At 37.4% G+C, this 144,179-nt stretch overlaps 1 long non-coding RNA gene across 1 annotated transcript in view; it reads left to right on the top strand.

Annotated features, from left to right (window-relative positions):
- Positions 1–136,566: 136,566 nt before the first annotated feature.
- The window catches only part of LOC141543307 (uncharacterized), a 17,283-nt gene continuing 9,670 nt past the window's right edge, over positions 136,567–144,179 (top strand). The window contains exons 1-2 of the long non-coding RNA XR_012482405.1: positions 136,567–136,671; positions 137,551–137,703. This is a non-coding gene — a long non-coding RNA (uncharacterized LOC141543307). The remainder of the gene's footprint in view (positions 136,672–137,550; positions 137,704–144,179) is intronic.

Raw genomic sequence — 144,179 nt, 5'->3', positions numbered from 1 at the left:
TTCTTTGGGAACAAAGGACAAATAACACTACAATTCTACTGTTGCCCTGTGTCAAAGGCCTTTCCCTGCTCCTTCTTTGTTTCCCATGGAGCCACATTTCACACATGGACAGAATCAGGACATTTAGTTGCCCCTCTTTCTCTCAAATAGATCTGCTGATTACAGCCCTAACAAGCTGGAGGCAGAGGATGATTCCCGAGAAAAAGGTTTTTCTTTTACCTTGTTCCTACCCCAGGCTGTTGTGTTCTTCTGTCTCATCTCTGCCTTGTGAAACCCCCCCATTTTCCTTCAAAAACTAAACTGAGTTGCTATGTAGCCTCTAGACAAAGCTTTGTCTCATTTCTTTGTAGCTATCAGAATGTTCTCTTTCCAAACAATCCCTGTATTCATTTTGCAAATATTTTGTTCTATCGGTATCCATACACGTAGTTTCCCCTGTTAGAACATAATCTATTTCAGATCAGGAACTGCTTTGTTTTTTCTTTCTGTATCTGGTACCTAGCACATCACCGGGCAACCAACATACACAATAAATTCTTTGGATTATTTTATTGATTGTTGTCTCTCTTCCCTTCCAGGTCTGCCCAGTTTTTTTTATCTGGCTGTTGCTAACAATGACAATGTTTTATACATACACACACGTATCTATGCATCTAATTATAAATATATGTGTGTGTCTATAGAGTGCTTCAGAATTGACAAAATCCTTTCCATGAGCTATCTCTTCTGATTCTTAAAGTAATTCTCTACACTCACCTACATTTTACTGGTAAGTGAACCAAGCCTCAGAGGGTGACTTGCCCTTTGACCCAGCAGGAAGTGCCTCAATCAAGTTTAAGTAGTTAGCTAGAGAATTCCAGCCTCATTCCCAATTAAGTGGTCTTTGACATAGTAGAACTATAGTTTTATCACATTCGATTTTTTTTCCCATGCAGCACACAGATTAAACCCAGCCCCTTGCAGCCTAGTAACATTAGCCCAATGGAGGCTTTGGGATGAGCACCGATGGTGGGATCAGAAATCCTGGGTTTGGATCCCATCGCTGATAATTCTCAAGTATGACCTTGGATAATTCTCCTCTCAGGCCTTCAATTTTCTCTTCTGCAAAAATGAAGGGATTAGACTAAAGGGTCTTTGAAGTTCTTTCTATAAACATGAGCCTATGAATACTAGATCTCGTAACCTTGGACAGGTGATTTCTATGAGACTCAGTTTCCTTGTCTGTAAAATAAAAGAATTGCACTGAATTCCCTTCCAGCCCCAGCTCTTCAAGCTGATCCTCAGGGGACAGTGTTTATGGTAGGACCATCCCTTTTGGGGAAAATAGGATCTTTTCCGTCCAGAGCTCTTTTTCCTTCTTCCCCTGAGCCCAAGCTAAATATATAAATGTCACTGAAAGATCAAGGTGCTTGGGTCTAATTTGTAATTCAATATCAGATTCTGTCAGGGTTTTCACTAAGGTCACTGATTGCATGGTAGGGAAAAGACCTTGGGTTTTTGGAGGCTATGTCAATATAACATATACATTCTCAGGAACTGTTGATTGATGGGACCTTGGAGAAGATCTAGTCTAATCTCCTGATACAGATAAAGAAACTGAGGAATACAGAGGAAAATAACTTGGGGTACAAAAAAAATCATAGACTCAAATCTCTTAAGCCAGAAGGATTTCAGAAGCTATCTTGTCCATCTTCCTCAACCCCACTGCCTTTTGGGTCAGTACAGGAAATAACAAGAGAAATATTACTTTGTATATGAAGGCTCAGTAAAACACACTGAGAAGGAAATTCATCATAACTACAATCTTCATGATTAGATCTGACAGTAGCCTGGTACTACATGGTGTTTCAAGTTCTCCAAGCATTGGTTTTTGTGAAATACACAAAACAGGAAGAAGGACCTGGAGATATTTAGGGACAAGATGCGGAGAGAGAGAAGAATGGAGAGAGAACAAGATGATGATCTTTAAATACTAGGAAAGCTGATTTGTGGAGAGATGTGGTCTGCTCAATCCCAGAGAGACTCCAACCAAGGAGCAAGACAGTGACATATTTTGGCTTGATAGAAAGAAAAAAAACATCTAGAACTATCCAAAAGTGGAGTAAGATGCTTAGGAAGATCATAGAATTAAAGAGCTAACATTGACAGGGACCAACAAAGCTCAACCCTATCATTTGACAGGTGACAAAACTGAGTGTCATGCCCAAGATTACTTAGCAAGCAGAATCTGATTAGATCCCTTCCAGATAAGAATTCAATTTACCATAAAACCCTGCTACTGAGAGAGTGCCACACACTCATTGCATAAATAAGGAAACTGAGGCCAAGGGAGCCTAAGTGTCTTGCTCAAAGCAGTATATTTCTCATAGATAGATAGATAGATAGATAGATAGATAGATAGATAGATAGATAGATAGATAGATAGATGATGGAAATAGTTAGCCACAAAATAGTTGATAAATACATAAATAGATGGCAGATAATTGAATAGGTGATGAATAGATAGATGGTTTGATAGAAGACAGATGAATAGATAATAAATGTATGGCTAGATAGATAATAAATAGAAGACAGATGAATAGATGATAGAAGACATAGATGAATAGATAAGTGGATGATGGATAGCAAACATGAATAGATGATAGATAAATAGAAGATGAATAGATGGATAGATTGTAGAAGACATGAATAATAGTTGATAAATGGATGGATGGATAGATGAAGACAGATGAACAAATAATAGAAAAATTAATAGAAGATAGATGAATAGATGATAATTAGATGGATAGATAGGCAAATTACAGATGAATAGATGACAGACAAATAAAATACAGATAGATGAATAGATGATGGATGAATATATAGTTCAAAAAAGATAGATGATTAGACAGACAGGAAGAGGGGTGGATTTTTTAAACCTTTACTAGATGCTAGGCTCTATTTTAAGCACGGAGCAAAAACATAAGCAAAAAGCAAGACACTGTCTGCCCGTAATAATTTTATATAAGTTCCATGAGTTGGAAAATTTGGATTCAAATGTTAGTTTATCATTCAAATGACATTGAACCAATGCAATCCCCAGCCTGAGACTTAGTTTCTCATCTCTCAAAGAACAAAATCAGTATATGATCCCTAAGGTTATGTCTAGTACTGAATCTATGCTCATAAAATGCCAAGGTCATGCCTTTAGTATGTGTCTTAGCCACTGGATTAGGATCCACATCTTCTGATTTTCTTCTATTCTAATCCATCAACCAGCCAATCAACCAACACTTATTAAGTTCTTACTGCAAAATGGCAGACACCGTTCCATTTGTTGGGGATAGATATACAATACTGAGATAGTCTCTGCCCATCCTATTAGAACTTGTCTGAAGTTATTGTTCCTTCCTTCAGATTATCATCTCTCTGTTTGCAACATTCATGGAACAAGATGATGACAGACCTTGTCACCTCAATCTGGGGCAAATTGGATGTATATAAGAAAGACCAAGTTTTTGTAATCCTCTCTTGGATTTCTTACCACCACAGCTTTATCTTTCCTATATTCCATCCAGTCTTTGAAGGAACTTGAAAGCAGAAAGCTAGGAGGTACAGTGAATGGAGAACTGTATGTACTTGGAGTCATACAGACCCAACCTAAACCCTCTTTAAACACATAACAGCTGTGTAATTTTAAGTCATCACTTAACTTCTCAGTGCCTCTGTTTCCCCTTCTATAAAATCAGAGACTTGGACTCAGGACTCAGGGAAAGAGAGAGACAGAGGCAGAGACACAGAGATACACACAAAGAGGGAGACAGACAGAGAGACAGAGGATTGACTCAATAGTCTTCATGTTCCTTAACTCTCAATATATGATTAGTCCGGATTAAAGCGGCATTTTTTTTTTTTTTACCGTCCTGTTCTCTGTAAAGCTTTCAAAAGCTCTCCTGATTGCTCAACCACTGCAGGTGTTCTGATCAAGAAATGAAAACGTGCAGTATCTTAATCATCATCATTCTATGACAGACAAGAAAATCCTTCTAACTTCACACCGGAGAACGAAAACAGAAGGTTGTCTTAAGAAGTACAGGGTGTTCTGGATGATCATCATAAACAACCATGGCACAGATTAACTCAAAATTCCCTTGAAGAAAGAGCCCAACAGAGAAAAACAAGAGGTCTGGTCAGTCTCATGGTCATGTCCACCATGGAGCGTGGGCTTCCCAGCAGCACTGGAGTCCTGGTACTGAGAAGAGTGGAGCTGGAAGGCCCTTGTCCTTCAGAGAATCCAGCCTGGGCTAAAGGTCACATCACAACCTAATCAGGAATCAGGAGACCCTGGCCACCTCTCCCAGCAAGGGGACTCCAGTGGAACAAGGCATGCACAGCTGCAGGTAATGCAATTCCCATCTCCGTGACAGGCTCCACTTCCTTTCCAGGATCCACTCCGAGCCAGCCCTGTCCCCTCTCAACAACATAAGCACCCAGGTTTTCATTCTCAGCGCAAGACGGCCAACAGTCCAAAAAGACTTCCAAATAAAAGCACATTTTCTTCTCTCCCTTCTTTGGCCTCCTCATCTTTTCATCCCCAGAGTGGTGAGTTTGTCCAAACCACGCAGCCACGTAGCTCCTCACAAATCAATTGTTTAATTGACATAAAAGAGGACTTTGTTTAGATGACCACAACACACAGAACTTCATACCACCCATCCTCTCCAAATGGACAGCAGATCTGCTTGAGCCATGGAGGTTGGCTTTTATTTTTGCTCCTTTTTTCCCCTTTTCTTTCTCTTTCCCTAGGAACTTTGTAACTCCTACAGTCTGGAGGAAGATCAAGTGTTTCAGCTGGAGTCTTCTCCCCAAATACCATTGGTATGTTCCCCTAAGAAGACTCTCCAACATTATCTGTAATTTGGAGAGCAGCGAAATCTTTTGTGGTCTCTTTGCATCAGGATGGGGTTGAAGGTTTGAGTGCTGGATTGCTGCGTCTCCACATTGCACTCAGCACTGGGCAGAGAACCACAGGATTTAGGATTGGAAAGGACCTTGGAGACTATCTAATAGCCCAGGAGTTCTTAACCTGTTCTATGCTGTGAACCCTTTTCTTTTGCAGTCTGGTGAATTCCATGGACCCTTTCTCGGCATCACATTTTTAAATAAAATAAAATCCATAGGATTGCTAAGGAAGCCAATTAGATTGAAATAAATATCAAAATGTTTAAAGATTTCAAAAGAAATTCATGGACCCTCAGTTTAAGAATCTCTCATCTAGTTCAATTTCTTCATTTCACAGAAGAGAAACCGAGTCCCGGAGAGCTTCAGTGAGGCAGCTCATTTGCCTCTGACTCCTATAGAATTTAGTATCATGGACTTAGCCATGGAGTTCAATCCACTCATTTTGGGGGAAACTGAGGGTCAGGGAATTTAAGAGTTTTGCCCAGAGTTACATAGATAGTGAGTGACATAGACAGAATTTGAATTCAAGTTTTCCTAACTTCAAGCCCAGTGCTCCATTCATGGTCACCCACATATCTTCAATATTTGCTATGGGTCCAGTGTTTTTTAAAATTATGATGATTTTGAGTAACCAAAATTAACATTATTATGATGATGACTAACTATGATTTTACCTTTTCTGTATATGTCCTTTGGAATATATATATCTCTCTCTCTGTTATGCCATACCATCTCTTATCATTCACAAGTTTCCATTTGTATGTATGTATCCAGATATGCATCCAGAGGTTGATTAATCAATAAACATTAATTAAATACCTACTAATTAAATACCTACTTTTCTAAACACTATGCTGAGCACTAGGTACATATATAGATAGATCTATCTATATACACATATATATACATATGTAAATATAGACATATTTACATATGCATGTATGTAAACATGTGTGAATATGTATGCTTAGATGTATATACATTTGCATATATGCAAATATATGGATAAGTATACTGCTTGTGACTTGCTCAAAGTCAAAGAGGAAGTAGTGTAATTGCAATATCAACTCAGGTCCACTGACTCAAAATCAAGGGTCCTTGTTGCTCCACGAGGCTGCCTCTTTAGTTACCCACTTCTATCAGCAAACCCATATTCCAAGTGTTTTGGGTGAACATCTTGAAAATGTTCACTATGGAAGGGACAAGTAAAGAAGGAAGTTGAAGGAGTTGAAGAATAAGGAGGAAGAAGGATTTCTTCTTGAAATTTTCTTCTGAAATTTCTCTCTTCCTCGCATATCTGGGAAGTTTGGAGATACCAGTGGATGAGTGTAATCTGTACATTTGGGACAGTGCCCATTAGGATACCATGCAAAACCCCCCAAGACTTTGGCAGTTTCTGATGGCTACAGGGAAAAGGAGAGGTCCTGTTAAGCGGTGAATGGCACAGACGGGATAGCACTTGGAGAGGTTAGATGGTAGAGTTCAAAGCTTCTTAAACTATGAGTCATGATCCCATATGGTGTCTCATAACTGAATATGAGGGTTATGAAATTATGATTTACTACCAGTAAATTTTTGATTTGTATTTCTATTTTATGTACCCATATACCCAAGGTCATATAAAAATTTCTTGGGGAAAAGAATCAGCAGGGGGAAAAGTTTAAGAAGCCCTGAAAAAATTACTATACTATAATATACTACTACTATACTACTGCTCTAGTTTATAGAGCAGTAATTTTGTCTTAAGTAGATTACTCTTTCTCCCCATCATCATCAGGCTTTGACAAAGTTCCATTTCTTTTTTTTTTTATTTTTAGCAAGGTACAATCATAAGCAGAGTCATTTAGCATGTGCTAAAATATAATTATTGACCTTTTGTGTGTGTATTCTGAACTTGTGATAAAATCAGAAGCTCCTAGAGGACAAGGATTATCTGTGTCTTTAAACTCTTGCATCTCTGGGCCCAAGCCTGGTAACCTTCCCATATTAGGTGGCCACATTTTATTTTGTTTTGTTTTCAATCTAGACCTGTGACTTGATCCATGTAGGGGACTCCCAGTATGGGAATTCCCTTATGTAATACAGCTCAAATCTCTATAATTTATAGTCTAATTTGCATTGGGCTCTGAGCAGTTAAGTGATTTAAGTCGCACAGTTATGTTTCAGAGATATGATTTGATTACAAGTTTTCTTGACTCTAAGACTGACTCTCTCTTCACTATATTTAGCACGCTCTATAGCCATTCAAGAATTGCTTATTACTTGAGATAATTCCACTAAAAATCAACCTATCTCAATAAAGGACACTTGAGATAGGAAAAAAAAAGACTACTAAATGACAGTTCTATTCAAGCTTGAAAGATTGTATTGGGGAAGAAGCAATCTAAGTTCCACAAACAAGTCTCAAGGTGGAGAAGTCTCTAAAAGACAAAATTCGGTGGGATGTGTGTGAGAAATAGGGGAAGAAACATCTAATAAATGGAGCTATCCAAGTATGAGATGGGTTCCCCTGGAAGGGGATGGGTTCAACTCATTAGAGGTTTTCAATCACAAGCTGAATGATCACTTGTTTGATGTGTTAAAAATGAGGATTTTGTCAAATAAAGGGTTTGGACAGATGTCTCCTTTCCTACTCTAATGTTCTATGGTTACTGCCATGGGATTCTGAAGAGGAATATTCAGATTCTAATCCTGACCCCGCTGTCATTTAATTATGGAATCCTGGACCTATGGGTGCCTCAGTTTACCCATTTATAAAACTTTAATGATAGTTGTCTCCCCAGTGAGAATAAAATACAATAAAAGAAGGTACTGAGTAACTAAGGATCTGTTATTATTGTTGCTTCCTCCTAAAATGTCTTTATGGGCAGGATCCCAAAGTGCATAAGATAATTGATCCCTCTCAAATGTTCTCCTGACCCACAAGAAACTCCATCTTGCCACAGTTATAGAAACAGTGCTCTCAACCTTTGTTGAGGGGCAGTGCTTGTGGCATTTACCACTGTGTTCTAGAAAGGGTCCATAAGGTGAATGACTCCTTTAGATTGGGAGTTTCTTAAGAAAAGGGATGTTCTTTTGTCTTTCTTTGTGTCTCACGATAGATGTCCAACAAATGCTGCTTGATTTGATTCAATGAGAAATTTCCCAAGTAACTTCTTTACTAAGTTGGGCTTCCTGAACACAAAGAAAACTACAGTGAAATAGTGATAGTATGGGGCCATGGAAAGAATACCAAACTTGGGCTAATACCTCTTACTTGATTCTTACACCTTATGTGTCTTAACCTCCCTGGACCTCAGGTTACCCATCTGTGAAATGAATGAACTGGATTAGACAGCCTCCAAGATACTTTCTAAATCAAGATTTGTGGGCCTGTTAAATTGACTAGCCCAACCTGAAAAAACATTATTATAGCCCAAAGGGAGGGGAGCCCAGAAATCACCCCTAGAGCTGGTTAGCTAAAAAATTGGTCATTATCCCTGCCCCTCCTCTCCCTACTTTCCTTTGGACCATATTTTGGTTCACCTAGGAGGGAGAGAAGTATTCGATCAATTAACAAACACAGAAAATTTATTATCGGGGCTTTCTGCTAAGCACTCAGAATAGAAAGAAAAGCCCAAATGGTCCTTGTCCTCACAGAGATTACATTTCTCTAAAGAGGTATATATAAGATACTTGCATACTAGACTGAAGGGACTTTTAAAGGGTAATTACTAGAAGCTGAGGTGGGGGTGGGGTGACTAAGAGAAATTTCCTACAGAAAGTAGTCTATGAGCTGAATTGTGAAGCAAGCCAGGGATTCTAAGAGGTTGGGTGAGGGCGAGCAAGCCAGTGCAAAGACAATTATCCCATTTGATTACCTGCTAACACATCTGGTAAATCGTTTAGCAGGGAAGGGGGGCCACAGGGAATGAACACCATTAACCAAAGTAACTTTTCTTAATTATTTGTGTATTTCAACGATTCATGTTCAAAAACAGCATGGTGCTTGGAAATAATGAGAGACAGAGACAGAGAAAGACAGAGAGACACAGAAAGACATAGAGAGAGAGAGACAGAGACACAGAGAGAGAGAGACAGAGACACAGAGAGAGACATAAACAGAGAGAGAAAGATAGAGACAGAGACACAGAGACAGATCAAGAGAGAGAGACAGAAAGACACAAACAGAGGTAAAGACAGAGAGATCCAGAGAGAAAGACAGAGACAGAGAGAGAAACAGAGACAGATATAGACAGAGAAACACACAGACAGAGACAGATAGATAGACAGAGACAGAGATACAGATACAGAGACAAAAAGGCAGAAACAGAAAGACAGAAAGAGACAGAGACAAAAAGAGAGACAGAGACAGAGAGACAGAAAGACAGCAACAGAGATAAAGACAGAGAGACAGAGACAGAAACAGAAACAGAGACACACAGAGACAAAGAAACACAGAGACACAGAGACAGAGAGGGAGAGAGACTGAGAAAGAGACAGAGATCCAGAGAGACAAAGAGAGACAGAGCTCTAATGACATATGTGTGTGTTTTATTAAACACCATACTCTCCTCCCCAATTTTGCCTCCTTTCTTGCTTTGAATTAATACAATGATCAGTTGGGGCTCAGTAGTATTGACCCAAATTGTTTATGGGGACTCTCTGCATTCATTTCACAAATGAGGTCCAAGAAGGAAGTAGTTCACCCACAGTCACACAGGTAGTAAGAGGCAGAACTGGGATCCAAGTTCATCACTTTTTTAAGGGAATACCCCATAGGAATGAAAGCTAGGAGGAGCTTTCTCTGTCTCTGTCTCTCTCTGTCTCTTTGTTTCTTTCTGTGTCTTTCCCCTTTGAGAAGGAAGGAACAGGGACACAGGAAAAAAAAGAGGTGAGCAGGCAACTTAGACCATCAGGACTCCACCGCTATGTATCTTAATGGTACCATTTTATAGACCCTTTACTTCTGAAATTCAGGTCCTACCAAACTAGCATAGTGTCCAGGACAGGCTGAATGATAGGTGTAACCAACATACTTAAGTTTGGAGCCTTTCATCAGCACAAAGTTGATCACCAGCTAATGAACTGGATTACTTTGCCTAAAGAAGTGGCAAGATCGAGCCCTGAACTTAGAGCCCCAACGTGTGGGTTTCAAATCCCACCTCACATACTTTCTAACACTATAACACTGTTCAAACCTTTCATCTCTCCCTGTCTCAATTTTTTCATTAATAAAAGAATAAAGGTGTCGGATTCAATTACTTTTAAGTTCTCTACCTTTTCTAGATCTATTATCCTCTGATTTCATGACACGGATGTGGTGGCCATCTGCATTGATGAGGGGATACATCGGCAAAATCATGGATTATTAAATGCTAAGTTCCATTCCCAGCTCAGAAGCTGAGTAAGGGCTTCTAAGAATAAGCTCCTTGAGAATTGGGATTTTTTTTTTATTTATATCGGTAACATCAACTGTCTGCTGTCTGATACACAGTAAGGGCTTAATAAATGCTTGTTGATTGATTGATTTAGAAATGGAGAAGACTTTAGAGGAAATCCAATCCACTAAAATGTAAGCTCCATAAGGACAGAGACCATGTCATTTTCCCTCATTGGATCCTCAGAGAATAATATAAAGTCAACACATAGTAGACACTCAATAAATGTTGGTTGACTTGAATGAACACCAGAACGAGCCTGATGGAGAAGTTACCACATGATCTACTTTGATGGCATCTGGACTATGAGATCTGTTTCTCACCATTTTTAAAAGCCTTGAAAAAACAAAAAGACCTAATCCTCTTCCTGAAGTGTTAACTTCCTCAAATAAGGGTAAATTCTTTTGAGATCTGGAAGTCTCACCAGTGCTTTCTACTTGAGAACAGGGAAGAAAAATTATTTTAAAAAGCACATAGTTTTCCTGGAACTCTGGAGACAATGGGCTGACCTTAGATGGTCTCCTCCTGGGGGCTTCTGGGAAAATCTTTCAGTTGCCATTTTAGGCCCCTTGCAGATGATATCCTGTGTTCCCCCCCCTTTTTTTTTAATGGTTTTGACGAATAAAATCAAATATATCTCCTTTATGACCATGCCAGGTTCTGCATTTTGCTAAAACACTAAAGGTTTTCTTAGGTCTTAAAACAAGTGTCAGGGGTTTTAATTCCTATTTTTTTAAAAAAAGAAAGAAAGAAAGAAAGAAAGAACTGGATGTTCTGAAAGCAGACCACATGGTCAGTGCTTAAAAGTTCTGGTTTACAGCAAATGGCTGTAACTTTCTAGTAATGCTGAAATGATTTTTCTTCTTTTTGTTGGTAAAAGAGCACAGTTTCCAACTATTTCTCAGGATTCATTTGGGAATGATTAAGCTAATGTTACATCTTTTCAGCATTATGAAAAAAAGATGACTTCCAATCAGAGAGATTTCAGCAGATCACTGAGGAAGTAAAACTGCTTTAGTCCCCTTCTCTCATGGTATGCAGGGGAGGGGGGAGTTGGTCGTAGGGCACATCAGGACAGCCTGGGCTCCATCTGAGCTCGGCATCCAAGGGGATGGGGAATCTGTGCCCTTTGGAGCTCCCCGGTGGGGGGCCAAGACTAGAGCAGACTTTTTAGCTATCACAGGGGATTGCTAGCGTGCCCATGACAACCTTGGAATTCTCAGAAGGATTGCCACCAATTTGCTTTGCAGAAAGAGCTAAGATGTGCTTCATTGCATTATGTAAATATACAAGCAGAATGAAGAGGACTAGACCGTTCCGCCTGGGAACAGGTCAAGGGAGGAATCTGCTACAGGATGGCTAGCCAACAACTGAATGGGTGCTGTGAGGACATTGTGATATCGGGGGGTGGACTCCTGCATGGAGTTGGACCGGTCTGTGCTGACACTGAAGTCTCCGGGATATTTTATGTACGGAAAGACAGCCAGAAAGTTAATGCTAAGCCTGTAGCCATTCATCCATCAAGGAAAAAGACAACGGCTTAACTAAGGTAGGAGCTGTGAGAAACAAAACAAAGACCTGGATCATAGCAAGAGAAAGTTGTTCCTGCCCTCTCTCTGCTCCCAGGAGGCATGTCCAGAACTACTAGCCAACCATTAAATCCCCATCTGATGGTTCTAGTAATCCAGCACTGTCTTAATGGAACAATATCTATTCTCCACTCCCCCCCCAAAAAAATCTCCCAAGAAGAGCTCCTTTGCATTCACATAAAATGAAGGATTTCTAAGGCACTGGACTGCATGAGTGTTTCATTTCCTAGATGGTCACAAATACCCATTGGATACTGAAGTCAATGTCAATGTTTGCTTTTGTTTTTTGCATCGTCAAACTAGTCTGATCTCCTGGTGCTTATAAAGTGGTTAATAGGGCTAAAATAGGGAATTGTGGTTCAACAAGCAAGAAAACACATGGTCCAAATGCCAAACACACTAATAAATAGGTCAGTTGTGTGACAGGCTTCGGTTTTCAATTCAGTACATAACAACACCAGGAGAATATAAGTCTTTAGAGGGTAGGAGCCCCATTTCATCTTGTCTTGGAATTACTCCCAGCACAACATTTAGCAAATAGTAGGACCCTGAGAAGTGCTTGTTTTTGATGGAATTGAATCTGATCCAAAGGTGTGACTGGTTTTTCCTTAGATTCCTTTATTAATTAATTGTTCATCCAGGGCAGAAGGAGTGGGGGGAGTGGAAATAGAGGTAGCCACAAATATAGCAGGAAAAAAAAAGGGGCAGGGATAACTAAGTAGGTGTGAACAATTAACCCCTACTTTTGCCCTAAACATCCTGGGATGTGTATATTATAATGTCTTTTTTTTTCAAATGTTGGAAGCCTTAAAATGTAACATAATAATAAGAGCCAACCTTTATTTGGCTTTTTGTGGCTTGTAAAGCACTTTGGTACAGAAGCTAGAGTACCAAGCCCGGAATCAGGAAGAATCATTTTCTTAACTTCAGATCCAGGGTCAGACACTTACCAGCTGTGTGACTCTAGGCAAGTCACCTGTTTGCCTCAGTTTCCTCATTTGTAAAATGATCTGGAGAAGAAAATTGCAAACCACTCCAATATCCTTGTCAAGAAAACCCCAAATAGGATCATGAAGAGTAGGACAAGACAATAACAATGACAGCATCAACAGCAATTTACATATATCATCTCATTTAATCCTTATAACCACATGAGGTAGATTTTATTATTAACTCCATTTTACAAATAGGGAAACTGAGGCTGAGAGAGGTTAATTGATTAGTCTTGGTTCACGCAGTCAGACCAGCTTCAACTTAGATTTTCTCTACTCCAATGATGGACCATTATCAGCTATACCATCCTGCCACTTAATGAATCTCTTTAAACATATCCCTCTAAACATTCTAATTTTCCTTATGTAATAGGTCATTATGAGTCATTCATCCATAACTCTGTCGAAGTCATGTTTTCATAGAGTTCGTACCTGAATTTAAATTTTGGAATCTCACTTTTCCCTTTGTGACCCTGGATAACTTATTTCATTTCTTTAGGCTGCTGAATCAAAAGATCTTTGAAATTCCATTTTACCTGGAATCTATAATCCTATTATTTATACTTTAAGTTCAGGATATCCTATCCTGTGAATTATCCAAGCCCCAGATGATGTGGCTCTTTCTTGGGTTTATTTCAGCACTCTTGGACTGTAAGGTCTTCCCATTCATTTCAGAGCTTTGGTGAGCAAATCCACTTCACTCTTTTCCCTGTTCCATTTGGGATTTTAATTTTTTTCTTGCATTTCATCTCAGCCTTTGTTTTCTCAGGCTATGGAGTAACAGCCTTTCACCCCTGTGAAAATTTTAGGTTCCCTTCCTCAGACTGTCTTTTAGCAGCTTCGGTATGTTTGTGTATGTGTGTATGTGTGTGTGTGTGTGTGTGTGTGTGTGTGTGTGTGTGTGTGTGTTTTCTTTTTTTCTGAGGCTGGGGTTAAGTGACTTGCTCAAGGTCACACAGCTAGGAAGTCTTAAGTGTCTGAGACCAGATTTGAACTCGGGTCCTCCTGAATTCAGGGCTGATGCTCTATCCACTGTGCCACCCAGCTGCCCCCTAGCGGCTTCAGTATGGAGAGAAAGAATGGAAGAGAAAAAGAGCATTAGATCTGGGAGAACCCCACCTACTTACTGTGTGATTTGGGGAAAGCCACCCAATGCTTCTGGGTATGTTTGCTCATTTGTAAAATGAAAGGATAACACTGATTGATCTCTGACAGCTAGTGATACAATCCATAGAACACTGGGCCTGGAGACAGGAAGTCCTGGGTTCAAATACAAGCTCAGAAACTCATTAGCTGTGCAACCTTGGGCAAGTATTCTGTGTGCCTCAGTTTCCTCAACTATAAAATGGAGAGCGTAATACTACCTACCTCACAGAGTTCTTGTGTGAATCAAATGAGACAAGATTTGTAAAAAGCACTTAGCACGATATCTGCACATAGGAGAGGCTCTAGATAAATGTTTATTTTTCTTTCCTTTTCCTTCCCAATGTCTGTTCAAGCTTGAAATTTATGGCTCTGTGATATCATCAGACAGCTAGGTGGTACTGCAGTGGATAGAGTACTGGACCTGGAGTCAGGAAGACTCATCTTCCTGAGTTCAAATCTGACCTCAGATACTTATTGTGTGACTCTAAGCAAGTCACTTAACTCTTTAACCTCACTTTTCTCATCTGTATCATGAGCTGGAGAAGAAAATGGCAAATCACACCAGTATCTCTGCCAATAAAACCCCAAATGGGGTCATGCAGAGTCAGACACAACTGAACAACACAACTACATAACAACAGCATGATATAAAAACTATATCCAGAGTTTCCTCAAAATTTAAGCACAGTTTTAAGCTTTTAGAACACCCTGTACATGATATTAATCTGAACGCGAACTACACTTTCTCTTCAACTCTCCCTATAATCTAGCTTATTATTGGTATAGGTTTTATTTTTGGTATAAATTTGTAACTTAATTCATACAGGGGACTCCTTATGAAAACCTCATTCACCATTTCCATCTCAGTCACCCTTTCAAATCTTAAACTCTTAGAAAGTTTCCTAAGCCACCAAAAGGTTTCATGAATTGTCCAAACAAGTCAAGATACCACTGCCCTAATGTCATTGGTTCTCTTGGAAAACAAAGGACAAACAACACAGTCAGTATGTGTCAGAAATAGGTTTACAGGTGGGTTTTTCTAACTTAATCTGCTAGCTTTCTATCAACTAGATTATGCTTATTACTGGAAGTGGAGATCTCCCTTAGATTGTAAACTCCTTGAGGGCAGGAAATATCTTTTGCTTCTTTCTATAACTAGTGCCTGGCACATAGTAGGTGCTTAATAACTGTTAATGACTGACTGGTGCTAAGTGAGCATGTTGTAGAGGACATAGAATGGAAGCCAGGAAGAGCTGAGTTTAAATCTCAACTGTGAGCCATGTTGCTGTAGGACTCTATTAACTGGCTATTATCTCTTGGGGTCCCAAGTAAATGTCTTAGGCTCTAAAACTCAGGGGTTCTCGAACTATGGCCCGCTGGCCAGATGCGGCCCGCCAGGTTATGGCAAATGGGCTGAGGGGTGGAGACAGAGTGTGAGTTTTTGTTTTTACTCTAGTCTGGCCCTCCCACAGTCTGAGGGACAGTGAACTGGCCCCCTAGTTAGAAAGTTTGAGGACCACTTCTCTAAGTATTAAGTAAAAAGTTCCAATTTGTGCTGTAATAGTGAGTTTCATTATCTGGGAATTCTCTATACTAATGAAATCAAAGGTCCAATCCATCTTTTCCCCTTTTCAAGAAGCTGTCATTTTAAAGGTGTAGCCTATATTCAAGATAGCCTAAAATAGGAATCTTTGATTTCCAAAATTAGAAGGGAGACCTGAGCAGCTATGTGGCCCAACCCAAACCAAAATGAGAATTCTGTCTACAACAGACCTGACAAGTTGTCACCCAGCCTTTGCCTGAAGACTGCCAATGAAGAGGAATGAACCACCTCCCAAGGAATCCCATTCCAGGTTGGAATAGCTCTAATTGTTGGGAAGTTTAAAACTTAAATTGTCATCTGTTCACTGACTTTTTTTGGCCATAGCAACTCACAGAGACCATAGATTAAGTCAAATCATAGAAGAATTGCAATCTGCATTGGTGAAGGGCAAGTCCATCCAATTCATTTAACCTTTAGGTGTTCCAAGAACCCTCTAAGACTATGTGGTGTAAAGAAAGGGTTCTCTATCTGCATTGGTAAAGTGAGTTTTTCCCTATATTAATAAACTGCAGATGTTTGAAACACTGAAATGAATAATGCAAGGTACATCGATGCTAATGGTTAAATGAATAAATCATGTATAAAACAATCCTTAATAAGGGAGAGTGAATTTTAAGACCTATTGTCTAAATATTCCCAAGTAATGTTCATTCAAAGCCAGTCTGTACAATTTCCCTCTGAAGGAACAAAGAATGGATGAGCCAGATGATAAAATTGGCCAATGAAAAAAATTCATGTACGGTATGCAAGTAAAAACAATATAAGGGTTTTTCTATGTCTGTCTGGAAAGTGACATGCTAAAAAAACTATGCAAGAGACTAATCTTCTGGCCCAAGTGAAAATAGTAAATCAAACAGCAAAAGGAAGACTGTTTTCAACATGATCATGAACAAATATTTATTGTGTGCCTCCTGTGTGTTTAGCGCTTGCCAAGGGAGACTTAGACATGGTCCGTACCCTGAAGGGTCTAACTGAAAAGGTAGCAACTAAATGGAAAAACAGAGCTGAGATGCACTGAATTTCAGATGGATGCTTCTCCAAACTCTGGAAAAGGACCTTGATTTCTATCTGAATTTTAGATAGAGGTTTCTTCTGACTCCAAGTAAGTACCTCGATTTTAGAAGCTTCCTCATAACACACTTTAAAGTCTCAAATTCCCCCCATTGCTGAGATCAATGATCACCATTCTTTAGATCATAAGTGGTTGGACACCAATAGCAGTGATGGAAGTTGACCAGTAGAATGCCCCAGGGATGTGTCTTTGGCCCTGAGCTACTCAGTATTCCCATCAACCTGATTGAAGGCATAGAAGGTCTACTTATGCAATTCACAGGGAACATGAAACTTGAGGGAATAGCCATTAAAAAACAGAATCAGGATAGAAAAAATTAATGAGACTAAGGCTAAAATTATCCAGATGAAATCTAACCTGAAAAATGAAAAGTCCAACACATGGGTTTAAAAAGTAAATTGGATGAGTTTAAAATGAAAGAGGAAATCATTGGCTAACATTTCATGTGAAGAAACCTAAGGATTATAATACATAGGGTTATAGAATTACATTGAATTCGATAGGCCAACTTGAGATGTCAAGCAAAACAAATATGATATTATGTAAAATAAAATAAGCATGGTTTATAGAACAAGAGAAGCCCCTGGCATCATGCATAGAGGGAGGAAGATTTCTGTTCTAACTGACCCTGAATGACCCCCAGCAATTCATTTAACCTTTAGGTGTTCCAAGAACCCTCTAAGACTATGTGGTGTAAAGAAAGGGTTCTCTATGTGAATTGGTAAAGTGAGTTTTTTCCTATATTAATAAAGTCACAAGTCCAGACCATCCCTATGTTCTGGTCTTAGTACATTTGAAATGTCGGATCATGTTTTAGAAAGGACACTGGCAAACTGAACAGCACCCCAAAGAGTATGACCAATCAGAAAACAGGGATTTATCAAATACCTCCTATATGAACACAGAAGTAAAAGAGTCCCTGCCCTCAGGAAATTTATATTCTTTTGGGTGAGACAACATTTATCTAGAGAGCTACTTACCAGAAAGAAAAAAAAATGTGGAGAGAGATATGGGCTAAAGTGAATGAACAATTTTCTTTCACTACCAAAAGCTTAACAAGCACATAGCTAGTATTCTGAAGGGAAAATTTGAACTGGATCATCTTTTCTGTGAAAGAGAGAACTTGAAATCAGTGGTCTTCCAGAAAATATGTGTAGGTCTTAGGGGAACTTTATAAATGAAAGGAAGATTGGCAAATCTTATTGCCTTGTCAATCAGGCTACTACTACTACTACTACTACTACTGCTGCTGCTGCTGCTGCTACTACTACTAGTACTACTATTACCACTACCACTACCACTACCACATTATCACCACTATTATTTTTACTGCTTCTACTACCATTATTACAACAATCACCATATCACTCCTCCTACTAGTACTCCCATCACCAGTACCACTACCACCACTACCACTAGTAATATTACTATTACCATCCCCACCCCTATCCCCATTACTACTAATACCATCACCACCACTACCACTCCTCCTTCTCTTCCTGCTCCTCCTCTTCCTATTACTACTACCACTACCATCATCACACTGCTATGATCACTACCACCACTACTATTATTACTACTCTTATTACCACTATTACAACCACCACAACAACCAAACTATTGCTACCACTACAACACTGCTCCTCCTACCACCACCACCATCACCACTACAACTAATGTATACACTACCATAGAATTTCATGGAATTTTAGAGCTGGAAGGACCCTCAGTAATAATCAAGTAAATTTTGTTTAATTGAAAAGAAATTTAAATTCACTTACTTCCTCTCTAGATATTCTGCATTGTTTTTCATATCACTTAAGAGAAGGTAGAATGGGCTTCGAAACCCTGAGTTCAACCCCTCATTTTATCAATGAGGAAACTGATATCTAGGGAAGGGAAACAATTTGTCCAAGATCACTCAGGTAATAAATATCATATTCAGGATGTGAGGTGAGGCCATTTTGACTGCTCTGTTGGACAAACTCTGCTGCCATTAGAATGGAAGCTCTTTGAGGGCAAGAACTTTTTGGCTTTTTCTATCTTCAGTTCTTAGCACATAATAACACATGCTTATTAACTGACTGGTTGATTGATGGGTTCTGATTCAATTCAGCACACATTTATTAAAGGGTTGTCAATATTGTGATCAATAAACTGTAATTGTGACCATATTGTGTGTCAGCAGGTATTTTAGGTTGTTTTAGATTAAAAGAGACAAACAGAACAGTCCTTGCTCTTAGCAATTTTCTATTTTTAAATTTACTTTATTTGAAAAAACAGTTAAAAAAAAAAAAAGAAAAACAGAAAAGAGATATAAAACAAAGTAAAGCAAAACAAAAGAGATCATTGTCATGTGCCCAGAAGACCACCAGGGAAGATTCAAAAGATATAACAACAAATTGTCAGATCAATAAAGTATATGTGTGTGTGTGTGTACATATATGTTAATAGAACAAATTATATTCATGGAGTGTCCATTTTTCTTTACTTTCTTGTAAATTTTTCTTTGGTTCTCTCCTGTGTACTTTATTTACTTGATTCTTTTTTCCTCCTTTCATCCCCTTACCATTCCCAAGCAACCTACAATTAAGAAAAGATATATTTATGTATACATATGGAGATAGATACATAAACACATTCACACACACATACCCCACATATACATACATCTTTCCTATCTCTGCTGACTCTTTAATTAAATTCTGCTCCATAACTTGCCTTGCTATTTTGACTTAAACTACCCTTGTCTTCTTCCCTCACCCTTTGTTTCCTCATCTACCCATTCTTCCCCCCTTATTTCTTTATAGCCAATCTTCTATTTTACTGAAATGTTTGATCTCTAGTATTTTCAACCTTTTAATGAATAATTTAAAAGGTGCAATAATTTAAAAAATGCAATAAATATTTATTAAGTGACTTTTCTATTATGCAGGGCCCTGTGTGAGATGCTAGGGATACAGTGATGGAAAAAAAAGGAACAGTCCTTACCTTCAAGGAGCTTATGCTCTACTGAGAATAACTGACCCTAATAGAGCTCTTTTTTGAAAGGAGATATTATAGAGTGGATAGAGTCAGGGTACCAACTATGTAGCCCTGGACAAGTCATTTAACCTCAGGTGTCCCAAGAAGTCATCTAAGAGTAAATGCTACAGAGCAAGTACCCATTTGTATTTGTGACTGATGGTGGGGTGGTGGTGATGGTAGTAGTGTTGGTAATGATGGTGGTGGTAGTTGATTCATCCTTTGTTTTTGAAGAGGACTGGGAATAGAGGTAGATTCCTTACTCGAGCACCCTCCAAGTTCAGACCAAGCCACCTGAACCCCGCATAAATATATCAAGGCAATCTAAGAGATTATGCCCTTTAATCTTCATATGATACATATATTATACTTCAGAGATAAGGAAACCGAGGTATAGAGACATTGATAGACTTTCCCAGTTCTTAAGTCTAAGAATCAGTATTGACCATATACTTTCCTGACTCCAATTTCAGTTAGTTACATCATTTTATTCAGCATTTGGAACTGGGAAAGATCTTGAAGGTCATCTAGTCCAGAGTTTCTTAAACTATTTCCAGTCACAATTTCTTTTTTGCCTGAGAAATTTTTACATTACCCTGGGTATATCAATGTATATAAATCAAACATTTACTAATAATAAATCACAATTTTGCAACCCCACATTCAGTTCATGTGAATTCATATGGAGTTATATTCCCCGAGTTAAAGAAGCTTTGATTTTAGTCCAACCCCCTCATTTTGCAGGTGAAGAAACTGAGTCTCAGAGAAATTACACTTCTTCTTGCCCATGCTCATACAGCAAGTAAATGTCAGAAGAAAATGGACCTGGTTCCTCTTGCCTCCAAACCCATCATTCTATCTACTTCTGGTGAAGAGATAACAATAATCAAACACATTCAAGAGCTATCCAAGCATTTGCTGGATTCCTTCTGGTTCTACTGCCCCCTTTGGGGTCATCACCAACTACCTTGCCACTGGAATAGGATGACTCTGGAGCAGAGAGTAAGGCTGATAACTTTACACAACCCTGCCTCACTTAAATCCAATCCATTGGCAAGACAAGACATCACTTTCCCGAAATCATTGGAACTTTTCGATAACGGAGGATGAATGAAAATAAGCTTATACATGTTTTGTATTCAAGATCATCATTTTAGTCCATCCTTCTCATTCTATATTTGTGGAAACTGAGACTCAGAGGTGATGTGTCCAAATTCACACAGATAATAAATGATAAAGCCAAGATCCCAATCTATATCATGTAACTCTAAACATAGTATTCTTTCCATAGCAGTCTATAAGTTTCTGCAGTTAATTCATAATGAATCTAGGGACTTATAAGGATGATAGGAAGGAGCAGAGGGCCATTCTTGTCACGAGAGCATATACATCCATCTTGTCTCAATAAGCATTTGAATCTTCTCAGAGAGAAGGGTTCTAAATGCACCCCATCTGGCAATGTGAATGAGGAATGATACCCGACTACCTGTGGAGTGCCTTGTTTACTTAAAGCCTAAGTAGCAGCTCATGGGTAATAAATTACCTAAATGATTCAAATCTGTAAAGGCTTTAGAAGGGGGAAGAAAAGTCCCCCGGCAGACACTCCCATTTGGCAGCCATGAACTTGGCCTTTGGAGGAAAGAATACACTCAACATCCAGGAAGCCCCACAGTCCCATGTCATAACTCCTTACTCTGGCGCTAATCAGAGCTCCATCCAAAACACACAATCACAGGGTTCACATCCTTTCAGACTTCTCCACCCAGTCTTCACTACCTCAGAGAAAACAAAGGAGAAAAACTAGGCGAGGGGAGGGTTTTCAGGTAGAGCCTGCAGTCCCATCAGTGCCCACATTGTGAGGCTCACATGGGGGACAGGCAGAGTGTGGGATTGTTGTTCTGACAGCCTTAAGGGAAGGAGAGTCCAGACAGACTTGCTGCAAGGGGCCAAGCCTGATTTGACTGGGTATGTTCCAGCAGGCATTTCCACACCACCCACCTCTGTAACTGCTTATGTGCCACAAACCAGTCCTCTGGCAGGTACCAGGCTGTGTCCCTCTGTGGCATAAAGGTAACATACTATCCTTGCAACAGACTGGGACAGGGGCCTGACTCAAGACTCAAGCACCATTCAAGGGCTAAGTTAAAAAGAAAATGTGATAACAGCTGTCAGACAACTAAAAGTGTGATTCCTGAAGTTTCCAGATGTCTCTATGTCTCTTTCAATTTATTTCAGTTCAACAAAAATTCAATTATAACAGCAGAGACCTGGGCTAAGTGCTGGGGAGGGCACAGAGCTAAGACACATTGAGTTTACAGTTTAGGAGGAGGCCGCGACGGTCCAGTGAGGCAGCATAGATTGGAATCCATCTTCCGGACAATTGCCAATGTGATTTCCTCCCTTTCCTTCTCTCAAACTAGTCTAGCTGGCCTCTGGGCTGTTGTTCCCCAACCACAGAACTCTTATTTCCTATCTCTTTGTCTTTGCAGAGGAATGAATGTCCTCCTCACCTGTGTCTTGTAGAATGCTTTCATCCCTTCAGGATACAACTCAAACCACACCTATGGCAGGTATTTCTTGATTCTGTCCCCTCCTCACAAAACTGCCTCTGTTTTATTCTTTAAATACTGAAATGGGTACATTGTGTAAATGTACCTCCTTGAGGTAAAATGTAAGCTCCTTGAGGGCTGAGGTTTTATCCCATTTGTATCCTCCAGTGACAAGTACAGTATGTAGCACATAGTAGGCTATTAATATATGTTTGTTGATTGATTATTGCCACTAATAGACTTGTTTTCTATAATGGAAATCTACCAAATTACTTTTTTCTTTTCTTTTTGCCTTTTTATTGGCAAGGCTTTGATTTCAGTTATTTATTCAGTATCACACAGCTTACTAAGTTTAACTTACTTACTTAACTTAATTTACAGATAGAAAGTTTAAGTGTCTGAAGCCAGATTTGAGCTCAGGTCTTCCTGACTTCAGGACTGGTGCTCAGATTTCTTTTAGAGCAATAGAGGAAGCAGATAAACATAGTTCCTGATACATAGTAGGTGCCTGGCAAATTTTTGATTGAGTGGAGTGAGAGACCTAAATCCAAATAAGCTCTGCCACTTATGTGACTTTGACTAATCTGTTCACCTCCCTGTCCCTCTGTTTCCTCATCTCTAAAGTAAAGGGCATTGAAAAAGATGGCCATTTTGATCTGATTTTTCTTGTACAACAAGATAATTGTATAAATTTGTATGTCTTTATTGGATTTGCATATATTTTATTATGTTTAACATATATTGGATTACTTGCTATCTAGAGGAAGAGATGGGAGAAAGGGTGGGGGGAAATTGGAACACAAGGTTTTGCAAGAGTCAATGGTAAAAAATTATCCTTGCATATGTTTTGAAAATAAAAAGCTTCAATAAAAAAGAAAAAGATGACCACAGAAGTCCTTTTCTGCCCTAGATATATGCCCCATGATCTCCACAAAAAAACAACAATCCAAAGATATATATGACAAGCTCATCAGAAAGGTAAAACTCAGTATTGGTACCTCTCCAGAGGAGGATGACTAGATCATTTTCTTAACTGTAAGATGGGATTTGATGGCCTAAGGTCTTTGAAAGTAGAGCTTCATTCTTTTCTCTTCATATCCCTCATACCTAGCCCATAGTAGGATCTTATTTGCCCAAGTTTCTCTCCTTTTCTTCTTCCCTCTTACCCAGTATTTTGCTTCTGACCACCATCTCCCTCAGCTTTCCCCATTTCCTAGAACCCAGGACTAGCCTAGTACCCAGTAGTCCAGAGGTCTCTATCTCCTTGGTCACAGGTGATGAAACAAGCTCACTCTTCTCATGATTCCTTCTGTCTTGAGACCCAATGTCTTTCTCCCTCTCAAATGAATTTGTCTTAAAATGGATTTGAGAGTTTTTTGTACTCTCCACAGCAGAATTTTCTAAAGTCCTACTCCATGTTCTAAATCTCTGATCTAATGATCTCAAGTTACCAGAAGGATCATAGAATCCTAAACTTTCAAATGGAAGAGATATTAGAGGCCACTAATCCAACCCCATCGTTTGACAGATGAGGAAAGTGATGCCCAAGAATATGAATTGTTAGGTCCAATGATTTAATTTATACCAGATTCATAGGAGCATAGGCTCATAGAAGCAGAAGTGAAAGGGACCTCAGAGACCATTGAGTTCAATCTCCTCATTTGACAGAGTGGGGATCTGGGACTTGGAGAATGATATAAGGTTCTCTGATTCTAACCTAAATTGATTTCCATTATACAAATGAGGAAGGCTTGACTACATGGCTTCTAACAGGTGAGTGCGACATAATTATAAATTGATTGTATGTCTAAAAACCTCAAATCCAGCTGGGAAGCTATCTTCTTTCCAACAAAGTGGCTTTCCAACCATTGCTAGTCCTTCTAGTTGCCTATTCCTATGACCCTTTGCCTAAAATTTTGAGGACCGAGACAAAAGGAAGATTCTGATTCTTTTAAATTCTGACATAGGAAATCTCTTGACTTCTTATACCATGTCAAGTACTTCTTTGAAAGAAACATCATCCAGATAGTGTAGCAGAAACAGATAACTTCTCCTCTCCAGTCTCACTTTCCTTACCTGAAAATATAGATATGAAGCCAGAAAGTATTTCCCCCCTTTTATCTCAATGTTAAAGTTAGGGTTAAGGTTGACATCTTTTGTTTTTTTCTACTACGGAAATTTCTCAGTGACCTCACTTCCCCTTCCATGATATTCTTCCTTCCAAAAAAAAAAGAAAAACAATTAAACAAAAGCAGCCAATAAAGTAAACCAGCATGACCAAGTTTGCAACAGTCCAAAGCTGTGGTCCTCAATGTCTCAAGGATAATGCCCTCCACCTTCCCTCTCACCCACCTGCTTTTGAGAGGAGGGCATTTCATGTCATTATTAGTCCTCTGGGACCTAAATTGGTCACTACATTTAAGTGGAATTCTAATGAACTTTAGAGTCATTTTCATTCACATTATTGTGGCATTATCTGTTTCTCCTACATTTGTTTACTTCAAATCATATCCATTTATTCAAGTATTTTGGAGACCTCTATATTCCTAACCACCTCTGGCTTTCCATGAGTCTGTTAAGTCATTGTGAACTCATTAATGGTCACTGAATCCTACTCCCAGCACATCTAGGCTTAGTCCCAAAACTAAGTAGGGTTCAGAACCATGAAAAACAATGCAGACCCTCAAAAACATTTTCCTTTTTGGAGAAATAGCTATGTTATAAATGAGAGGAAATACTGGAGTTCAGTTCAAACCTTACCTGTCTCATTTACCAGTTGTGTGTTCCTGGGAGGTTAACTTAATTTCTCGGAGCTTCAGTTTCCTTTTATGTCAAATGGAGATTATTCTTCTAGATGTAGTTAACATTCACATAATATTTAAAGTTTACAAAATGTTTCAACATACAAACTCATTTGATACTATAGAAGTCAAAGATCATCTAGTCTATCACCTTTATTTTACAGATAAGGAAACTGAGGCTCAGGGGCTTCTCTGCCTTATCCAAGGCCACACATGTGCTAAGAGACAGAGGTAGTATAGAATCTAGGTTTTCAGATTCTGACTCTGTGGTCTTTCTACTATGCCATGCTGTCTCCCTTCATCTCTTATGAATTAAATGCCATATTATCCTGATTTTATATGCCTTACTTAACTGGGAGGGCATGAGGATCAAATGGGATAGGGCAAGTGAAACATTTTATAAACCTTGTGTGCAAAGAGAATGAGACTTTTCAACACAAAGACCAGAGTTCAATTTCTGTTTCTGTTCCTTTGTGATCTTAGGTACTTATCTCACTGAAGGTTTCTGGGTCTAAGTTTTGTGATCTGTAAAATGGACTTAATAGCTCTTAAAGACTCTTTGACCTTTAAATTCTGTGATCACTCATGCCTGATTAAAAGATTAGCTGTTATTTTTTGCTGGCTACAAATAGTTCCCATCCTTTGAACCTTATTGTTCAATCCCTTTGAGAGCAGATACAAACTGATAGTCCTTGTCATTGTGAAGAAGAGTTTCCCAGATTATATTCCAACATCCATCCTCTAAACAAAGCTGTTGTCTTTTACGTGAGTTTTATAGGCACTCAATCAGGACACTTCTGTTTGTATTATGAAATGAGCCAGTTTTGTAACACATCACAATGAAAGTTCTCAGGCAAAGCAGGGTATGAAACTGTGAATGAAATTTTTTTCATCTTAATTTTCTTTATTAGCCTATAACAACATTGTTTTGGTATTTGAATGAAGCAGCAGCCAGATTTGCAAATATAGCACATAACCTTAATTCTGAGTTGAGCTCATTGTCCCAATTCAGAAGCCACTGGATCTCACAGCAGGACTGTTGCTCCCTGGGATTCTAAGAGTATCCTTAGGGGATAAAGGGGAAAGAAGATCCTAATGCTATAACTTATGAACTCCCATCTAGCATACCACCTAATATTAATCACCACCTAATATTAGTCCAATATCATGGATCCCATTGGCCGATTGATTTTTCTTTAATACCGATCGACTGATTAACTTCAATTCACTTTTACTTACAGAGAAAGTGGTTGCCTCAGTCAAACTTAGACTAATAAAATACCTTAGCTTTAAAAAGGCCGTTTCCCCACTGCATCTATGGTCATCTCAGTCATCCTGATTTATATCTGGCCACTGGACCCAGATGACTCTGGAGGAGAAAGTGAGACTGGTGACTTTGTACAGCCCTCCTTCACTTAAATCCAATTCACTTGTATGTCATAGCATCACCTCCCCGATGTTATGGTCCTCTTCAAGAACAAAGGACAAACAACAATAACAACTGAGAAAGTATAGCAAACACAGAATTAAAAACACATTTCCTCAAAGCAGAATGCCTTCTCTATTCTATAGACCTACTTGGAACCTGGGCAAAGTGGACTGACAGTTAAAATGAGAGAAGAGGGGAGGGAAAAGAAGAGGAGGAAAAAGAAAAGAAGAGGAGGAAAAAGAAAAGAAGAGGAGGAAAAAAAGAAGAGGAGGAACAAGAAAAGAAGAGTTCAGTCTTAGAATATTGATTCCAAGAGAAAGAAAGGAGTAGGGAAAACATTCTAGTCAAGGAAAAGAGCCTGTACAAGTTGTAGTGGCAGAAGGTAGCATGGGAAGCTGCAGAGTTTGGCTAGAATGTAGATGTGTGAGGAATAGAACGCTAAATCAATCTAGAAAGAGAGGATGAAGCAAGGATTTAAATGCCAAACAGACAAGTTTGTATTTTATCTGTAAGTGCCTTTGTCTGGCCAGCTGTTTTAGACAAATTAGCATGATCCGAGCTAGGACTAAAATAGGAAGATCAGAGCTTTGTCCAGACTGGTGAAATTTGCAGGACACTGAGTACTCATCACCTTTCAGCATCTGAGTTTTCCAGATTGTTTGGTCTTTTTTCAATCTTGTCTAACATTTCATGACCCAATTTGGGGTTTTCTTGGCAAAGGTACTGGAGTGCTTTGCCAATTCCTTCTTCAGCTTCTTTTACAAATGAGGAAACTGAGGTAAGCAGGGTGAAGTGACTTACTTAGCATCACACATCTCGTAAAGAGTTGAAGCCAGATCTGAACTCGTGAATTTGAATCATTGGGACTTCAGGTCTGGCATTCTGTGCACTGTGGCATCCCCATGCCTCCAGTATTTGAGCTTAGCGTCTTAGAAAAGGTATTCCTTCTCCTGTTGACCATATCCCAGAAAGGTACCTTGACCCATATGTCCAAGGGTCACTGGGAGGCCATCTCTTCATAGGAACATAGATCTCGTGCTAACATGGATTTCATAGAGGATGTGGTCCAAACCCTTCTTTTATAAGTAATTATTATTATTATTTTTGCTGAAGCAATTGGGGTTAAGTGATTCACCCAGAGCCACACAGCTAGGACGTGTTAAGTGTCTGAGACCGAATTTAAACTCAGGTCCTCCTGACTTCAGGGCTGGTGCTCCATCCACTTGTTTTCCATTTGCAGAAACTGAGGCCTGAGAGAGCTTACATGACTTGCCCAGAGTAATTTGAGTAGTAAGTGGTAAAGCCAGATGAGGAAGAGTTTGCCAGACATAAAGTGCTGCTGTCATTCCTACTGCCATGTCCAGGACTTCACTTTTGCCCGATGAAATCAGCCGAGTGGAATGAAGGGTATAGGGAATACACTCTATCCTGACCCCACCCCAACATTGGTCAGTAAATATCCCAGGAAGATCTTGACATTTTGATCTTGTTTTCCTATAAATTCTTTGATTTCTGCAGCCTTCCTATAAAGTGTTTTAGGATTTTGCTATGATGTATTTAGGGAACTGTCAAAACATGAATTGATGCTATTTGAGCGCTTCAGCAATGGGTCCCTGTGTGGTAGTAAAATGCATTTTCATAGCTTAACTGTCAGAAACCCAGAATAACGTTACGCAACACGCCTTGTAAACCTTAAAAGGCCTTTCACCATTTTTTAAAATGCAACCTTATGGTCTTGTAATGCTTCTATATAATCCCCCAAAGAAATCATAAACATCCTCGGCTTCATCCGCAACTGATGAGACTACCACCGCCCCTTCCACAAGCTCTGGGCCAGGCGAGATTTCCCAGGGCTGTTTATCACTGCCTGCTCTCCCCATTTACAGTCAGGAGGAGAGGATCAATCTCATCTCCATCTCCACCAGGCGCAACAAAATGTGGTTTCAGTTTAACTTTGGTGGAAGTAATCCCAGTGTGTTTCTTCCCAGCTGTGTTCACAGCTTAGAGGTGGAAAGGAATTCACTGTCAGCCTTACCCTATCTTTCCCCATCCCCAGATGCTTCTATCCTTATTGGCGAAACTCTAGCCGGGAAACCAAAACATAAGGGGCTTAGTCATACTTACTTTACCTCTAGCTCAGGTATCTTGCTGGATCACTACAGTACTTCATCAGTAACCTTTCCTGTCCACACATCCCTCTCTAACCCCGCTACTTTCCAAATCTACTTTATGCTGAGTCTTTCCCATACATTCCTTGAGGCAGACACCATCTTGTTTTCTGCTATTTATATTCTTCAGAATTTAGCACATTGCTAGATACACAGCAAGCACTTAATTAATGCCCCATCTATTCATTTATCTGTTGCACCCAGTAAGCAGTTTTGCAATACAGAGTTTCAAAATGTGAAATGGATAAAGGGTGAAAAGGAGGCTTACGAGCCTTTATAATTAATCTGGAACCTAAAGGGGAAGATATTTATTGAGAGGTAATTATCAAATATGTGCTTCCTTGGTGCTTCCTCTTGGATGTCACCCTTCTGTTACTCTGTATATGTCTGGTCTGCACATAGTAGTTGGTGGATCATGTCCCCCATTGCACTGAGAAGAAAATCTCATATTTTTACCATTTTGTTTTTTTGATATCTTCAGTGCTTAGTACCACATCAGGAACCTAGATAGCCCTTAATAAAAGCTTATTGACTGATTAAAGTCCTTTAATCAGAACTTACTACTTCAGGAGATAGTCAATTGCCCTGCTTTGGGAAGTTTTATTAATGGTTAGGCAGTTTTTCCTTACATGGAGCAGAAATCTGGATAGTATTTCAGATCTCAAGTTGAGAAGACCTGAGTTCATAACTGGTCCGAGGTATTTACTAGTTGTATGATCTTAGACAGTCCCTTAACTTCAGTTTCCTCATCTGTAAAATGGGGTTGACAATGGCAGTCACCTTTCAAGGTTATTGTGAAGGTCAAAGGAAATAATATTTGTGAGGTGCTTAATATAGTGCCTGGCACATAAATAGAAATGTTAGTTGTTATTATTATTATTATAGCTGTAGTAGAGAAGATATAGTGGGCCATGCGTATCAGGAAGACCTAAATTCAAAAGACTTTAGCCACTCACTAGTTACGTGACTTGGGATTAAGTGACTTGCCCAGGGTTACACAGCTAGTAAGTATCAGGTATCTGAGACTAGATTCAAATTCAGGTCCTCCCGACTCCAGGGCCAGTACCTACTCACCCCCTTATTTAAATTTCAACCCATTTTTTATCTGTCCTCTGGGGTCAAGCAACATGAGTCTATTCTTTGCATTCAAAGAGTTCTATTATTTTAAAACAGAGATCATATTTCTCCCCAGTCTTCTCCAGACAAAAAAAGTTCCAATTTCTTCATAGAGTATGTTTCCCCTTTGACATTTTGGTTGTCCTCTTCTGGAGTACTCTAGTTTTTCAAAATGTTTATATAACTCAGGCCTGAACCTATTACTCCAGGAACAGTGGGATCAAGGAAGCTTTCAGTGGCTGTCATTCTTATTCTAGACACTATGTCACCCTTGAGCATTTCATCTTTGGGGACTCCCATACCACTTTTTGTGATCATGAGTAACAAAATGGCAGCTTCTTCTCCAAATCTCTGAAGTCCCCTACAATAGAAGTGACTTGTGTCTATCTTTGCCAACTGGCTATTTTTTCTACTATTTAGTCATTCCCTCAAGTTCCCAGATAAAGTTCTTTCAGAGAAAAATGGTGTAGAAGGAAATGAGAGTAGACAATCATCATGGTCTCTCCTCACCAGTCTGTCCTTGTGGATTTGTAATAGTTCTGGACATCATGAGCGGCATTTGTATGATCCATCTCTGGAAAAACTTTTCTGTAACATTGATGACTAATCATAGATAAGCTGAGCATATAAATTTTGACATGCATAATTCTACAAGAAGAGATGACTTCAAGAACTTTGGCCTAAATGATGTTACAGATGCATGTCATCAATCATCAAATTTGAAAAAAAAAAAAAAGACTCTGAAGGTCATCTACTCCAGTGCTTTCAGAAGGAGAAAATCACTTGCTCAAGGTAATACAGTGGAAGCCTAGAACTCAAGATCTGTCTTCAGTCTCTTAATCCAATGTTATTTCTAATAATCAATTGATAAAACATTGTTAAGCACCTACTATATGTCAGGTACTGTGCTAGATGCTAGAGTTGCAAACAAAAAGAATGAAATAATATCTGCCCTTGAAAAATTTACATTCTGATGGAAAAGACAACAAATACATATATATATATACACATATATATGCATATCTGTATGTATAACTATATGTGGATAAAATATAAGGAGAAAAATACAAGTATTTATAAATTAATTAAACAAAGAGTAACTTATGAAGGAGGGCATTAGGAGTCAGGAGATATCAGAAAAGACTTCATGTAGAATATGTGCATGAATTGTATCTTGAAAATTGTATCTTGAAAGAAAAGAAGGATTTTATGAAGTGGAGATGAGTAAGTAATGTGTTACAGAGAAGGAGAATGTTTACTACAAAAGTCCAGAATTGGAGTCTTATGTGTAACAAATGGAGTTTTTAAACCTGGAAATCTCTTCAAGATTACAGGGTAGGCAGACTGGAACAGAACATCTTATTTCACACAACTACTCCAGCAAAGATGAAAAAAGGAGTTCCATAATGAATAATGATTAGGAAATCTTAGGAGAAATTACATTAAATTATTTTTCCAACTTACATCTTTAAAGAGATAGTAAGGAGCCTATAGGTATTAGGGAAAGGTTCTATTCAGAAAAGTGTGGCCTGAGAGTATAATGCATGGAAACTTTCCCAAACTGACAGATTAGGGCAAGGGAAAGAAGCCAGCAACATACAGCTGTGTATCTTTAAGGAGTTGGGAATCTAGATTAGGAACTAGTCAGAGATGATTGTAGGCTGAAACTATGTTGCTTGGATCGTGGACTGTGAGTTGGTAATCTATGAAGGTCTAAACATCAGGGAAATGATTAAATTGTACTCTGAATCAGTGGCACAATTCATTGATCCATAATTTCCAGAGGAAGCAGTGGCAGAATCCTAGACAACACAGACAACCAAACCTAGACAACCAAACAATTCCTCATGAATCCTTCAAGAAACTTATAGAACTTGGCCCTGACATATATGCCTAATTCAGAAAGTAAAGTTGGGAAAAAGAGAAAAAAGAGAAAACATCCATAATAAATATTATGGAAGGAAGCTCATGCCAAAAACCTAGATAAAGAGAATAATTTCATAATATCCACAAACAAAGTATTAAGCACAAACTGATTTGTCTCAAGCTTTACCAGAATCCTGGATGAAACAACAAAAAAAAAGAGTTTAAAAATTATATTATAAGTAAAATGAGACTGCTAAAGGAAAGAATTAGATGAAGAATAAATAGCTTGATAAAAGAAATGCAAAACTTTGCTCCATGAAAATTAAATTAGCCTAACCAGAAATCAGTAATGGAAGAAAAAATAACATAACAATTGAAAGAATGAATAAAAATGAGGAAAATAGAAGATAGTTCCTATTTTTAAAAAATTGAACTGGAAAACAAATCAAGAAGAGATCATATAAAACTCATTAGGCTACCTGAAAAACATAATCAAAAAGCCAACATATTATGGAGAATAGATAATATTTCCAGACATATTAGAACCAGAGACGGTACCAGTCATCTCCTGAAAAAAAAATTTAAATCTCAGGAATGTTATAACTAAATCCCGAACTTCCAAATCTAAGAAAAAAAGTCTACAAATATCCATAATAAGTGCATATAAGTACAAAGGAGCCATGGTTAGGATGACACAAGACCTGGAACCTATCACTAGAAAAGACAGAAGAGTTTGGAATATAATTCTTGAGGGTAAGTGATAAAAACTGATAACAAAAAATAACTTTTGTGAAAACCAAGTATAATCTTACAAGGGAACAAACTTACTTTTAATGAAACAAAGAATATCTAAGAATTCATAATTAAGAGTTATGTACTTTAAAATACTTTAAAGTTCAAATACAGCAACCAAGAGAAATTGCACAATTGGGAGGGAATATATAATTTAGATAGTACTTTATTATTTCCAAAGAGATTTATATATGTTATTTCATTTGATCTTCACAACAACACTGTGAGGTAGGTACTCATCATCCTTTCTTTACAGATTAAGAAACTGAAACTGAGAGGTTAAATTAATTCCTCAGGATCACATAGCTAGTAAGTGAATGAGACAGAATTTGAAGCTAGATTTCTCTGACTCTAAGCCTGTCATTCTAGCTCTGTGTTTATGACCATAAGATGAAGAAATATTTATATTCTAATAGTAAGAAAAGAAATTCAAACTTCAGAAATCCAATATCTTTAAGGATCATAGAGGAGCTTTGAGAAATGGGAGCAAGAATAAGGAAATAAGCTGAGGGAAATACATAATTAACATTATTTGACATACAATGAATATGAATGGGATAGTCACCTATAAAACAGAGAAGAGTAACAGAATGTATGAGAAAGCAGAATCCTAAAGATGTTATTTACAAGAAACACATGAAACAGATTCACAGATTTTTTTTTTCTATTAATCTATCAGCTGTAATGGCTTTAAGAATAATGCAATTTTTGAGTGAAATGAGCAGAACCAGAAGATCACTATATACTTCAACAACAATACTGTATGAAGATGTATTCTGATGGAAGTGGATATCTTCAACATAAAGAAGATCCAACTCACTTCCAGCTGATCAATGATGGACAGAAACAGCTACACCCAGAGAAGGAACACTGGGAATTGAATGTAAAATATTAGCACTACTGTCTATCTACCCAGGTTACTTATACCTTCGGAAACCAATACTTAACATGCAACAAAAAATTGGATTTATACACATATATTATATCTAGGTTATACTGTAACACATGTAAAATGTATGAGATTGCCTGTCATCTAGGGGAGGGAGTAGAGGGAGGGAGGGGAAAATCTGGAAAAATGAATACAAGGGATAAGATTATAAAAAAAAATTACTCATGCATATGTACTGTCAAAAATGTATAATTATAAAATTAATAAAATAAAAAAAGAATAATGCAATTTTCTATTTATCTTTTTTACTCATATAATGATATTTTTTCAGATCACAATTGCCATCTTTGTTCTTTTGAGTTCATCCAAAACATAATAGAATTTCCTCCAACCATTATTTTAGCTCTGTGTGAAATAAAGGGTTTTAAATACTTAAAAAGCATTTAAGACATTTACAAAAAGAAATGGACAAATTAAATCATTCATCCAGGGCTATCCAGGTAGTATCAGAGGCAAGTTTTAACTGAAGGTCATCTCAAGGCTAGCCTGCAATCTACTATGCAACATTGCCTCTCTATAATTAATGACAATCTAGAATAAATATATATTAATAATATCTAAAATATATAAGTAGACAAGTTGAAAAAACAGATGAAGCCATAAAGAATAACTGTTCTTATTAACAAGATTTTAAAACAACCAAAACAGAATCCTAGAACATGAAAGTTACCAGGAACCTCAGAAAGAGATAATGTGATGCAGTGACTAGAGAGTTATCCTTGGATCTGTGTTCAAGTACCATCTTTGATAGATCCTGACTATGTGACCCTAAGAAAATTATTTCACTTCTCAATCAAGTTGCCCTGGGCAGTTCTCTAAAACTAGTAATTGAAGTGAACTACCAATCTACATCTTTAGGAAATATTTTTTAACTGAGAGTTATCTCTACATTGAGAACATATCTAGTCCCCAAAAAAGGCAAGAGGTGAGGGGAACCTCAGAAATAATTATTCCAAACTTCTACTTGATCTTCACACCTTAGTCATTGTACTTGGTGTACTTTCTTTGCTCTGCCCTATATTCCCTCTTGCTCAGAGAATTGTTATCGAAAATGATCTTATCATTGTCTCTGGAATGAGTATGTTCATGGACTGACCTATTTTTCTACTCAGTGTCTCCATGACTTTCCAGATCAAAGCACCAATCACTGTTCATCACTTCAGCACAGGCCTAACCTTTTTGGAATATAAATTCTTATTGTCCTACTCTTTTCTTTTTATCCTTAGTTCTATAAAGAGCAAAGTGAATAGAACTGGGCCAGGAATCAGAAATAGTAGAGTTCAAATTCTGCATCTGATACTTTCTAGGTATGCAACCCTACTGGACAAGTACCTTAACTTTTGTTTACCTCAGTTTCTCATCTACACAATGGGAATAATAAAACTTACCTCACAGGATTGTTGTGAGAGTCAAAAGAGTGAAGATATGCAAAGTTCTAAGATTTGAGAACAACCAAAGCAGAATCCTTGAACTCAAGAGTCAGGAACAGAGTACTGGTTTCAGAACCAATAATATACATTAAGTGTTTTATAAACTTTAAAAGTACTATAGAAATACTAACTATAATAATAATTAATTAAGTGCTTAGTGTAATATTGGATGACTACTCTATATATACCTTTTCATTTATTCATTTGATCAATCATTAATTCATTTCCCATATAAAAACTCTAGTTCCTTGTAATGGGGAACTCTCTTTTTAGGGGCAGCTGTATTAGTAAAAAGTTCTTAAAGACAATTATCTAAAGCCTTCTTCTTTGTAACATCTAATCAGTGGTCCTGGTTTTGCCCTCTGGGGCCAAGCAGAATAATCTGTTCTACTAAAGTCATAAAACATCAGAATTGGAAGAGATCTTAGACATAATTAAGTCCAGTCCCCTCCTTTGACATGGCCTCAACTCCAACTCCAATTATGGCCTCTAAATCTTGCTTTCTCTAAGCTAAATGTGCCCCCCTCCCTTTTGTTTGACCAATTCTTCATGTGGCTTGGTTCTTAATACTCTTAGGATCAGGGTCATCCTCCAAATGTACCCTGGCTTGCTCATGTCTTTCCTAAAGTGTGTGCCCATAAATGAGCACAGCCCTCCAGATGTACAGTCTTGACAGCAGAGTACAGTGGGACCATCACCTCCCTTGTTCTGGACACTGTGAGTCTATTTATTAATGCAGACTAATGTCTGATAATGAAATGTATCTTCCTTCCATGTCAACCAAGGACATTCTGAGTTTCTCTTATTTAAGTTCATAAAAAAGACAGTCTCTTGAAACAGGATGCACTTCTCTTGGGTTCGGTGAGATCCCACCCCCGTAAGGCCCTGTCAGCAGGAATGTGCAGTGTAAGAATGAATAATGAATCCTGTAGGTCAGGACTGGCTGGTGGAAGGAGAGGGAGGTTTCAGGGAACTACAAGCTTATTATACTTCAACAATATAACATGGCAGCCAAAAGCTCATGCAATCCCAACCTACATTGATAGAAGCACATTATACAGAACAAAGGAGGCAATGATCCCCCTGATCTTTGACCTACTCAGATCACATCTGGAGCACTGTGTTCAAGCCTGAGTCACTTTTGTAGAAGGATTAATTTAAGTGTTTAGAGAGTGTGATGACAGGAGAGAGAGAGAGAGAGAGAGAGAGAGAGAGAGAGAGAGAGAGAGAGAGAGAGAGAGAAAATCAGATAGACAGACAATGATAGATAAACAATAGAGGTAGAGTGATAGATAATCAAAGTAGAATGATAGATAGGCAAGGTATAATGATAGGCAAATAGATAATAAAGGGAGTGTGATAGAACAAAAGATAGAGATATTAGAGGGAGCATGATAAATAATAGAAGCAGAATGATAGGCATATAGATAATAAAGGTAGTGTGATAGATAAAAGAGGTAGAAGAATTGGCAGATAGATAGATAATAGAGGTAGAATGATAGTAAAGGTAGAATGATAAGCAAATAGATACATAATAGAGGCAGTAAGATAGATAATGAAAAATAATAAAAGTAGAATGATAGATTGGCAGATGGATGGATAGATAGAGAGAGAGTGATTCCATGCCTTTGCAATGGTCATCCTCAAAGTTCAAAATAATAAATAAAAGGCACAGAATTTCATGAGTGATAAACAGAGAAAATGCCAATATTGATTGGATTGAGGAGTGTGACTGGATAGGAATACAATATCCAATGAGACCATGCCATCTATTCATAAATGGAGGGGGAGAAAATCAGTTATTTGACAGTTTTTCCCATCTTTAAAAACTCATTCTAGATATGAATAGGAAGTTTTAAAAGAGGTTAGTGGTGCAGCAGAGAATAAAAGAAAACCTACAAGGAAGCAAAGAAAAGATGGACAGCTCTGAACATAATGTGTAGTATTTATATATAGGCTTTCTGCAAATGGAAATTTATTGGTTTGTATTTTAAATATTCATGTTCTGATGTGCACATGGCTATCTTTCTCCTCATTCTATTTTGTATTTGTTTTAAATTAATTAATTAATTTAAAAAAATAAAAAAGAGCTAATGATAGAGAAATCAAAAGCAAACGAGTCAGAATATTTGGGGAAAAACATGTCTTCTATGTATGGACAATGATTACATTAGTTTCTTTTCCATGCAGGTCCTGTTAGTTGAATTGATATTTCATTTCAGTCTGCAAAAAGAATGGTAGTTTCCCTTCTTCATCATAGCCATCCTTAGCCTTCTCTTATTTCAACAATGAGTTCAAAACAATTAAATTTAAATTAACTTGCTATAAAAAAATCAACAAGATATTCCTTCTGTACAGTCTCTCTACATGCACAGAAAAAAACAACTTACACTCATCCTATACTTACAATGGTTCTTAGATGACAACTTGCATAAGGGAGAAACTTATGTTTGTTTCTGTCTTCTGAATAAGGTGCTACCATGAGGTTTAAAAGCATAAATGATATGTTAGTACCACTTGAAGTGGCATAGAAATATAGAGCAATTTCACAGTTGTTAAAAGCTGGAAACCTACCCTAGATTTCATCAACACACTGGAAAGTGTGGGAAGTTATTCTTTAAGCCTTTGAACATGTTGGTGGAAAGTTGGGTTGCAAGTATCATGTCTTAAAACATCATCTTTGAAGTAAGAAACATTTCCTAGTGAGAACTGGCTTTATACTGGACCACTAAAAGCAGTGAAAAAAACAGGGATTTCTTTAGATTCAGGAGACCTGAGTTTGAATACCATGACAGACCGGAATTGTGTGATCATCTAAAAGTTATATAGTGTCTCAGAGTTTCAGTTTCCTATTCTGCAAAATGGGAGCATAACACTTCTACTACATATCTTAGGGAAGTATGGTAAGGAAAGTAAGTACTTTGAAATATATTAATATAAGAGGTAGTATTCATAAAGTGATTTGCAACACATTTTACATCTCATTTTATCCTCACAACAATCCTGAGAGGTAGGTATTATCATTATCATCATTTTACAGATGAGGAAACTGAGGCAAACAGAGGTTGAGTGACTTGCCCAGGATCACACAGTTAAAAAGTTTCTAAAAGTTGATTTAAATTCAGCTCTTCCTGACTCCAAGACTGGTACACTATCCACTGTACCACCTAGCTGGCTCAAAGAAAGTAAAAAAAGAGTGCTTAATTTCAAGGAACACATAGTCTAATGGCATAAGATTGAAGCTATGAGGAATATTAGAGGGGCAACTTGGGGGTGCAGTGATAGAGCACCATTTCTGGAGTCAGGAGAACCTGATACCTCAGACACTTAACACTTATGTGACCCTTAATCCAGATTGCCTCAAAAAAAGAACATTAACGTCATCTACCTTAAGCACTTACTTGTCCCAAGGTCACATAATAGTAATGACAGAGCTGAACAGCAAATTCAAATCTTTTCATTCCAATCTAATACTACTACAATGCAATTTCCCTTCAACGTTATGAGATAATATATGTAAAGGATTTTTGAAGCCTTAAAAAACTATATAAAATCTAATGATGATGAGAAGGATGCTCATGAGGATGAGGAGAAGATGATAAAGTAGGTAATATAAATGTTGTCTTCTCAATTTCACAAATGGGAAAAGCCAAGGCTCATAGAAAATAACTTTCTTATTCAAGGGGAAACATTTAATATTTGGGTTCCATTCGAGCTCCCATGGTGGTTTTTCTGCTGTGCCACATTGCTTCCCAATACAGATACATGCAATTGTCAACACATTTCAAGGTAGAAATGGGACACATTGAGATTGAATTCATAGGATGGAAAATGAATGAAGGAGAGGAATCAGAAAAGACTCATAGAAGTGGTCCTTGAGCTACCAAAAAGAAAATTATGGGAATTGAAAATATAAACTAACTCAGAAAGTCCTTACATAGTACCCTATTTCCATTCATATATATGGAAAATCTGACAAATAAGATCCTTTTTTAAAAATAATGTAGATGGCTTCAGGCTTTTCCTTTTTTTTTTTTTTTTTTTACAAAATAGATGAATTACATGACAGAAATCAATTATCACTTTTAAAACAGATTTTTCTTGACATTTTTTAGGTTTTATATCATTTGCATCCCCCACTGCCTCCATTGCCCTCCTGGAAAGTCATCTTTTATCACAAAGGGAGAAAAATGATTGAAAAAGAAAAAAAGATCATTGAAAAAATACATGTATAAGACAAATAGGATAGTGAATAGAGAACTGTTCTTGAAGTCAAAAATAACTTAATTCAAATCTATACTGTGATAAATATGGGTTGTGTGATTGGACAAGTCTCTCCACCTTGAAATGCCCCAAGGAAGCCATCTAAAACTATAAATGGCAGTGCAATTGCTATTTGTTTTATATTTGGTTGTTTTTTTATTTGTTTTATATTGTTAGATGGAGTTTCCTCAACAGGAATTCCTTGGTGAGATCACTGATCTTATCAAAAACATTTTTTTTTAATTCATCAGCTACAAGTTTGGGCTTGGACTTTTATCTTTGGAAAAGAAAAGTTTCATTGTCTTCATTTGGTAAAAAAAATAATAATAACAATATTATTTATTTTCCTGTGGGTATAATAAAAATTAATAGATTTAAAATTCTCTTGGAAATTCTCTAGGGAATTATGCAAATCCTTGGAATCCCAGAAAACAAAAACCAAAGAAAGAAAATTATAGTAATGAAAAATCTTCTGTAATTTTATGAGGGAAAAAAAACCTCCTTAGTTAGAATTATCCCAAAATGAAATGGGCTACCTTAAGCAGTAATAAATCACTTCCCCATCATGGAAGACTTTGAGTTTATCCTGTGTGACTGCTGGAAATGTTATAGAAGGTATGTTAGAAATGTTATAGAAGATATTTATATATCAGAGATGAACCTGAACATATGACTGAAAATTCCATTTCAATTCTAAGGCCCTATGATTTGTTGAGAGACTTAACTCAAGGCATTTTGGACATATACTTCCTCTTCTCCATAAAGTAAAAGTTGTTTATCCAAAATTCTACCAAGTAAAACTCTCTCTTCATGAGCACTTTCAAATATCTCCAGTATGGTTTAATTCTTAAAGTATTTGGCAAGTACCTACTACATTCCATTTCTGGGTTGGGTAGAGAAATACAAAAAAAGAAGAAGAAGAAGAAATTGAGAAGGAAACTTGGGGGATTTTTTGAAGTAAGAAGAAAGGTTTCGAAGAAAAAGCTTGGGAGCCATTTAGAAGGAAGAGAATTCAACCTAGAATAGGAGGATTCAAAAAAAAAAAAAAAAGAAGGACTTATAATTTATAACAAGAGGAGGAAAATAAAATATTTCAGGAAATAATAAAACAAAATTAATGGCAGCTAAGTGGTACAGTGAATAGAGTACTAGGCCTGGAGTCAGGAAAACTCATCTTCATGAGTTCAAACCTGACCTCAGGTACTTACTAGCTATGTGACCTTGGGTAAATTACTTAACCTATTTATTTCAGTTTCCTGCTCTGTAAAATGAGCTGGAAAAGGAAATGGCAAACCAATATAGTGTCTCTTCCAAGAAAACCCCATGTGAAGAATCAGTCATAACTGAAAAACAAAATTACTCTAAAATATTAGAAAAAAAATCATCATACAAATTGATCAAAGTCAGTGTATGTCAAAAGAGAGGGGGAAATACATCACAATAATAGACTTTCACATTATTCCACCAATGCACTCAGTATAGAAAGGCAAGGGATGAATGGGCACACAGAGAAATCTGACCAAAAATACATAAATAGGGAAATCCCATTTTGAGCTAAAGGAAGCTGGACCCTCTGAAACCATAAATTTTAATGTCCTCTGTTGTTTTGAGGACTACCCATGAGAATTCCTAGAGAAATACAGTTTCTCTGTAGATTAAATATTTCCACTTACAAGCAGACAGTCTATAGTGGTACCTCATTAGCCACAAAGCCTCACTAAAACCAATTGGTCCACTAGGTATTTTCTCTGATTCTCTTCTTCCAAAGTAATCCTCTGCTCCCATTAGACTTACTCGACCACAACTGTCATATATCATTTTTAACTTCCATCTTAGCTGATGCAGTTCTGTTCTTGCAGCTCTCTTTCTTCTCTTATCTTTCTAAGTTCATTGTTTGTGTTCTCTCTGCAAATGATCGCACCTTAGTTCATGATTAGTAATCAACACTTCATCTTTTCCCTATAATCAGATAAATTTAGATTTCTCTCACAATCATGTAGAAGTTCTTACATTCATATTTCTCTAGTATGGAACCCCTTGTCATATTGAAAATCAGTAGCTGCCCTTTTACTCTGAGCTAAAGAGATTGTTTCACTAATTGTTTCTCAGAGGAACCAACCCTCAGAACTCTTAGCAGAGTTTAACTGAACAACAAGCCTTAAAGAGACCATTATGATACAGGGAACTCTTGTATGAGGAAATGACCTTTATCAATGGAGATTGGCCCATTCTCTAAAATTTATAGCCTTATAGTTGGCCCCAAAGGGGGTCAAAGAGTTGACCGGGGCACTGAACTGTTAAGTGACTTTTTTAGGGTCATACAACTAATATGTGATATGTGAGGTCAAGTCTTCCTGACTTCAGAATCATCATTTTATTATTGTCAGTAACTTTAAGAATGTGGAGGGAAGGAGAGGAAGAAGGGACTGGAGGCATGAGGATTGTGGGGAGAACTAGGAAAGGTTGAGCTTTAAAGGAAATTAAGGGTTCTGAGAGGCAGAAGTGAGAAGGAATACCAACCCTGTCTTAAAGGATCTTGTATTCTTCCAGAGGGGCACAATGAGTATTGAACTTGCAATCAGAAAGACTCATCTTCATGAGTTTAAATCTGGCCTCAGATACTAGTTGTGTGACCCTGTGCAAGTCACTTAATCCCATTTGCCTCAATTCCTTATAAAGTAAGGAGGAAATGTTAAACCATTCTATTATCTTCTCTAAGGAGGCCTGGAAAATCAGACATGAATGAAATGACTAACTGAGAACTATCTATCTATCTATTTTTCATCTATATATTTATCTGTTTTTCTATATATCTATCCATCCATCTTTCCTGACCTCCAGTATTGTACCACCAACTGCCTTTCTAATGTCTGAATGTCCCTTGGCATATCAAACTTAACTCTGAACTTTATATCATTCTTTTCAGTTTCTTCACCTGTAAAAATGAGTTGGAGAAGGAAATAGAAAACTATACCCATATCTTTGCCAAGAAAACCCCAAATGGGGGAAAAAGGGGTCAAAACCCAACTGAAATAATCCAACAATATTCTCCTAAAATATCAAATATCTACACAGCTAGGCATGCTACAAAGTAGTGTTTATTATGGGTAAGTGCTCCAAAGCATTGTAAGTAAATCAGAACATCCTGAGAAAACTGAGGTCCACTCTTGTCATACAAAAGTCACAAGTCATTCCGAGGCCAACCAACAACAATGAATTTTGAACTAAGGTTCTCTGCAGCTATATCTATCTCTGTTTCCACCATGCCCTCATTTTCTAGTTTCTTCTTATATGGAAGAGGAAGCTGGGTCACAGGGAGATAGGTGGCTAGGCAAGAGTTACACAGGTAATGGACATCAGAGGTGAGATTGGAATCTCTAGCCTTTGTAGCAAGAACCAGACTTGGTTCTCTTGTACCAAACTGCCTCTAAAACCTATTATCCCACCTGGGCACAAATGGAAGCCAAGCCCAATTTGTCTCTGCCCCTCCTCCCTCTAACCTTAAGTAAAGGTGTCAAAGAGTTGGGCCCAAGTCCAATCTAACCCAAGAAGGAGCAATAAACAATTCTAGGTCCAAAGAGATGGGATCAGGTAGGGGAAGGGATTGGTGGAGTGAGCAACCTATAGCTATACAATAAGTTTTGGTGTGAAATCCTTTCTCCTAGGGAGGCTTGCTAAATAAATAGAGAGAGAGCCAAACCCCAAAATGAGGTAAAAGAGATGATAACTTGTATCAGAAGATATAGGGATGCCAGAGGGATCTTGGGCAATAGAGGATGCAATCAACCAAAGCAATGGGAGTATGTCTTGGAGAGGGGATGAGGGAGATTAGGCAAATGAGAAAAGGGGGCCAGGAAAGAACATCTGTTCAGAGTTCTAGAAGGGAAGGAGGCTGGAAGGGAAGCCCACACCCAGGGGTTCCATTGCCAAGCAGCTTGAACAAAGCAGGGAATGATCAGTGTGGGATTTTCTTTCTCCTTTTCCCCACACCCCTCCTTGGATCCCTGTGCTTCCTCACTTGCCCGCTCTCGAGAGAGAGAGAGAAAGAGAGAGAGAGAGAGAGAGAGAGAGAGAGAGAGAGAGAGAGAGAGAGAGAGAGAGAGAGAGAGAGAGAGAGAGAGAACAGCAGAGCAATATGGGTAGAAAAAAAGTTTAAGCAGTGGGAAGGAGGGTGCATGAACTAGAACATCTGTTCTATGAAGCCACTTGAAAAGTAATCATCTAAAGAGCATGGGGAAAACATCTGGGGTGTGATGCAGCAGACCACCAATGGTGTAGTAAGTGGAGAAAGAGGGCGTGGGGGGATGATGGGGGGAGGGAATGCGAAAGAAAGCTGCCAGCTGCTCTGGGACGAGATCAGGGACAATTACCCCAGAGAATGAGGTGACCTCCCCATGGAGGTCATAGTTTAGCATCTCTCTCCTCATTATCAGAGGCAGATGATTCTCTCACCCACTGAGCTTCCTTCTCTGGGAAACATTGACAATCTTGGGCATTTGATCAACAGACCCCAATCCCCTGATCCTCTAAGCAAAAACTGGTGTCTTAGTGAGATTATAAAACACTTTCCAAAAGGGCCTTACTAGAGTGGATCTGAAGCATTGAGAAAAAGGGAGCTCGCTGAACATGGAATCAAGAATACTCACGTTTCATTTTCACTACTGATTTATATAAATCTATAAAATGGTAGATTTAAAGGTAAAAGGAGTTAAAAAGACCATTGAGTCAAACTTTCTCAATTTACAGATGAGGAAACAGAAGCCCTGAGAGATGAAATTATTTCACAGGATCATCAATTTAGCCCTTAAAGGGACTTTAGAGGCCACCTCTTTAATTTACAGAGGAAGAAACTGAGGTTCATTGGGAGGGGGAGTAAAGTGACATATCCAAATCACCCAGATGCTCTAGTAAACAAAACAACAACAACAAAAAAAAAAATGAAATAAAGAGTGAATCACTAACTCTGAGCATAGTAGAAATTCTCTTTGTATCAGTATCAAAGCACTCTGGATCTAGATCTGGAAAGTACTTTAGAGTTCATTGAGTCATAAAATCATACATCTAGAATCAACAGCCAGTTTAAAGGTTATCAAATCCAACCCCTTCATTTTACAAAGGGAAAAAAACTGAAGCACAGAGAGGTTTAGTGATTTTCCCAGGATCACCCAGTAAGTAAGTGTCTGAGACCAGATTTGAACTTGGCTATATGACTATAGGTAATAGGGACAACTAGGTGATATAATGGATACAGACTTTGCGCTGGGAATCAGGACGACTCATCTTTTGGAGTTCACATCTAGCCTCATACCCCTACTAGTTATGTGATTCTGGGGAAATCATTTAACTCTGTTTTTATTGATTGATTGTTGTAAGGATTAAATGAAATACTATTTATAAAATGTTTAAGACATATAGAGGATAGTTAATACGTATGTTTTCTTCCCTTTCCTTTTTTTTTTCTTTCCTCCATTTCTTCCTTCCTTCTTTCCTTTCTTCCTTCCTTCCTTCTTTCTTTCTCTCCTTCCTATTCTAAATGTTTACAATCAATCTCTTCAAACAAGGAACAGTTGTTGCTATTATGATTGTTCAACTTTCATTTTCAAAGAGAATCAATGATACCAAAGGGGGTGATTTCTTGATGTGTGTGTGTGTGTGTGTGTGTGTGTGTGTGTGTGTGTGTGTGTGTGTGAATTTGACTTAAGTAAAGCAGAATTATACAGTCACCTGCCTCACTTTCTCTCCCAGCCTAATCTAAGTCTAGGAGCACAGCAAAAGCCAGGACATTGGTGATGGCTTAAGATGCAGTGGATGACCTTGGTATCTTCAATAGCTTTAAGCCAACTTAGTGACTATGGGAACAACCTGTTTTCATCTGTTCATTCTGCTAGAAGAAGTTTTCACATGCTTGGTATAGACATTTCCCTCACTCACTAAAGGATTCAAGGCCTCTTGGTTATCCTCAATCTAGTTTATCCCATATGCCAAGTCAGTTTACTGAAGTGTGGTCATTATATACGCTATGGCTTCTTAGAGCCATAGGTGAGACAGGAACAACTAGATGGCATGACAAAGACTTGAATTCAAATCCAGCCTTAGCCATTCACTAGCTATGTGATTGTTTCCAAGTCATTAACTTCTCTCTGCTTATAAAATGAGGTTAATATAACAATAGTATCCATTTTAGGTTTGTTGTGAAGGTGAAATGAAATGATACCTGTAAAGTGCTCTGTAAATTCCAGAATTATATATCATTGCTAATAATAACAATAATAATAGTTCAATCTAGTATTTTTCTAGAAATCTATGACAAGTTACTGGTCTACTTTTTAAAAAATCTACCACTTCATTTTCACTAGCTCATATATATATATATATATATATATATATATATATATATATATTTATATATATATATATGTATGTATATATATATATACACACACATATATATACATATATATTTTTTTTATTTAAAATATATTTATATTCACTAGAATATTCACTGGTTTTGTTGGTAACTTCAGATGTAGTAAACTAGAGATCATTATGTCCTTTATTTAAGCCATAAAAGATTTTGGAAATCCCTTAGTCTACATCAAGAGATGGGTGAATCAAGGCCCCTAGAACTGAAATGACTTGTCCCAAATGACACAGGTAACAGGGTTGGGACGTAAGCCTAAGCCCTATGACTAAATCCAGAAGTTTTCTCACTGCATACTTCATCCAGGCTGATGAATTGAATTAACCAAAGACAAGAAACTTCCTCCCTTATCTTGGCTTTCAATTTTGTTTATCCTTCCTGGAATAAACTTCCCTTAGAATACAAATTTTAAGAATAGAGTGTTCCTACTTTTTCTCCTTTGATTTTTTATAAATGTCCAATATACTCCCAAGCAGAAGTCCAATCTCTTCTTTGAGCTTTCTCTTTCCTGAAACATAGTTAAAATTCTCTCTTGATGATATTAGAATCCACTAATACCTCATCTTCATAGAATTCCAGTGTTGGAAGGGCTGTTGACCACCATCTACTTTAACAAATATCTGAAAGGAATCTCCACTCTGATATTTCTGCTAAATGATCATCCAATCTCTACTTGAAGATATTGAATCTCAGTTCTTGAAAGAACAATTCCCTTTTATACAGCTCTAATTCTCAGGAAGTTTTCCCTGACAGCAAGTCTAAATCGACCAATTTGCAATTTTTACCACTTGCTCCTTGTTCAGCTTTCTAGGACCAAATAGAACAAGTCACAACCTTCCACAAGAAAACCCTTCAAATACTTGAAGGCAACTATCATGTCCCTTCAGTTTTCTCTTTTCCAGGCAAAACATTCTTGGTTTCTTTAATTGGAACTGAGGGCTTTTTAACATCCTGGCTGCCTTTTCCTGGACTTATTAGTGTCTGCCTTAAACTATGTCTAGTAGAATTGAACATGGCATTCCCTTTCTCTATGTGAACTCTTCCACTGATGAGTATATGGATATTAAAAGCTCTCTCTTAGTCAATCTCTTGCTGCATGGCTCGAACATTAGAGGAATCTTCTCTATATTAACCCACAATTTGTCTTCTTCTCATTTCTATGTAATCAATGTTCCTAATTTTGACTCTTTAGAAGTATACAGAGCAAATCTAATCTCTCTTTCCCTTTGACTCTACCCAATAATCAACTCAGTTCTCTCAATGTTAGGTAGCATTAGACTGTCTTAAGAACAAAACGATTTTACTTTTGACTTAAAATAATTTGCTTTATTTTTACTTTTAATTTTTATGACAAAAGTATAATAATTCCTTAGATTTCTCTTAATCAGCTAATATTTGTTGAGTATTTATTACGGCCAGAACTATACTAAACATTTAGAGAAGTAAAAGAAAGGCAGAAGAGAAAGAGAAAGAAAGAAAGAGGGAGATATAAAGCATTTAATAAATGATTTCCAATATGTTGATCAGTATGATAAGCACTAAACATACAAATACAAGCAAACAGGACAATCATTGCCTTCAAAGAGTATGTATTCTTTTTTTTGTTGTTGCTATCAATGATTTTTTAAAAATTATTTATTTTCAAATATCTTTTTAAATTTTAAACTCTAAATTCTCTCTCCTTCCCATCTTCTCCCCCTAGCCACCATGAAGGTAAGCAAAGGGATATCAATTATACATGTGAAACCATGTAATGTAAAAATATATTTCTATATTAGCAATATTGCAAAAAAAAGACAAAAAATAAGAAAAAAATTATACTTCAATTTGCATTCACAGTACATCTGTTCTCTCATTGAAGATAGCATTTTTTCATCACAAGTCCTTTGGAATTGTCTTAGATCATTGTACTGATCAGAATGGCTAAGTCTTTCATAGCTGATCATTATAACATTGCTGTTACTATGTACAATAATCTTCCAATTCTTCTCAATTCACTTTGCATCAGTTAACATAGTTCTTTATATGCTTTCCCCTGAAATTACCATCCTCATCATTTTTATAGCACAATAGTACTCCATCATAATTATATATTCTAACTTGTTCAGTCATTCCCCAATTGAGGATTACCCCTTCAATTTTCAATTCTTTGCTACCACAAAATGAGCTGCTATATTGTGTGTGTGTGTGTGTTTTCTTTTTTCTTTGATTTCGTTGGGCTATAGGGTAGTATTTATAGCATTTTTATAGCATTTTGGGCAGAGCTCCATAGCTATTTTTCCTTGTTCCCTCCAATATGTGTCATTTCTGATATCTGTGAGGTCGTACCTCACAATTTTAATTGCATTTTTCTAAGCCATGAAGGCTTAGATCCAGCAGATAGAGTGGCAACCCTGGAGATTATAAGACCTAAGTTCAAATTTGGCCTGAGATACTTACTATCCAAGTCATTTATTTCATTTTTCCTAATTTTTTAACTCTTTTGACTTTATTGTTTCTTGATTATCTCATGAAGTCATTAACTTTTCATTTCTCCAATTCCTTTTTTACATTAGGCCAAGTCTGTGTTTAAGGTATTATTTTCTTCAGTATTTTTGTCCCTCTTTTACCAAGCTGTTAGTTCTCTTTTCATAATTTTTTTCATCCTTCTCATTTCTTTTCTCAATTTTTCCTCTACCACTCAACTCTTTCTTTAACTTTTCCAAAAGTTCTTGTTAGGATTTGGTCCAATTAGGATTTTTCTTCCAGCCTTTGGTTGTAGTTATTTTCATATTGTTTTCTTCTGAGTTTATGTCTTGGTATTTTTGCCACCATTGTAGCTTTTTATGATCATGTTTTGTTATTGTTGTTGTTGTTTGGTATTTTTACCTAGCTTATTTCTTGACTTTGAACTTCATACTGAAGTTGGGCTCTATTGATCTAGGAGTGGAGAGGCACTATCTAAAACTTCAAGCTGTTGTGTGCTGCTGTTTTCAGAACTACCTCTGGGGGCCTGTAACTTTTTGATTCTTCCAAAGTGATATGATTCAAGGAGTGGTTTAGTCACTGCTTTCCTTGTCTGCATGCTGGTCTTTACTCAGGAAGGTCATTGATCCCTTGTGGCCACAAGTGGCTAGCATTCTTTTGGACCCTTGAACTGTGACCAGCTCTCCTGCTCTCCTGCAGCCATACATAAGTGCTAGTGCTCCTCTCTGCCTTGGAATTATGACCAGGGTTCCTCTTCCGTTGTGTCCAATAACAAGCATCTCTCTCTGCCCTGAAATTGATACTCAGAACTTTGTAAAGTCAATAGAACTGTCAATGAGCGCCAGTTGTACCCAACACTGACAAAGGAGCCTCTGTAATTGCTTTCTGACCAGTTGTCCAATCCCTTTGACATCTCTGGGATGAGAACTTGCAAAACTGCTACTGTCACTGTCACAGTCATCCCCAAGGTTCACAGTGGCTGCTGGTGATACTGCCACATGCACTCTAGGCTGGCTTCCACCATAGTATCATAGACCTCTCCTACTACTTTCTAAGCTGTTTTAGATTAGAAAACTGTTGCACTCATTAATTCCAAAATTAGATTTGAGAAGCTATTTTTAAAGTTATTTGTAGGGGAGTGTTGTAAGAATTCAGCTAGGGTGCTGCCTGTATTCTGCCTTTTTGGCCCCATACTCTCCAGAAAGACAATATATGAGGGGAGGGAGGTCAAAGATGTGCCAAGAGAAACAGAGTGGAAACAATGGGAAAAGAGCATGACAAATCTCATTTCTGAGGGTCTAGTGTCTTAGTATTGTCCTCCAAGGTTCCTATGGAGGAAGGACACTGAAGGATGAGCAATAATAGGTGGAGTTCAAGTAGCATGGTGTGGAAATAGTCCTTGTTCTCAAAAAGTTCAGAGTTTATTTAAGGGAAGGAGAACAAGTAAAGAAAAAAGCTTACTTTGTGCCAGACACTGTGTAGTGAGCTTTACAAAAATTCTGTCCTTTAATCCTCACAAAACCCTGCAAGATAGGTGCTATTATTAGTCTCACTCTATAGTTGAGGAAACTGAGGCAGGCACAGATTAAGTGATTCAAGACTACTTGCTCAATTTTTCTTGTTATAGCAATGTAGTACACATACTAGACTGAAAGTCAGAGAGAACTGAATTTCAATTCTACCTCAGATACATTTTAGCTGTGTGCAAACTATGAATTACTTTAATATTATTTTAAGGCTCAGTGATTAGAGGGAGCAAAGAGAACAAATATGAAAATCCAGTAAGGACATGGTATCTAGGAGAAGGGATTAATCAACAGTCTCAAACAGCAAAGAAGTCAAGAAAGATGATGACTGACTGAGAAGAGACAGTAAGATTTGTCAGACAAGAAATGGTTGTCATCTTCAGAGAGGGAAATCTCAGCCCGGTGGTGAGAGCTTAAGACAGATTTCCAAGGACTGAGAGATGGACAATAAAAAATGTGGTGGAGACACACAAATGTATTTTCTAAATGTATTACCCATGTGACCTGAATTACATCACTGCACTCTAGATCTTAGGTTCCTTATTTATAAAAGGAGAGGGTTAACTCAGAAGGTCCTCCAAGGTCTCTTCTCAATCTATGATCCTATTATCCTCATCTTTCTGTTGATGATTAAACAGCACAGGCTCCTCCCTCCATTTCCTTCTTTCCTTTCCCTCTTTTCCTTCATCTTTCCTTCCTCCCTCCCTCCCTTCCTTCCTTCCTCCTTCCCTTCCTTCCATCCTTCTTTCCATCTTCTCTTCCTCTCTCCCTTCTTTCCTCTCTTCCTCCCTCCCTTCCTTCCTTCCTTCCTCCTTCCCTTCCTTCCATCCTTCTTTCCATCTTCTCTTCCTCTCTCCCTTCTTTCCTCTCTTCCTCCCTCCCTTCCTTCCTTCCTTCCATCCTTCCTTCCTTCTTCCCTTCCATCTTTTTTCCTTCCTTCCTCCCTCCCTTCCTCCCTCCCTTCCTTGCTTCCTTCCTTCCTTCCTTCCTTCCTTCCTTCCTTCTTTCCTTCTTTCCTTCCTTCCTTCCTTCCTTCCTTCCTTCCTTCCTTCCTTCCTTCCTTTCTTCCTTCCTTCCTTCCTCCTTCCCTTCTTTCCATCCTTCTTTCCATCTTCCCTTCCTCCCTCCCTTCCTTCCTTCTTCCCTTCCTCCCTCCCTTCCTTCCTTCTTCCCTTCCATCTTTCCTTCCTTCCTCCCTCTCTCCCTCCCTCCTTTCCTCCCTTCCTCCCTCCCTCCCTCTCTTCCTTCCTCCCTTCTTTTCTTCCTTCCTTCCTTCCTTCCTTCCTTCCTTCCTTCCTTCCTTCCTTCCTTCCTTCCTTCCTTCCTTCCTTCCTTCTTTTTTCCCCTTCTTTCCTTCCTGTCTTATAGTTTATCCACAATAACGCTTCATAATTCAAACTTGATATATGAATGTAATGGAATATTATTGTTCTAAAAGAAATAAAGAGTGAGCTGATTTCAGAAAAGCCTGGAAGACTTACATGAACTGATGCTGAATGAAGTGAGCAGAACCAGAAAAAAAAATGATCAACTATGATAGACTTCTCAGCAATACATTGATCCAAGACTTGGGATGGAAAATGTCATCTGCATCCAGAGAGAAGACTATGGAAACTGAATAAAAATCAAAATATTATTTTCACTCTTTTTACTGTTTTTTTTTCTTTTTCATGATTTTTCCTTTTTCTTTTGATTTTTCTCTCACATGATTAATAGGGAAATATGTTTCAAATGACTGTTCATGTATATAGGATTGCTGTCTTGGGGAGGAGGGAAGTAAAAAAGGGAGGAGAAAAAAATTGCAACTCAAAATGTTTCAAAATGAAGGTTAAAAACTAACTTTACATGTAATTGGAAAAAATAAAATATTATTAATTAAAAAAAAAAAGAAAGAAAACCCATACCTTAAATCCAAATCACTCAGGCTCTCTGTGACCAATAAAAGGTCCCAGGCCAAGACTGGTCTTTGTTTTGGCCCTGCTTGCTTAACAATTGTTTTGTCCAGAAACCCTAAAGGTTTTCTCCTCCTAGATGGATTAATTTTATTTATTTAAATAGTTCATTCATTCATTCATTTGTTTATTTATTTATGTATGTATTTATTTATTCATCCATTCATTCACTCATTTATTTACTTACTGTTTTACTTATTTTCTTATTTTTTTTTCTGTTTATGCCTATATATCTATTTATTTAAACTAGGTTTGAAAAAAAGGTCTCATTTCTTTCTTACCTATCAACCTTAATCACTCAGTCAAACTGAGACTTATTGAAGCTTTTAGTTTAAAAAGGCCAAAATCTTCCACTTCATTCAGAGTCATGTCCAGTAATCCTGATCTGTATCTTGCTACTGGGCTCAAATGGTTCCAGTGGAGAAAGTGAGGCTGGTGACCTTGCACTGCCCTCCCTTCCTCAAATCCAATTCACTTTCATATGATGGCAACACTTCCCATCATGGTCCTCTTCAAGAATGAAGGACAATCAACAACAAAGACTAAAGCAGATGTACAAAACTCTTTTACCTTTAGCATTCACACACACACACACACACACACACACACACACACACACACACACACACGTGTTTAGTCTCTCATTTCTCCAAGATAAACGTTTCATATTTGTTCTCTTGTAGACACATGTGTCATAGGTTTGAACACCTGATGAAAAACAGAATTAGGATTAGCTAATCTACTGATTAGCTGGCTCCCTCTAATCACTCAGCCTTAAAAGTAAGTGGTCCTTTCCCAATCTGTTTTCTCTCCACTCTCTCTTTGACCCTTCTTGCCTTTGTCCGTCCCCATTTATCCTTCCTTGACATCATTCCTACATTCCAATCTTAGCAAGGTTGGTCATAAAGGTGAGTTTTCTTTTTCCCCTTAAGTGGGCCACTTATATCTGGCCAAAAAGTTAGTTCTTTTCCCTCATATGTCTCCCCTCTCTACCCACAACACACACACACACACACACACACGCACACACACACACACACACACACATGCACATGAAAAATAATAAATTATATGCTTCTATTTTTATGAGGTTTTCTTTTATCCCCTCAGAAATGTTTCTAACACTTGGCCTGTCTTACCTACATCTTATCTACCTCGGCATTTCTATGGCGCCTATCACACTGGTGGCCCAGGCACTCAGACAGCTATTCAATTCCTTTTCTTCCTTGCCAAAGAAACTGTATATCTGCTACTCATTTGTTTGAGGACCCACATTCATGACAATGAGCTTTTAACACACAGACATAGACTCATATATAGTGTGGTGTTTTTTTTTTTTAATCTAAGATATCAACAGGAGTTTTACTAGTAACCAACTCTGCCATCATCCCCCTGGGAGTGATAGAACCATATGAAGAAAGCAAGAAAAAGGAGAGTGAGGCAAATTGAGTAGCATGTTCACAATCACACAGCTAGGAAATACTGAGCAGAGCTTTGCAGATTTGAAACTATGGTAGGGTGATTAAGGCTTGGTCCACAGGGACGAAATTTAGAACAGCACTTGCTCACAAGAAAGCAGAAATAACTGAGCTTAGCACCTCGTTTTCTAGAACCCAGCTTCTCAAACTGTGGGTAATAGTGTCTCATAACTGAATGTGGGGATCGCAAAATTATGATTTGTTATCAGTAAGTGTTTGATATGTATAGCTATTTTATATATATATCCAGACTCATTTTTAAAATTCTCAGCAGAAAAGGGGTCACAAGCGGGAAAAGTTTAAGAAGCCCTGATCTAGAACAATTTGTAGAAATAGAAAGCCATTAGTGACCACATCTCCAGTAAAACACCTCTTGGACACAGCCACACTCAGAGATATTATATCCCTTTTTATAGCACTTTGTATTCCCTAAGATTCACTCCTTCCTTATTAGCATCTTTCATGCTGTTCAATACCAAAATTTCATGAAACTTGTTTCTGAGACCAGAATGTTTACCTGCGACTGAAATTGGACCTAGGATCTCTTCTCTCCTTTTTTCCACTTCTCCTCAAATGACAGGTCAAATTAGAATAGAAATAAGATTTTGATTCAACTAATAGATATTTCTTATACTTCAACTATGGTGAATATGCTAGGAATTCAAAAGTGAAATTAAGTCACAGTTTTTCCCCCTTATGAGAATTATAGTCTAATAAGTAGGAAAGACAAATATATAATATGTATAATGTGGTATTATATATATAATGCAGTATTTTATATATATATATATATATATATATATATATATATATATATATATCTTCTGGGCTGAGTGGCAATAGATATTGAAATATACATTGAAAATGCATATGCTATATATAATATATATTTATATATATATAAATTTATATATTATATATCATATATTTTTAAATTTAGATATTTTAAACATAAATATTTATGTGTAAATTATAGGTATAATTTAAATATGATATATATAACAAAATATATAATTATCAGTGAATAAAATAGCAATTGAAAGAATTCACCTATCACCTGAAAGAGATACAGATAATTATATTGTTATATTATAATTAAATAATATATATTGTGTAATAGAATAGATAATTTATATATTATACAGACATAACATAATTATACATAACAGAAATATGAAAATAATAATGCTATCTGATATATATTTTAAAAGTATTCGGCCCAAAGGGATAAAACCATAATTTAGTGGAAAAAGTAATGTTTCTGGAGTCGGAAGACCTGGTTTCACATCATGCTTACTCTTGGATTTGGGTCAAGACACTTCACTTCTAGACCTATTTTCTCATTTGTTAGATGAAAAAGCTGGACTCAATCAGGAACTTTTTTGATTGTACCATGGACCCCTTTGGCAATCCAATCCATCCTGTGTAGACCCTTTCTCAGAACCCTGTTTTAAAATATCTAAAATAAAATACATGAGATTACAAAAGAAATCAGTTCTATTGAAATAGTTGTCCAAATATTTTTCAAAGCTAATTCACAGCCCAAAGTTAAAAAGTTCTACTGTCGATGGTTAAGAAGCTCTACAGTTATCCTTCCATCTAGAGGTCTATGACTCTGTGGTCCTACAAGGTTAAAGACTTCCTTTCAAGGAGGATGAACCAAGAAGTGAGAACTCAAAAGTTCCAGTGAGGAAGAAGTAAACAAATGCAATTCAAAGGTCATTCTCCTTCTGGAAGGTATAGATTGTGTTCCTAAAGACACACTGGGAAAGGAGTCAGTACACGCATGGAAGAAAGCAAGGATCCAAGACTTTTTGGAAGGACAACATATAGGTTTACATCTGCCTATTAAAGATGTCTTGGAAGCAACTTTAAAGAAAACAAATCCCAGAGCTCAAGCTGCTTGAGTGAGCTGCCAATGGACCGTCAGAGCCAAGGCAAGCATTGGACCCTTGTTTTGAAGGCTCTTAGTGGGAAGGGATCTGGAGGCCGAAGGAATTAATTCATAACCTACACCTCTCCGTGTGCAGTCTGCTTGGCAGGAACACGCTCAGAAGATTTTGTCAGTGGATGGTCCTGAGCCGTTCAGGCTATTATCTCTGAAACCTTGGCATACTTGAACCTGGTCTCCAAGACATTCAAGAGATAAGACAAGACTGCTGTCTTTTCAGGATTCTCCAAATAGTTTACACAGATGAATCCATGGTGGCCTAATACACAAAGGAAAAAAAATCAATTTTCCATTTTTCCCTGTTTTAGGGCTGGATCTCTGTTCTGCATTCAATATGACCCACCCTGAGCTAGATCCTTCCTTCTCCTTCTGTCCTATCTTGTTTCTGCTCCTAAAGAAGTAATGGGGAATAGTGAAAAGAGATGATTTTCAAGTCAGAAGACAAACATGGGGCCAGATTCTACCCTTGAACTTAATACTTCTATGACATCATTTCATCACTTCTCTGAGATCTATTCTTCTATAAAATAACAAGTTTGAACTGGATGAGCCCTGAGGTCCCTTTCAACTTGAAATCCATCTAGCTATTGCTTAAAACAGAAAGATGCAGAGAAATAACTTATGGAGTCTGAAGGCATATCAAAGCATGCTATTTTCTTTTTGTTTGTTTTTTTTTTCCTTTTGGTCTGTTTCCTTTTTCTATGTTTTCTATGATTGCATATATATGATCCCATATAAAATTGCTTGCCATTTTAGAAGGGAGAGGGGGAAATCTGGCACTCAGAATTTTTAAAAAATGGATGTTAGAAATTGTTGTTATGTGTAATTAGAAAAATAAAATACTTATTTAATTCCCTTCCCTTTCTGTTTTTTTTTTAAATAAGTATTTATTTAATGCTTACTGGGACAGCTAGTGAATAGAACACTGGGTTTGAAATCAGGAAGACTCATCTTCATGAATTCCAATCTGTCCTCAGCACTTACTAGCTGTGTGATCCTGGCCAAGTCATTTAACCCTATTTGCCTCAATTTCCTAGTTTGTAAAATGAGCTGGAGAAGGAAATGGCAAACAACTCCAGTATCTTTGCCAAGAAAACCCCAAATGGGGTCACGAAGACTCAGACATGATTTAAAAAACAACTTAACTGAACATAGTGCTTATTCTGTGCCAGCACATGAGCCAACAGATGGGTCTATTTAAGTTGTCTTTGCATCCCCAGCATCTGGCACTGTGCCTAGCACACAGCAAGCTCTTAATAAATGTTTGTGGATTGATATATATCTCTTCCTTCTCATCATGATGCACATCTAACAAGTTTCCAAGTCTAGTCTATTTTATCTCTGACCCATTTTTCACAGCCATGCTCTTCTCTCTACTCCCATGACTATCTCTCAAATACAGCACCTCCTCACTTCCCACTTGGACTATTTTTTGGTAATAGCTTTCTATCTGGAAGATATCAGAATAGCTCTAATCTAACCATCTCTTATCTTATCCTTTCTTTAGTATTTAAACACCTCAACAATCTTATTAAAGGGAATCTTTACCATTTGGGGGACATGGGCCCCTTTTGTAAAATTGATGGATTCTTCAGAAAAAATTATTAGACTAGTTAAAGGAAATGTTACAATTCAATTAAATGTTAATGGACATTAAGGTCTATATTTCCCATCCAAGTTGGCATACCCAATAAAATATATACAGGGATGCCTTGAGAGAGGCCCATGGGCCCCCAAGTAAGAATCTTTGATCTAATGGGCACAGCTAATATGCCCATGCATATGTAGGCAGTAATTCATCTGAACCTTCCCAACAACATTAAAAATAATGCCTCGTATCCAATTTTGGAGAAGCAGAGCCAACAAAACATCAGCGTAAGACAAGAAAATTTAGGAAGTCAGCAGAAGAAGTCTGTGAGATCATGGTAGGTTTATCCTGGAGTAACCCAGACTGCTTTTAGCAGCAGCACCAGCAGTAACAGCAGCAGCAGCAGCAGCTTTGGGAGTTCTTAGCCCAGAGAAAGTAAGGGGGCCAGACAACTAGTCAGAAAGATATTACAGGGGACTCTTTGCTGATTGGGTACAGCTGGAACTGATGGGCAAGTCCACTTCCCATATACAGTTCTGGGTTGCATTCCAGGATAAAGAGAAGGTGCTTTGTGCTGCAGAAGATCAGGGTGCTTTGGTTAGAGTTTCAGAGCCCACAGAAATGATAGTGCTTGTAGATGTAGAAGGACAGGGATCTTCCTGGATAAGACCAAAGCACAGTCCAGGAGAACAGTAACCAAGCTTTTTTCAGATCATACCACCTTGGAAACATCAAAAACTTACAGACCTCCAGAAGCAATTCTGAAAATAGCAGCCTGAAAAAAGTTTGACATTTGAGACACTGCCTCCCCACTAAGTGAGCAGATACCAGATTTAATAGAAAGTACAAGGTCAAAAAAATAGGCTGGAAAATGAGCCAACAATAAAAAAAAGAACTTCACCATAAAAAGCTACTATCATGGCAGGGAAAAAAACAAGATAAAAATTCAAAAGAAGCAACGAGAAAAAAGTTACCAAAAAATTCTCTAAGAAAAATATTAGGTGGAGTCAATCCCAACAAGAATTCCTGTTTTCTTTTTTAAAAAATATTGTTTTATTTTTTCCCAATTATATATCAAGAAAAATTTTAGTATTCATCTTTACAGAATTTTGAGTTCCATTTTTTTTCCTTCCCTCCCTCCCTTTCTCTCTTCCAAAGCTAGCGGGCAGTTTGATATAAATTATACATTTGCTTTCGTGCAAAATATTTCTACATTAGTCACAGCTGTAAAAGAAGAAATAACTCAAAAGGGAATTTCTAAATTCCTAAAATGATGGGCTAGAGCAGAATCTAATATGCTTCTGCTGAAGGGAAAAAAAAGTCAGAGGTAGGAATCATGATCTCAAACAGAGCAAAAACAAAAATAAAGCTAATTAAAAAGATAAGCAGGGAACTATCTATCTATATCTATATCTATATCTATCTATCTATCTATCTATATAGATATATAGATATATAGATGTATAGATATATATATCTATATATATCTATATATATAGATACATATCTATATATATAGATATATATAGACATATATATCTATATATCTATATATCTATATCTATCTATCTATATATATATATATATATATATAGATATATATCTATATATCTATATATCTATATATATATATATATATATATATATATATATATATAGAGAGAGAGAGAGAGAGAGAGAGAGAGAGAGAGAGAGAGAGACTGGTTAAGTGACTTGCCCAGGGTCATACAGCTAGGAAATGTTAAGTGTCTGAGACCAGATTTGAACTTGGGTCCTGAATTCAAAGCTGGTGCTCTATCCACTGCACCACCTAGCTGTCCCGAAACTATATTTTTCTAAAAGGTACTCTACAGACAATGAAGTAATTATCAAAACATTTATGACAAGTTTCTCTAATAAATTCTCAATTCTCAGATATATAAGAAACTGAGTCAAATTTATAAAAATAAGAGCCATTCCCCAATTGATAAATGATCAAAGTATGTAAAAAGGCAGTTTTGAGAAGAAAAAATCAAAGCTATCTATAGTCATGAAAAAATGCTTAAATCAATATTGATTAAAGGAATGTATATGAAAACATTAACATAACCATATCACACCTTCAGATAAATGATGAGGAGGATGAAGGAAAATAGGTTCATTGATAAACTGTTGGTAGCATAGTGAACTGGTCCACTCATTCTGGAAAACAAATTGGAACGATACCCAATGGCTATCAAATTGTGCAAACCTTGTGACCCAGCAATACTACTATTAGGCCTGAAATCCACAGAGATCAAAGAAAAAAGGAAAAGGGCCTGTGTGAATAAAAATATTTGTAGTTTTGTAGTGATAAAGAACTGGAAATTGAGGGGATGATACAATCAATTAGAGAAAGACTGAACAACTCGTGGCGTATAATTGTGATGGAATACTATAAGAAATGACAAAGAGTAAGAGTGATTTCAGAATGAAAACATGGCAATATCTATATGAACTGATACAAAGTGAAGTTAGAAGAACTGACATATGACTATGCATATAACAGCAATGTTATAATGATAATCACCTGCAAAAGACTTGGCTACTCGGATTAATTCAATGATCCAAGACAATTTCAAGTGAGTCATGTTGAAAAAACATCGCCCACCTCCAGAAAGAGAATTGATGAACTTTGAGTGGAAACTGAAATTTTCTTGCTTTCTGTGTTTTTCCCTTTTTCGCAATATTGCAAATATGGAAATATATTTTGCATGATTTCACATGTATAATTGATATCATTTTTCTTGCTTTCTCCTGTGGGTGGAAGATGGATGGGAGGGAAGGAGAGAATCTGAAACTCTAAATTTAAAAAGAATGACAAAATAAATAAATATATTTTTAAAAAAGATGAATCATTTGTCTAGTTTCAACCCACATCTCCAACCTAATTTTATGTAACTATACTTCTCATATTTTATCTTGGGAAAGAGCACAGTACAATGGAAAGAGCACTAGACCTAAAGTCAGGAAGCTCTAGGTTAAACACCTGCATCTTTTATATTGACCAATCCTCATCAAATCTCAGTTTCTTTGTGTATAAAATGGGATAACTTTCATCTATTTCTCCATGTTGTTAGGAAGCTCAAATGAGATAATGCATATAAGTCTTTAGAGCTCTATATAAATGCCAGTTGTTATTATTCCAGCCAAACTAGGTTAGAAGTTTCCTATTTCCTGACCTTGTCCCAGCAGCCTACTTGCTATACCTAGAACACCATTCATTTCTAGCTATTGAATTCGTCCTCCCTCAAAGAGAGATAATGTGGCAGAGTTGATAAAAGCTGGTTATAGGTTAGAAAGACATTTGATTGCAGTCATTTTGTTGACCCATCGTAGTTGTGTAATGCAGGGTAGATAAATGTTCTAAGTAGTTCTCTAAGACTGAAATATTCAGTGAAAACATGAAGGTCTTTGAGAGAGGAAGTTTCCCCATCTGTGAGTTACCTAGATCAAAGGAGCCACAGGACTGATCCCTATACATTTATGCCGTGATATTTCTCTCAATGATTTTAGGTCAGGCCAAGTGTTCTCAGGGGAAGTCACTGTATTGTTGTGTCAATTCTTAGCTGTATCTAGTAGATAGAATGCCAGACACGCCAGCTGTTACTATACATAGCACTTATATCTGGGGCATAGTAACTTCCAGCAGGGAATGATGGAATTGGTTTCTTGACCCTACTCTTTTGATATCTTCCTCAGCACAGTAATGAAAAATAGTGCATTATGGGAATCTTTTGCCTATTTCAAGAACATCCAGTGAGTGTCCTTACCTGTCTCCATCTATCAAGATTGAAGCCAAACAAATTATTCATCCATCCCAGTAGGCTTGTTTCTTTTCTCTCCATGGAACTGACATCTTGCTCAAAGATGACCAAAGATTCCATCCCATCAAGGCTCCCATAAATTATTTTAGCTAGAGATGTTTTGTCTCTACTGTAGTGTTAATTAAACAAAGAAAGAGAGGGGAAGAGAACAAATAAATCATTTGTGTACTGGACACTGTGTTAAGTGCTTTACAAATACTTAACAAAACTTGAATTGGGAGATATCATCAATGTTCCAACACACTCATTTATTTGATGAAGAAGCAGTTGAGTGCTTACTATGTACCAGGCAGTACATTGTTGTTCAGTCATTTTGCAGTCATGTCTAACTCTTAATGACCCCATTTGGAGTTTTCTTGGCAAAAATATTAGAGTGCTATTTTCTTCTCCAGCCTATTTGATAGAAGTGACTGGCCCAGGATCACACAGCTAGTAAGTGTCTGAGGCCAGATTTAAACTCAGGAAGATTAGTATTTCTGATTCCAAGCCCAGTGCTTTATCCACTGCACCACCAACTGCCTCTACTACTAATAATAATAACAATTAGCATTTATGTAGATCTTTAAGGCTTGCAAGGTATTTCACAATTGGGATCTCAGTTAGTCTTCATAACAGCCCTGGGAGAAAGGTGCTATTATTATTTTCATCTTACAGTTGAGGAAACTGAGGTAAAGAGAAGTTAAGTGAATGGTCCAGAATTAACTAACTAGTGTCTGAGGCAGAAGTTGAACTCAGTTCCTCCTGACTTCAAAAACAGCATTCTATTCACTTGTACTACTTAGCTGCCCAAAGATAAAACAAAATCATCCCTATCCATCATTGGGACTAAGAGGATCCAGGATAACTTGTGGGCACCCTCACGACATGTTTATTAAATACCATGTATCTGGCAGGGGAGAAGGAATGGGACACGAATTTATTCAGCACCTACTATAGAGCAAGAACTATGCTAGATATTTTATAAATATTTCAATTGATCCTTTAAAAAAATCTGAGAAGTAGGTGTTATTATGATCTCCATTTTATAGCTGAGGAAATTGAGGCAGAAAGACTTTTTCCAGGATCACACATCTCATAAGAGTCTGGGACTGGATCTGAATTCAGATTTTCCTAACACTAAGTCTTTGTGTTCTACCTCCTGAGCCACATGGCTAACCCAATAGGTCCAAAGACAGAAATAAAATGGTTTCTGCCTTCTAGGAACACACATCAATGCCATTTATATCAACATTAAAAAGATGGGACCCTAGAAATTCCAACATAGTCTCTCTAATGGATTTGAACAGGGTCAGAAGAATACCCGGAGGCTGAGAAAAATATTAAACTTGTGAGATTTCAAGACAGAAAGGACCTTAGAGATCATGACCACCATGTGCCATGTCTTGGGAAAGAATTTAGAAACTTGTATCAAAGGCCCCCATGTGGAATCCCACTATACCACTTTGCCTCTGTGACTTTGGATAAGCTATTTCACTTCTTGGACTCAGTTTCTTCATCTATAAAATGGGAAATGAGTAGACTAGATGACCTTCTATAGTCTTCTAATTCTAGATCATTGATCCCAAGGCCTAGCCCAGCCATCCCATTTTACAGGTGAGGAAACTGAGGTCCAGAAAATGTATTCCCCTTTGTCCACCAAAAAATGGCCCAAACAACTTTGCATTGATTTTTCTGTATATGTGTATTTATATATGTGTGTATACACACATGTATGTGTATAGACACACACACACACACACACACACACACATATATATATATATATATATATATGTATGTATACATATATATGCCTATGTGAGTGTGTATACTTCCCCAGTAAAATGTAAGCTTCCTGAGGATAGAAAGTAGTTCAGTTTTGTCTTTGTATCATTCTCCCCCAATGTAGCACAGAGTTCAGGATATAATTGTTACTTAATAAATGCTTGTTGAATTGAACTGAATGGCTTGCCTAGTATTTTACAGGTAATAAGTAGCAGATTGAAAAGCTCAGTTCAAACCCAAGCCTGCTGCCTCTTGCCAGTAGTTAGTTCTGTTTTGCTGTTGTTGTTGTTGTTGTTGTTGTTGTTGTTGTTGTTGTTGTATTGTTTTTTGTTTGTTTTTTACAAGGCAACTGGAGTTAAGTGACTTGCTCAGGTATTAAGTGTCTGAGGCTGGATTTGAATTCAGGTCCTCCTGACTTTTAGTCTCTCTTTTTTTTAATATTATAAAGCACTTTGGCAATCTGATAAAATCTCTGGGTCCCTTCCTAGAATAATATTTTTGTATACAAAATGAAATGCAGAGGATTACAAAGGAAAGAAATTATTTTTAATGCATTTTGTAAAAAAATATATATATATTTTTAAATCAAGCTCCCAGGAGCCCAGGTTTAGAACTTCTGGGCATACAGTATTCTACTATTCCACCAGCCTGTGTCTAGTATTGATCTCTGGTATTGCAAACCTGGCATGGCTTCTGATTTGAATGAACACCATTGAGATAGTTGAGGAAAGAGCTCCATGGGTTGGTTATGACTTCCCTTCAGATTGCAAGAGAATTTCAGAAACCCAGGAGGGAAGGATCTAGTGTTTGCAAAAGTTTAAACCAGTCTGAACAATTGTGAATGTGCCCATAACTGCTCCCCCTAGGGTGTCTGTCAGTAGCTAGACTCAGAACAAATCTCTGCTTCTAATGGAAAGAGGAATGGACAGGTGGGGATCCTGGAAGCCTATCCCTGACTCAGCCTACTTTGGGGGTCCCTGAGGCCACCCAAGAAGTTTCCTTAGAGTCAACACTGGAGAGATAGTGAGAACTCAATGGTCAGCATTTGCCCGTGGGTGCCTTGACCACAGGTGCCCTACGGACTTGAGGCCCATGGCTTATTGCCTCGTATTCCAGGAAATTTGAAGGCCCCTTGGGCTCAGCCAACTTTGGACATAAATGTCCCAAAATCAGCAAATAAATTCTGTAAGGGGGCCAATGCAACAGTAACTACTTCTGAGAATGGAATGGGGTAAAAAAGGAATGTACACAGTGATTTACCAACTCTTATTTCTCCAAGAGATTAGTCTGAAACTGAATTGAAACTCAAATTTAGAGAATTTTAATATCATAGAGATGGAAAGAGACAGCGTGGATTGCTGGACAGAAAGATGGTCTCAGTGACTAGAAAATCTGAGGTCAAGTCCAATTTTTAACATAAAGTGAACCTGAATGAGTCACAAATCACTTAAACTTTCAGTGTAGGGCTCTTCTCTGGGACTATAATTGCAGAAAAGGTTCTGATCTCCATTAGTAAAAGGGAGTTTTTCCCTTAGAACTTTTTAAAAATCACAGGTTCAGTGTGTATATTGATTGGAGAGGCAGGGAATAGAGAGACAGACTGAGGGAGAGGAACAAAAAAAAAAAGTAGAAAAATCACAGCCTTGATAAATGAGGAGAGATGCAAAGAGAGACGAAGAAATCAGACTCAGTAAATGGGGGGAGAGAGACAGGGACAGAGAGATAGAGATAAACACAGAGAGACAGAGATAGGGATTACATAGTCTATAGATATTATAAATAGAGATCTCTTTCTTTTTATATGTATGTTTGTACATATCTATGTATGTACACATAAAATAAATCCAAGGTAATTGAACACTGGAAGCTGGGAGTTCAGTAAAGAATGAAATCCCACTAACTTACAAAAAGCTGCAAAATATCTATTCCGGCAGAAAGACGGTGTCATGAAAACAATGAGCATGAGCTTGGACAGACTTTGGAGGATAATAGAGGACAGAAGGGCCTGGTGGATCATGATTGATCATTGGGTCATTCATAAAGATTCGGACACGACTGACTGACTGAATAAGGGTAGACTGTATCTTTGTCTCTCCAGGAACACCTAGCTAAGTGCAGAAACGTTTAAAATCCAGGATGATGATTTGTTTTTAACCAGTAACAGCTCTCTAGGACTACCTACTAGAGTTCATGAGCAACATTCATGAAGAGGGAGCCTACACCACCAATTTCACAGATCCTTAACAGAAAGAAATTAAAACAAAACAAAAAAAAAAAAAAAAGAGTTGGATAATAGCCTCCATTTCGCACTTCTTACTTCGTTTTTGTTGTTTTTAGTCATTTGTAGTCATATCTAATTCTTTGTGACTCCATTTTGGGTTTTCTTGGCAAAGATCCTGGTTTGATTTTCCATTTTCCTCTCCAGTTCATTTTATAGATGAGGAAACTGAGGCAAACAGGATTAAGTGACTTGCCCATAGTCACACATCTAGAAAGTGTCTTTACCTCCAACACACCAATATCAGGAAGGTCAGTTCCAAAAAAAATAGCTAACAGATGACTTTTGAGAGACTTTAATTTATGCTTTCTAACTTTCTAGCCATATGAAAAATATATAAACAGGAAAAAATGACTTAAAAATCAGACCTGTCTTTTCATTGGAGGAGGAGCTTCTAGTAAAAAATTTTCTCTACTACTACCCATAGACCTGCTCTCAAAAACACTCTTAGAGAGCTTCTCAGGGCACTGAGATGTTAAGGGGCTGGCCTAGGGTCACAAAGGCAAGTTTCCTGATTTTCAATCTAATTTTCTATCTATCCCCCTATACTGCTTCTTAGAAGTGATACCACATAAAGATTATTTCCTGGGCATCCTTAAAGCTTTAGAGAGTTTTACTTGTCATAGGATTATAGGTACAGAGTTAGACTGATCCATCAAGAGGCAGTAGAAAGTCCTGAACTTCAAGTCAGGAAGTAGGAAAAGTCAAATCCATCTTACCATAAAAATGAATAAAATGGACAAGGGCATTAAGCCCAGGTAAGTCCCTTTAGTTCTAAATCCCTATTTTTCTCACCTGGAAAATGGAGCTTAGAACCCACTCCATTGAGTTTGATTTTTTAGCTTTTATTTTCAGAGATCATAGAATCCAAAAAAAATTCTTTTTTGGGGGGAGATAATCAGAGTTAAGTGACTTTCCCAGGGTCACACATTTAATGTGTCTGAGATCACATTTGAACTCAAGTCTTCTTGACTCCAGGACTGGTTCTGTATCACTATGCCTTTTAAATGTCCCTAAAATAAATCATTTTAAGATTCATAAGATCATAAATTTAAAGGAAAAAGGGATCATAGAGCTTATTTAGATCAGCCTCTTGATTTTATAGATGAGGAAATTGAGGTCCAGATTTGGGGAATGACTTGCCTATCACACATGTAACGAGTAGCAGCACCAACATTTGTAACTGACACCAGAAGTAAGTCTCGAATCCAAAGCAGATTGCCTGTGTGTTCTGTTTTGTTTTGTTTTGAAGGGCGAGGAGGGGAGGATCTGGCCTTGTGATCCCATTGGTGCACAGAGGAAACTCCCTCTGCTATCACAAGTCAGCACTTTGCCCAAAATTTATAGTCTTAGAAAGTTGCCCAGGAGACTCAAAGTTAAGGGACATGCCCAGGGTCACACAACCAGGACGTATCAAAGGAGAAACTGAATCCAAATCATCCTGACTCAATGGCCCATTTTCTATCCATTATACTGCCTCTCTAAATCTCATATCTAGACAAATGGAAGCAATCTATCTTTAGAGATCTCAATAGTGAGCTTGTTCCCTTGTACTTGAGGGAAGAAAGAGATCCAAAACTAAATGAAGATTGCTTTTTGTTGTTTGTCCTTCATTCTCAAAGATGGCCATAACATTAGGAAGGTGCTGCCATGACTTACAAGTGAATTGAATTTAAGTAGGAGGGAAGGCCATGAACAGTCACCTGCCTTACTCTCTCCCCCAGAACCATCTGGTCCAGTGGCAAGATATAGATCAGAATGACTGGAGAAAGCTCCCACTCTCTATGAAATGACTAATGAAAGACCTGGCCATACTAAATTGAGGATCCAAAATCTATTGCTTCTAGAGGAAGCCAAAGCATCCAAAGGACAAGATTAATGAAATTTCCATAGAACAGTTGATCCTACCATGAAATGACATCAGCCCCAGAACTGTAAGAAAGGAAGCCAATTAAGTCAACTGTCCTCTGTCTCCTGGGTCATCCTAGGTCATTTATTCATCTAATACTGGAAGGCAAGCTTCCAAAGCACCAGAAACATGCATCACCCATTAACCATTGTGCAAACACTTGGGAGTCAAGCCATCCAAATTACTTGGCCTTTTCATTTCTTCACACTTTGGCTCCCCTCCGAAGACATCCATACACATAATACACATGAATCCTAATGCCTTCCAAAGACTATAAGCTGCTGTCATTGCTTTGGAACAAACTCTATCCTATACCGGAGGGTAAGATTCTTCATTCAATGGTCAGAGAAAATTATGAGCAAATTCCAAGATCACTACTTGTATGAGTGATTCCATAATATTTTAGACTCATCTTTGCTTTTAATTATATCATTTTTACAGGATTCCAACTAATGCTTATGTATAAATGATCATAAATCTAGAGCTGAACCAGATCTCAGAGGTATTCAATCCAACCCTTTCACTTGACAGATGAGAAAACTGAGGCTTTGAGGGACTGACTTGGCCAAGACCACAGAGGAAGTAAAATACTAAAGGAAGGATTTGAACTCATGTCCTCTGACTCTACAACCAATCCTCCTCCTTCCTCTAGGGCCATGTTACCTCTGGCTTTTTTCTCAACTAGATTATAAACTCCCAAAGGGAAGTATCCTATTTCACGGTTCTCCAAAGTGTTGGGTTCCTATCCAGTCTTATGAATCAGGCAAAATAGAGAAAACACTGGATTAGGAGTGAAAAACCACAGTTCTAATGATAATTCTGCCATTGACTAGCTAATTAAATTGTTCACTCATTTCAGTCTTGCTCAACTCTTCATGATCCTATTTGGGATTTTTTGGGCCAAAATACTGGAGTGACTTACTATTTCCTTCTCCAGCTCATTTTACAGATGAGGAAACTGAGGCAAACAAGGTGAAGTGACCTGAGTTAGTGTCTGAGGACAGATCTGAACTCATGAAGATGAGTTTTCCTGAATCCAGGCCCAGCACTCTAGATTTATCTAGTTGTATGGCCTTATGCAAATCACTCCACCACTCTAAGGATTCAGTTTCATCATTTATAAAATGAGATGATGAGTCTAAATCTGGGTATTATACCCTATTAAGCTCCTTTATGTCTATTCTGTCTCTATTCTGTATTTACTTATATATGCTTATTGGAGTTGCTCCCCCATAGAATATAGACTTCCTGAGATCAGGTATGGTTCCATTTTTTCCCTTTGTGCTCATAGTATTGAGATCAGGAACCAACTCATATATACTTAATAGATAATTGTTCATTGATTAATAGATTATTAGTCTTTATGGCCAGCACCATGTCTTTCCTAAGCAATTTTCATTACCTTGAATATAGCAGGTACATATAAAGTTTTATTTAATTTCCTCAAAGTGAATGGAAGTTCAGTGTCTATCTAGGGTACCAGATATAATTCTAGCATTAGAATCAACTAAATTTGGGTTCAAATACTATTTCAGACACAAACTAGCTATATGACCTTATGTGTGTATGAGTATTTTCTGAGGGAATCCAAAGTATGGGCCTCAGTTTCCCCCTATATAAAACAAATAGGTCAGATTTGATGATTCAGGGGTCTCTTTCAGCTCCAAATCTCTGATTTGATAATATATTCAATTGGATGCAATGCTAGCTCTTCAATTCTGTAATTTGGACTCTGTTAGGATTGACTTGACTTGTTTTTAAAAAGCAAATTAATTAAATAGAAGACTGGATTAGTAGGCAACTCATCTAACCATGAACAAACTCAATGAGGAATCTCATCCTAGCCCCACAGGTTTCTGGGGAGGAGAGGATCTACTCCTCTCTCCCATCATTAAGGGAGGAACAAGAAATCAATTCCCCCTTTGGATCAGGAAGTGAGAGAGTGATCATGAAACAAAACTGGCCCCTCTATTTTGCAAACCTGATATTCGCCATGTATCATTTTGGTCAAATCTGGCCCTTTTCCCTCACATGAGCACTAGATTACAGTTCTAAAGTAGACCCACAAGGTCACTGAACCAATGAGCAAATCAAAATGGTTTTTTATCGGTGCGCCTCATGGCACACATCCCAGGGAACTGTGCAGGGGACTATATGGAGTAAGCAGCTTGAGTGATGAGGAAGAGGCCAAGAGAAACAAATGAGTCTTTATTTGGGGTTATATGAAATGAAACCATGTCAAAGACATAAATCACTGAGGGGGGGGGAGGAAGGTTCAAATCCAAGGTAAACCAGCAAATGCTCATTGAAAGCTCTCTGTCTGGAAGTCTTGCCCTCTAGTAGACTTAGATTTACCCAAGGTTAACCCAAGATCAGGGTCAGAGACAGGGCTTAGAATAAAATCCTCAATCCCTAAAGTTCCAAAGATTACTCAAAACTTTGAAAGCTAACATTACACCCCAGTGGAAAACAATCAAGGCACCCCTTCTGTGTTAGCCTGAACTCCAATAGAACAGGTTGCAGAGAGGCAAATTATAGTTTGATGAAAAGCAAAATTTTCTAACAATTGTATTGTTCAGCGGTTCTATGTTAGCCCAAACTCCAATGGAGCAGGTTGCATAGAGATAAACTCTAGTTTGATGTAAAGAAAAACTTTCTACCAATTGTGTCTTTCAGTGGTTCTGTGTAGCCTAAACTCCAATGGAGCAGGTTGCAGAGAGATAAATTATAGTTTGATGTAAAGAAAAACTTTCTACCAATTGTGTTGTTCAGTGGTTCTGTGTTAATCTAAACTCTACTGGAGCAGATTGCAGAGAGATAAATTATAGTTTGATGTAAAGAAAAACTTTCTAACAATTATGCTGTTCAGTGGTTCAGTCATGTTCTACTCTTTTTGATCCCATGGACTTTTCCACAAGGTTTTTTTGGGGGAAAGATATTGGAGTGGTTTCCTTTTACAGTCTGCCCCCATTTTACAGATGAGGAACTAAAGCAAATAAGTGTCAATTACAACTATCCAAAAGTGGAGTCGCTTCAGTCAGTTAAGAAACATTTATTAAGCACCGACTGTGTGATAAACACTGTGCTAAGTATTAGGAATGCAAAAAAAAGGCCATGTTCTCAAAGAGTTCATAGTTTAATATATTATCCTTCACTACAAGTCATTTTTATTTGGCTCAAACTGGGATCTATTGATGGAGAAAGATGTTTCTGATTGAAGTGGTGAAGAGAGTCTGTGAGGAAGGACTAGAATTTGAAGCATGGGTAGGATAGAGGGCAGAGTCAAAGAGAAAGAAGAGTGCAGGTAAGAACAATGGCTTGAGCAGAAGCTTGGGTGTGGTAATGTTAGACAGCCAATAGACTTTAACCTGGGTGGAGTGAGTTGATATTAAATATGAATCTTCAACTAAGAATCAAAATGGATTTCTGAGTAATGATGAGGAAATCACATTTATTCCTGTGTCCAGACATCTTCCTGGTATTACATAAAGCTAATGAGCTACAGAAGATGTGGCTTAAAGGGAGGGGGGGGAGAAAGACCTTGGAAGACATCATATCACATGAACCTCAATAGCCTTGATCCAAGCTATCATAGTCCCATGAAGCTTTGAGACAGTTTGCAGGAACTTATATTATCGCTCTAACTTATTCAAAGAGTAGAAAAGATGCTTTGTTATGAAAAGTAACTTGAAAAGATCAGTTAAGTATTTGGCTGGTGAGTAAAGAAAATATTGTAACAAAAATTATTTTGTTATTTCTGTTGTTGCTTTATAAAAAAAAAAAACTTAACACTGACAAGAACCATTCTTCCAAAAGTTGATTCAAATCTGGAGTATATCCAAGAAAAACCTTAATTCCAAACAATTTTCATCCCAATAATAGGAGAAATACTATTAGAGTATTTCTAATACTCTAAAGAATATTAGGTGTGTGTGTGTGTGTGTGTGTGTGTGTGTGTGTGTGTGTGTGTGTGTGTGTGTGTAGGCAAAGAGACAGAGAGACAGACAGACAAAAAGACAGAGAGATTTGTTTCAGCCTCATCAAAGAAAGGAATATTGTTGTGCTTGCCACCCTAATTAATGAAGTTAATAATAATGAACAAGAAAAAAATGGGTTTTCATTAGTCTAAACTTTTATCTTTGGGGTGTGTGTGTGTGTGTCTATGTGTGTGTGTGTGTGTATGTGTAGAGGCAGAGTACAATTGACTGAATCTAGAAATTGGAATCAAAATAGCATGGGTTTCAATATTGATACTTAACTTCTGTGATCAGGGGAAAATGACTGAGCCTCAGACCATATCCTAAAATATAGACAGCATTTATATCAGTAAAGGGCATTTCCAGCACAATGAAATTATAATTTTGTAATTAATCAATAAACAAGCATTTATTAAAAGGACTACTAGGTGTCAAGTACCATACTGGACAGTGAATACAAAATAAAAAACATCTCTTAATCTTGAGGATCCCAAAGTCCATCTGTTATGGGATTATTTATATAAATGGATAGATCCATCGGACAGTGTAATAGAGTAAACAAAGAGTTTGCTTTGGACTCAGAGACCTGAGTTCAAATTCCACCTTGGCTACAAACTGGCTGTGTGCTCTTGTACAAAAGACTCTCTAAGACTGAGTTTTAGAAAAATTATTAGGTCTGTTTTGTTTGGGTGAGTTCTTCCACTGGGGATTCCTTATCCCAAGGAAAGGCCCAGGCAAAAGAATACCTATCTACGGAGCCTTACATATGTATATATTGCATTGTGTGTGTAAACTTACATTCTTAGTAGAATTAATACCTCATCAGTGTATTTGTACATAATCAATGTGGGTGATAGACAGACTTGGTGAATCTCATGCACCACATCACCCAAGTGTTTCTGTATTTTCCTATAGCCTTCATATTTATTACTGTTCCATGGAAATGGAAGTCATAGATCCCCTCCTCAATCTGGTTCATATAAAAGCTGAGTGCTGCCTGGAACTTATGCTATTTTTCAGGGAGGGGGTGTGGGTGAGTGTTTCAAAGAAATCTCATTTTGTGAATATGGCAAGGATGTAAATAATATGGTCTGTATTCACTTAAGGTCATATGACCTTAAATGAATACAGACCATACTGTTCACATTTAGATTTAGAGTTGGAAAGGGATTTAGAGACCCTCAAGTTTATCCCCTGATTTTACAAATGATGAAACTGAGGTAAGCAGAGATTAAATTTCTTGTCCAGGATCACATAGTTGTTAAGTGTTTAAAGCAGGATTTGAACTGAGATCTTTCTGACTCTAGAGTTCAAGACTCTAACTACTGTGCAACTTGGCTACCCCTTTTCATGAGTTTTAGAAACCTTCTTACTTTAAGACTACACAAAAGAAGCATTAATGACTAGGCTTTCCAAATAGTTTTATTAAAGATGACTTTGCACAATTTTTTTTTTCAGTGAAATCCACTCTTTTAAAGAAAGTTGGAAGGTGAGCCTTATAAGCCCTGTACACAGACTCACTCATGGGAATTTGAGCTCCACACACTCTGTTCAACCCTTTATAGAACATACACCCAGGGTTGAAACTTTCCATCTGATCCTCTCTTCTTGCTTCTGATACTGATTGTTGGCTTTGATCCAAACACTGATTGCCATTTCTGGCTCCTTAACCCAGCACCCAAGAATCACAACCATCATCTTCAATCTTATATTTCTGAATCTTTCTTGAGTGGAAACTGCCTGTCATGGCCTTTTCTCCCTCCTCAGCCACAGGGACTTCATCCTGCTCTGTGGAAGACTATCATAACCTGCCTTCAACACATTCTTGTCCCCTGGACAGTGCTGGACCAAAAGGAAAAATATTGCAAGGTCTAATAATGGATTAAAAAATGCCATGGGGGAAAGGGAATAAAAAAGGGCCACCTTGGAGTGTTCCAGCATACCCAATCTATAATACATACGTCTATGAAAAAATATTGCTTGATCATTCTTGAGATTTCAATCTGAAAAAGATTTATGAGACCAACACCTTCACTTTTCAAATGAGGAAATTGAGTCATATGGAGTTGAGGCTGCTAAAAGGCAACTATGCCATTTGATTTTCTACTGCTTGCATTTTTCTTCTCCTCCTCCTTCTCCTTCTTCAAATGAAGAAATTTAATTTGAAAAAAAAAGTATTGGAATTCCAATGCAACATTTCTTCTTTTTAAAAATATTTTGCTTTTAATTTTAAAAGCATTTTTATTTAGTGTTTTTAGTATCTATTCCTCCCTCCTTCTCTCCCCTTCCCTAAAATGATAAGTAATCAGATATAGATTGCAGGTATACAATTATGTACATTTCCATATTAGTCATTTTGCACAAGAAGATTGGAATAAAAGGAAAAAAAAAAACAATGAAAGTAAGAAAATGGGAAAGAGTATCCTTCATCCATATGCAGTCCATATTCAGATTTTGCTTTTCCTGAGGCAGAAAATACGTTTCATTATTAGTCCTTTGGAACTTGGATCATTATATTGTTGAGAACAGCTGTCATTCACATTTCTTCATCAAAAAATATTGCAATTACTGTATGCAATGTTTTTCTGGTCCTATTCTCTTCACTATGCATCAATTTATTTGTCTTTCCAAATTTTCCTGAAATCACCTACTTGTCATTTCTTATAGCACATTTCATTACAATAATATACCACACTTCGTTTAGCCATTCTTTAACTGATGGTCATCATTTTAATTTCCAATTCTTAGCCACCACAAAAGAGCTGCTGTAAATATTTCTGTATAAATAGTCATTTTCCCTCTTTTTGGATGTCTTTAGGATATAGGCCTAGAAATAGTATTGATGGATCAAAGGGTATGCATGGTTTTACAGCCCTTTAGGCATAGTTCCAAATTTCTTTCCTGAAAAGTTGAATGAATTCACAGCTCACCAATAATGCATTAATATTTCAGTATTCCCACATACCCTCCAACATCCAACATTTTCTTTTTTTGTCATATTAGTCATACTGATATGTAGGAGGTGATATTTGGAGTGTTTTTTTTTTCATATGACTATAGATGCATTTGATTTCTTTATTTGAAAACTGTACATAACCTTTGACTATTTATCAATTGGGGAATCATTTGCATTTTTATAAATTTGACTCCGTTTTTATATATTTGAGAAATGAGGTCTTTATTAGAATACTTGTTGCAAATTTTTTCCTATTTTCTGCTTTCCTGATAATTTTAGTTGTATTGGTTTTGTTTGTGCAAAAAATTAAATTTTATTATTCAAAATTATCTATTTTAAATTTTGTAATGTTCTCTATGTCTTTTTGGCCCTAAATTCTTACCTTATGCATAAACCTAACAAATAAACTTGTCTGTACTCTATTAATTCACTTATGCTCCCATCCTTTATACATAAATTATGTAACCATTTTGACCTTATCTTGGTGGGAAATGTTGATCTATACTGTTGATCTATACTTTCTGCTATACAGTTTTCCAATTTTTCTAGCAGTTTTGTAAAATATGCAGTTTTTGTTCCAAGAGCTTGGATCTTTGGGTTTATGATAAAGTAAATTATTACAATCATTTATTATAATGTAATTTGTAGGTAATGTACTCCACTGATCCACTCTATTTATTAGCCAAAATCAAATAGTTTTGATAATTATCATTTAATAATACAGTTTGAAATCTGGTATGACCAGACTACTTTCTTTTGCATATTTTTTCATTGATTCCTTTGATATCTTTGAGCTTTTGTTCTTCCAGATGAATTATTATTTTTCTAGCTCTATAAAATAATTTTTGATTATTTGACTGTTATGGCATGAATAAAGAATTTGGGTACAATTACCAATTTTATTTTATTGACTCAGCCCACTCATGAGTAATTATATCTGACTTTATATGTTGAAAGGTGTTTTATAATTGTACTTATATAGATTCTGTCTTGGCAGGTACATTCCCAAATATCTTATATTGTCTACAGTTTTTTAAATGGATTTTTTCTTTCTATCTCTTGCTTCTGGACTTTATTGGTAATATATAGAAATGCTGGTGGTTTGTATAGGTTTATTTTGTATCCTACAGCTTTGCTAATGCTATTCATAATTTCAAGTAGTTTTTTAGTTGATTCTTTAGGATTTTCTAAGTATAGCAAGTTATATTTCTTGATTATTTCTAGTGCTTATATTTCTGGACAGATGGAATGGCTTTCTATTCACAGCAAAGCAATTTATCTTGTAGGTGTCAGAAGTGAGATTTGAACCAGGTTTTACTAATAATTCCAACGTCAGTATTTAGACAAATATCTTATGGAAAGAGTGCAGTGATAGGTATACTTTAAGTATATACTATAGAAGTGCAATAGAAGTGGGAAAAAGAAAAAAGGGGCTGTATGGGACTTATTAAACTGAAAAAAGCCAATTTTAAAAAAAATCAATATCCTCTAAGTGACATTAGATGTCTGTGAATCATGAAACACTTTCTACTGGGAAAAATCTAAATCACAAATAATTGAAAGGTCAATGGAAACATGCCCCATGAGTGTGAGCAGGCTATAGCATATTACCACTGATGATTTGCATGTGAGTTGTGACATAAAAAGTATGATGGGATATACACACGTCCAGAAAAGGAGGTGAGCCGATAATGTGGTGAGAATGAGAGACAGCAGAAGGATAGCCTGAATGGTACTCTGGAAGCTCTGGAAGAGTTTTTTTTTTTAATATAATAAAATGCTGAAGAAGACCCATTGCATTTTGGGGGGACTCTCTGTGGAAGGTTTAAAGAAAATATGGATAGGATTCCATAGGATATAAAGACATGGAGGAATTAGGATGATAACTGTCAGTGAAAGGAATATCCCCACCAATAAAATCACAGAGCAGCCAGATGACCAAAATATGGTATGGTGTGTATATATAAATGATGATGATGATGATAATTAGAATACATTTTTGTATATATGTAATCTTTAAAGTTTACAAAGAAATTTACAAATATTACTTAATTTCATCTTCATAACAACCTTAGGTAGTGTCATCATCATTATCATCATTATTAATACCATTTTATAGATGAGAAAACTGGAACAAGCAGACTTTTTGTCCAGAATCATATAGCTAGTAACATATGAACTGAACTTCTCTTCCCAACTACAACTGAGGACTGAAAGCCTCTTTATTCAAAGCTCTACAACAGGTCTAATTATCAGTGAAAGATAACTCAGGTGAATCAAGTGGTTCATGTCTATTTTTTCTGGGAGTTCAATCTCTCTTTTCCATCAAACTCTTCCATAATCTTCTGGTTTACAACCTCAATAATTGTATCCCAATTCTGAAAGCGTGATCAGTTCTTTCTGTCATTGCTCCTGGATAGGGGATGCCAATCTACTCTCCATCTGGACCCACTTGGAATCCAAGGAGCCACAGTGGATAAAGTATAGCCCTGGAGTCAGAAAGGCCTGAATTCAAATCCAGCCTCAAATACTTACTAGCTGTGTGACTCTGGGTAAGTAATTTCACCCTATTTGCCTCAGTTTCTTCAATTATAAACTAAGCTGAAGAAGGGAATGGCAAACCATTTCATTGTCTTTGCCAGGAAAACTCCAAAAACGGTCACACAGATCCAGACATGATTGAAATGAATGAATAACAATGGCCCTACTTGCAATCTCTGTAACTTTTTGGACCAAAGGAGTCTTCTTTGGCTACCATTGCCCTAACATTTCCCCATTAGAATACAGCCTCCTTAAGAGCATAAACTTATTTTTGTTTCTAGGGACTGTGTTTTTGATGTTTATATCCCCTGAGCTTGACATCGTATTTGGCACATGTAAACACTTAATGAATGCGTTTTTACTTCATTCATTTAATTATTTTTAAGCCTATTAATCTAGTTGGAGCTGAGTAGGAAGGATAAAGTTTAGAGCTGGGATGACCTCACATTCACCCCATCCCCATAAATATTCTCCAAACAACTAAAAGGTATAATACAGTAGCAGAAAATAATAAATACAGTCCTAAACATTAAGTCCCCAAAATGGGCTTAGCACATACTAGGATATAAAAGTTGATGTGATTCTTAATTATCAGGTGATAATTAAGAAACTACCAGAATGGCTAACCAGGCAGTCTCCCCTGTGAATCTGGCCCATCTGTTCTGGAAAACAACTAGGAATCAGGAAAAAAGATGAACTTAAAGGCTCAGAAATCATAAATTTATCATTTTAGAGCTAAAAGGATTGTTATAGGTCATCTAGTACAACTCAACCGTTTTACAAAAATGGATACAGAGTTCCAAGGAAGTCAAATGACTTACCCAGGTCCCACAAATAGCAATTGGCAGAGTCAGGCTTTGAACACAGATCTTCTGGCCCCAAACTTTATCTAGTAAATCATTTGAAAAAGTCACTAAACCAAAGTTAAATAAATAAATACATTGTTAATTTAATTAGAAAAAAAATTAAGTCAATAAACTATTCATATCTTTGATCGAGTGATCTCATTGCAAGACAAAAAGATGTTTAAAGAAAATAAAAGACTTCTCTTATGTCAGTTAATTTATAGCAACATCTTAGGTAATAGTAAGACCTGGAAAAAAAGAGAATGCCATTTGAGGAATGGCTGAACAAATTGTGTCATATCGATGTAATATAATGTTTTTGTGCAGGAAGAAATGATAATTATGAAGAAATCAAAAATTTGGGAAGTATGTTTAATAATCATCAAGCTGGATTTGACTTATTCTAAATGATTTTCTGTAGCAAGTGAACAATGTTTTTCTACCATACTAAAGATATAAATGGGACAGCTAGGTTATATAGTAGATATAGAGCACGAAGGCACTTCCCAAGTTTGAATCTGGCCCCAGACACCAGTTATATGAACCTGGGAAAATCACTTAGCCCCATTTACCTCAGTTTCTTCTCCTGAGAAGAAAATGGCAAACTAGTCCAAAAACTTTGCCCGAGAAAACTCCAAGTGGGGTTAGTAAGAGCAAGATGAACAGCTATGAAGTGAAGTACATAGACCTAAAAGAACACCGAATACAATGAATATGATGTCAAGCACAAGAACACTGCAAGGAAGCTGATTGTATAATTCTTAGTTCTAGAGAGCAGTTAATGTCACATCTATTTTCTCTTCTTTGCAAAGATGTGGAGAATCATACACTGTAAGAAGAGCTCCATTGTCCTTGCCAAAAAAAACCCAAATAGGGTCACACAGATCCAGACACGACTGAAATGAATAAACAACAATGGCCCTACTTGCAATCTCTGTAACTTTATAGGCTAAAGTGGTGTTCTTTCGCTATATTCCCCTAACATTTCCCCATTAAAATATAGCATACTTGAGGACATAGACAGTCTTGTTTTAGTCAATTATCTCTTTTAGTCAATTAGCATTCATTAAGTACCTATCATATGACTGGCCCTGTGCTTAGTCCTAGAGATACAAAGGAAGGCCAAAAATCAGTACTTCCTCTCCAGGAGTTCACATTCTAATTCAAACACAAGAGGGTTTAGTGTTTGGGACATGGAGTATATGGAAATGACTGTTACACACAAGCAATATTAATAATTCTTTCTTTAAGGTAAGCTCTTTATAGGGTCTCTATTAGAAGTTTTCCTCTCAAGTGAAGAGTCCCTTATAAAACCATGTTTGATAGTATGTTTAATAGTCATCAAGCTGGATTTGACTTATTCTAAATGATTTTCTATAGCAAGTGAACAATGTTTTTCTACCATACTAAAGATATAAATGGGACAGCTAGGTAATATAGTAGATATAGAGCACGAAGGCACTTCCCAAGTTTGAATCTGGCCCCAGACACCAGTTATATGAACCTGGGAAAATCACTTAGCCCCATTTACCTCAGTTTCTTCTCCTGAGAAGAAAATGGCAAACTATTCCAAAAACTTTGCCCGAGAAAACTCCAAGTGGGGTTAGTAAGAGCAAGACATAACTGAAATGAACCAAACAACAAAAAGATATAAAATACAGAGGTATATGTCATTAACCCAGAGCTAAAATAAGTTGATAAACTCTACTACCAGAGTCAGGCTTCTTTGTTTCTCAATTCAATTCAGTAAGCATTGATTAAGTAGCTAGTATGTGCCAAACACTGTACTAAGCAGTCCTTGCCCTTAAAAGGGTCATAATCTAAAGGAGAGGGAACGTGCCCACAACTGTACAAACAAGCTCTAGACAGGATAAATTAGAGATAATCAACAAAGGAAAGGCAAGGAATTAAGGGAGATTAAGAGAGGGTTTTCACAGAAGGCAGGATTGTAGCCAAGACTTGAAAGCAGCCAAGAGGCAGAGAGGAAAAGGGGAACAGATATCTCTTGTCAGTTAAGTGTGTGTGTACATACATACATATACACACTTATGCATGTGCACACAAACACACGTGCTATACATATGTACATTTATATGTGCACATGGATATATACATACATTCATAGAGACATATGTGAACCTATAAAAGAAGATATGTATATAAGCATATAGATATGGTCATACACACCTGTGTGTATGTATGTATATATGTATGTGTGTATGTATGTATATGCAAGCATACATATATAAAAATGTCTGCACGTAGACATAAATACACAATACATATACATGCATACCAACTATGTGCACACAGACATGTATACATGCATACCAACTATGTTCACACAGACATGTATACATACATGTATATAAATACTTAGATATACTTATATGTATACATGTATACATATACTTAGATATATACATGTAACTACAAAGTGTACATATATGCATATGTAAGGCCATATGTATGCATATATATACACATATATACAAATGTTCACCTATGTGTATGCACAGAGATATATGTAAACACACCTATATACATATGTACAATGCAGTTGCACATGCATGCACAGCTATGTACACACAATATACCTATATATACAATAAGCACACATGCATTCACAAATATGTAAACATATATACAGGCATACTTGCATGTGTACATATAAGCACACATGCATGTATATATAAGCATGCACATATGTACATATGCACATTGATATATACCTATTTGTATGCATGTAGATGTGTGTACGTGCCTGTGTGTGCACACATGTATACCTGCATATACATATGCAATACATATGTATATATTTGTGCATATTTATGTATATATATACATGTGTATGTGTGTCATATCAAAGATACAGGTATAAATGTTAGAGATAGAAATAAAAGAGAAAGAGATGGAGAGAAGTAAAGATAGAAATGTAATTTAGGAAGAAGAAAAGGGAACTTTAGGCATGGGAAGCATTGTTTCCTTTGGCAGATGGCCCAAGGGCTAAGATTTGAAAGAAGCTGAAGATTCTAGGATGTGAGAGGATATTCTAAGCCTGAGGGGCTATGTCTAGACAAAGACCCCAAGGCAGGAGATGGGGTTCTTAGTTCAGAGCCCAAGAAATAGCCCCATTTGGCTAGAGTTCATTGAGGGGAACATTGCCCATTCTGCCCAAAAAAAGCAGCCTGAAGCCAGATTTTACAAGACTTTGCATGTCAAGTTGATGTGTTTGTGTTTTAATTCTCAATCAAGAAAATTTACCTGCCAAGAACATCACATTTCCTAATGAATGACCAAGGATCATGTCAGTAGCTATGTCCAACTTGGTGCCTGACACACTGTAGGAATTTAATGTTTAAGAATGGGGGTCTATCTGACTTTTTAAAATATTTTTCCTGGGGTAGCTGGGTGCAGTGGATAGAGCACCAGCCTTGAAGTCAGGAGGACCTGAGTTCAAGTCTGACCTCAGACACTTACCACTTCCTATCTGGGTAACCCTGGGCAAATCACTTAGCTCTAACATAATGCTACAGAGTGCTTTGAGTACAGGGGAGCTTAAGCTAGAGTCTATGTTCTTCTGGGCAGCAATGGTTAGAGCATTGAACATGGAGTCAGGAAAACCTGAGTTCAAATTCAATTTAGATGTTTATTGTGTGACCCTAAACAACTCCCTTCATCCTATTTGCCTCAGTTTCCCAATCTCTCAGTAAATTAGGAAGGAAATGGCAAAATACTCCAGTATCTTTGCCAAGAAAATCCCAGATTGGTCAAGAAGAATTGGACATGACTAAGACACTGAATATCAACATTTGTTCTTCTAATATTTTGAACACTTTTAGTAGAATTTTATGTTTTGCATTTAAAAATGGGATTCTGAAAAGTGGCTCAAGAAACCATGATTCATAAAGAGTTTAACCTTTGATCTGAAACTTCACCATTCAGAAGCATCTCTAGAGCCCAATGGTGCTCATGAAGATGCCATTCCAATGGGATCACTGTTAGTTTTTTTCTTATTCGACCTAAGAATTGCCTAAGAACCTAGGAAAGGGGGATGGGGAGAGACTATATAAAATTGGTCTCCATTTCTAGAGTTGAATAGCTTGAAGGATGAATTCTAGATTTACTTCCACTTCTAAGTGTGTAATGGGAGCACAAAGGGTTTTGAGTTCTTTAATATAGGTTCGACTCCTATTATCCTAGAAATAAGGGGGCTTACACTTTTGTCAGACATATTTCTATAGTTGTGGGGGAATACATGATAGGGTGATGGGTAAGGAGATGCCTATGTCTTTTAGAAGGATTCACATTCTGCATCACCAATTACTGTAGGAAAAATGTTTAAGGATCTTCAAATTACTGAAATCTCATGAAACAGTGAAATATTATGGCTAACATCTGGAAGATTTATTTTCTAATGGAAGTTTTAATGATTCAGTGCTAACTTTATCTAGGGGTGGACTTGAGACTTCAAGGTTATAAGGACCTCCCCAGTGAGGGAACTCCCTCTGCCAATGCAAAATGGCACCATCTCTGAGGAGGAAGAGAAGAAAGAGGAGGCAGAGGAGGAAAAATAGTAGGGGAAGGAGAAGGAGAAGGAGAAGAAGAAGGAGGAAGAGAAGGAAGAGGAGGAGGAGGAGGAGGAGGGGAGGAGGGAAGGAAGGAAGGAAGGAAGGAAGGAAGGAAGGAAGGAAGGAAGGAAGGAAGGAAGGAAGGAAGGAAGGAAGGAAGGAAGGAAGGAAGGAAGGAAGGAAGGAAGGAAGGAAGGAAGGAAGGAAGGAAGGAAGGAAGGAAGGAAGGAAGGAAGGGAGATGGGGAAGGAAAGGAGAGTGAGAGGGTGGGAGGGAGGAAAAGAGGGAAGGAGGGAAGAAGGAATAATACCTCATTTAGAAGCATCCCACTTTAGAGAAAAGATGATTGCAATAGGAGCAAAACTTTATAAGATGTTTCTTTAGGTTATGCATGTACATGGACAGTAGATTAAGAGAGAAATATGATAAGATAAGAGGTTTACAATATAAGAGGGCATGTGGTTTGATAGAGAGAAGGCTAATAGAGGGAATCTAACTTAAAAGTTTGAGAACTATTCTATTAGCTCTTTCTCTTCTCCACCTCTCATTTAATAAACCTTTGTTCCAATTACACTTCTCTTGTATCTATATTGTCAAAGCCCTTCATTTTTAACAATAACTGTGAAATTTGCATAAATTTAATCTCCAGTTGACAGACTAGGAAATTGAGGCCCATGAATAACCTGAAGAAATATCTCATGAAGCTTGATACACTAGGTAAACTGTGTTTTGGGGTTACATCTAAAGAAATGTAGCACCTATGGGAGGCAATTTAAGGCAGGCAGAGGGGGCTATAGGGTGTTTTTCAGAGTAACTAACAACACCAGAGCTGACTCTGTGTCTCTGTCTCCCTATCTTACTGTCTCTCTGTTTCTGTGTATGTCTTGTTGTCTCTGTATAATCTGTCTCTCTCTGTATCTATGTCTCTGTATGTGTGTTTTTCTGTCTCTCTGTCCACTTTCTCTATCTTTATTTCTGTCTTTAAGTCTGTGTCTCAGTCTGTTTCTTTCTCTCTGTTTCTCTCTGCCTCTGTCTCGTATTTCTCTGTCTCTTTCTGTTTCTCTTTTTCATATATATATATATATATATATATATATATATATATATATATATATATATATATATATATATATATATATATATGTCTCAGTCATTGTCTTTCTCTATGTCTCTGTCCCTCTCTCTCTCTGTAACTCTGCCTACTCTATCACAGACTTCTCTCTCTCTCTCTCTCTCTCTCTCTCTCTCTCTCTCTCTCTCTCTCTCTCTCTCTCTCTCTCTCTCTCTCTCTCTCCCCCTCTTTCCTTCTCCCCCTCTCTTCCTCCTCCTCCTCCTCCTCCTCCTCCTCCTCCTCCTCCTCCTCCTCCTCCTCCTCCTTCTCTCTCTCTCTCTCTCTCTCTCTCTCTCTCTCTCTCTCTCTCTCTCTCTCTCTCTCTCTCTCTCTCTCTCTCTCTCTCTCTCTCTCTCTCTCTCTCTCTCTCTCTCCCCCTCCCTCCCTCCCTCTCTCTCCCTCTCCATCTCCCTTTCCTTTCCCTTCTCCCTCTCCCCACTCCTCTTTCTCAGCTAAATCAGGAATGAATAGAACCTGGTAAAATCTGGACCCTCAAGTCTGATTGGGCAAGCATCCCAAACCTCCAATGCCAAGAACTCCTGTGTCCTTGGTTTCCAAACAGAGGGAAGAAGGATTTTGCTTTCGGTGAGAAGCAGGTTGGGCCCAGCCACTCCCTTCCAAAATCTTCCCCCCCCTCCATCCCTCTAAGCCATATTAGAAAGTCTTCAGATTGATTCAAAAGATATGGACACTTCCCACACACTATATGCCAGGCACAGGGCTAAGCCCTGGTGAGACAAAGCAAACTCTCTCAAGAAGTATTTATGAAGCACCTACAGTATGTCAGCCATTGTTTTAGGAGTTAGGAAAACAAAGACAAACCTGAAATAGTCCCTGCTATGTGATACTCACTTAGGGGTGATCCCTTGATCCTTAGTAAAATCTAACTCAGCATTCTAGAATTAAAATCATCCCCAAAATGGTTCTGTGAGTGAGCTCCTCATAGGCTAGGGCACTGCCTGGTACACAGTAGGTGCTTAAGGAGCTCTTATTCTTTGAGCAGCTTCCTGGAACTTGATTAAAATGAATGAAAGCTCTCAAACAAAATTTCCCAAAGGCAGGGTTGGCTCACCTTTATATTCTCAGCACCTCATGGGTACTTCTAGACCAAGCACATAGTAGGCACCTTATAAGTGCTTTTTGAATTGGGGAGGAAGGGGCTCACAAGGCCAATTCCTACGGGTTCACAAACCATCAGGATGAAATGGATTGTGAGCACTCACTTTTTTTTAATGCCCAAGAAAAGACAGAACCAAAGATAGTTTGAGAAGCAGCTTATAGCTCTTATCAATTGATAGAGAAGGAGAGGGGCAGGACTGGAGTGACTAAAAGAAGTCATAGAGCTTAAAATGACCTCAAAGATCCAATCCCCTCCTTTTATAAAAGAAAAAACCAAGGAACAAAGAAATAAAATAGCTTGCCTAAGGTCACCCTGGCCCTAAGCATCAGGAGTGGGATTTGAATTCAAGAACCTGTATATTTTCTCCTACTTTAACCTTCTTTACAATTTTGAAGGGATTGACATCCCCACATAAGCCCAAAAAGAAGTTATTGGGAAATTAACAGGGGCCCATCAATCTATTGATCAATTAGTAAACATTTATTAGGCACCCACAATGACACTATATTAGTTTCTAGAAATACAATAACAAACACAACAGGCAGTGAAACCCACCCTGTACCCACATATATTATGTCTGTTGCCTCCTGTAAATATGGACAGCAAGGTGTCGAGGTGGCTACAGCCATAGGTCAAATCTGATCTCAGACACTTACTAGCTATAGGCCCTGAGCAAGTCATTTAACCTTGCTTGCCTCAGTTTCCTTATCTGTAAAATGAGCTGGAGAAGGAAATGGCAAACCATTTCATTATCTTTGCCAATAAAATGCCAAATGAACCTCATGAAGAATCAGACACGACTGAACAACAAAAACTCCTGTGAGTGTAATTAAAGGAGACAATTATTCCCACCTAAACCTGATTTGTTTTAAATTAGTGCCCTAGCTGAGTTGTGAAACAACTGTGCTCATCTCTTGGAAAGCTAGGCTGAAAATAACCATCCCACAAAAGTATAATAAAACTAGAAATAAACCTTTCCATAAAATATTTAATAAAGCTGTAAAAGTAAAGTAGCCCATAATGAGCAGTGGTATAAAAGCAGGAGACCATGAAACCCAACTCCCACTCATTTATTTCATTCAGGTGTGGTTAAGACATCCAAACCGTCCTCTAAGTCAGTGATTCTTAAACTTTTGTTCTCAGTATCTTTATATTATTAAAAATTATTGGGACAGTTAGATGGCTCAGTGGATAGAGACCCAGCACAGGAGTCAGGAGGACCTCAGACCCTTAACACTTACTAGCTATGTGATCCTGGACCAGTCACATAACTCCAGTTGCCTTGTGAAAAAATATATAGGTTCTGTTCAAAGAGTTTTTATTTATATAGGTTATATTTAAAGATATTTACCATATTAGAAATAAAAACTAATTTTAAATTTGAAATCCCTCTAAAAGGGTTTCAGTTCTAAAACACCAGGATTGAGAGATCCTCTTCAGAGAGGAGTCAGAGACCCCCAGGATTCTTTGAATCACACTTTAAGAACCATTGCTCTAAGTCATTGGCTTGTAACCTTTCTGAACTCTTCTGGAGATTGAACTGATGAAGTCTACAAACCCAGAATTTCTCAGAATTCCACTTTTAAAGAAATGAAATATAATATGTAGAATTACAATTATATTAAAATGCAATTATCAAATACATATATATACCACATATACATATATGCATATATGTGTGCATGCATATCTATCTCTATTTGTCAATATCTATATTAAGTTAGACATAGATTAAATTAATATATGTATTAGATACAAATGTATAGGTGGAGATAAAGAGAGAGAGATAAGGAAGAGGAAGAAGAGCAAAAAGAAGAGGAAGAAGAGGAGGAGGAGGAGGAGGAGAAGGAGGAGGAGGAAGAGGAGGAAGAGGAAGAGGAGGAGGAGGAGGAGAAGGAGGAGGAAGAGGAGAAGGAGGAGGAAGAGGAGGAGGAGAAGGAGGAGGAAGAGGAGGAGGAGGAGGAGGTTATTGCTTTTGTTGTTTTGGATACCAGATTAAGAATAGTTGTTCTAAGCAGTGCTCCATGGGTCACTGGAAGGAAAAAAAGGGCACGTTTTAAGCAGGACTTTCTCTATTTTGATGCTGAATTCAATTGTAGTCTGCTCAAAAAAAAAAAAAAAAAGCAATATACTGACCCATTGAATCCCTACTGGGGTATAGGAACTGGGAATTGTCACCAAGTCCAACACCCAGGATATCTTTCTGCCATCCCTGAATCATGTGGCATCACAAAGGTCCCATGGCTTTGCTATGCTTCCCCCCTATCTTGCCACAACCCCCCCATCTAACCCTACCCCAAGGGTGGCCCAGTGATATTGATAAAACACCTACTAGGTTCTAAGCATTGTTTTAGGAGCTGGAAAAAGAGAGGGGGGGAAAACAGGGGAGGACTTTCTTTTGTGCTCAGGACAGGAGAAGTAGGATCACTTCACTTCTAACCAATGTAATTTCAGTTTACGAGAAGTATATCACCAAATCTTGGAACTGGATGGGATTTCAGAGATCATTTAGCCCAATTCATACTTAAGAAGGGATCTTCCCTCTGATTACTCCTCAAGAAGTGGTCATCCAACCTCTGCCTGAAGACTTCCAGTAATGAAGGGAGGGAGGGAAGGAAGGAGAGAGGGAGGGAGGGAGAGAAGGAAGGAGAGAGGGAGGGAGGGAGGGAGGGAGGGAGGGAGGGAGGGAAGGAGGGAGGGAGGGAGGGAAGGAGAGAGGGAGAGAGGGAGGGAAGGACAGAGGGAGGGAGGGAGGAACAAAGGAAGGAAGGAAGGGAGGAAGGAAGGAAGGAAGGAAGGAAGGAAGGAAGGAAGGAAGGAAGGAAGGAAGGAAGGAAGGAAGGAAGGAAGGAAGGAAGGAAGGGAGAGGGGGAAGGAAGGAAAGAAAGAAGGAAGGAAGGGATAGGGGAAGGAAGGGAGAGGGTGAAGGAAGGGAGAGGGGGAAGGAAGGGAGAGGGGAAGGAAGGGAGAGGGGAAGGAAGGGAGAGGGGGAAGGAAGGAAAGAAGGGAGAGGGGGAAGGAAGGAAAGAAGGGAGAGGGAGAAGGAAGGAAGGGAGAGGGAGAAGGAAGGAAGGAAGGCAGGAAGGAAGGCAGGAAGGAAGGCAGGAAGGAAGGAAGGAAGGAAGGAAGGAAGGAAGGAAGGAAGGAAGGAAGGAAGGAAGGAAGGAAGGAAGGAAGGAAGGAAGGAAGGAAAGGAGGGGGGAAGGGAAGGAGGGAGAAAATAAAAAGGAAGAAGGAAGAGTAAAGAGAAGGGAAAATACCTGGGTGATCTTCCAGGGTGAAAAAGGCTGCTATAGCATGGTAGGGAATGTCCACAGTATCAGGATGAAGGCCAAAGAGGAATGAGGCAACCAGACAATGTCTGAGGTAGAAGGGTCCTTTCACTTTAAGAGTGACATCACTTGCTCAAGGTCATCAGGCCAGCTACTGGAAGGTCCAGAAATAGACCCCACATAAGAAGATCTGATGACTATAGCTTTCGAGCTAACAAAGGTCAGAGCATTACAACTCTAGGAACAGACCAGACCTGATAGTGTTGGAGGGCAGCCCTTAGAAGCCCATGGCCCATCCAAGTTCACACAGGCAGTAAGGAGAAAAGAAGGATTTTAAACCCAGGTCCTCCCACTTCAGCTCTCTTCAATGCACTTCTCAGTTCTATTACAGGATGGTAAATCACACAATCACAGGATCTTCAAGAATGACTGATTTTTTATTATTCCCATTTTATAGAAGAGGAAAATGAGTCTCAGAGAGCTCAAATGTCTTGAGTATCAATACATGGCTAAGCAACTAGACACTAAGAGTCATATAGTCTCACCCCTTAACTGAGCTATAAATTCTATCCCCAAGAGGAAAAAAAAAACTAGGATTTTTTTTCTGTACCAAACTAATAATAATTAAAGGAAATGATTGACTCAATGATTGAAAGATAGGAAGACAGATAGCTAGATTGATCAAAAAAAGAAAGAAAAGAAAGGAATGAAGAAAAGAAAAGAAATGTAATTGGTTTCAAACCAAGAATTTTTTAACTGAGGAGGTATAGACAACAAGCTTCCAGGCCACAGAAAATGGGTCTCAATCCCCTAATAGCTGAGACCTTCATATAAATATTTGGGCAGTGACCTTAAAGGCAAAGAGAAGAAATGCAATCCCTGTGAGTTGAAACTTTGGAGATTGTGGCGAGTGGGTCCAAATTGTTGAGGTTAAAAGCATTTATGATTTTTAAAAGACTAGCATTGTTAGCCCTCACAGGAGACAGACTCGGCTCACAGTCTTGTTTTTACCAAAAAATCCTCCCCTGAAACCCAGATAATATACAAAAGGGGGTGCCAGTTTCTATATTTTTTTCCTTCCCAAATCATTTGCTTTCTCTTTTCCATCCATGTGACCTTGAATGAAAACCCAGCAGGTTACAAGGAAGGCAAACCAGTATCTCACACAAACCCATCGGAGTCCGTCCCCACCTCACCCCCCACCAAAATCCTGTTCATTGTGGGATTCTGAAGAGGGAGGAAAATGGGTGGAAATATGTTTTTCTTCTTAAGTATGTGGAGGATTAAATATCCACGAGATTGTTTACAAGGTTGACCCACCAGAGATCAATTCACAGACATGGAACATAAACCTTTCATTGGACACAGGAGTAGCTTGAAATATAGTGCAGGGGAATAATGGTTGCTGTCTTTTTAAAACTCTTGGAGCCTATGCTTGCGTTGTGCTTGAGCTTCCAATTTCCAGCAGTAGCCAAGAGACCGCCAGTATGAATCTAGTTGCCACAAACGAGCAAGTTATAGTATATATTCCACCGCACACACACAGACACACAAAAGGATTTTCAAATAGCATTAACTTCAACCCACAAAAGCAAGAAGAGTCTCAGTGAAAGCTGGAATTCTGTCCTGAATTCACCCCATTGTGTTTAGACCCTGGAGTATACACCGCATGCCGCAAGCGAATTGTTTAGGCTGGGTCTCATGTCACACTGCAGAAACAATCTCAATCTAACCCTTCCATCAAACAATCAGGGGAGAAATCCTAGCATTTAGAGAAAGAGAGGACCTTAGAAAGACAATCTCTCTCTCATGGGGCAGGAAAACGCTAAAAATTGAGACAAGGAGTTGGGTGGGTGGGTTGAAGAAACTGAGGCAGACAGCCTTTGGGAGACAAGTAGGTAGCACTGGATAGAGAGCCGGTTCCAGAGTCAGGAGTCAGAAAGACTTGAGTTAAAATACTGTCTCAGACACTTAGTAGCTATGTGATTTTGGACAGTTTGCCTCAGTTTCCTCATTTGCCAAAAGAAGGAAAAGGTAAACCACTAGAGTATTTTTATTGATTTTTATTTTTTTGTTTTTGTTTTTTATATTATTTTTTACCAAGAAAACCCCAAATTGGGTCACGAAGAATCAGACATGACTGGAAAATGACTGAACAATAACAACAAAATCAAATAACATCTATCTCCCAGGCTATTGAAAGGATCATGAGATAATATTTATAAAAGCATTTAGCACAGTATCTAGCACATTATAATAAGTACTTTATAAGTGTTAGTTATTAGTAATAATAATTTATTAGTTAGTTATATAACTTATCAGTTAATTATTAGTAATAACATTATTAACCCCCATAGTCACAGAGCTAGGAAGCATCTGAGACTGGGTTTGAACTCAGGGTTTCTTGATTCTAGGTTAGCAAGCACTCTTTGCACTGTCCCATCTACTTGTCTCCTACTTTCGTGGATGGATGATCTTGCAAAGGAGATGGGGAAGGGATAATCAAATAGACACAAACCCAGAGGAGACAGTGTTGCACAATGCTTGGGAATCGAGAGAATATAAGAAGAGGTAGATGCTGTTAAGAAATTGCTCAGAGGTCAAGAGTGATGATGAAGAAGAAGGAAAAGAGCTCTTATAATCAAGATCTGGGTTCAAATTACACCTCCAACGATTAGTAGCTAGGTGAGTCATTTTACTTCTTTCAAAAATTCTTTGGGATTTAGCTTCTAAATCATAGACCCTTTCATGTCTACTTAGACTTCTTATGATTGGGGTGGAAAAACCAACTCTCCATTTGAAGAAAAAATATTGTATAGTGCCTATTAGAGTCTAATATAACTAGGCCATTGGGTGGCCCCACAGTGCCTACTATTCTGGGACTAGAGTCAGGATGATTCATCGTCCTGAGTTCAAATATGACTTCAGACACTTACTACTAGCTCAGACCCTGGACAAGTCACTTAACTTTGCCTCAGTTTACTCATCTATAATGAGCTGGAGAAGGAAATGGCAAAACTTCAGTGCTTTGTCAAGAAAGCTCCAAATGGGCTCATGTAGAGTCCGATAGAACTAAACACAAGTATTTTATATGTGCTTGAGTTTTGCTTATTTGTGAATATACTGTCTCCTCACAAGAAGAATGTTAGCTCTTGAAGAAAAGAATTAACCTTTTTGGGGGCCCATATATGCAAAAATATTTGCAGTAGCTCTTTTTTGTTGGTGGTAAAGAATTGGAAAATGATTAGATGGCCATCAATTGGGAAATGATTGAATAGTTATGGTATATGAAAGTAATGGAATATTATTATTTTATTTTTAAAAATGATGAACAAGCTGGTTTTAGAAAAGTCTGGGAAGATTTACTTGAATTGATGCTGAATGAAATAAACAGAACCAGAATAACATTGTACATAGCAACAATAAGATAGTGTAATGACCAACTATGACTGACTTGATTATTCTCAGCTGTTCAGTCATACAAGGCAATCCCAATAAACTTGAGATGGAAAATGCCATCCATATCCAGAGATAGAATTATAGAGACTGAATGTAAATCAACACATTCTATGTTCACTTTTTTCTTTTTTTTCTGTTTTTGTCCTCTCTCATTCGTTTTTCCTTTCTGTTCTGATTTTTCTCTCTCAACATGAATCATAAGGAAATATGTAAAAAAAATCAATGTACAAGTATAACCAAAGATACTTTTACATGTAGCTAGGGAAAATAATTTTTTTAAAAAAAGTTAATTTTCCTTTAAGAAATATTGTATCTCCAAATAACTAAGATAGTAAATGTAAAGCTAGAAGTAAGATATCATCTAATGAGAGGATGATTGGTTCAGAGCCAGAAAGAAACCTGAAAGTCATTGAGTTGAACATATCATTTTGCAGTTTTGAGAAAACTGAGTTCTAGCAAATTAAGTGACTTGCCTAAGATCACATCATAGAATTGAGATTTCAACTCACACTCTTAGACTCCAAATACAACTCTCTTTTTACTAGTTTACTACACAGATTTGTTGAGAGCCCCCTCATTCCTAGCATAGTGCATGGCACATAAGAGGTAATTAATAAGAAAATCCTTTTTAAGTTTGATTTAATGGTATATCAAAGCAGAATTTATATAGCATAAATATATATACTACACTGAGAAACTTGCAGTATGGTCCAATATTTTTGGATGTCTAACCTTGAGCAAAGTAGCATTTCCAAGACTCAATTTCCTTTTCTGTAAAATGAGAGGTTTGGTCTGAATGATCTACAAGTTCCCTTCCAGATTTAAATCCAGGGTACTATGACTCTAGCTAAACAATACAGTATGCAGTAATGTCAGTTATCACCAATCAGAGCAGAGATGATATGTGACATATTACTGTATTTAGTATAGAAAACTATACTAAATACAATAATATGTCACAACCAAAAGGAAGTGGGGTGATGGGCACACAGTACTCTTCTGTACTGATTATCAAGGTATCCTAAGAATTCAAGAAAAAAGGCTAGTCATAATGGGTGCAGGAGGGCACGCTGCTTCAAGAAAATTGAAACCAAGAATCACAAATCCACGATTTCAAGGTTTCCTGTGTAAAATTGACATAGTTTCCTTCAAGAGGCCCTTCGTTGTTGTACTAGTCTTCAGCACCAGTAAGTAATTTTAAAATTATAGTGTGTACTTGTTTGATTGACATCCTATTAAGTCCTTCCCTTTAAGATCTATGGGGCCTCCAGGGGCAACAGTGAGGGGAGGGGGACCCTCCTCTCTACTATTTTCTGCTTCTCTTTCTATATCCCTAAGTTTATACAAAGACTGGGACTATGCTAAAGACAGGTTTGAATAACCCAGAGTTGGTAGAATGCAAAGAGCCTGATTAGAAGTCAGAATTAAGAAAAGAAGCTGTTGTTATTTTTCCTTCATTCTTGAAGTTGATCATATCAGGGAGGTGATGTTGTGACTTGCAAGAGAATTGGATTGAAGTGAGGGAGGGCTGTGCAGGATCACCTGCCTCACTTTCCCCACCATCTGGGTCCAATAGCCAAATATAGATCAGGATGAATGGAAATGGTCCTGGATACAGTGGGAGACCTTAGCCTTCTTAAGCTAAGTTCTTCAATAAATCTTAGCTTGATTAAGATAATGCTCAACCAGTAAGGATAGGTAAAAAAAATAAGGCAGACAATGATGTTTTTCCCCCCTAGGATTTGATGTGTTGCTGGGGAGAGGGCGAGGAAAGGAGTCTCTGAAAAGAAGGAGGCAGACAAATAAGTAAAAAACCAAGATAGAAAGTTCCCCCAAGCAACTAGTTTTTAATCTCAGCTCTGATTTCTGTTATGTGCATGGAATCAAAGGAAGAATGCTGCCTTGGAGCTGGAGGATCTCAGTTCAAAACTAATCTCTAATGTTTGTGTCTGAATGACCATGAATAAGTCATTTACCTGTAAAATGGATTATTTGGTCTCTGATCTAGATGGTCAGAGTTCCATATCTATCTGTTCATCCCAGAAATTGCTATTACTTCATATATAATATGTTTCATTTTGTTTGAGTTCATGGAGGATTTTCCAGTTTTTGTTTTTGTTTTTTTTCTGAAAGCATCCTGCTCATCATTTCCCATAGAACAATAATATCCCATCATAAACACATACCATACTTTATTAAGCCATTCCACAATTGATAGGCATCCCTTTCCTTTCTTTTTTTTTCCCTGAGAAGAGAGCTACTATGAATAGTTTTTGGTATATGTAGGTCATTTTCCTTTTTTTAAAAAAAATCTCTTTTGGTATTCATATCTAGTAGTGGTGTTATTAGATCAAAGGGTGTCAATCCATCATTTTGCAGATGAAGGAACAGCTTGTTTGAGAGAAAAAAAAATTTAAGGGAAGAAGGAAAATTAGAAGACCATCCTGACCTTGGGTATGACCTAAGGAGAGAAAAGGAGACTGATGAGAGAGAATGTTGTAAAGGTCTCTCTTTACTCAAGATCTAGAGATTACTCTCAACTTGACCATACTTCCTTTCCCATGATTTCTGTCGATTAGTTCAAAGACCTAATTACTTTCCTTAAAGTATTTTTTGTAGCCCAAGATACCATATCATCTCCAAGGACAAGGGAACTCATGCTTTGTTGAGTCATTTTTCAGTCATGTCTGATTGTTCATGATTTCACTTGGGGTTTTCTTGTCAAAGATATTGAAATGGTTTGACATTTCCTTTTCTAGATCATTTTACAGATAAGGAAACAGGCCATCAGGGTTAAGTGACTTGCCCAGAGTAGCAAGGCTAGAAAGGCTAGTAAGAGTTCAAGGTCAGATTTGAATTCAGGAGGGTCAGTCTTCCTGACTCCAGATCCAGAACTTTCTCTGTTCTGCCACCAGCACATAGTAGGTATTGAATAAATGCTTATGGATTGACTAATAAAAGCACTGATCTTCTTTTTTATTCTTTTGATATGTGACTGATTCATTTCACAATAAAGAAAAAAAATTAAGCTCAACAACTAACAAACAAAAAAAGAAAAAAAGATGTTTGGAAAAAAAGATGTAGAATCTTCTCTAACACATGGGCATTTTGTTAATTTTGCTTCAAAGATTTTCTTTTGTTATAGGGAAGAGTTCATTTCATTTGAAGATATGTCAGGAAATGACTGTGGTGGAAAAAAAAAAAGACATCAATTAAGCATTTTTAAAGCACATTTCTTACCCACCATACTTAGGCATATGGGTAGAAAAATTTCCATATAAATTGTTTGCTTTATCTCTTTATCACTTCTTTTAGTATGGAAATGGGCCTACATAACCATCCAAATGTGCAGTACACCTTGAAATACTTGCTTTCTGCTTAAAGTCATCCTCCTTTAGAATTTTCAGTTCATCTGGTCTGTGAGTTCTGAAATAATAGAAAAATGGGAACACAGAGACCTTCAAACACCATCTCACTTTCCCCCCAAACTAGTATTTCATAAAAATTAAAATTACATTGATAGCAAACTTTGCCTTTCTAGCCATAAAAACAAACAAACAAATAAACCTGGTTGGTATTACAATGGATATGAAGATATCCTATAGAAATTGTAAAAAAAGCCGAAATTGCCCTAATGTCACACTTACAGGGGATGTCTGGGGTTATTCATACTTTTTCCTTATTCTTCCAGAACCCTTAAAAATGACGAACTGATGAACTGGAGGAGCCAAAGCAAGCTTATCTGATGAGAGTTAGGGAAGGGGGAACCCCTCTTGGGTTGGCATAAGGATAGTCCTGTGATGGCGCACAGAGTCCCCTGTAAATGAATTTACAGGCCCGAAAACCTAGACTGATAAAAAGGTTTATTGTAGGGATTTGGAAGTAAGGTTTAGTTAGTAAAGTTGAGGGTAGAGATAAAAGGGCACCAGAATAGGTTTGGTGGGCAGAAACCCTTGGCATGACTGACATAAGGATGCCATGCTAAAGGACTTCTGCAAATGTGGACTCCAAAGTAGCCCCTTTTATAATGATCTTGAAGGTGGGTGGAGTCCCAGGCTTCTGGCGGGCTTTCAGCCAGGGTCAGCATTGAATAGAATTCAATGGGTTTAAACTGTGGGGGTTGGGAAAACTCAAGTTAGCTCAGATCCAGTGGGGGCTGGGGAAAGCCCGGTAACCAGGATTTGTAAATCAAAGGTCAGCCTTGGGGGTTGGAGAATCAGAAAGGGATCTTAAAGGGATCTCAACCCCTATCATATTCATTGAGGAATAGATGAGGAGTAAAGCTTCTTATATGCCATAAGAATGGGAGAAATGCATGTTGGGTATTTTATGACAATAACATTAAGCAGGATCTTAGAGGTTCTTGCATTTTTGTCCCTGGTCTACTTCTTCCTCTAACTCAAGAACTATGAGATTGGATGCTGTGTGTGTGTGTATGTGTATGTATATGTATATGCACACACACACATAGATAGATAGATAGGTAGATAGATAGATAGATAGATAGATAGATAGATAGATAGATATGCAATTTATTTATTTGCACTAAGCTCTAAATTAAATTGAATGTTATTCCCAATTATAAAATGTGGGCAAAAAACCATAGTAGTATTAACAGTACCTGTGACTTGGTCACTAATAGAAATCATAGATATTTTCATATTATATTACAGTTATTGGAGAACCTTTGAAATATGGCTTACACTCATCCCAACTTTGGAGTGATGATAACTATTAGACCCACCAAGAGATATATTATTATGTCACAAATTTATGTTTTATATATTTATAGAATTATGTGATATATAGATTTATATATTTCTGTGAAATATATTCATAACTATTTCAATATAATTGGTTTCCTTTATAATTCTGTTTAGTTTACTTTACATATCTAAAAACATTCTTCCGAAGAGGGGTCATAAATTTCACCAGAATGCCAAAATTGACTATAGAATAATAAAAGGCTAAAATTTCCTCTCTAATCCCTTAATATTCTGAAGAATGTAAATTCCTTGAGGTTAATTTTTTTTTACTTTTGGTGTTTCTATCCCTAGATCCTAGCATATTTCTTGATATACAGGAGGTGCTTAATATATGTTGATTGAATGCATGGAGGTGTACCCTAGCAATCATTCTCAGCACATGTGTGTGTATATGTGAGTGTGTTATCCTTGTATCCTCAAAGATTCCATTCACTCTGATTCAACTAGCACCTCCATACAGTATTTTTCTCTGTTTCACAGGTTGCCATGGCCAAAGAAATCATCACCAAGTGGCCAGCCTAGTGGTGGCGATCCTCTCTATACTTAACTAGGCTGGTCCTTGGAAAGCAGACAGAGTCCACTGCCAGGTCTGCTCTCCAAGCCTTTCCATCCCAGTAACGTTTGCCAGAGCTTGTGGTCCACTGGCACAGACCTCAAGCATCTCCAAACAACCATGAGGCATTGGAGGACAACTTCTATATATAGGTGACTACTCCATTCACCTCTTCAGCCCTGACCTGCCTCCTGAACTCCAACTGCACTCCTCCAGCTGTGCTCCTTAAGCTTGTTATCCTACCATCACCTCAAATTCAAAATTCCCTCCCACCCATCAATATTACTAGCCTCTGCCTGAAATTTTCCATTTCAGTTGATGGTACTTAATTACTTAAGCTTAAAAGAACTTTGGAGCCATAGAAATCCAGCCTCATAAAATCCTGTTGTTAAAAGGGACCTGAGACATCAGTTAGTTTTTCTCCTTACTCAAGTCAGGAAGCCCTATCTCTCTGAATAATGAGTATTGAATCTTTGTTTAAATAGTTCATTTCCAAGGAAGGGGTGTAGTACGGCATGGTAGGTAGGACTCAAAACCACTAATATGAGAAATAATTGAATGAACCAACCATGCTTAAGCTGGAAAAGTGCCGAATTAGGGAATACATGATTGCTGCCTTCAAACATTTAAGGGGCCAAATACTGCAAAGAGGATTTATACTTATTTGGTTTGCTTCCAGAAGTCAGATCTGTCCAGGAACAGATAAGGTTGTCTATAAAGAGTGGTCTCAAGTTAGCAGGGATAGGAAACAAGAGATATATACAAACACAATAATAATGATCAGGAGTAGAATTTTAGACTGTAGACAAAGCCAAAGTTAGAAAAGATTCAATCAAAAGAGAGAAATCTACATTATATCAGCTACATATATCTATGTGTATATCTATGTATGTATATATGTATGTGTATGTGTATAGTTGTTTGGGAGGAGAGGAAGAAAGAGGGGAAAAAAGAATTTTAAAAAGTATATAACAGAGAATAAAAGAAAACCTACAAGGAAGTAAAGACTCCCAGTTCTGAATATAATCTCTTCTATTATTTTATATGCTTTTGTGAAATGGAAATATGTTGTTAAACATTTTAAATCCTCTCTATGTTCTGCTGTGCACATGACCATTTTTTCTTTTTCTATTTAATTTTACTCTTTATTTATTTATTCTTTATTACTTATTAATTTAATTTTAAATATTTCTATTTAAGTTTTGAATAAATAAATGCTTTTAAAAAAAGTGGTCTCATAAGATCAGAAATTGAGAACTAGAAGAGACCTTATCCAAGGCTCTCTAATCCAACTTCAGGAAAGTTCAACGATATACCAGTGGTTAAGTACCAGAGGTGGGGCTTGCAGATCTTTCAGACTCAAAAATCCTATATCACTCTGAATAATGCATATAGTAGATACTTAATAAATGCTGATTAACTAGAGTATAGATTTAAAGCCAGAAAAGATTTCAGATGTCATTTGATTTAACATCCACACTTTACAAATGAGAAAGCTGAAGAATCAAAAATAGAATCTGAACTCAGATCTGAATACAGAGCCAAGGCATTTTCTACTTCTTAATTTTACTTTTCGTAATCCTTTTTGTCTCCATTCATTAAATTAGCTCACTTCTTCTTGGACCTACTTATATTTTTAGCCTGTTCCAATATTTTAATGTCAAAAATTCCATATGTTCCACAATATGAAGTGAGTACAAGAAGATTCTTTCCAGCATCTCCTTGCAAGATTTGGGGTCCCACTCTGTGCTCTGCCATCGTGAGCTCCCTCTCCTTTGCCACCCCTACCACCCAACACAAAGAGAAGTCTCAGTTCCTTTCTGAGACTCTCGTTGGCCCCACAATGGGGAATGGTTTGGATGGGTTCTGCGGTGGGAGCTGAAGAATATGAGAAATGAGCCGACTGACGTGATTCCCCATTAGTCAGGAAAATTCTAAGAAATGGCTGTTCTCAAAAAGCACCGGTAAAAGTATTTTTCTCTCCGATTTGACTTATATAACTTGTAAAATAACAGGCTGCCGTTTTAGAAGAGTTAGTGTTGGCATGGGATTATCTTGAAAATTACACGAAGCCCTTCTTTTTCAAAAATATTTCTCCGGTTGTTAGGTTAAAAACCTGGTGCCAAATACAGATGAGTCGTTGGGTTTGCACAATTATCGCCTTTTTCTTAGAAATAACGGCAAAACCTCAAAACACGCCACAGCACAGAAGCTATTTCTGGTCCCTGGCAAACAATTGAATGACATCCATAAACCTTTGGAAATTAATATCCCTCAGGAAAATCTAGTTGATGAAAGTCACAAGGAAGTTATTAACTGGAATTAAGTCACTGACAAGAGATATTATTAATGATCTCATCAAAATTTTGAGGGCCTTTAACACTCACATTGCAAAGCTAGTTATTGACTCCTCAGAGAATATTAAATTATTCTAAAGTAGTTGCTTGGCTTGAGATCAAATAAAAAAAGATAAAAGGCTTCAACTTTAGGTAATCCCACAATTCTCTAGGCTTTCCCCAAAAGAGAAGTGTGAGAAGTGTTAGCCCCTTCTCTCTTCACCATGGCCATACTCATGTCTATTGTCTTATTGTCTCAGCTAATTGTTTAGTGTAAGTGGTTTTCTTTAATTGTGGTCTGTCAATTTTTCACATAGTCATACACAAAGGACCAAGGAATCAGGAAATCCCTTGCTTCTTGGTTTTCCCAAAAATTTTCAGACAACTGTGTGTATTTATAGCCCTAAGGAGACAATGACATGCCCAACGAGTCCTGAATTTAGGGTCAGTCAATAAACATTGATGTTATACTTAATTGTGCTAAGTACTGAGCATACAAAGCAAAAAACAAAAATTCTCCCTCAAGGATCTCGCATCCTGATATATGAAGCAAAACGCAAGGAACTAAATTACAGCTATAATCTCAAAGTAAAGGTGTTAGCATCTGGGGGAGGTGGGAAGGAGAAAAGGGATTCTGGAAAATTTACTGGCAAAAGATAGGATTTGAATTGTTTGAAGGAAGCCAGAGAAACCAAAAGAGAAAGGAGGATGAAGGAGAACAAATGCAAAGGCATGACAATAGCAAGTTGAGTGTTGTGAGGAAGGTCAATACAGATGGATCTTAGAGTATGTTAAAGGGAGTAAATTGTAAGAGGATTGAAAAGATGGGAAGGGAAAGGCTATGAAGGTTACAAATGCTTTAATGCTAAACAAAGGATTTTGTAATCTATTTTAGGAGTGAGTTTATTGAGCATGGAAGTGACATGGTCCCCTGAGCTTTTGGACAATCACTACAGTGGTCGAATTTGGAGGATAGATTGATGTGAGGAGAGATTTGAGGGAGAGAGATCCAGGCATGAAGCAATGAGGGGTCTACACCAGAGTGATGAGTATATGAGGAAGGTACAGAGTAGAGGGAAGTTTTAAAGTTAGAAATGACAGGACTTGGCAGAATATTGGATCTATATAGTAAGTGTAAATAAGAATTGAGAATAACAATAGGTTTATGAGTCCAAATGATTGGGAAGATGTGGATGTCCTTGACAGTAAGAGAAAAGTTTGGAAGATGGAGAAGTTTGAGAAGAAAGATAATGAGTTCAGAGTTGAGTTTGAGATGCCTAAGGGACATCCACACATTGGAAAGGCATTTGGTAGTACAATACTGAAAGTCAGGAAAGATGGGTGAGTGGATGGATGGATAGATAGATAGGTAGATGGATGGATGGATGGATAGAAAGACAGATAAATGCATAATAATAGATAGATAGATAGATAGATAGATAGATAGATAGATAGATAGTTCTCAATTAGTTATTTCAATTATGTCTAATTTTCCAGGACCCTATTTGGGATCTTCTTAAGAAAAATACTAGAGTGGTTTAACATTTCCTTCTTACTTTATAAGGAACTAAGGCAAACAGAAATAAGTGACTCTTCCAGGATCATACAACTAGTACATGTCTGAGGCCAGATTTGAACTCATAAAGATGAATCTTCCTGATTTCAGGCCTAGTATCCACTGTATTGCTATCTAGCTACTGGAAAAGATAGGATAGGAAAAGAGCAAGAAAAGTCCCTCTTGCAAAGTAAACAACCAAGTATTATTTTGGAATGAAACCATCCACTTAATATCCTTGTTACCTCAGTCATGTCATTTTGCTGGGTCTCTGTTTTCTCATCTGTAAAATATGGAGGACTATAGATTTAATCTGAGGTCTTTTCCAGTTCTAAGTCTATGATCCTATATACTTATTCACTTTCCTGCTACTTGCCTTTACTCACACTATTTATTCAATATAAAGCAACACCTCTTCCCATCCAAAACACCCACCCATTGCTTCCTTATCATCCTTCCAGAAAAGGCTTGACAATATGGAACTAGTGCTATCATACTGCATACCCTTTGATCCAGCAGTGCCATTACTGGGTCTGTATCCCAAAAAGATCATAAAAGAGGGGAAAGGACTCATGTGAAAACATTTGTAGCAGCTCTTTTTTTGTGGTGGCAAGAATTGGAAAATGAGTACATATCCATAAATTGGGGAATGACTGAATAAATTAATGTATATAATGTAACGAAATACTATTATTCTTATAAGAAATGATGAGTAGGCTGATTTCAGAAAAGCCTGGAAAGACTTACATGAACTGATGCTGAGTGAAATAAGCAGAACCAGGAAAATATTCTACAGAGCAACAGCAAGATTATGTGATGATCAACTATAATAGATAGTTTTTCTCAGCAATTCAGTGATCCACGGCAATTCCAATAAGCTTTAGAGGGGAAATGCCATCTGTATCCAGAGGGAGAATTATAGAGATTTAATGCAGATGGAAACATACTCTTCAACTTTTTTGTCTTTTATATTGTGTTTTTTTTCTTTCTCATGGTTCTTTCCCTTTGTTCTGATTTTTCTTTCCCAACATAATTCATATGGACATATGTTTTAAAAAATATGTACACATACATACATATCAGATGGCTTACAATTATGGGAAGAGGGAGAAGTAAGAGAGGGAGGAAGAAAAAAATTGGAACTAAAAATCTTGCAAATATTGATGTTGAAAACCATTTTTACATATAATTGGAAAAATAATATACTATTAAAATCTCAAAAAGAAAAAAGAAGGGGCTTGAATCACAGAATTTCAGATTTAAAAGAAACTTCAGAGATCCAATAATCCATAAAGTCTTATCTAGTCTCTACCACCATCAGTTGTTGGTTTGTATTCTTTTGAAATTACCATATATTTATGTATGCTTATTTTATTCTCCCCAAAAAATGTACAACTGAAGACAGAACTGCTTCTTTCTTGTAATCACATTACCTTATTCAGTGATTGGCACATAGTAGGTGCTCATTAGATATTAGGTGAATGGTTGATGTACCTCCACCCCAGGAAAATAATATTAACTCCTTGACGGCAGGGAAAAGTCCCAGTTCCTTACTCTAGTCTTCCCCTCTCTTCCTTCCACCCAAAAAAGAAAGAGAAACCCCTAATTTCTTGCAAAACCATGGTCTCCAAACCTCTCACCATCATGGCTTCCATCACTTGGACATATGTTGGTCAGGATGATACCCAGAACTGAACATCATACTATACATAATGCCATCTCTTCCATAAAGCCAGTCCCGATTCCCCCAGTCAGAAATTATCTTTCCTTCTTTAAACTATTCATGGCACTAGAACTGTACAACTCCTCTTGAATTCTACTTTGTACCACCAATGTTTGGAGGGAGCATTAAATTTGGAATGAAGAAGTGGAGTACAATATCAGTACCTAACATTATGAACCTAACAACTATTAAATTTGATTTTATTTAGATATCATAGATCTTGAGCTAGAAGGGACCTCATAGATCATCTAACCCAATCCCATCTTCTATAGATGTGTAAACTGAGTCCTAAGAAGGTTAAATAACTTCCCTATAAGAAACATGAAAAGTAAATATAAAAACTGGGGTTCGATTCAAATTGCTTCAGTTCAATTCACCAAGCTTTTGTCAAAAACATATCACAGTGGAGTAGATCGTGAATTATAAAATATAAGCCATGCTCCCTCATGAAGCTCAAAATTTAGTCAAGGGAGATGTCACACACAGAGAAAAATCTTAGCTATAATAATACAAGTAAGGACAAATTACTACATAAGTTCCCATGCAGCTCAATGATTACATAGCTAGAAAGTTTCAAAGGGTTCAAACCCAGATATTTCAACTATGCTGTCTCACATTTCTCATATTCTCATATTTCCCCTTCAAATGTTTGTCATCCATCATGCCTTCCCTAAGTTTTCTGGTCTTCCAGGATAACCATTTTGATTGCTTTAATTGATCCTTATATAGTATAGTCTCTTTTTCCTCCACCAATTCAGTCACCCTCATAGTAGATGCATCCAAAATTGTCAGTGCCTTTCCTAAAACATGGCAAACAGATCTGAATGCAGTATTCTAATTATGTTCTGACTACAGTAGACTACACTAGGGCTCTCACCTCCATAATTCTCTCCTAATAAAGTTTGAGATCACATTTAGCTTTTTTGATCTACTAAAGCACAATATAGGTTCATATTGAATTTATACTCTTCTAAACAATAAGCAGTGGCAAGATGGAAAGAACATCCAAAACTCTGAAGTGGAAAAGGGAAAGAAGAGGTTAAAAAGAGTTGTTATTTTCCTCCCTTCTTTGAGCAAGCAGAAGACTATGGGATGCAGCATTCTAATAAACTGTGACACAGTTGATGTTGGTAAATTTTATTGAACTGCTTTTTATTAATTTTAATTCTTTGTTACAAAAGATGTATCTCTAGGGAAGGGAGACAGGAGAGAGAAGATGGGGGAAAAAGAGGGAGAGGTAGAAATGAAGGAAATAAAGAGACAGTCACTAATAGATAAACAGACAGACTGATAGATAAAGAGAAAGACAGAAAAATAGACGAGACAGACAGATAGGTGGAAGAGATAAGCAGAAGAGATAGATAGACAGTCAAGTAGACAGATAGGTAGATAGAAGAGATAGACAGACAGATAAATAGATAGGTGAAAAAGATAGACAAACAGATAAACAACAGATAGATAGATAGATAGATAGATAGATAGATAGATAGATAGATAGATAGATAGATAGATAGATGGAAGAGATAGACAAACAGATAACAGACACACAGATTAGATAGATGCAGGCAGATCAGAAAAATATATAGATGGAAGAGATAGATGGACACACACACACAGATAGATAGGCAGACAGACACACAGAAGACAATAGACAGAAATATAGGCAGATAGATGGAAAGGACAGACAGATAGATAGATGGATGCGTAGACAGACAGAGATATAGAGAAATAAGACAGATCGATAAATAGATGAAAGAGAAAGACAGACAGATGACAGACAGAAAAAGATAGATAAATAGACTGATAGATGGAAGATATATATATATATATATACATATATATGTATATACACACACACACACACACACACACACAAACGTGTGTGTGTGTGTGTGTGGCACATCTTAAAACAGAAAATAGGAAGTCAAAATATAAATTTTAAAGAGTTGTGGGGTCAACATTTTTAACCTGACCAAGAGGCCCTGACAGCAGGCAATGCTAAATGGTTTGTTTATGTTGAAGATTTTGCAGGAAGATCCTAATTACCAGCTAAAGGCAGCTGAATAAGCTATTCAAGAAAAAAGTGGGAAGAGCAGCCTTGCTCAGAAACCATTGCAGTTTGTTCTCTAATTCCCTATTCTCTACCTCTTGAAGATGGACGTTCAGTAACAGCAAGGCAATAAGCCACAAAAATTGTCCACAAGTCTAAAAAAAACCTGAGAAAATCTCTACAGCAAGTATGGTGGTCAAGGAGACCTACAGAGGTCAAAGTCTCTATTTCAGCCACTTCCAACTAACAGAAATGTATATAAAAAGCATAGATTGCTTTGGCCCTAAAAAAAAAAGAGAAAGAACTAAAAAAATGTATCTTGACTCATTAAGGATGAACATAAAGTGATTCCAAAGAAAATGTTAATGGATATAAAATCTAATAAAAAGCAAGCTTCTTGAAGGCAGGGATTGACTCATTTTTGTCTTTATACACCTAGTATAAAGTGCCTTATATACCTATTTATACACCTAGTATAAATGTTCCAGTGCCTGGCACATAGTAGGTGCTTGAGAAATGCTTATTGATTGGTTGGTTGATTCAAGGTAGAAACAAAGAAAAGGATGATTTGAAGAGTCAAAGGAAAATCTTGACCTGCATAGGGAAGTTGGAAGATGGAAGAAAACAATGGAAAAGAGAATGAACTCTGGGAGCTGAAAAATGTGTGTAGCTCTTTCCATACAGGTAGGAGCTAGGCTCTTTAAGGAAGAAGCAGCTCCAAGGAATGATGACATATATAGACAGGTAGAGGAAGAAGAAGGAAGGAAAGAAGGAAGGAAGGAAGGAAGGAAGGAAGGAAGGAAGGAAGGAAGGAAGGAAGGAAGGAAGGAAGGAAGGAAGGAAGGAAGGAAGGAAGGAAGGAAGGAAGGAAGGAAGGAAGGGAGGGAGGGAGGGAGGGAGAGAAAAGGAAGGAAGAAAGGGAGGGAGGGAGAGAGGAAGGGAGAGGAGGAAGGAAAGAAGAGGAGGAAAGAAGGGAGGAAGGAAAGATGGAGGAAGGAAAAAAGGGAGGGATTGAGGAAGGAAGAGAGGGAGGGAGGATGCAGACCTGTCCCCCAGCAGTTATTTGTAACAATGAAATCACAGGTCCAGTGCTTATTCCTAGCTATATCTCACTCTCTCCTTCCCTCCCTTCCCCGCTCTCTCATTCTCTCCCTCCCTCCCTCAGTTCCTCCCCTCTCTCCCTCTCTCTCTCTCTCTCTCTCTCTCTCTCTCTCTCTCTCTCTCTCTCTCTCTCTCTCTCTCTCTCTCTCTCTCTCTCTCTCTCTCTCTCTCTCTCTCTCCCTTATGCACATATCTCTCTCGCTGTCTCTGTGTGTGTGTGTCTCTCTCTTTCACACACATGCACACACACACACACACACACACACACACACACACACACACACACACACACTCTTAGAGAAAAATGGAAAACTGTATGCCCCAGATAGATAGGACTAGAATTTATAACCAGACACATTAATTAGAAAAGAGATGACAACAACAACAAAAAATAGACCATTTCAACTCTATACATTTAAAACCTTTTACATAGACAAAAATCAATAGAGCTAAGATTAGAAGACAAAAATATACACTGGGAGAAAAATAATCGAAGTTCTCTAAGAAAAGACTGGTGACCAGAATTGATAGGGAATTGATACAAGCCTGTAGGCCTGAGCCATCTCTCCCCCCACCTCCAGGGCACCCACTTTTGCATGGAAGTCACCAAGCACTGAGGAATATGTTGACTTTGGAGGAGCTTGTCAAGTTCTTAGAATTTCCTCGCAACAGATGTTGGCCCATAAGCTGCAATTATCTTCATGGTAATCAGTTTGCTTACTCATTGTGAGTACTATTAGGAGAGATTGCCAGGTGCCTCATTATGGTGCCTTTATGGTTTACTTGAGGGACTATGAGAAAACCAACCCTGCCAAGAGTTTTATTGGCCTCTCACAGGAGAACCTGCAAACTTCCTTCCCATTAAGCTCCAAACTTTATATCTTCTGGCTGCATTGGGAAATTGTTGATATGGATTTGTGTCAATTTTTTCTAGCAATATGTCAACGCACTGGGCAGATATTCCACATTAAAAGAAAAAAATGAGTTAATTGGACTACAAGGTGGTGCAATGGATAGAACACTGGGCTTGGGATCAGGAATATTCATCTTCATGAATTCAAATCTGACTTCTTCAGACACTTAATAACTGTGTGATCCTGGGAGAGTCACTTAACCCTGTTGGCCTTAATTCCACATCTGTAAACTGAGCTGGAGCAGAAAATGGCAAGCCCCTCTAGTATTTATGCCAAGAAAACCTCAAAATGGGGTCATGAAGACTTGGATACAACTGCACAACAATATTTACTAATTATATGACTATCAGCATGTGAACTAACTTCTCTGCTTTAGTTTTTCTTTTCTTTTGTTCAATTAACAAAAATTTGTTAACCAAAAATATTATTTTTAACAAAAAAAAAAAAACGATTTTCTCTCCTCATCTCTGCCTCTCCTTGAGAATACCAGAACAGACTTCAGGAAAAAATTAATCTTATGTTCACCATTTCCAAAAATTTGTTTCATCCTATATCACATAATAATAACAGCTAGAATTTATAAAGCATTTTAAGGTTCACAAAACTGTTTAAAAGTACTTTATTATCACAACAACCCCGGGAAGTAGGTATTATTCTCTCTGTTGTATAGATGAAGAAACTGAGGCAGACAGAATTAGTTTGTCTGAGGTCTGAGGTCTGCTGGATTGAAACTCAGGTCTTCTTGACTATAGGCAAGCCATATACATGTACAATGGATTGAGTGACAAGCCTAGAATGAGAAGGACCTGAGTTCAAATACGGCCTAGAGTCACTTACTAGGTATGTGACTCTGACCAAGTCACTTAACCTTGTTTGCCTCCATTTCCTCATCTATAAAATAATTTAGAGAAGGAAATGGCAAACCACTCCAGTATCGTTGCCAGGAAAACTCCAAATGGGATCATGAAGACTCAAACATGACTGAAAAACAATTTTTGACTCAAGGCCAGGTACTCTATTTCCTGTATCCCCTAAGTTCAAGGATGGAAGAGTAAGCAGTAAATTGCCATAAGTCTGCCATATCCACCTCCAAACAACCTTAAAACAGGGTCCCCAAACAAAGCCTAAAATAGCAGAAGCAGCAAAAAAGTTGAGATAAAACAAATGTTTAGCCCAAGAAACTTGAAAGTCTGGCAGATATGCAGATATATAAAATAGTTATACAAATCAAACACTGATTGATAACAAATTGTCATTTCATGATCCCTACATTTAGGTACAAGACCTTACATGGGTTTGCAACCATAGTTTAAGGAAATTTACCACAGACAATGAAGTAATATTATACTAAACATAAATACACCAAGTGGTATAGCATCCAAATTCTTAAAGAAGTGAGTTTAAAATCATGTAAAAAATGTACAAATAAAATATGATTATATTACATGACCAAGCTTTTTGTTTATTAAAGCTTTTTATTTTCAAAACATATACATAGATAATTTTCAACATTCACCTTTGCAAAACCTTGTATTCCAATTTTTCCTTCCCTTCCCCCCATCCCCTCCCCTAGAAAACAAGTAATCTAATATGCTAAACATGTGTAATCCTTCTATACACATTTCCACAATTATGATAATGCTTTTGCACAAACAAAACCAATGCAAGCAATATTAGAAGGAAAGCAGAAAATTGAGAAACAATCTTTACAGCAAGTATCTCTGATAAAGGTTTCATTTCTCAAATATAGAGAGAAATGAGTCAATTTTATAAGAATATAAGCCATTCCTCAAGTGACAAATGGTGTGAAAGGATATGAATATTCAGTTTCCAGAAGAAGAAATCAAAGCTATTTATAGGAATATGAAGAAGTGCTCTAAATCACTTTTGATTAGAAAAATCAAATTAAAACAATTCTGAGGTACTGCCTCACATCTATTAGATTGGTTAGTATGACAACAAAAGAAAATGATAAAATGTTGGAAAGAATTGGGAAATTAATCCATTAATGCATTGTTGATTGAATTGTGAACTGATCCAACCATTCTGGAGAGAAATTTGAAATAATGTTCAAAGGGCAACCAAACTGTGCATATCTTAATCCAGTAATATCACTATTAGATCTATATCCCAAAGACATCATTTTAAAAGGAGAGGGAGAAGGACCTACATGTGCAAAAATATTTATCGCAGTTTTGTTTATGGTGGCAAAATATTGGAAATTAAGGGGCTGCCCCTCACTTGCAGAATGGCTGAATAAGCTGTAGTATATGAATGTAAGGAGGTAGATTTCAGAAAAACCTGTAAAACTTGTATGAACCGATGCAAATGAAATGAGCAGAACCACGAAAACATTGTACATAGTATCAGCCACATTGTATGATGATCAACTATGAATGGTTTAACTCTTCTCAGCAATACAATGATGCAAGACAAGTACAAAAGCCTCCTAAAGGAAAATGCTATCCATAATTGGAGAAGAATTAATGGAGTTTTAACTACAGATAGAATCATACTTTTTTCTTGCTTTATTCTTTTTCATGTGCTTTTTTCCCTTTTTATCTGTTTCTTCTTTCATAACCATGAGCCACATAGAAATGTTTTACATGCTAGCACAGGTATAACATACCAAATAGACTACCATTTTAGGAAGAGGGGAAGAGAAGGAAGAAAGGACAAAAAGTGGAACTCAAAATCTTCCAAAAAATGCTAAAATTATCTTGACATATAATTGGGAGGGAAATAAAATACTATTAAAAAGAGACTAAGGCACTTTGCCTTAAGTTCATTCATAAATTTTTTAAAATTGTATTACCTAGCCGCCTCAAATCCACTATCTCTCCATCAAAAGATGAGCAAGATCCTTCATCTTTGGTCCTCTGGAATTATGATTGAGTATTACATCAATCAGAAGTTTTAAGTTTTTCAAAGTTGTTTATCTTATTGTATAAGTTGTTGTCCTGGTGTGCATTTCAGTTCATAGACTTCATTTTCCTCATCTGTAAAATGGGAATAATAACAGCACCTTCCTCCCTGGGCTATTGTGAGAAGCAAATGGAACAAAATATGTAAAATGTTTTGTAAATCTTAAAGTGCAATAGAAATGTTAGCTTTTATTATTAAGAAAAATAATCGTAAAATCATTACATGTAGACAATCTAAGCATTGTATTATTCTGCCTTCTTATATTTCCCTTATTACCCTTGTTGTAGCTGTCAGTCATTTCAGTCATATTTTTCTCTTTATATTTCCTTGTGCAGTTATCCTGTCAAAGATACTAGAGTGTTTTGCCATTTCCTTTTCTAGCTTGTTTTGTAAGTGAGGAAACTGAGGCAAACTGAAGCCAACAAGATTATGTAACTTTCCCAGAATCACACAGCTACTAAGTCTCTGTGACCAGATTTGAACTTGGGAAGATATATTCCTGATTCCAAGCTCAGTACTCTATCTGCTTATACCACCTAGCTACCTTAACGCCTGTTGCCTGTCTACCACTATCACTTGAAATATAAAAGACTACTCCCCAGGAGCTGGATATTAAAATGTGTGTGTGTGTGTGTGTGTGTGTGTGTGTGTGTGTGTGTGTGTGTGTGTGTGTGCAAAAGTATAGTTACATTATTTTATATGGTTTGATAGGTTGACAGGGTCCAAAAAACTGCATCCCCTAATAGTCAACCATTTCTATAAAAAAGCTTGTTTGTTTCTGATTTAGTAGCAATGGTTCATCCTTGGACCAGTTTGGAATCCTTCACACAACTGATGGAAGCAAGCCTTTATATTATACTGGTATCACCTTCAAGAGAGCCTTGATTCACTTCCATACCAAGTTGAATCATTGGTGAAGGACTTTAGGAGAAAAGTGATTCTTCCTTCTTAGAGTTGAATCTGCTTGTTTGTTATTCCTATCAGCTTCTCCTAGTCAGGGGTCAAGCAAAAAAACAAAAAACAAAAAGCAAACAAACAAACAAAATACACATTACTCTTCTATATGATACCCATCAGTTTTTTAAGATAGCAATCATATCCTCTCTGATTCCTCTCTTTTTTCAGATTAAAGATTTCTGTTCCTCATAATAGCCTCTCTACCATCTTGGTCCCTGAACTCTGGATATACTCTGGTTTATCAATGTCTCCGATTTCAACTCTCTGTTTAATGGTTTTTTGTCTCAATCTAATGATCTTTGAATTCCATTAAAGAGTCCAAAAAAATAAAACAGAAGGAAAATAGGTGAATAGTTATATCTCCTCTCTCTAATTGGATTTCACTTACCTCCTTTAGCTTCAGTTTCTTCGTCTGTAAAAAGAAGTTACAGAATGCCATCTGTAAAATGGCATTTTTATGGGATTCCAATTTTTCTTTCAACTCTAGATACTTCAGAGTAAATACAATACTCCAGATCTACTTTTAGCAGAGAAGAGTAGAGCAGAACTAGGACTTTTTTCCTATGGACTACTATGTTTTATTATTTAGGAGTTATCATGTGATACTCTTTTTTTTTTTGTTTTGTTTTTGTTTTACATGATCTCTTGTCTAGCCATTTCTCAGCTATTTTCACTCTTTCTTTATTTGACCAGTTGGTTTTTGAATCAATGTACGAGAATTTGCATATATCCCCCCAAATTTTATTTTATTGGATTTGGCCCATTATTTAAACTTCCTTAGATCTTTTTGCTTCCTGATTTTTTTTCTTCCTATTTATTAATTATTCTTCCCAATTTTGTGTCCTTTTCAAATTCCATATAGATTATGTATGTTTTAATACAATTGACTGATAAAAATGTTAAATAGAACAGGTTCAAGAGCAGATCCCAGGGACTAATCCAAGATATCCTTGAAAATGGGCCTCCATTCAATAATTATACTCTTTGAATTCAGAAATATGGTATACTAGATAGAATATTAGACTAGGATTCAGAAAGTTCTGAGTTCAGGTCACTTGCTCTGAAACTTACCAGCTGTGTAATCATGGGCAAGTCATGATCTCTCTGAATTGTAGTTTCCTTATGTGTAGAATGGGGATAAGAATTCCCATATCCCACAGGGTCCTTGTGAGACTCAAATGAGATGAAATTTGTAAAATGTTTTGCATATGTTAAAACACAATTAAAAGTTCATTTTTTAAAATTTGAACAATTCCAATATAGAGAACACTGAGATTGGTATCAGAGTAACCTAGTTTGAAATTCTATTTTGATGCTTGCTACCTTTGTGATATCAAGCAATCCAGTTCTTCTATGTAACATGAGGATCTTACTTTCCTCATAAGTAAAAACAAATGAAAAACTGGATGCCCTCTATGGATTCTCCATCCTGTGATTGTCTGAATCTAAGATCAAATCAAAAGTTGAACCTATGTGGTTCACAAGAGAGATTTGGGAAATTTGGTAAAATTCAGGCATCCTGTGTTGGCAGCATTCCCCTGACAGACCAGTCTCAGGACCCAGTCAAAATGAAAATGAAGTTAGTCTAAGGACTTGTTTGGAAGGTGTTGTGTTTTTTATTTTATTTCAGGATGTCATTCAAACACACACACACACACACACACACACACACACACACACACACACACACACCCTATTTCCAAATAAAATAAAACTGACAAAGATTATATATTAAACTTGTGAAGTTATAGATCTTTATTATATGCATTTTGCTTTTTTAATCTGCTAAATTCAATATGTTACTTGCATAACTCTCCTGGACATTGATTTTAAATGGCAATGGAACATCTATTTCAAAATGGCCAATAAAAAGTTGGTGATGATATCAGACTGTAGTTCAAGTGAAAGGTGAGGGTTAGAGATATGGGAATGATTGTAGTCTTCATAGAGATAATTAAACTCAAGAAATCTTCATCTACCCCTCCACGACAAAATGACCTCTGTCTTCTCTAATTTTTAAACAGGTAAGCTCCTAAAGGACAGGAACTATTCCATTTTTGGTTTGATGTCATCAATATCTAGCATATAATGGGCATTTCAGAAATACTTGTTAAACCAGTTTTCATGGATTATCTTACTCTTCTTTGTATTAATTGTTTTTTAGATCCTTATTTTCTCCCTTTGCAGTTATTTAGCTTGGTCCTGGAGCAATGAATTTGATTTTAGCTTTCAGAGACATCTACCAAGTCTCAGAGATGGTGCTATCCATATGGATTGAAGGAGATGTTCCAATTTACAAAATTCTAAATCCTTGGAAAATTGAAAACTGTATTGGAGTAAGTCTTTCCTTTCCTTTGGTCCCCTAGTAGGAATTAAGTTGAATAGCATGTAAGCTCTTTGGGCAGGAACTACTAGGTTTTAATTTGTACCACTGGCACTTAGCACTAGGCTTTATAAACCATAGATGTCGATGCATCTTTGGTTGAAGAGGAGCCATTTATTAAATATTAACCATTCTTTCCCACTCCTTACAAAGCTCTGCTGTTTCTATATTGCCAAAGTACTGGATGTTCTGTTAGGATTCTTTAAATGTAGCATCCTATAAAGCTAACATATTAAATTCAGGGTCTTAGGGCAAAGTCCCAGTCATCTTACAGCTAGGGTAGAACATTTAAAAAAAGGTAAGTTGTAATGAATTATAACTGTCAAAAGAGAAGTAGAAATTGGCTTGGAAGAAGGAGAGGGGATAGATAATATGCTACCCACAGTCATATTCAGAGACTATTCTGGGGCACCAGGGGTCTAAGCTTTTGCCTCTTATTCTAAATGCAAATTCCTGAAGGCTCTTCTCAATTGGTTTTAAAAGGAAAAAAATTAGTAACCAAAAAATAAAATCCTACCCATTTCTGGAAGTGAATCCAAACCGAACCTTCTTGAAGGTCATAAAGTGTTCCGAGGTTTCTTTCCATTACTTTTCACTCACACACTTCTTAGCCCTGCTAAAGGACTTCGCCAGGATCTGAATTCTCTTAGCCAAACACCACAAGGGGGAAGAAAAAAAAAACCACATCACCAAACCCTTTGCCCCAAGTGTATTTCCACCCCCCAGCTGAAGGCCCAAAGCCCGGGAATTCTCAAAGCAGCCAATGGCCTGGGCCAGCACCCCTGTAGGCAACAAGCAGAAGATCCACTGTTTCAGAGAGTATGGCCCTTCCCATGCTTATCTCCTTCTTCAGCCTAGCCTTCTTGGCTCCTTCCTTTGCTTTGAATAAGCTATAGCCATAGAAAAGAGAGTCAGAGCAGCATTTGGGATCTGAATGTATGCTTGGAGACCCAATGACAACTTTGGTGAAAAAGGACACCAGCCAGGAGTGGTATAAATGGCCTGATTTTTCTGGAAGGTTCCTTCTCCGATAGCCCTGCCAAAGTAAATCACAGAATTGCTTCGTGTACAATTGTTTTTAATGGGAAAGAATTCCCCAATACTCAGTACAGTGCCTTCTCATTAAATTCGCCTCTTACAAGGTTACTGTAGGAAGAGTGAAAGGCAGAGGGTCAATTGAGAAGCTGTAGAAAGACAATTGCTTAAAAAAATGGAAAGGAATCAGGATGCTGACATGTGCTGAAAAATGAAGAGATGGGTTTCTGGTGAAATGGAATACAGTGTCCTTTGACATAACACCCCGTGCAGTCAAGAGGTCCCAGTGGGTTATTGCCGAGGAAGGAGCCAGTTCGATGTGGGAAGATCAGTGACTGAGGGTAATATGTTTGAAATGGGACAACAATTCTGGGCTCAAGTCAAATAAACTGAAAGAACAAGGCTCTCTCTCTAGGCGACTTAGTCATCGAAGAAGTATATTAAAGCTGGAAAGACTCACTCAAGCTATTTGGATATGGGCTCCTGAGGATCAAAAAATCATTGATTTAGAGCTAGAAAAGATCTTAGAGTCATTTTACAGAGAAGGAATCTGAGGTCCAGAGAGATGAAGCCTTTTCTTGTCTTTTCTCTTTCCAGCTATTTAGACCTTCCCCTCTCAGATTTTGTATTGTCTCTCCCATTAGAATGAGTTCCTTGGGGAAAAGGACTATTTTTGTCTCTCTTTGTATCCCCAGTGCTTCACATAATGCCTGACACACAAAGGGCTGACATAGTAAGTACTTGTTGACTAATTGATCCATTGAAATGACTTTCCCTCAGCCCCACTGCTAATAAGTATAATAAGATCATAGATTTAGAGTTAAAATAGTTTTAAAGTGGACATAGTTTTCTAATGGTATTTTTCATGATCCCCCACCAGTGTGATTCTCCCCATTAATTATTACTTAATATTAATTATACAAGATTTAGAGCGAAAATAGTTTTAGAGTGAACATAGTTTTCTAATGTTATTGTTCACGAGCCCCCACCAGTGTGATTCTCCCCATTAATTATTGCTTGATATTAATTATACAAAGTCATAGATTTAGAGCTAAAATAGTTTTAGAGTGGACATAGTTTTCTAATGGTATTGTTCATGAGCCCCCACCAGTGTGATTCTCCCCATTAATTATTGCTTGATATTAATTATACAAAGTCATAGCTTTAGAGCTAAAATAGTTTTAGAGTGGACATAGTTTTCTAATGTTATTGTTCACGAGCCCCCACCAGTGTGATTCTCCCTATTAATTATTACTTAATATTAATTATACAAAGTCATAGATTTAGAGCTAAAATAGTTTTAGAGTGGACATAGTTTTCTAATGGTATTGTTCACAAGCCCCCACCAGTGTGATTCTCCCCATTAATTATTGCTTGATATTAATTATACAAAGTCATAGATTTAGAGCTAAAATAATTTTAGAGTGGACATAGTTTTCTAATGGTATTGTTCATGAGCCCCCACCAGTGTGATTCTCCCGATTAATTATTACTTGATATCAATTAAACAGCAAAACTGTCTTTTAGAAATGGAGAACTTTAAAAGGTTAAAAATAATAGTACAATCTATCCCCTCCACCCAAAATGAAAGTACATTATCCCCACAGCTACAGTGAGAAGAGGGCATAAGTTTAGATCACATATGGGTAATTCCTAAAAGTAATTTTTTACTTTTTCCTGGAGCCCTCATGAATTTTCTCTTGCTTTCCTCTCCTCCACATATCTAATGTGTCTTGAGTTCCTGACATAGACACTGTAGGCAGCTGTTTGATAGATATCATGAGCACCTGGATTAGAAATCAAAATCCTCTGATCTCTGGAAACTCATAAGGTTCTTTTCTGATCAGAGATGTGAGAAAGAGTTTTCAGGGGAGAATTTTCAAATATTCAGATTCAAAATTAACTTAGCATTTTCCCAAGGTCTAGATTTACTTAAAGCTTTTGATAGTTTATTTCTCTCATTAATTCGATCAAGAAATCTCAGCCCTCAGTAATTATGAGTTAAGTGAATAGAACAATTCTCTTAAAATACAATCAAAATATTCACTAAGCATTTACTATGATTACAGGCACTGTGCTAAGCATTGAGAAAACAAAGACAAACTGACAGCACTTGGCCTGTCAGTGGAAAGCTAAGTGACACAATGGATGGAGGACTGGCCCTGGACTCGGGAAGCCTGAGTTCAAATTTGGCTTCAAGCATTTGACATGGGCTGTGTGACCTTGGGCAATCATTTAGCCTCCAAAAAACCCAAAAATTTGTAGCCATTTTTCCAGGCTTGTCAAGAAGCGCTTAGAAACCTTTCCAAAAAGGGAGAAAAGAAGCTTACTATCCAACAAGGAAAGATACACATATTTTTATATCTACACATAAATTCCTCTTTATATATAAGATAACATCTGGGGCAAGGGGGAAGACACTCACAGTTGTTAAGCTCAAGAAGGGTTTATAGAGGAGGCAGTGTTTGAGTTTGTCCTAGAGGGAATAAGGCAATTTCAAGAGTCGAAGGTAAGGACAGAGAGAATTCCAAGTGTGAGTAGTAGACTATGCAAAGAGACAAAAAGGAGAGACTGGATTTCATATATAAGAAGCCGGTAACATAACTGGTTTGACTTAGACCAAAAATATATGAAAGGGAATAAGGTACAATAAGACCGGGAAAGGTAGGATAAGGTCCTAAGCGCCAAAGGGAAGAGTTTATATTTGATCCTTGCAATAGAGAACCAACAGTAGGAAAGCAAATTGATCAAATTTGTACTTTAGGAAAATCACTTTTTTCAGCTGTGTGAATACATATAAATATACAAATCAGTGCATATATTTTAAACAATGGGAATCATATAGTCCAATCCCTTCGTTTTATGTCATAAAAAGTTCAGAGGATAAGTAATTTATCCAAAGTCATCCCATTAGCAAATAGCAAGATTCATTGTTTGGTTTGGTTTTATATTTCACTATATAACACAGATGGATTTCGAAGGACAGATCCATGAGCAGTTGGTGGAAATTTCAGAGCAAGAAGTTGAGACATGTCAGGAAAAACTTTCTATTTTTAGAGCTATTCCAAAGTGGAAAGGACTGAATAAGTAGGTTCCACTTTTTGGAAGTACACAAGCAAAGGATGGATGGCCACTTGTTGGATACGCTGTATAGAAAATTATTTGGGGGAAGAACAGTATGGTCCATAAGATGGCAACTGGGTGGTGCAATGGATAGAGCAGCAAATCTGGAATCAGAAAGATCTAAATCCAACTCTATACTCAGATACTTAGTAGCTGTGTAACTCTGGGCACTTAACACATTTGCCTGAATTCCTCTTCTATAAAATGGAGACACACTAGAGAGGAAATAGCACATCCTACCACTATCTTTGCCAAGAAAATCCTATTGACAAGTCCCCGGGATTCCATAGAGTCAGCTGCAACTGAAGCACTAAACAACTGAATAACAATAACAATGATCCATAAAGTCTCTTCAAAACCTGAAATTCTGGTAATACTCAAAGACAGTTTAGTTCTATCAGCTTCAATTTTCTCATCTGTAAAATGGGTATGATCATACTTTTCATCATCAGCACTGAGAAAAATGCTCTGTAAACCTGAAAACACTTTAACTTGTTTGCTTATATGAAAAATTAGATGCAGAGGGGACATGATGACCAATCCTTCTAGGTTTACATCCCACATAGCAATATGTTCTTATTCACATTGATAGTAAGGAGGGAATCCCTCCAGCAACCCAAATATCTCCCCCAAGTATCCCATTCCTGCCCAGGAGTGCTCCTCCTCACTGCCCCTTATTCTCTCATCTTCTATAGTTCCTATCTGATACTTTCCACATATTAGCTTGAATCAGTAATTATCTTCTTATATGAAAATGACTTGTCTCTCTCAACAAGGATGTAAGCTCACTGAGAGCAGGAACTAGCATTTATAATTCCCTGTATAGCCCCCACAGCACCTACACATACACTGGGGTTGCCCTTTGTATACTCAAAGCCTTTCCAATTCTGTAAGAACCACCAGTTTGTTTGGACATGTATACATATATTGTATTTAATTTATACTCTAACATATTTAACATGTATTGGTCAACCTGCCATGGGGGGGGGAAGAAAAATTAGAACAAAAGGTTTGGCAATTGTCAATGTTGTAAAATTACCCATGCATACATCTGGTAAATAAAAACTAAAAAGAACCAGCAGTTTGTTTTCTGCTAATACAGACTTCAAGAACCCCTTCCCCAGGGTCAGTTCCCAGCCTTGATATGGCAGACAAACTCAATGGATTTGCTTTTCATCGACCCTTCTAGCTGAAACTTTTCTTTATCTGTAAAATAAAAGAGAGAGTTGGAATAAGTGATCTTGATTTGCTTCCTGCCCTTGACCTAAGGTCCTATTCTCTTTACACGCAGGGAAGAAGGCTAGGGATGCTCAGAAAAGATACCAACTGGCCTCAGCACTGGCCTTTTCCAGGAGATAGTTTGCTTTTTCATTGCAAAATCCCTCTTGAAACCAAAGATAGGTAATATGTTAAGCCTATCATAATCTAGAGTCATATAGTGTGGTAAAAAGCCACTAGAGAAATTTTCTAATTTGATGTATTGTGTATCATTAAGCAGTGGAGAGGTTCCCCACTGCTGAATTCACACTTTTGTTAACTTGGAAGAAGTGTCGTATTGGAGGTGGAGAGTTGGATGGAGGATAGGCTCTGGTGTCAGAGGAATAGAGATTGGGTCTGGATCCAGAAGTAGGGAACTCACAGATGAGAAAATCCTTCTATAAACTAAAGTCAGCACCTTCTCTGAAACTTACAATCTTACAATACAAGAGGGACCTAGAGTTTGAGTGGGGAAGTGCCTTAGCCAGGGTCATATAGTCAGTATATTATAGACAGGACTTAAACTTAGGTCTTCTTGGCTCCGATGTCAGCTGGCTATCTATTACTAATGATTCTCAAATTTTTTCAGTCTTGGGATCTTTTATACTTTCAAAAATTATTGAGGCTCTCTCAAAGGATTTTTATTTATGTTGATAATGTTGTTGTTCAGTTATTTCTGTCATTTCCAACTTTGTGAACCTATTTGAGGTTTTCTTGGCAAAGATACTGGAGTGATTTGCCATTTTCTTCTCCATCTCATTTCACAGATGAGGAAACTGAGGCAGACAGGGTTAAGTGACGTGTCCAGGGTCATACAACTAGGAAGTGTTTGAGGGCTTTCTGATTCCAATTCAGTATGCTCTTCTTTGTGCCATCTAGTCATAGTTTAAAACCTCTATTTTCTCCTTTGACAACAACTTCATGATAGTCTGGTTTGCCATCCTGAAGATCTGCACCCATTCTCCACAGCCTTTCAAAATTCACTGGGAACAGTTTAACAATTATCCAAATGAAGAAACAAAACAGTCAATAAAGAGTTATAATTAAAAAAAATATCTACAATGAGAATATAAAAAAATAAAAAATAAAATATCTTATTACCTGATCCTTTCCTATCTTGATAAACTTATAACTTTCTCTCCTCCATGTACTCTGCAATCTACATTGGCTTCCTCACTATTCCTCAAGCAAGACACTCCATCCTAAACACTAGTCATTTTCACTAATTGTCCTCCATGCCTGTAATGCTCTACTTCCTCATCTTCACTTCTTATTTTCCCTGATTTCTTTTAAGTTTCAACTTAATTCTCACCTTCTTCAAGAAGGCTTGTCAGGATCCCTCAATGATACTACCTTCCCTCTGAAATTATCTCTGATTTATTCTGTCTCTATCTTATTTTTAAATAGTTGTTGGCATTCTGTCTCTTCCATTAAATTGTTAATTTCTTGAGGGAAGGAAATGTTCTTGTTTTTTTTCAGTGTTTGTTACAGTGCCTAGCACATAGTAGGTACTGAATAAATGCTTGTTGACTATTGATTTTGAGAAACTTAAAAATATATAAAGAGGAAGTTTTTTTGTTTTTTTTAAGAAGAAAAAAACAAAAATCATAGAACATTTGTCCTGAAAGGGACAACAATGATCCTCTAAAAAACCCATTTCATTTCACAAATGAAGAAACAAAACAGAATCAGAGAATTGAATCGATATATCCAAAGTCATCATATGACTTAGTTGATAGACCTGAGACTGGAACCCAGGTTCCTGGAGAGCCGAGGTTTGTTCTATTCTGTTAAAACTCTGTCTTGGAGACCCACTGACTGAGCTCTGTGCTCTCCCACCTTACTACTGAGTCATGTTTATTTTCTTCTTTTCCTGTTTCCACTGGGAACATTCAAACTGGGAAGTTAACATGGGGAAGCAAAGCCAACATTCAAAAGTCAATGAAGCCAGGTAAAGCAGGTGCCTGAAGCATTTGGGAGGTTACTAAGTGCTAAAAAAGAAGCTGACAATTATAAAGAGAAGGAGGCTTAGAAAACATTTTATTTTTTGGAGAAAAAAAAGATAAAATTTCATAATGCTGGCTGGAAGATTAAAAAACTAGAAATTCAAGGCTGGAGTGGAAGGCTGACAGCTGTGGGCAGCTGGACTAGAAGAAAGAGTAGGAAGTCTATAAATGTACACCAGTAGGGAAAGAACCTGGAAATAATGGATGTACACTGAAAAATTAAAATAAAAAGACCATACCAGAGATTGAGGTGACACAATTAGAGTCACATCATCATGGGCCAACAGAATTACTTTAAGTCTTTATTCTTTTCCAAAAGGCTTTTAATTTTCTAATAAGAGTTTTGATGTGCTAACATATGGTACTGCCTGAGGGAAAGAACAGAATGTTCTCTCAAGGTCATTTTGGTTGGGTTTTTCAGTGGGATTCCAAATGGGGCATGGATGATTCCTCTTCTGGTAGGAAGCTAACAATCCTGACAAGGTTACCCACTGTAGACCAATTCTCTCATGTCTTTTCACTGTCTTGGTCACTGCCTGGGTCCCTGGTGGTATTTATTAACTCTTTTTTTTGTCAACAAACAGCAAATACACACATACTAATAGGAACCAAGATGAAAGTTTGACCCCAAGGGTTTCGATCAGATGAGAAATATGAATTTAGTAAGAAAAAGAAAGAAAAAAAGAAAAAGAAAAAGAAAAAAAGCATCTGAACACTTGGAGAAAATTGGAAAACAGAACCATCTGTTACATAATGAAATCCAATTGACTCTTTGCTTTGTACCACCAGCTGCTGTCAAATAAGAGATTATGAAACCGTATAATACATTTTCTACTTGAAAAATACTTCTCTGTTTGAAGACTTGGAGAGGTCTAAGTCTGCTTTCTTGTTTTAGGGAAAGCTCAGAGTGGATCTGTAGAATAGTTCTGCCTGGTTCAAGTTCACGAGGTAAAAGATGGGAGCTTGGACTGTTACTATTTGCCCTCCCAGACTTCTGTTCCATTGGAGGGAATTGTCCCCCTTCCCCCCCATTGACGTGATTGGTGTCCTATCATACAGTATGCACTGAGAAATGTTACAGGAAAGGGAACGTTATTCAATTGACCTCTGGTAGTTAATAATGGGAGCAGGGAAACAGTTGTGTAGATGCCAGAGATATTAACCATTTAGAAAATGCCCACAACAGACTGTTTCCACTCAGATAGTAAGGTTTTCTTGTCATTCCTATTTGCTAGGGATATTTTTTCTGGTTCTATCATGTCCCCAAATATTGTAGAATCTTCTTTGTCATCCTCTCAGTAGTCCATTTTTACTACATACGTAGCAATCTTATCTTCTCACTCTCCTTCAACCTCTGTCACCAAAATCTATCAATTTTGCTTTCATAATATTGCCCATATATGCCTCCCTTCACTCTTGTACAGGGCCCCATCACTTTCTACCCAAACTATTGTAATAATCTTATAGTTGTCTTGCCTGCCACAAAGCTGTCCCCATTCCAGACCTCTGATCAACATCCAAAATAATGTTCTTAATAGCTTTTTTTTCTGACCATGGTAATACCCACTATTTAATATGATCTAGTATACTCTATATAGTATTCAATATACTCTAGTATATTGCTTTCAGGATCAAATAAAACCCCCTGTTGGCATTCAAACCCCTTCATAAACTGTCCCTTCCATTTAAGTTGTCTTACATCCCACACCCATCCATGGACTTTTCAATGTAGCAACCACTATTTTTTTGTACAAGACACTCCATTTCCATTCTCCAGATACTTTTACTGGCTGCCCTCCATGCCTGGGATGTTCTCCCTCATCTTTAGTTCCTAGCTCTTCTAGCTTCCATCAAGTCAAACTAAAACCTACCTTATACAAGAGGCCTTTATGGATCCTCCCTAATTTGAATGTCCTTCTTCTGTTGACTATCTCTGATTTATTCCATATATATATATCTTGTTTTCATGTGGTTATCTCCTCCTCCTCCTTTGGACTATGAGCTCTTGGAGATCTAGGATTGTCTTCACACCCTCAGAAATTAGCACATAGTAGGCAGTTAATAAATGTTTATTGACTGAATAACATGTGATAGGGCACTGCATTTGGAATCAGAAAAATTGTAGGTCATACCCTGCCTCTGAAACATATTACCTATAAGTCTTCAAGCAAATCATTGGATTTCTCAAGGCTTCACACCTCCTTATAAAATGAGAAGATTTGACTAGATGGTCTCTGGGGATCCTTCCTGCTCTTAATCTATGACATTGAGATTCTCAAAAAGTTTGATCTAGCTGTCCTCACAGAGGAAAATCAGATAAAGAATAGTTAATTTTGAGACCCTAATATACATTTGAATGGACCAGCTATAAAGCTGCTACATCTATTAAAGGCAGACACTGATAATGGTCAATTAATTGGGCACAGAATTGAAAAGGAGGAGGTGGGCTAGATTGTCTTTAGAAAATTGTAAGTTACTACGTGGATGCCCATCAATTGGAGATTGGCTGAATAAATTGTGGTATATGAATGTTATGGAATATTATTTTTCTGTAAGAAATGACCAACAGGATGGTTTCTAAAAGGCCTGGAGAGACTTACATGAACTGATGCTGAGTGAAATGAGTAGGACCAGGAGATCATTATGTACTTCAACAACAATACTATATGATGATCAATTCTGATGAATGTGGCCACTTTCAACAATGAGATGAACCAAATCAGTTCCAATGGAGCAGTAATGAACTAAACCAGCTACACCCAGCGAAAGAACTCTGGGAGATGATTATGAACTATTACATAGAATTCCCAATCCCTCTAATTTTGTCCACCTGCATTTTGGATTTCCTTCACAGGCTAATTGTACACTATTTCAAAGTCCAATTCTTTTTGTACAGCAAAACAACTGTTTGGTCATGTATACATGTATTGTATTTAACTTACACTCTATCATATTTAACATGTATGGGTCAGCCTGCCATCTGGGAGGGGGAGGGAGGGAAAAATTGGAACAAGGGGTTTGGCAATTGTCAATGTTGTAAAATTTACACATGCATATATCTGGTAAATAAAAACTATTAGAATAAAAAAAAAAAGAAAAAGAAAATTGTAAGTTACAATGAAAGACACTGTCCATCTCTAGAGAAAGAACTGGTGGAGCCTGAATGCTGATTAGAGATTATTTTCCTTTATTTTCTTTCTTTTTTCTTTTTTCCTGTGTTTTCTTTCTCATCATGACTTAAATGGAAAATCATAAAGATTGTTGGATGGCCTTCCCTTATCACCACCAGGCTTCTTCCTGAAACATTTTTCTAACATCAGTTGTCTTTGGATGCTATTGTATAGTGCTGAGGTACTGTATGCTATAGTCTCTGAAGAATTAATATGGAAGATTAACCAAAAGGCAAATACATGTGCACATGACAGATTTGAGTGGACTGTAAGCAACTATAAATGAGAAATCACACCAAAGTCAGCTAATCAATCAACAAATATTCATTAAGCATTTATTTTTTGCCAGGCAGTTTGCTAAGCGCTAGAGATACAAAAAAAGAAAATAAGGAAATCACATTCTAATATGGGAGACCAACATTATAATTTTTTATCTTTTCTTGATTGGAACTCCTCATCATACTCAGGTTAGAAGTAAAATGGCCCCTCACAATAACAAAGTTCACTTCTCCTTATGCAACTTGATAGCTCATATACCTTCTGGACCTTACCACATTGGTTCTTGTCTAGGTATAGACATCCTATTTTAGCTCAGAAGTCCTAGACTCACAAGATTCACTATTTTCAATCTCCCCTAGTATCAGGGATTACAGCTGTGCACCACAACCCCTGGCAACTAATATTTTTAAAACAATACATATATTAAATTCCATATAATAGGACATTTCAGATGGAAAAGTAGTAGAAGCTAGAGAATCAGGAAAGGAATATTGGAAAAAAAACTTCCTTTAGAAGGTGGACTTTACTTAATCTTGAAGGAATAAATATGACAAGAAATGTCATCAGAGAAATGTGAGTTAGTAAAAAAAAAAAAAACAAAACAAAAAAACACTGTTCGCAAAGTTAGAGTAAGAAACAACCAATAGATTGATCAGTGTCCCATTGATATTCACACAAAATCAAGCAATAGTAAGGACGGCCTCTAGTACTTTTGGTAGACTTCCTGTGGCAAATTTATCTGAGGATATGGACAGGACTCTCATAGGATGGAAAGGCATAGATGTCCTGAGATCTAGATCATAGAAAGAAATCCCCAGAGTTACATTAGCCTATCAGAGAAAAACAGATCACTAACATCATCCATATTCTACTCCCTCCTAGGGAGTATGAGGCTTCTATCTTGCACCACTTTCTCTTTTCTCCCTTTATTCTCTTTCTTCCTTATTCCATTAGCTCCCATGTTTTCAAGTACTACAAAAATAACTCTCAAATCTATACATCCAGTCCTTGTTTTTGATCTCTTCCAAGTGCCTGGCAAATGGTAGATGCCCAACAAAATGATTGTTGGATTCAACTGAATCAATTAACCAATTTTTTTTCATTAAAAATGTAAAGAATATTGACTCTGAGAGGCAGCTTGATGGTCAGTAGATAGACCACTGATCCTGTAATCAGGAGAAACTGAGTTCAAATCTGGACTTGGACACATAACACTTACTAGCTGTATGACCTTAGGTAAGTTACTTGACCCAAAATGCCTCCCCTTCTCCCCCCCACAAATGACAGAATATTGACTCTGGAGTCTAAAGATCTATGTTAAAATCCAAACTTTGATACAAATTGTATGACCTTGGAGAAATAATTTTTTATTAATTTTATAATTATAACTTTTTTTTGACAGTACATATGCACGGGTAATTTTTGCAACATTATGCCTTGCACTCCCTTCGGTTCTGAATTTTCCCCTCCTTCCCTCTCCCCTCCCCTAGATGGCAGACAGTCTCATACATGTTAAATATGTTATAGTATATCCTAGATACAATATATGTGTGCAGAACCGAATTTTTTTGTTGTTGCACAGGAAGAATTGGATTCAGAAGGTAAAAATAACCTGGGAAGAAAAACAAAAATGCAAATAGTTTACACTCATTTTCCACTGTTCCTTCTCTGGGTGTAGCGGATTCTGTCCATCATTGATCAATTGGATCTGAATTAGCTCTTCTCTTTGTTGAAGATATTCACTTGCTTCAGAATACATCCTCATACAGTATTGCTGTTGAAGTATAATAGTCTCCTGGTTCTGCTCATTTAACTTAGCATCAGTTCATGTAAGTCTCTCCAAGCCTCTCTCTATTCCTCCTGATGGTCATTTCTTACAGAGCAATAATATTCCATAACATTCATATACCATAATTTACACAATCATTCTCCAACTGATGGACATTCATTCAATTTCCAGTTTCTAGACACTACAGAAAGGGCTGCCACAAACATTTTGGCACATACAGCTCCCTTTCCCTTCTTTAGTATTTCTTTGGGGTATAAGCCCAGTAGTAGCTCTGCTGGGTCAAAGGATATACACAGTTTGATAACTTTTGGGGCATAATTCCAGATTGTTCTCCAGAATGGTTAGATTCTTTCACAACTCCACCAACAATGCATCAGTGTCCCAGTTTTCCCACATCCCCTCCAACATTCATCATTATTTTTTCCTGTCATCTTAGCCAATCTGACAGGTGTGTAGTGATATCTCAGAGTTGTCTTAATTTGCATTTCTCTGATCAATAGTGATTTGGAACACTCTTTCATATGAGTAGAAACAGTTTCAATTTCATCTGAAAATTGTCTGTTCATATCCTTTGACCATTTATCAATTGGAGAATGGCTTGATTTCTTATAAATTAGAGTCAGTTCTCTATATATTTTTGAGATGAGGCCTTTATCAGAACCTTTAACTATAAAAATTTTTCCCAGTTTGTTACTTCCCTTCTAATCTTGTTTGCATTAGTTTTGTTTGTACAAAAGCTTTTTAATTTGATGTAATCAAAATTTTCGATTTTGTGATCAATAATGATCTCTAGTTCTCCTTTGGTCACAAATTCCTTCCTCCTTGGAGAAGTAATTTAACTTTTCTGGGATTCAGTTTTCTCCTTTGGAAAATATAGGAGATCAGACTAAATAATCTCAGGATTCCCTTTTGACTCTAAATCTATGATTCTGTAGCTAGGATTAATATTCCCAAATCCAATACAGGAAGATGAAGATAAAGGATGTGTGGAATAGGGTCAGAGTAGCCATTCTTGAAGCCTTGAATTTCTCCTTTTCTTTCTAAGTTGATAATGAAAATTGGAACTTTTCTTCTTTGCATTGTCTTCCCTCCAAGTTATGGGAAGAAGTTCAGGATAGGATGCTCAGAACTGAAAAGGACTATTTAGTGCATCAAGGTCAAACATTTGATTTTACAGAGGTCAATCACATAGGTAGCAAGCAGCAGAGCCTGGTGTCAAATCCAGGTCCTACAACTCTAATTGCAGTATCTTTTCCACTGTGTCATCCCCAGGGAGGATAAATAGCCCCTGAAGATCAAGGAGAGAGAAAAAAAGATAATGCCATTTTTCATTCTCCTGCTTTCTTTGCCATGTTTTTCTCATTTAACACTTATTTGCACTGTGCTTTATACTTTTTCAGTGAACCCTTTTAACCCCTTCCTTTCATCTCATGGTATACAGTAGATAACTGGATTTGGAGTTAAAACACCTGGGTAGAGTTACTGAGTAAATAAAGCTAGAGTTCATTTTCTTTTTTTAATTTTTAAAAGTTTTAAATTGTATTTTATTTTTATTTTATGGAATAAGACAAGTATTTTCTTCATCTATAAAATGAAAGAGTTGATTTGGTATGCCTCTGAGGTCCTTATAGACCCATAGTTCTATATTTGTGCCCAATGGTGAGAGGTTGGACATCTAACATGGCTAACACTGAAGGAGTAGTGATGCAAAAGAAACAAAAGAAAAAGAAAACAAAATAATATTTTAAAAAAGAAGTAGCAATGCAGTAATAGACCCACTGTTCAATTTGGAGATAGGAAAAGCTCTGTTTGAATCCTACTTCTGACACTTGGTGGCTAAATAACCTCGAGTGAATCTCCTCACTATTCTGGATCTCCCTTTCCTCATCTATTATTAGGGGACCCAATGATCCCCAAGATTCCTCTCAGTCCTAAATCGATGATCCCATGAGAATTCTTCTTGGTTCCTGCTTTTGGAAAGAGGTAGATTTTCTTCTGAATCATGGGTAGATCCAACAAAGTAATTGGTTCACATTTCCCTAATCTTATTCATGACACCACTATCCTCTAAGTCTATCAGATTAGGTCTTATTTATTTTATATCACTTAGATTTCATTTAAGATTCCTCCTGTGTCCCACCCACCCATCCATCCACATCCAATCAGTTGCCAAGTACTGTCTCTATTACCAACCAGTATGTGTAGAATTTGTTCTCTTCTTTTTATTACCTTAGGTTAGTCTTTGATGGTCACCCTTACCTCCAGGTTTTCCTTCACTCAGACTATCTTTACTCACATATCAAATTAAACATCCTCATGGACAACTTGGATCATGTCACTTTCCTGCTCAAAATCAAGATTCCCCTTTGCCTGAATAATACTAAACTTCATGACTTTGTATTTTTTAAATGTCATGGGAAAACATTTATTTTTTTTTCCTTTTCTTTATTTAATTATTATAGCTTTTTATTTACAAGATATATGCATGGGTAATTTTTCAGCATTGACAATTGCAAAACCTTTTCTTCCAATTTTTCCCCTCCTCCCCACCCCCTCCCCCAGATGGCAGGTTGATCAATACATGTTAAATATGTTAAAGTATATGTTAAATACTATATATATATATATAGATAGATAGATAGATATATACATATATATATATATATATATATATATATATATACAAGTATAACTCACTATTCAAAACCCTTCATAGAATGATCTTAATGTCATTTTCTTGTTCAAAATCATGACTCTCCATTGTCTAAGTAATGTTAAACTCCACAGTCTAGTATTCAAAATCCTCAAAAGAATAACCTGGATCTACCCAGTCTTATTTTTTTTTTTAGTTTTATGGAAAATTTTTAAAAGCTTTTTATTTTTAAAACCTATGCAAAGATAGTTTTCAACATTCACCCTTGCAAAATCTTGCATTCCAAAATTTTCCCCTTCTTTTCCCCATCCCCTCCCCTAGATAGCAAGTAATCCAATATATGTTAAATGTGTGCAATTCTTCTATACATTTCCACAATTATGCTGCACAAGAAAAATCAGATCATAAAGGAAAAAAATAAGAAACCAAAAATCATGCTAACAACAACAAAAAAGGTGAAAATATTATATTGTGATCCATACTCAGTCCCCATAATCCTCTCTCTGGGTGCAGATGGCTCTTTTCATCACAAGACCAAAGGAACTGGCCTGAATTACCTTGATGTTGAAAAGAGCCACATCCATTAGAATTGATCATCATATAATCTTCTTGTTGCCATGTACAATGATCTCCTGGTTCTGCTCACTTCACTCAGCATCAGTTCATGTAGGTCTCTCCAGGCCTCTCTGAAGTCATCCTGCCTGATTGTTTCTCATAGAACAATAATATTCCATAAACATTCTATACTAAAACTTATTCAGCTTCTGGTTCCTTGCCACTACAAAAGGAGCTGCTATAAATATTTTTGCCCATGTGGGTCCTTTTCCTTTTTTATGATCTCTTTGGGATATAGACCCAGTAGAGACACTGCTAGGATCAAAAGTTATGCATAGTTTGATAGTCCTTTGGTCATGGTTCCATATTGTTCTCCCAGAATGATTTCCACCAGTCTTATTTCCCAATATCTTTCTATGTGGATTTCATGGTCCAGCCAAACAGGGTTATGTTTTCCAAACTCCCCTTCTTGGTACTATTGCTTCCATAACTTGGTTCACCTGAAATGTCCTTTCCTACATCACTGAAATAATTTCTAATTTATCCTTTCTACATTTTTGTTTGTACATAGTTGTTTGTATATTGTCTCCCTGACTGTTCTGTAAAACTCCTTGAGGACAGAGATTATCATTTGCCCTTCTTTGCATCTTCAGTGCATAACACAAAGGGCAAACACTAATTACCTCATCACTCTTTATTGACTAGCCTTTTTTTGCCTTTCTTTCTATGCCAGAATTTAATACTAATTGACTGAACAACTACCCTCTCTTTAAAAGGCTCACTTTAAATGCCTCTTTCTCCATGAAACATTTTTTCAGATCTCCCAGCTAAATCACAAAATTTCAGAATTGGATGAGACCTGAAATGCCATATAGCCCAACCCATACAGAAACAAGAATCACCATTGAAATTTGTACAACAAATAATAATGCTCTCTTCCTCAGAAAATTATTGTGAAATTATTTGTTCATACACATGTTACATCTTCCCAGTGGAATATAAACTCCTTGAAGACAGGGGCAATTTTGTTTCTATATTTGAATTTCTGGTGCCTTGTGCATAACAAATATTTAATAAATGTTTATTGAATTGAATAGTCTTACAAACAAATATTAATATGAAGGAAGAAAAATAAAATAAACACAGAAAAAATACCATCATGACACAAAGTTTCTTATTAATAATGAAAAATAATGAAGAGAGTTCTGATTTTGGAATCAGGGGGCTTAACTTTGCTATGTCCTCAATATGATCTTTGACAGATGAAACTCCTTGGGTCTCAACTTTTCATCTGTAAAAATCAAAGAGCAGGGAGAGAGGATCTTGATTGAATTGGATTATCTTTAAAGTACCTCCCAGCTCCAAATCTCTGATATGATTATACTAAATGGACTTGTGGGTGCTGATACTGCTAATAATGCCATCTCACATCATATGGCACTTTTAAGACTTGCTGGGGTAGGGTTTATACATTAATTCATTTGATGCTTCCTGTAAGTAGATACTTTTATCACTGTCCATTTTACCAATGAAGAAACTGAGACCAGCAGGATTGACTAATTTGTTCAAGGTCATACAGATTATAAATGAATAAAGTCAGAATTTGAAATCAAGTCATATAGGATTAAATCCAAATATAGAAGGGAACATTTGAACTCAGGTCTTCCTGATCAAACACCTCATTTATTAACCCCTACCATGTGCACTGGTACTGTGCTATGTTGGAGAATACAAAGACAAAATGAAATAGACTTTGCCCTCAAGAAACTTATAATCTAGCCAAGGGAAATCATACACACACATATAATTATGGACAAAATACATACAAAGGAAATTTCACGAGGGCAGGAAATGTTTCATCTGCATTTTGGTATCCCCAATACCTGTTATAAAGTAGGTGTTTAATAAATGCTTGCTTGCTTGATTCAAGTCCACACAAGTGTTCTATCCACTATTCCTGGATGTTTTCCCAATAAGGATCCTTGCCCTCCTCATTTCCCACATATACCAAAATTGATGATAGGCGACAATGGACTTGATCGGCTAAACTGGCAATTGTTTGTCCCATTCCTTAAATCCTGAAATTTGAAGGGTCTTCCTTATACATGTGAGAGCTCTCCCACTCCCACTTTCTAAAGCCCATCACTCCCCTCCATCCTCTCTCTTCCACCCCCCACTTCCCATGCTGTATTTTGCCATTGACATGTATTATTTCTGCAGCCTAGTGTCATGCTGCCCTGCCCTCAGAACACATCTGTCCAGAATCACCAAGTATGTCAGTTGTGGGAAGGGAGGTGCTTTTTTCACTCTGTCCCAGGCTCAGCTTGACATCAGATCTCTCTTTTACCAACCAGCAAGGGGAGGCATATGGGACACATTAACCCCGGCCAACCAGTATAGCCAGACTCAGGACGGCTTAGATAAAAGAATTGATGATGGATGGATCTGAGCAGGTTATCAAGGAGAGCTCAGAATAATTCTTTATCCCTTGAGGTCAACTTATCCCTTTCCATCAAAGAGGGCAGCTTACCCCTACTCTGCCCCCCAAAATGTCATTCAGTGCCCTGGGTCAGAAACAGATTTCTAGGCTAACAGGACCCTGAATCTGACCCAGCATGGTATTTGTGTCAAAATATAATTTATTTTTCAAGGCTGAATAAATATGTGAGCTAAGGAAATGGCTGGAAATGTGGTATGAGTTGAGAGACACCCAAAATGTTTACTACATTCCCCTACCTAACTCCATGGACTCCAGCATCTGAAATTCTACTATGAGAAATTCTTTTTTTTAAAGAATATTTCTTTCAAAATCCAAATATTCTTCGGATGGGGAATATATTGTCATGAATCTCAGATACTACCTTTGCTACTTACTACTCCCCTGGGTTATCTGGGACAGCTCTCTTAACCTCTCTAAGTCTCATTTTCCTCAATGGGAGGAAAATGGGAGAAGATAAGACTATCTGATTTTGAAAGTCTCTTTGAATGACAAATCTATGAATCTCAATATGAATTAGGGCCAGCTAAATGATTCAGTACCAGTCCCAGAGTCAGGAAGACTCTTCTTCTTAAATTCAAATCTGAACTCAGGTACTTTCTAGCTCTGTTTGCTTCCATTTTCTTATCTGTAAAATGAGCTGGAGAAGCAAATGGCAAATCATTAGCTGTGTAACCTTGGATAAGTCACTGATTTTGTTTGCCTCAGTTGCCTCATCTATAAAATGAACTAGAAAAGCAAATGGCAAACCATTCCAGGCTCTCCATCAAGCAAAACTCCAAATGGGGCCAAAAAGAGTCCCATATGATTGAAAACAACAAGATGAATTAGGTACCGCATCTCCCTTCTCAATGACAGTAAGATTAGCACTACAAAGAGAGCTTATCACCCAGGTATCCAGCAGGGGAAGAGAAAGTATTAAATACCAGTGCATTTGAAGTCAAAGGACCTATATTTAAATCCCCTCACTTCCACTTACTACCTGTGTGATGCTGAGCAAGTCACTTTCTTTTTTATACTTGTTTCCTTCTCTGTAAAATAAGAGGTTTAGACTGATCAACTTTAAAGTGACTTTCAGTGCTAAATCCCAATGACGACGATTACCTTCCAGGATTGTCATGAGGACTAACTGTGACATAAGTGTAAGGCACCTTGCAAACCTTAAGGAGGTCCAGAAATACTTGTTATTATTATTGTTATCCTCCTAAAGGCAACAACAGGAAATTTGTTGGGAAGTTCCATCTACCTTAATGGACCTAGAGACTAAGCTATCTCAGTTTTAATAATTATTGTACCCAATGACTTGTGTCAAACTTGTACATAAGTCACTGGGCCACTGTGGTGAATTACAAAGAGATATTTGCCATAATACCGACCCTCGAAAAGCTTATAATTTAGTTAGGGATATAAGATATGGGAAAGCTTTAAACAATACCAAACCATTCAAAGAAGTCTCACAAGATGGTCCCTGGTTAATGACCAAATCAATGGTAAAGAGCAAAATTGCTATAGGAGTTCACAAGAGGCAGGAAAGACATACAGACATACTCAAAGTTAATGCCTATTGGCCTTAGAAAATTAAAAGCCTTGACACTTACTAGTTGCACCAACATGAGTGATCCCCTTTTCCTTTTGAGCCTCAATTTCATCTCACTTATAAAATGGGAATGAGACAGAGTTGTTTGGAGGAAAATTCCCTGTAACCCTGAAGTGCTTTAGATGTGAAGAATTCTGGGATAGTTGGAGAGGTTTATATGGAGAAGATAGGATCTGACCTTTCTAGTATGTGGATCAGTTGAGAGGCTTAAGGCATTCCAAGCAGAAGAAATGAGATTGAGAGCCCAGAAAAGAGAATAATAACACATTATGTTTGTAGCTCACTTTGTTTATAAAGTACTTTAGTTCAATTGAATCTAACAATAATGCTGCTCAACATGGAAGGAAGGAAGGAAGGGGAAAAGAAGGAGAGAAAGACGTAAAGAAGGAGAGAAAGGTGGAAATAAAGGCGGAAATAAAGGCGGAAAGAAAGGCGGAAAGAAAGGCGGAAAGAAAGGCGGAAAGAAAGGCGGAAAGAAAGAAAGAAAGAAAGAAAGAAAGAAAGAAAGAAAGAAAGAAAGAAAGAAAGAAAGAAAGAAAGAAAGAAAGAAAGAAAGAAAGAAAGAAAGAAAGAAAGAAAGAAAGAAAGAAAGAAAGAAAGAAAGAAAGAAAGAAAGAAAGAAAGAAAGAAAGAAAGAAAGAAAGAAAGAAAGAAGAAGAAAAGGAGGGAGGGAGGGAGGGAGGGAGGGAAGGAGGGAAGGAGGGAAGGAGGGAAGGAGGGAAGGAGGGAGGGAGGAAGGAAGGAAGGAAGGAAGGAAGGAAGGAAGGAAGGAAGGAAGGAAGGAAGGGAAAGAAAGAGGAAAGAAGGAAGAAGAGGAAAGAAGAAAGGGGAAAAGAAGGAAAGGAAAGGAAAGAAAGAAACAAGGAAAGAAAAAGGAGAGACAGATTATTAATTACTTGCTGCTGTTATTGCTATCATTCCTTCTTGAAGAGGACCATGACATCAGGGAGGTGGTCATGACATGTAAGTGAATTGGATTTAAATGAGAGAGAGAGCTGTGCAAGATTGTTTTGTTTTGTTTTTTGTTTTTTTTAAAGTCTGACATTATTATTAATATTATTATGTTGGCCTCTTCAGGGCATTACTTGGTGACTCTGACTTTAGCATTGTATCCATAAAGGCTGAAAATGTAGGTTGAATTCAGGGCTCAGAAGGCTTTGAATGCCAGGATAAAGAGCAGAGACCTAAGGAGTTGGGAGCATTTGAAGGTTTTTCAGTAAGGAGGATGGGGGAAGGGGAGGAATAACTACATCACAGCTAGTCTTTGGGATGACTACTCTGTTGAAGGGAATGCAAGACCAATTGGAATGGGAGGGGGAACTGGAGGCCAGCGTCCAAGTAAACCTTACACCCAAAATGCTCTCATGTCTCATGTGGTCCTGAAAGACGACGGCATGAACAAATTGACTGACATTCATTTAAGTCTGTTTATTCCCAAGGTCACCAAATTAAAGGCAATCAGAAGTTTCTGTCACAATAGATTTCTAAAGACCTTTTTGCATGGCAACCAAGAAGCCAGTTGGCCCAAGCCAGTGAACAGTTTTCTGGGTGGTCTCAGCAAATAGTCAAAATGGCTCAGTTCCTTGGAGAATCAGTAGTCCAGGCTCCTTGGGCTTGGATGCCAGCACATTGTCAAACACACTCCAGCTGACTTATGCTGAAGCCAGACCCACAGGCCAATTCACACCAGGAAATCACCAGACTGGGTTGCTCTGGGGTGATTTCTCTCCAGTTCACTACAGTGACTCAAGTAGAATCAGTCCTCAAGTCTCCAATAGAATTTCCTTAGCTCTAACAAGTAGCCAATCAGGTAGCAAACAAAAGCACCAAAGCAACAATCACCCAAAATGGTCTGAATCCATTGAGCTCGGTAGACAGCGGGGGAAAAAAATCTTACTTTTCAAATAAAGGGAATACATAGGATCTTGAGGTCACAAACCTTTAATTGGTGAGTACCTTAAAGGCCATCTATTCAAACTTCTCATTTTACAGAGGAGGAAACTGAGACCCAAAGTTGCTAATTATTAATCTAAGGGATGTTATGTCACTGAAAAGTGGTATTCAATTCCAAGTGATGAGAGATATAAGAAAGCGATGAGAGAGAAAGAGAGAGAAAGATTGAAAAAGAGAGAAGAAGAAGAAAGAAGGAAGAAGAAAGAAGAAGTAGAGGAGGAAGAAGAAAAAGAGAAAGAAGAAGAAAAAGGAAGATGAAGAAGAAAAGGAGGAGGAGAAGGAAGATGAAGAAGAAAAGGAGGAGGAGAAGGAGGAGGAAGAAGAGGAGGAGGAAGAGGATGTGGAGGAGGAGGTGGTGGAGGAGAAGGAGGGAACAAGGGAGGGAAGGATGAATAGATAGCTATCTTTACCATGCCCTGTCCCCTTTTCATCCAGGGCCATCTCCAATTGTCTTGATCTATAACTGGACCTAGATAGCTTTGGAGAAGAAAGTGAGGTGGATGACCTTACCCAGACCTTCCTCACTTAAATCCAATTAACCTGCATGTCATAGAATCACTTCTCTGATATCATGGTCCTCTTTGAGAATGAAGGACAAACAATGACCACAAATAAATATTTTTCCATTTTCTTTTTTTCTCCCTTTTCTATGTAGTCTTCACCTATTAGGATGTAAATTTCTTGAATGCAAGGATAGTCTTTCTCTGAACTTTTATTTGCATTCACAGCACTGATTATGGGGAACTATGTTAAGAGCTGATGATATTAGACCAAGGAAACAAGATAACTCCAGTTTTCCAGGAGTTTATATTCTATTGGAGAAGGACAACACAGAAAGAGGAGCTGGAAAGGATGGCAAGAGATTGCAAGGTTGCTGGTGAGAAAAATGGAAGTCGGTAAAGTGAATCCAGACAGGAACAAAGTCCCTTGTGAAGTGATCACAGGATCATGACAACAGAGATTTCGACATGGAAAAGGATATCATAGAACCAGAAATCTAGACCCAAAGGGACTGCAAGATAGAGGGATTTTAGAGATCACTTTTTCTATCTCCTTCCTTCCATAGATTAAAGCATTCTTAGATATCACCTACAAATGGATTTCTAACAAACAGGCATTTTTCACTTTCTAAGGAAATCCTTCTGATTTCACAAGAAATATCTCCATTGCTTTCTTTATGAGACTTGAAGTATTAAATTTAATCCCTAGTGTTCCATGTGGTGAATTTTCTAAGAGTTTAACTTTATGTGTAGATTTATCAAACTTTCAAAAGTTATTATACATATCTAGGACTCTTGTAGGCAAATCCACACTTCCAGTGAATTCAGGCTCTCACCGTAGTCCACTCTCACCCCCTTCTGTGGCCCATCTGTAACAAATTGTGTTCTGGAATTGGTCCATGATCCTTGTCTAGTCTGCCACTCTTTCCAGAAAGTTGATTCCCAAAGAAGGCTATATCTTTCCCTCTGGGTTCTAAAAGAGCCTCTGAGTATTTGGAGGAATCTTTCTAATACTATTGACTTAAGCCCTTATTCCCATGTGAATCCCCAGGTAGGCTGGGTTCTGGTTACTCCTTAGGGCTGTGCTTGAGTGCCAGGCTCAGCTTTCCACAAACTCTGACATGGATTCATGGGTTTCCTGACTTTTTGAACCAACAAGGTCAAAGCCTAGTCTGTTTAATCTACAACACTCCTTGAAAGGCAGAAAAGAATAGACATAACATAGAGAAAAGGAACATCAGGTTCCTCTGCTTCCTCACTTGAAAATAGCCAGGCTGGAAAAGTAGGGAGGAAGGAAGAGACATAGACAAGGACACAGAGAAGGAGACAAAAAGAAAAGGAGGAAGAAAGTCAGAGACACAGAAAAAAAAGACAGAAATCGAGAGAAGAAAGAGAGAAAAAAAGAGATGGAGATTAACAGAGATAGACACAGCGAGAGGGAGATAGAGATAGCAAGATAAAGAGAAAAAGATCAAAAAGAGAGAGAAAGATAGGGAAGAAAGGAGAGAGGGAAATACTGGAGAGAAAGGTAGAGAGAAGGAGGGCAGGAGGGAGGGAGGAAGGAAGAAAAGGAGAAATGAAAGAAAAGTGGAAAGGAGATGAGCAGAAACAGGGGCAGAGACAAAAAGAGAGACTAAGAAAAGGAGAATGACAGAAAGAGAGGGAGGGAAGGAAGGAGGGAGGGAGGAAGGGAGCAAGAGACAAAGACTGAGAGAGACAAAGAGCCAGAGACACGAGCTGGGGGGGGGTGGTCTTGTCTTCTGAATGCAAACCTAAAGTTATAAACCAGTGGCCAAACAAAAGCATTCTTAGATATCACCTACAAATGGATTTCTAACAAACCTGCATTTTTCACTTTCTGAGGAAATCCTGATTTCACAAGAAATATCTCCATTGCTTTCTTTAATGAGACTTGAAGTATTATATTTAATCCCTTTCTTCATCTTAAGGTTTGGGGACTAAAACCAGCCTTCTTCCCTACCTGTGCATGGTAAAAGTTGGATCCCAGGACCTCTCCATTTATTAACACTTTCAGAAGCACATCAGCTCTCAGAACTAAGCTGTCACTGTCCAATCCCCCATTCCACTAGGAATACCATATTGGCTGCCATATATATACAGGACAAATTGGAGAAGAGCACTGATATAAAAAGCTTGAAAAGGACATCAGAGGCCATCTTGTCCAACTTCTCTTTGCAGAAGAGTAAACTGAGGATCAGTGGGGAATAAGCATTATGTCTAAGGTCACACAGAATGAGAGGTAGGATTTTAAAAGGACTTAACTTTTTAACTTCAGAGCTTAACATGGTATTTTGCTCCCTGAGTCCCTATGTTCCACCACCATGCTTTCTGTGAGAAGAGAAACTGGAAGAGACTGATGCTGGGGAGAGGGAACCACAATTTTCCAGTCATTCTTCTCCATTCTGACAGAAGGCTTATCTGCCCTGAGCCACAAGAGCACAATGACATTCTCAATAAGGGCTTCATTTGAAAAATACAATGTGCACTCATGGACAAGTGTCAGCAGTCCAGAAGCCCCAGCTATGTCCTTCCTCTTCACGGGGCTGGTATGCCTCCTTTTTTACCTCCATGGTATAGACATAGGAAAGAACCCTGGTCATGGAGGTATGTGTGTGCTTGGGGGGTTGGGGGTCGGAGGCATATGAAATAGGTTCCAGATGCTGAGCCCTTGCAAAGAGGAAAAATAAGGTTATTGATGAATGTTTCCCTTAACTGGAGGCTGTTGCCTTTAAGCCCCCTGGCAGGCGGCCACAATGAAGGTGATCTTCTAGCATCCTGCTTCCTTCCAAAGAGGTAAGAAATGTTTATATAATACAGAATGGGAAGGGGGAGGAACCACTGCAAGGAAAGACTAAATTAAAGAAGGTTCCATATGTCTTGCAAACAAATGGGGGCTTTTTAAAGAATACCATCTTGGAGTTCCAAGTCCAAGTTTACATTCATTTTTAAATATCTATTCCCCTCCCTACCTTCCCCTCACCCCCTACTTCATCAGAGTCCTGGGTTTTTATTCAACTACATCTCAAAAAGAATCCTATAGGAAGGTGATGCTTTCACTGAGGATTTCCTAATGGCCTTGTCTCCATGATTGATGACAGCCATCATCCTTCCCCTTACTCCCCCAGGGTCCCACAAATCTGGCTGTAGTTAATCAGCTGTGAGATCACTGTTGGGGGTTGGGGAGGGAGTGGTTAATAAATCCTGAGACAATTCACAAAAAAGCCTCCATGCAAGCTCGGTCACCTCTGGGGTCAGATTTAGCTCAGATTTAATAATAGTTGTGAAATGTGAAAGATGCAGAGATGAAGACTGCTCTAAAAGAAGGCTCGTGGAAGATGTTGAAATAAGTCTGGGCCATATTCTAAATATTGTACTTTATTCGAGGTCTGGATCAGTTAGTGGGAAACAGTCAATTTTCTTACATGTGGTGCTCCCTGTGCCCCACAATCAATTTATCTTTTCCAGTACAAAATGTGTCTAGCTCCCTGTATTTACTTAACCATGGCAGATGGTCATTGAATCAAAAATAGACCTATTCTTTACTCCGACGTCCAATTCAATGAATAATATGGCCCCAGCATGTCTGGATTAAAAACTCGTTCAAAGTTCACGTTTCAGAAACACTGAATATGATTGGTTTTGTTTTTTTTTTTCTTTCTCTTCTATGAAAAGTTTCTCTGGGACTGTTCTTCCATCCATGCTAAGGAGACTTATGTAAGAATTCCATGTGCCCATTGTCAAGAGTTACCTGCCTGGATCAGCTGCACTGGAGGCCTCTGGGATGGCCCACTTTCCCCCTGTCTACATAACACCATGAATTGGAAGGTAATAAAAACCAGGCTTAGCCAGATACAATAAATCCTTTACATAACCTGACAGGGAAGAAATAAATTGCCCACTCAGATGTGGAACAATGGTGTTAATTAAAGTCTCAAAATTGGTTCTGTAGAGTTCTACGAGACTCTTTGCAAATTCTTTGATTTGCAATTTCGTAGCAGAATTGGACTTTGTGGCAAAAGACCCGAATTCAAACCCCAGCTTGAACCTTTTTACCTTGCTCAATCCATCAATCAATAAATATTTATCAAATGTTTCTATACCGTGAGTACCAAGATAAACAAAGGGATTCAAAGACAAAAGTGAACTGTTCCTTGCTTCCCCCAAGATGCTTATATTCAATGGGGAAACCACTAAGTGAATATATAAATATTTACATGATAGAATAAAAAAAGGAAAGTAAATTAGGTTAGTGAGGACACTGATAATTGGGGGGACTTCTCAGAAACAGTGATAGTATTATTTCTTAATGGATCTTCCAACATAAAGCCATTATTTTGAATAAAAACTAAAATTCATTTGAGCAAAATGAATCAATACTTAGGCTATGTCTGAGTTTATTTGCCTCTTCTTATCCTTATTGACCATCATTTCTCAACCAATAGTTAGGTTAGAAATTATACCTAATTTTTCACTTCATTTGGAGTCAGGAAAGCTGGATTTCAATTCTGGCTTGGCTACTTACTTCCTCTATGACCTTGGGCTAATTTTGTTTCTGCGTTTCAGTTACCTTTTCTTTAATATGAGGAAGTTGAATTAGATCAGTCAACAAACATTTATTAAGTGCTTACTATATGTCAGGCACTGTGCTAAACACTGATTCACTAAATTCACTATCCACTAAAGTCCCAGCTCTAAATCAATGAGTCTATGATCTCTGAGTCTCAGTTTCCTCATCTGTAAGACAGGAACAATAATATTCATAGTACCGAGTTCATAGGGCTATTAGGAAGAATACATACACTTCGTAAATCTGCAAGCAACAAAGAAATAGGGTTTTTATTAGAGAGGGTGTGTGTGTGTGTGTGTGTGTGTGTGTGTGTGTGTGTGTGTGTGTGTGTGTGTGTGTGTGTGTTTCCCTCTCTCATCTCCATTTCTCCATGATGTCTGTAGGGCAAGGCAAACATTACAATCCAGTCATCTCTTTCCATATGAAAACCTGATTATTTTTTAAACAAAATCAGGATGTTTTTAATCATAAATCAATCATGCATAATAGCCTGATCTCTTGTCAAGAAAGAATCCCATAAAATAAGTCATTTCTTCAAACTCCAGATGAATGAAACATATGTCTGTTCTGTGCTCAGTGGTACAGCTATGCAGTGACTACTGTAGGGGTCTGAATATAAGCCACCCTAGAGTATAAATTGCCCCTGAAAAATGAGATCTCTTGGAAAGAAAAAATATACAGAGACACACACTGAAAATAACACCAATTATAAGACATACTTGGATTTTGGACAGTGGTTGTGGGGGAGAGGCAGGAAAGTAGAGATTATAATCAAACCAATATCTTAGTTTACAGTTGGGTCTGTATCACAGGATTTAGAGCTGAAAGGAACCTTAAAGATAATTTAATCCAGCCGCCTTATTTTAAAGAGGAGGAAACTGAAGCTCAGACAAGTATATGGACTTTCCCACAGGTCCTAGAGCTAAGAAATTGCAGGATCCAAGACTCTTTGAGCTCTATCACACTATTCCTCAGAGCAAAGACTTATCAGTTCAGCACAATTGTTCTTGTAGGGGGGTATTTTATAACTGCAATTGTAGAGCCCTGCAATTTTTGTGAACTTGATCTTGCCAATAATTCAAAGGATAAGGGAGAGTTTCATAATGACTAGTGTATGTGAGCTGCCAAATATTTCCAATGATGACCAAAACACAAAAAGTGTTATGATCATCAACAAAATATATAAGAGGAAGATATGGGACAATCTTTTGGTACAAGCAAGGGCTAATAGATTGACAGATAGTCAGAAGATTCCATTGGTGTGCCATGCGTGTCAGAGAGAGGAGAGACAGAGAGAGAGACAGAGAGAGAGAGAGAGAGAGAGAGAGAGAGAGAGAGAGAGAGAGAGAGAGAGAGAGAGAGAGAGAGAGGAGAGGAGAGGAGAGGAGAGGAGAGGAGAGGAGAGGAGAGGAGAGGAGAGGAGAGGAGAGGAGAGGAGAGGAGAGGAGAGGAGAGGAGAGGAGAGGAGAGGAGAGGAGAGGAGAGGAGAGGAGAGGAGAGGAGAGGAGAGGAGAGGAGAGGAGAGGAGAGGAGAGGAGAGGAGAGGAGAGGAGAGGAGAGGAGAGGAGAGGAGAGGAGAGGAGAGGAGAGGAGAGGAGAGGAGAGGAGAGGAGAGGAGAGGAGAGGAGAGGAGAGGAGAGGAGAGGAGAAGAGAAGAGAAGAGAAGAGAAGAGAAGAGAAGAGAAGAGAAGAGAAGAGAAGAGAAGAGAAGAGAAAGAGAAAGAGAGACAGAGGCAGAGAGTGAGAGAGACACAGAGAGACAGAGACAGAGATAGAGGGATATTTAAGGGAAGTTTTCCAACATGTTGATTATACTCTCTATGGAGAAACTATAGAAAAACAGAAGATCAAGGGCAAAAATTATACATAGTGAGAAAACACAGGTAGGTTGTAACTTGTATTGATAGAAAGCATACCCATACCACATGGATGATATCACACATTGACTAAAACATTAACGTGAAAAGGAGATGAAATAGAGTTTGATAGATCACAAGGATATCCCAGCATTGGAATGGTTTATTTCTTTGGTGTTTAAGAATGGAGATCAGAGGATATTTTTAGGCAGAAGGGGAAGGTAGAGTCAAAGGATTGAGAAGGAAGGTGTGGAAGAATTTTTATGGGAATTGTGATGGAGAGACAGTAAGGGATGAATGCAAGAGTTGACATGCATCAAAGAGGGCCCAGATGAAATTTATTTTCTCCAGGAGTATATGAGCGGACAGGATTAGAAGGAATTAATCTCTCCCTATCAAATGATTCATTCCTTTCTTTCTACAAATATGTCCATGTTTCTCCCACACTAGGAAAAAAAAAACTCTTCATTCATTGCTTCTATTTTCTATATCTCTCCTGTTCTTAATAACTAAAGTCCTCAAAAAGGATCTCTACAGTGGATTCCGCCACTTTCTCACCTCCCACCTTCTTCTTAACCTTTGATAATCTAGTTTCCAACTTTATCGTTCCACCCAAACTGCTCTCTCCAAAGTTACCAGTGATTTCTTACCAAATCCAATGACCTTCTCTCTGTCTTCATTCATCTTGATCTCTCTTTGACATTTTGACATTATTGATTATTCTCCCCTCCTTGATATTCTTTTCTTTTTATGTTTTCAGGGCTACCTCTCTTCTGGTTCTCCTTCTACCTTTATGTCCTTTGCTGGATTCCTTTTCTAACCATAAATATCTCTCAGACTCTTTTCTGATACCTCTTTTCTCTGTGCTATTTCCTTGATGATTTTATCAGGTCCCATGGATTTAATTACCATCTCTATGTTAATGAGGGCACCTAGGAGGCAAAGAAATAGAATACAAGGCCTAGAGTCAAGAATACCTGAGTTTAAATTTGGCCTCACTTATGTACTAGTTGTATGACCCTGAGCAAATAACTTAACTCTGTCTCAGTTTCCTCATCAGTCAAGTGAGCTGGAGAAGAAAATGGGGGGAAACAATTAAGACTCATATTTATGGAGGGACTTAAAGTTTGCAAAGGGCTTAATTACTATTGTTTCATTTGAATCTCACAATATTCCTGTTCTTATTCAGTTAGCTTTCTGTGAGCCCTTTTGGGGTTTTCTTGGCAAAGATATTTGGAATGGCTTGCCATTTTCTTCTCCAAAGTGATCCTCATTAGATCATCACTTGATAAAATGAAAATCCCTGGAGATGAAATGACTTGCCTATGGTCATCAGTCAAGAAGTATCTGAGATTAAATTCAAATGTATTTCTTTCTGAATATTAAGTCCAGAGCTTTATGCCCAGCTCACATCACAGTGCCTCATTTTATACCAGTTTATATTAACAGAAATTGGTAGTTGACTAACTGTGGGAGAGGTGAAGAAAGGAAAGCATGAAGAGGAAAAGATTTGCAGCACTAGTCAAGTCAGTCAATAAACATTTATTATGAAATATAGGAAGGGAAGAAAATAAGTATTTGTTAGATGTAAAATGCTTGAAATAACAATCTGAAAAAGAATGACAGATACGGTCTTCAGAGAGCCTTCAATCTAATCAGGGAAGATAAAGGTAAAACACAAAAGGAAATTAAGAAAGAAAGGAATATAAAGGGAAGGTAATAGTCTTGGGGTGATATTTGATTTGACAAGTATTTATTAAATGACTACTCAGGGGCCAGGGACCATGCTAGAGTTTGGGGATACAAAGATAAAAATGAAACAATCTCTGCCCTTGCCGAGTTTACATTCTATTGAGAGGAAACAAAATGCATTCCTATAAATGTAGTCCATTAGCCAAGGCTCCCTAAGACATGAGTTCATATGGATCAGCTTAAATCTTGGGAGATCCCCAAAGATCAGTAGTTCTCTGGGCTCATTACCTCTACCCATAATTTACTCTGAAAAAAATCTAAAAAATATAGTTTGTGCTACAAATATGGATGTAGTTGGTTACCAGTTCCCCCAAAAGCACTAAAAACAATAAATGCATAAAGTTAATGGACAGCCTCTATTTCTAAATTCTGTGAATATAAATTCTGTGATTCAATGAAATCTCCTTCTGACTGAAGGGTTAGTTTTAGCAGCATGCTGCCCAGGAAACTTCCTTTCTCTCTCAATAAGAGGTCAAATTTTAGGAATCTTTAAATCTGGTTTACTCTGGAGAAAGATTTCACACATTCAATAACTTCATGTATTCTATAAGTCAGTTCAAATAAAATCAACAAGCATTTATTAAGTGCTCCCTTTGGGTCAGGTGAGCTGGGAATCCAAAAAAAAGACAGAAAATAATCCACTTTCAAGGAACTCACAGTCTAGTCTGGAGACAACATGCAAACAAATATATCCAAACATGATTAAGACAGAATAAATGGGAAATAACCTCATAGAAAAAGCACTAAGATTAAGGAAAACTGAGAAAGAATTCTTGGAAAAGGTAGGAGTCCAGCAGATACTGGAAGGAATCCAGGGAAAGTAGGAGGCAAAGATGAGGAGGGAGAACATTCCAAGAACTACCATGGAAATCTTCTGAGTCAGGAGATGGAAGTGTCTTTTTTTGTGGAACAGAGAGAAAACTAACATCACTGTTTCACATAATACATGAAGAAGAGTATGATTTAAGGAGATTAGTAAGATCGGGGAAGAGGATACAGGATATGAATACCAGACAAAAGATTTTATATTTGATCCCAGAGTAACAGGGAAAGGGTAGTGATATCAAGATTCCTTAGGATTCATACTTAAGAAACATCTTAAGGGAGCATCTACAATATAGCAGTCACTGGGTCACAATTTCCTCTTCCTATCCTCCTAGCTATTTCTCACACTTGAAATTCTATTTCCCAGCCTTTGTGTATTTTGTCCAAACGTGAAATCTCATATTCCTCCCTTCTACACCTTCAAATTCTTAGCTTCTTTCAAAACTCAGCTCTTATCTTTTTCTTACATGAAAAAAAGCCATAAGAGCAGCTATGACTGAGAAATCACTCTTCCACTCTGCGGTCTTCAAGAGGGGTTTTGGCATTGGGATTATATCTATTACAGATCTGACGTTTGTCATCTGGGGGGACAACACTCTTTTGGAGTTCAGGATGAAAGACTCTTTTACTGATCTCTCCAATCCTACTTCAAACCAAGGAGATAACAGTTGTCATAATCTCAGTTTAGCTCTTATTCCACCACATGCTTATTATAAAAGATAGCAAGCAAACATATTTACTGAAGTAAAATCTTCAAAGTTAAAGAGATGGGATGGGATATATAAAAGTCAGGGGTATCTGCAGGAGAGAAAATGAAATCTCAAGTCAATCAAGAAGAAAACCATCTTACCCAATAAGGGACACGTTAAGATTTTGACTTTTCTCAGGAGACTCATTCTCATTATCTTTGCAAAGTCCATGTCTTTCTGAGTCAATTTTTCTCTCCAAAGTCTTTCCAATAATCAGGAATCATGTCACCCTCGACTTAAGCAGCATGAAGCATCACATAGCCATCCTATAGGGAACCATCCAAGCCCATTCATATGTGTTTATGTTGTTTCCCCAAGTAATCTTTGTCTTTGCATTCACAACACCTAACTGAATGTCTGGCACTTGGGCACTTGTAAATATTCGTTGACTGATTGATTTTCTAGGCACTGAGCATAAGTTAAATTGAAAAAGTCTTTGACTTTCAGTAACTTACTTTTCCTGGAGGGAGGAATATATAGCATTTAGAGATTTTTAAGGGATTTCAGAAACCATCAAGTCCAATACTTTGATTTTGCAAGAAAAGAAATTGA

This window comes from Sminthopsis crassicaudata, chromosome 5 (genome assembly GCF_048593235.1).
Source record: "Sminthopsis crassicaudata isolate SCR6 chromosome 5, ASM4859323v1, whole genome shotgun sequence".
Classification (NCBI taxonomy): Eukaryota; Metazoa; Chordata; class Mammalia; order Dasyuromorphia; family Dasyuridae; genus Sminthopsis; species Sminthopsis crassicaudata.
Note: the sequence above shows the minus strand (reverse complement) of the source record. Positions and strands in the feature narration are given on the sequence as shown.